Raw genomic sequence first — 144,179 nt, 5'->3', positions numbered from 1 at the left:
GGGGCAAAATAAGCTCAGACTCTCTGACCTTGAGTCGAGACGAAAACAAGCCACAAGCTGGGGTCTCTGTGGCCCCCACAGTCCATCAGCTTCCTGTGAACTCCTGAATTGTTTGCTCAGTTGGAATTTAAGTCAAAACAAAGGCATGCTCTGTTTAATTCTATTCAGAACCTGGCAGTCTCTTGCATTTATCTGCAACTACAGCACAGATCATGAAACCAAACTAAAAATCGTTTTCAGAGAGAACTGCCTCCTCCCCATTTTGGTATGAGTTCAGTTTTACATAGGTTTGATCACTAGAGGAAAAAGAACAGAGATATTTTGAAATGAAAGTCTCATTTATACAAAAGAGATATTAAAAAGTAAATTTCTATATGGGCAAATTCATTTAAAATTGAGTTATGGGATAGACACCCTGTTTCTGAGCTTTCACATCTATGAAAATATCCTAAATACTAGTTTTCATCCATTCCAGTATTGTATTGGTAAATACGTTTTTATTTGTACAGAGTGAATTTGAGTTGTTACATGATTAATACATTTTTATATTTTATTCACTTTTTAGTTTGTTTATTTATTCATTCATTCATTCATCCATCCATTTATTTATTTATTTATTTTCCATCTGGATCAAAGTTTCCCCTCCCTCCTCTCCTCCCATTCACTCCCCCCACCCCACTTCCCAGTCCCCTTCTGTTCTGTTTCTGTTCAGAAAGGGCAGGCCTCTCATGGGTATCAACAAAGCATGGCATATCAAGTTGCAGTAAGCCTAAGCATCTCCCCTTGTATTTAGGCTGGGCAAGGCAACTCAGTATAAGGAATAGTTTCCCAAGAGCCAGCCAAAGTGTTAGGGACAGCCCCTGCTCCCATGCTAGGAGTCCCACAAAAAGACCAAGATACACAACTGTGACATATATGTAGAGAGCTTAAGTCGGTCCCTTGCAGCCTCCCTAGTTGTGGGTTCAGACTCTGTGAGTTCCTGTGAGCCAAGCTGGTTGTTTCTGTGGGTTTTCTTGTGATGTTCTTGACCCCCTTGGTTCCTACAATTTTTTTACAAACCTTGAAAGAGCAATACTCAACTTCATATGGAAAAAACAAAAGAAATCCCAGGATAGCTAAAACAATCCTGTACAACAAAAGAATTGCCAGAAGTATCACCATCCCTGATCTAAAGCTCTACTAAAGAGCTATTGCAATAAAAAACAGGATGGTATTGGCATAAAAACAGACAGGTGGATCAACAGAATGAAATAAAAGACCCAGGCAAAAATCCACATACCTATGGTTATGATTTTTTTTTTAAATAAAGAAGCCAAAATTATACAACAACAAAAAAAAGAAAGCATCTTCAACAAATGGTGCTGGCATAACTGGATTTGGCGTGTAGAAGAATGCAAATAGATCTGCAGCACAAAACTTCAAAGGTCTTATTAGTAAAAACAAACCTAGAGCCAGGTATTGGGGTGAATGCTGGAAGATCAGAGAAACAGAACAAGCCACAGCCACCTCACCTTGCCAGTTCCTCAGCTGATCCTGTTTCCTCAGATTGGAAACCTCTGAGTCCTCATCCAGAATGGGTCTCAGCTGAACTGCTGCTCAAAAGCCTAAAAGCTTAACCAGCCCTAGTTCCTGGTTTTCATGCCTTATATACCTTTCTGTCTCCTGCCATCACTTCCTGCAATTAAAGGCTCTTGTTACCATGCCTGGCTGTTTCCAATGTGGCCTTGAACTCACAGAGATCCAGGCGAATCTCTGCCTCTGGAGTGCTAGGATTAAAGGCATGTGCCACCATTTTCTGGCCTCTATATCTAGTGGCTGCTCTGTTCTCTGACCCCAGGTAAGTTTATTAGGGTGCACAATATTTTGGGGAACACAATATCACCACATAGATCCATATCCATCACCCTGCACAAAACTTAAGTCCAAGTGGATCAAAGACCTAAACATAAATCCAATTATACTGAACCCCCAATAGAAGAGAAAGTAGGGAGTAGCCTTAATGCATTGGCACAAGAGACAATTTCCTGACTAGAACACCAGTAGCACAGACACTAATATCAAAAATTAATAAATTGGACCTCATGAAACTGAAAAACTTCTGTAAGGCAAAGGACATCATCAGTAGAACAAAATGGCAGCCTATAGAATAGGAAAAGATCTTCACCAACCCCACATCTGACAGAGGGTTGATCTCAAAATATACGAAGTACTCAAGAAACTAGACATCAACAAACCAAACAATCTCTTTAAAAAATGGGGTACAGACGTAAACAGAGAATTCTCAGCATAAGAATGTCAAATGGCAGAGAAACACTTAAAGAAATGTTCAACATTCTTTGCTATCAAGGAAATGCAAATCAAAACGACTCTGAGATTTCGTCTTACACCTGTCAGAATGGAGTATTATTCAGTTGTTAAAAAACAAAGACATCAGGAAATTCCAAGGCAAATGGATGGAACTAGAGAAAATCACCCTGAGTGAGATAACCCAGACCCAGAAAGACAAACAAAGTATGTACTCACTCATAAGTGGTTATTAGCTGTAAAGTAAAGGATAACCATGCTACAATCCAGAGACCCAGAGAGGCTAGGTAACAAGGAGGGCTCAAAGAGAGACGCATGGATTTCCTGGGAAGGGGAAATAGAAGAGATTTCCTAGGTGGACTAGTGGCAGGTGGGGATGGGACCTTGAGAGATCGGTTGCAGGGGTGGGTGGAGGGAGAGAGTACTGAAAGAGATGACTGGAAGTGGGAGGCGATTTTTGAGGTCTGGTAGAAACCTGATGCAAAGGAAACTCCCATGAATCGACAAGGATGACCCCAGCTAAGACTCCTAGTGATTAATAGTGGACATATAGCCTGAACTGGCCTTCTCCTGTAATCAGATTGGTGACTACCCCCAATTGTCATCAGAGAGCCTTTATCCAGTAACTGATGGGAACAGATGCAGAGACCCACAGCCAAACATTGGGCTCAGCTCAGGAAATCCTGCAGAAGAGAGGGAGGAAGGATTGTAGGAAGTTTTTATATTTTAAACTATAAAACTTCAGGAAAAAATAATAGAATAGAAAGCATTTATTATTAGCAACATTTTCTACTTTAAATATGTATATGCTTTTAAGAATCATTCTGTGATTAAAGTTGATCACAATCAGTAAAAATCCAGTAGCACTTCCTTTTGAAGTGAAAAAAAAAAAAAAAAAAAAAAAAGACAACAGCCCTTGGTCCAACTCGGGAATGCTGACGTGGAAAAATTGGTAGTTTGACACTGTAGAAGAAATAAAATTGTCATGAACAAAGGTGAGGAGGGATTGTATTTGTCAAGAAGAGACTCCTTCAGGATGAACTGTCTGGGCTATGGCATGTCACATCTTGTCACAGAGAGTTAATGACTAGTAATGTTGGAGGAATAGGTCTTTTGTCAGATCATTATAGCAGTCCCAGTTACATCTGCCTCAAGACGTAGTGACTGGTTCAGATAAGGGCCAAAATACTTCAGGTGAAACACGGCTCAATCCAATCACCTCTTCCCTGATTAGGAGAGGGAACAAAGTCGGTTTTTATCTAGGAGAAGGCGCTGAGGGTGAGCCTTAGGGCAAGAACATGGAGCTGCCCTTGGTACCCAGGAAATGAGAACTGAGCATTTCCTTGGCCTCTGATTCTGTGCAACTAGTTGGCTACATTTTGTCTTGCTTTATTAACCACTGAACATGGTTAATTTTGCAATTTATTCTTACTTAAGCATCTTGGAAGAGTAGAGAGAGGGGAAAAAATTGAGCTAGAAAATTGAATGGGGTTGAATGAGTCATACCATTGCTCCAGAATTAAATGAAATCTTACATTACTTCTTAGAAGGATGAATCAGATCTTTAAGTACCTAAACAAAGTCAGAAAGGGAATATAAAAAGTAACCATTTCCATTTACGAGAGTCTCAGAGGTCAAATATATGGCTCAGAAACATTGAACATTGAGATTTCTTACTTATTGCTACATCCTTATCTTAGATATAATAAGAAAATTCTTATTCTGGGGGAAATAGATCTTCTCCATGAGTGAACCCATTGTTCAGTCATCCAATCCCAAGTGGTCAGCCCTACACACATATTTATAAGAGCAACATTAAATAGGTTTGGTAGGTTGTGTGACTGTCTGTCTGTGTGCATGTGTGTAACCATAGAAGAAAGGACCATAAATTTGAGGGGAAGTAGAGTGGCATGGGAAGAGCTGGAGCAGGAGAGAGAGGTGTAGAATTGATGTAAATACAGGACTCATATATGAAATGCTAAAAAAAAAAAAAAAAGAAAAAAGAAAAAAAAGAAAAATAACTTTCTTACTTGGAAAAAGCCTTTAATGAGGATTATTAGGAGGGAAATAAAATTTTTCTTAAGGTATACATTAGTAATTCACTTAAAAATAATTTTTCTTCATTACATAATTTATATGTTTTAAATAATAATGCCTAGTTTTCTATCCAGCTCATGGTAGGTTCTTAGCATATGTTGTCTTACTTCTTTTTCCTGCCGTTGTGATAAACAAGCTGAGAAAAGCAACTTCAGGGAGAAAGGGTTTGTGTTGACTCACAGTGAGGTAACTGAACATCAGTGACAGGATGGGCTTGAGGCAGGTGGTCGCATTGTATCCATTGGTGGAAAGGACCATGATGAACGCTTGCTCTCAGGACACTTTCTCCTCCTTACAAACTCCAGAACCCTGCACAGAGAACAGAGACATGCACAGTGGCTTGTTCTCCACACCTCAAGATTTTCTTCTGCAGGCATGTTCAGAGGCCCATCCTTTACTCTAGAGCTCATCAAGTTGGCATTTGAGATTAACCATCACTGATACTAACATCTTTCTCTTCTTTTCATTCAAAACTTGGCCTTTTCTGTGTCTTATCTTGGAATACTGAAAATATGTTCTCTAAATATCCAACTTGAGTGAGTCCAAAATGATGTTTAAAAGCTCAAGCTAACCATATGGAGACGCCACAAAGAGTCACCTTCCTTGCAAGCACCCTGACTTCCATTAGAGGGCCTAGACACGCCAGTGAACAATTCTTGGTGGGCCAGCTGGCATTTAATTGTAAGTATATGAGAGCCTACAAGGGAGACCAATTTACAGGACCATGAAAATTAGTAATGACTTGTTTTCAAGCTACATTTAGAGCAAGAAAAATAGATAACTAGAACAGACTATAAATGACAATTTTAATAAGACACGGCTAGATCTCTTATCAAACAAAATGAAGAGCCATAGGTTAAAGAGGAGAGAGATTTCTTCTAATCTAAGCAGAGACTAGAAAGAGAAAAAAAAGAGGCAGGGAAATCTCTCTAAAGGAAATGTCTGTGCTGAGTCTTAAAGTGTGATGAAAGAGTAAGTCAAACAGGGGTATTGAAAAGAATGAATTATAGGGAGAAATAACACCATAACCAAGGGCCAGAAGTGTGAAATACAAGGTGATACAGATAAACTGATATACTGAGGCATGTAATTCAGAATAACCAACACATGAGGTCTGGAGACATAAAACGGGTTTGGAGAAGTAATGTGGAATTGGCATTTGGATGTTTTGAATGTCATGACAAGGAAATTGAACACTAATTTGTAGTCTCAATTTCATACTTTTCAACTTGGAGAGAGAATGGAGCTATAGGATAAACACGATATATCTTTTTTTTTTTTTGGAGAGTCTATTATACTCAGAAGCAAGTAATTTAACGCAGTATTGTTTTTTATATTTAAGCAAACAAATACATTGAGGTGCAGAATGCAATGTTCTCTGGAATTTAAAGAAAATTTACAAGGTTTCAAGTGGAATGCAATGTGCCTATGGCAGCTCTGTGGTTGGGAAATCTTATCCATTTCTCTCATCTTGTCTCTAGAAGAGATTGACAAAGCGATAAGGAACTACTGAGAACACACAAGCATATTCCCAGCTCTTCAGTTTTGCTTTTGTGATGGGATCCTTCTGTGTAGCCTAAGTTAGGTTGGCCTCAAACTCTTGGAAAATCTCCTGCCTCAGTTACCCCAAATGTTAGAATTACAGGCATGCACCAGTAGACGCAGACTGGTGTTTGTTTTATTGAACTATATAACACTTGTCACCCCCTGACTCATAACCTAAACCTGTCTTAGATTACTAATTCTTTGTCATGTGTTCATGTTTACTCTCCAACCCTCTCTTTTGTCCCCAGTACCAAAATTCTGTCTCCAGCCAGACTCAAACATGACCACACTGAAGACTTCCATGACTAGAGTTTTCATATTTGATTCAAGTTACTGGTATCAAAACAGATACCTGGGATTGCTTAGTCCTCTGATTTAATTTTCTGCTGCATTCATACTTGTTGTGGCTATATTCATAACAGCCAGGTTATGGAACAAGCCTATATGTCCATCAACAGATAAAAACAATTTGAAAATGTAATATATATATATATATATATATATATATATATATATATGCAATAGAACTTGGTTTTGTTTTTGGGAGAGTGAGTGGTATGCATGTCTTTATGGGTGTATGCAAGTAGGCAAATGTAGGAGGAGGGCAGAAGAGGACTTTGGGTGTCTTACTTTATCATTCTCTATTCCCAAGACAGCGTCCCTCTGAGCCTAGGGCTCACTGCTTCTGTTAGGCTAGATGACCAGTGAGCTCCCATGATCCTCCTATCTCACCCCCTCAGAACTGTGGTTATGGAAGCATGCAGTCACATCCAGCTTTTATATAGGTGTAAGATACCTGAACTCATGTCTTCATGCTTGAGAAGCAAACTCTGACCCTCTAAGCCATCTTCTCAGGCCTTATAATAGAGTTTTATTCAGGCAGAAAGAACAATGATGTTGTTTTAAGGAAAATGGTTGAAAATGGATATTGTCATGTAAATCAAAATAAGCCAGATTCAGAAAGTCAAATATCATGTTTTCTCTTATATTCAGAATCTAGATTTTGAAATACACACATAGCGATATATCTATACATATTTATATCTCTATATGTGGGCTATTTTGCAGAGAGACAAAAGAGAAGACAGAAGGTCAATATGAGCCAAGTACATAACATACATGTATGAAGATATTATAATGAAACCCATTATTTTGTATACTGATTTAAAAAGTAATTTTCAAAACTTGCTGCTATCCTCTTTAGGGCCAATCCTAATAGATAAGATGACTTCCCAGGCCTGGGTTCCCATTTCCAAGCTTCCTCTCTGACAACTGTGGAGTTTCCCATATGCCTTGCAAACAAGACTGCACATTGGCTTGCTGTTGGAAAAAAAAAATTGTAATTTACAGATGCATTCTGTAGAAGTGATAGGGTAAAACAAACTTCTTATAGTTTCATTTTAAAAACTGTAACATGAAGAAGTTCAAATAGAAAATATCTGAGACTCAAAGTTTAGCATGTTAAAAAAAATGATCCTAATTAATGATTTAAACATACCATCAAGATGAGGTCAAGATGATGAAATGATTTCATAAAACTCTTTGTCTGATTTAAAAAAAAATGTTCAGGGGGAAAAAAACTGAAGAAAAAGAAGTCCTATGACTTTAAAAGAATAGGTCCTCTTTGCAAACTAAAAAATTTAAGCAATACATGAAAGCACAAAAGATGCAAGAATCAGCACACTCAGAGAGAGCTCCTGCAAAAATCCTGAAGCCCTGCAGTTTCCTGTTCCCTCCTCCACGCCTTTCAGGGAGTGATGATCCAGGTAAGCCCTAGAAGGGACCTCCTAGGAGCTGGCCTGGTTTAAGAAGTCCTCTGTAGAAGAGTGAATAAAACAGAGTTCTGTTTTCACAGAGCTTTAGACATGGTAACAAAATATACAAAAAGCAAACAAATGTTATATGTCCGACAAGAGAAGTACAACAAATAAACTGGCTGAAACATTGGAATACAGAAGATGGACTTGGGTGGGAGCAGCACTGGAGGTCTCTGTCCCCCTTCCCAGTGTGGCCACAGCAAATAAATCTCTCTTTTGTGCTTTTCACTATAAATTTGATTCTTTAAATTAGCATATTGAGGATGGACGGCCGAACCTGGCTTGTTGGGGGCACAGACTGTGAAATCTTAAGTCCAGAAACAATCTTTTGACCATGAAGGGACAAAAGGCACAGTTTGAGGTACTTGCCAACTGCAGCAAAGTAGTCAGCATATGAGAGGAACTGGCAACTTTATTTCTATATTTCTTTATTAGGAAACCAATTTTGTGTTAAAATTATTGTTGCTATGTCCTTATTGAAATTTGTGTGTGTATGAATGTGTTTGTGATTTTTGAACTATTATGAGCAATTGGTTCTGTGCCTGTTTTTATTTAGCTAGCTAAAATACAAAGATTTAGATGCAATTTTAATCTGAAACAAAAAGGTACTGGGTTTACTGTACTTTATCCCGGGTAGACTTGTCTAAAATACCAAATGAGACGTTCATTTTAAGCTTACTTCTTAATGATTCAGGTCTGATGCTCTCGAATGTTAGTTTTATAAACTGAGGCTGAGGAAAAATTTGATCACAGACTTTAAGAGAGATAACTTGAATATAGTTTAAAATATTTTATTGAACACTGTTTTGGACACTGTTCTATTGCAGTGAAGAGACACCATGACCACAGCTACAAGATAAACCATTTAACTGGAGCATGCTTACAGTTTCAGAGATTTAGTCCATTTTTTTCACGGCAGGGAGGGAGCATGGCGACACACAGCCAGACTTGGTGCTGGAGAAGGAGCTGAGAGTTCTACAGCTGGAACCACGGGCAGTGGGAAGAGAGCGCCATTAGACCTGGTGTGGGCTTTTGAAACCTCAAAGCTCAACCCCCCAATGACACACTTCCTCTAGTAAAGCCACACCCACTCCAAGAAGACCACACCCCCAATCCTTCTCAAGTAGTGCCACTCCGTGATGATTAAACATTCAAATATATGAGCCTATAGGGACTATTCTTATTATACAAACCACCACGAATGCTCAGAAATTTTTAGAATTGCTTTTGCTAAGCAAACCTAAAATTTTGTAAAATTAAAAGATTAGTTTTAGGCAGGGCAGTGGTGGCACACACCTTTAATCTCAGTGATAGAAATTCCTACCATGCTCCCACAGTTGGGCATGGACACTTAGTCATCTTCACCTAGTCATTTCCAGGTCATACGTCATGCATGACCCATGTCCCATGGTTATGCGGTCACGTTGTCATGCGGATGTGATCGAGTGATCTCTGCGCATGGGCTTGTGTGCGCAGGTGCGTCCTGGCCTTTATAAGGCAGCACTGTGTTCCCCTGTCTCTTTCTTGCATGTGTCTTTCCACAGGCCTGATCACATCTACCCCTTTCTTTTTGTCTTGATAAAACTCTTGTTAGTGGATTCTGTCCTGTGTCATGACTTTTCATTTGGGGCAAGAGCGCCACAAAACAACCAACATCTGGTGCCGTGGCCCAACGGGCACTTTCGGGTGCTTTGCGCTTGTAAACCAGGGAGTCTGCTCCGTCCCCGACAGCCCACTGTCCATTTGCCTGGCCGTAGGAGCCTGCACATACCACTGGCTGCTTCAGTTGGTGAGTCCCCCACTTTTCAGGGATCTGTGGGAATGATTGTTGAGCATCTGGCATCCCTCTAGTATTCTTGAAACTGGGGGAACCCCTGACCACGGTCTTTACTGGCTACGGTCAGCCTTATCACAGGCTTGGATTTCTAGCCGTCTCCCACATCTGTAGTTTGAGATATTCCTCTCAGTCGGACCGGCCTTCGGTGCGTCCTCAGGCTGTGTAAGGCCGACACATTTTTCTGGCTTGAGGAAGCAGAAAATGCTGTCTGGATTTCCGGGGTCTCCTTGCCTTCACAGGCCTTATGCCCCTGCCCTATGGAACAAGAGTTTTATCAAGACAAAGAGAAAGGGATAGATGTGATCAGGCCTGTGGAAAGACACGTGCGAGAAAGAGACCAGGAATTATAAGGTGCTGCCTTATAAAGGCCAGGACGCACCTGCGCACACAAGCCCATGTGCAGAGATCACTCGGTCACGTCAGCATGACTACGTGACCATGTAACAATGGGGCATGGGTCACGCATGATGTATGACCCGAAAATGACTAGGCAAAGATGACTAAGTGTCCCGCTGGGCATGCACGACCATGCCCGACCATGGGGGCATGGTGGGAATTTCTATCACTCAGCACTTGGGGGGCAGAAGCAGACAGATCTCTGTGAGTTGGAGGCCAGCCTGGTCTGCAGAGTGAGCTCCAGCACAGCCAAGGCCACACAGAGAAATCCTATCTCAAAAAAAAAAAAAAAAAAAAAAAAAAAGATGAATTTTAGGATTGACCTGCATGTTGGGATATTTTTGCCTTGGTCCATTTAAAATGTACAAACATTTTGTCAGTGTTGGGATGATCTAATTTTTGCTTTGGAATAGTTGCTAAGAGATACACTGTTGTTAACTTTTTTATTATTTACAGTGGCTGCCCCTCAGGCACCAACTCTTTCAAAGCTACTAAGGGAACTTATCTATATCTCCTCAGGATTCAGCAGTTTAGGAATTCTGCTTACTCGGAGAGGCTGAGTAGCTAGTAGCTAATCTTCTCCCTTTGCTGGTGTCTTCCAAAAAACCCAGCATCCTTCTCAGTCCCCACTTAAAAAACCCTTGCCACACATGGTTCCTCCTTACCACTTCCTGTCAGCTACTTGCTGACTCAGCCTCCTGCTCACAGGCTAATTTTATTTAATCAAACACACCTTTGAATTGTTAGCAAAAGCAGTAGAAAAAAATGCAACACACTTTAAAATAATAATCCCTAGCACACTGTCTTATAAATATATTATAAAATTATATATTCTAATATAGAAATATGTTGTGGGAAATCAGAGTTCCCTTTTACGGGTTCATAGTCTTGATAACATGGGAATTTGGAAACATGACTCAGAAGAAAGTTCGAGGACCTCTTAGTTTGAGAAAAGGGTAAAGTAGGCAAGCTTAGAAATGGAGGTTTGCGTAAAGCTGCACGGAGGATGGGTCTTCAGGGACTGAGGAAAAACGCCCAGCATCAGGGTTAGCATGTGTGGGATGTGCTAAGTATCATGCACCATGGGGAAAGGAACTTATGTGTGTAGGACATACATACATATAAATTAGCTAACCTGCCAGTGTCAATGTTCCACAACTCCCCTGTTCTTGGTAAACCTTTTGTTTATACAAAGGCCCTCCTCATTCCAGAACTTTACTCTTTCCTTCATTTCCTTTGCACTAATTCTTTTAAAATTAGCCAACTAAGGACTGCGAAGTCCAATGAGGAAAAGGCACACTCATCACTTGTGTTAGCATAAACTGTGAACTTCTGCCCAGGTGCTTGCTGGCCTAGTCTGGGTTCTCATGTGCCTTTTTGCAAATAGTAATTGCTTTCACTTGGCTAATTTCACTTTTTGTGTTCCTTTGTATGAACATCAAGAGTTTTCTTCCGTTATATTCTTTATTTCTAACAGATATTTTATGGCTTTATTGTTGTTTGTTTTTAAGTTGAGGGTCAGAAAAGGCAAGCAAGCTTAACAATAAAGATCTGTGGATAACTGCATTGAGAGAGGAGACAATGGTATGTAATGTTATAATCTTCGGGAAGATTTAATCTTCAGCCAGCACAAGAGACAGAACTCAGATTTTCTTCTTTTGAGCAGGAAATTGTCTCTGTTTCAGATCAACAAGATGGGGCTGCTTGTGCCAGTATTTCCAAAAGTTACTAAAAGCCAAGAAAGTATTCAGAAATGTTTCCTATGTATGGGATGCTGAGTGCATTCTGACTTTGATTCCTACTTGTAGTCTGCTTATGATATTTGTCTAAGACCAGGCATATTTCACTTCCAGATTGAGGTATTCAGCAGAGTGAGGAAATGTCACCAGCCTGCCTGGTGTAATGAATATTTTTTGTTTTGTTTTGTTTTTCGAGACAGGGTTTCTCTGTGTAGTTTTTGGTGCCTGTCCTGGAGCTCGCTCTGTAGACCTGGCTGGCCTCGAACTCACAGAGATCCACCTAGCTCTGCCTCCCGAGTGTTGGGATTAAAGGCATGTGCCACCGCTGCCCGGCGGAATGAATATTTCCAAGGAGACACTTCTGCTCCTCTCTTTAGCTATAAGACTATGGAAAGAATGGTCCCAAGAAGTCAGAACCTCCTCCAGCATCTCCTGCTGGAAGAAGAAATGGCTGAAGTCCTGGGACAGCCAGAGGAGAAGCCTGGCCCTGCAGAAAGATCTAGCACTCACTGGACATCCTTGCAGGGGACTGAGAGCTAAGACAGCAGTGGGCAGGGACCACACCTTGCTACCGTCGGGGGTTCTTAGGTTGGGTAGGTTTTCGGTACTAAAGAATTAAAAAGCAAGAAATGCTACAGTCATAGCACTCAGCCGAGTTCTATGGAAAAGAAAAGTAAACACACAGCACACCCCCAGACTTCCCTGAGAGGAGGAGATCTGAAGCCGGTCCATTCCTAACTGCAGGGTCCAGGTTTGGGAGGGCGGTAAACCTGCTTTTCCTCCTTCCTGACTGGTTAGTTCCGACTGCCATAGGGGCCATAGGGGACTGTGATGGAGAGTGGGAGAAGAGTCGAAATCTGCTCGTGAATTCTTTGTTCTAAAGGAGAAAGAGCCCAGAAGTCTAACAGCTTTCTATACGTTGGAGAAAAACCAATTTGTCTGCCCATGGTTCTATGATGATTTGCCTATGAGGAAACTGGCTAACTCCTATGATCCCTTGGGACGGCTTAGTCATGCATATCACTAACTTATTACTAAATCCCTGTCCCGATATCAAGAACTTGAAGACGGACTTGAGGGGAGGGTGCACTGGATCTCTTTTTGTCTATTCTCAATATGTCCACGGTAGCTAGAGTTTTCCTGCCTGGCCCACAGTCAGGACAATTCTCTCTTACCTGCCAGTCCCACAGCCTCAGACCCGACCAAGTAAACACAGAGACTTATATTGGTTACAAACTATAGGGCCATGGCAGGCTTCTTGCTAACTGTTCTTACAGCTTAAATTAATCCATTTCCATTAATCTATACTTTGCCACGTGGCTCGTGGCTTACCGGCATCTTCACATGCTGTTCCTCATCGTGGTGGCTGGCAGTGTCTCTCTGACTCAGCCTTCCACTTCCCAGCTTTATTCTCCTCCTTGTTCCGCCTACACTTCCTGCCTAGCCAATGGCCAATCAGTGTTTTATTTATTGACTAATCAGCAACACATTTGCCATACAGAACATCCCACAGCAGTCCACATTGAATAAATCTTGTTTTCCTGATTTTCAGTAGGAGATTGGGGGTGGAGGGATGGGGGAGGGGGTAGCACTGCAGTGTAATGTTGGTTCCATGTGCCGGTCAGAGAAACTTTCTGTGATGAGGTAACGTTTTAACAGACACCTGAAGGAAGGGTGTTATTGTGAAAACATTTCAGATACAGTGAACACAGAGTAAGGCCCCTGAGACTCGAGTGTGTTTGGCGGCAAGAGAACACTGAGGAACCAGTGGCTGGAGTCAAATCAGCAGCCTGCCATGGGGACAGCCCAGCAGAGGATGATGGGTCAGGCGCAGCAAGTACTTAGAGTTTTGTTCTAAATGTGATGAAATGGCACCAGGGTGTTTTGATATATTTGACTTACTTTTTGAAAAGGATTACTCCTGCTGTTAAGTGGCAAATAGAGAATACATACCCGGGAGGAAGGGCAGAGGTACAGGATGGAAGCAGGAAGTTGGAGTGACAGGCATATTCCAAAAGATGGCAGTGGACTCCTCCAGAGGAGTGGCCATGGAGGTTGGATAGAAAACAAAACAAAAACAGGCAAACAAAAAACTATAAATGTGTCAAGGTAATGAATAGTTACTTGTGGGATAAAGGTTTAGTATTAAGCTGAGCTACTTGGCGTACTGGGACACCACACCTGTGGCTGTATTGGGACACCACACCTGTGGTTGTACTGGAACACTACACCTGTGGTTGTATTGGGACACCACACTTGTGGTTGTTTCTGAGAGAAAGAAACAGAGGCTATAGTGTGGGGTGAGTGTAATTGACTTGTGCTCTTTACGACATGAGTTTATGCCCTTTGACCTCAGTTTATTAACTCATTTGTTTCTGGATTGTCCTATTGAATATGTCTTTTACTCAAGTAATTAGTGTGTTTAAAAAAGCATTTGGGGAGGTGATCATACTTAAATAATTAAGATTTGTAAACCAATATGCAATTCAGTAGAGAAAGGGTGACCTTTAGAACAAATGGTTCCATATTAAATATCAACATGGAAAAAATAAACAATGCCTCTTTCCTCTCATTATATACAAAATTAATTAAAATTGTGTCAAAGAGTTAAATGTGAAGGACAAACAAGAAACTTCTAGAAGAAAACAGAGTATGTTCATCACTTAAAAGAAACAATGATTTCTTAATGCAAAGTATGATGAGTTCTCAACCCGCCTTCATTGGAGTGTGATATTTAGTCCAAAAAACAAACAAAAAATACACACACATAACTAGGCTGGGCATGAGGCTCACACCTGCAGTCTCAGCATCCTGGGGACTGTGAAAGAAAAGACAAAGAGCTGGATACAATACACTTCATTAAACTAACTTTCATTCATGGAAAGACACCATGAAGAGAGTAAGAGGGCAATAACAGAGATGAAAAATATGAAACAGTTATTGATAAAGCAGTAACATTAAAACCATATAAAGCATTTCTATCAAAGGACAGGAGAAAGACTGTTTTTAAAAATAAATAAAACTTGAGTAAAGACTTCATAATGTAGCTCTAGAAATGGCCAACAAATATTAAAGATAAACATTAATCGGGGAAACGCAAATGAAAGCCATGCCTTAGCTTCTTCTCCTGTTATCCTGATACAATATCCTGATACAGTAGGCTAAGAGAGAAGGGGTTCTCTTTAGCTTGGTGTTCAGGGCGTCATCCACTGAGGTGAGGAAGTCAAGACAGCAGGAACTGGTATCTTCAGCTAAGTTGTAGAGAGCAATGAATTCATGCTGCTTAGCTCCCTTCTCCACTTAATCATCCAGGACTTCCTGCCCAGGGCATGGTCCTGCTCACAATTAAAATGAGCTATCCTATACTAACGTAATCAAGGTAGTTCCTCACAATATCAGAAACTAGCATTAATCTAGACAATCCCTCATAGGTGTGCCCACAGGCTAGCCTGCTGTGTGCTTCTAAATTATGTGAAACTGACAATGAACACTGATGATTACATTACTATGCACCAAGATTATCAAAACTGGACATTACTATACACAAAATTGCTGTTAGAAGCTGGGTGTGGTGTGTAGCTAAAATTCTAATAGATCTTAATAATAAAAACCCAGAGTCAGATGTCGGAATAAATGCTGAAAGATCAGAGAAGTAAAGAGACTAGAGAGACTTTATACCTCTATCGAATCCTCAGACCAAAATGAGGAGATCCTGTCTCCACCCATCTTATATTCCTGTCTCTACCTCCCTAGTGCTGGGATTAAAGGCGTGAACCTCCCAAGTAGTGGGATCAAAGGCATGAGATCCCAAGTGCTGGGATTAAAGGTGTGTGCCACCACTGGCGGCCTTTGTGGTTAACCAGTGGCTAGCTCCACCCTCTGATCTTCAGGCAAGCTTTATTTGTTGGAGCACAAACAAAATATCACCACAGCAGTGGTGTACACCTGTAGTTCCAGCACTGAGGGGGCTAGCACAAGGAGTCCAAGCCTCTCCTGGGCTACATAAAAAGTTCCAGACCAATATATCTACATAGTTAGATCTTGTCTCCAAAAGCCAAAATGAACAACAACAACAACAACAGAGTTGCTGGTAGGATATAAATTGACACAATCTGTGTTCCTACCATGTCCATCTCTCCTTCGTATACAAGCATACTCCAGGCCTGCACACAAACCTCTTTTCAGGAGATAGCTTTTATTTTTAATCATAATTTAAAAATTTTAAAGAACATTTATTTGTATGTGCATGTTTCTATGTATATGTATATCTATGTATGTATATCAGTTTGTGTGTATGTGGTGGGGGCAGTCTGCACTTGTATACATGCCACAGGGTGTATGTAGGTAAGGGATTTTTTTTTCAGAGTTAGCTCTCTCCTTCCATTTTATGGGGCCTGGAAATTGACTTCAGGGCATCAGTCTTAGTGGCAAGTACCTTTACCAGCTCTCTCTATTTTTTTCCTTTCTCGTGCAACTGTCAAATATCAAGTATATAGTGACAAGTTAAAGACTAAATCTACACCAATCTTCTTCTTTGTCTATTCATCTTGTCTTTACTTGGCTCTTTGTTGTAAGACAAAGTGTATTCTCAACTATCCATGGAAAGAGCCTCATCCATTGTGTTGGTGGTGAGTGAGTTACTAGAAGAGAGCATGTGTGGAGATTTAGTTAAAGGCAGGAAACAAAAAATCCCCTACCCTCGGGGGCTTGGTATATCATTCCATAAAGATGTGATCAAATTAGTGTGATTATGGAAACAGATAGGAGGCACATGACCATCCCTGGGTCATTTGGCAGGAGTTGGGCATAGTTAACAGAGTTCTTTGTAAGAACAGAACTTTCTTAAGACAGGCCACAGTTCCTCCATCTTGTCCTAACTGTAGCAGAAGTCTGACTGAGAGATGACCCTGGCTGATGTGAGGGAGAGTCCCTTAGAAAATTACCAACCCTGTCCCAGGGACTTGAGGTCCAGATGCCCCAGCTAACTGCCCTTTTTGCTTCTATTAAATTGCCTGCTTGATCTACTTACCCCTACAACGGCCAACCAGGCTATGGATTTTGCCTTTAAAAGCTCCCCGCCCAAAGCAGTTCAGCTGCCCTGTGAGAACTGTTTCTCTCCAACCTGTCACTGGCCACTTACTGAAGACTCTCAAATTCAGACTCCGGTTTTTTCAAGGGGTCTTTGCCCCATGACAGTGTTAATATTAATTTCATAATAATTTTTTAATGTATATAATGTTTGGTGTTTTTCCCTCTTCAAATTATTTGAATTATTGATACCAAGGCAGTCAATGGCTTGAGTACCTGTCAGATTCACTCTTATGTCCTGCTTGCTGCCTCAAGGGGAGAGTTACTAGCTAAACAGCCCCTCAGCAAACAATGGGTCTGCCTCCCAGATAGTCCAGCTGTTTCAAAAGGCAAAAGATGTATATGGTCTGAATAGAAACCCGGGTCTAGTCCCACTGTTTTAAATGCTTCACTAACACACCAAGGAACACTTTACACCAGCTTCTAGGACAACTCCAGCTGAAGCTACAACTCCCAACCCAAAGGTCTTTCTTGCTCTTACCTCTTTAGACAATCTCCCTTGGCCTCAGAAGACAACACTCCAAGTTGAGCCTCAGTCAACTCTATAGGACCCCTGCTTACTCTGCAGGTATTCTTGCTTAAGCACGAGGTGAGGTGCACTTCCCTTGGTGGCTCGGCAATTACAGTGTAAGGCTAATGAGTGGCTGCCTGGTAAGGCTTGTAATTAGTGGAACTGGGAGACCTACTATAATGGATGAAAATTACAAAACTAAATCTACTTGTCACACATATGTGCCGTGACATATCGTTCTGGTTTTGCAACTGGGTTTCCTAAGTTAGGTTTCTACTGCTGTGCTGAAACACTATGGCCAAGACAACTTGGGAGGAACGGGTTTGTGTGGCTTCAAGTCACTGTTCATCACTCAAGAAAGTCGGGACAGAAACTCAAACAGGGCAGGAACCTGGAGGTGGGGGCTGATTTGGGGGCCACGGAGAAGTGCTGCTTGCTGGCTGGCTTGCTCCACATGACTTGCTCAGACTGCTTTCTTATAGAGCTGAGGACCATCAGCCCAGGGATGGCACCACCCACAATGGGCTGGGCCTTCCCCCATTAATCACTAATTAAGAAATTAGTGCCCTACAGCCAGATCTTATGGAGGCATTTTCTCAACTGGGGGGAGGTCCCTCCATTGAGATGACTCTAGTTTGTGTCAAGCTGCCATAAAACTAGCCAGCACGTTAGACTCTTTGGCTCACTTTTCATGTCAGTTGGGACACTAGCCTGTCTAGTCTGGGGCTGTCCAGTAATGTGGTAATATTAGAGCTTCTCTAAACAGTCTTCTCCAGGGGCAGCAGTGGCTCACGCCTTTAATCCCAGCCCTCGGGAGGCAGGGGCAGGCAGATTTCTGTGAGTTCGAGGCCAGCCTGGTCTACAGAGTGAGTTCCAGGACAGGCACCAAAGCTGCACAGAGAAATCTAGTCTGGAAAAACAACAACAACAAACCAGTCTTCTCTTGTTACATTGTCACCTTAATCATGGATAGAGTGGGCTGAGCTGTAAAGAGAAGCAAGTGGAGGTGGCGCAGCATCCTGGTCACAAAAGGAGCCGCAGCTGTAGTCCTGGCGGTGGCCGTAGCACTGGCAACAAGTGGCAGAGGTGGCAGAAGCAGCAACTGAGGCCTAGAGACCGTGGGATGCAGAGGAGGTAAAGTTGAAATAGGATGGAGGATGTACAGAAGTGAGGAAAGGCAGAGAGCTGCGGAGCAGACCATGGAAGGCTGTAAAGAGCCGAGGATGAGAGACCATGGGCGCTGGTCACAGGAACAGTTCCAGGGACCTCGGAAGTCCTAAGGGCTATGGATGCTGATACTAAAGCCAAAGAGAAGTGAGTAGCCACTGAAAGAGCTGAAGTCCCACTAATTGGAGGTGTAACACAGCTGAGATTAATTGCGCTGTGACACTAGCTGCTGTTACAAGGTCGTGGCATCCAACACCCAAGAGCTGTACCACTAGCTAGTAAGACCTCTGTTACTGCTAGCTGCTGTTAACCCGGGATAAGCTCACTGCTGAGTGCCAGGCCGCTGACACCAAATGCCCACAGCAATAGGCAGCTAACCGGAGTGCCTACCGTCATAAGCCTCTGGTATTCCAGACATAGGGATATGCCCCTCTGAGTGTATCAGCCTAGTTCACAAGCCTTTGGCACTCAAAGTCACAAAACTGCCGGCATTTGAAAAGCTCCTCCTTGCCTACCAAGCCCTCTGCTTGATAACAACAGCAGGAATAAAATTCACCACTCAAATATTTAAGAAAGTGAAGTTGTTCCAACAGTCTTGGCTTGAAAAGAAACAATGGTGCAATTTTATCTGAGCTTCCCTGTTGGCATATGCGCTGCCAGAGTAAGCACAATGCTTATTATTTCTCTTATTCTACGTTATTACATTCTTTTTTCTATTGTAAATCTCAAGGAAGAAATTTTAAAATCCACTTTCTTTCCCTTTTTCTCCTCACAGTCATTACACAGAGGAAACATCTCTCCAGCCAGAGCTCTCCTCCAGCCTCTCATCACATGGAGCCCGCTCCTCTGACCTTTCCTCGCCACAGCTCATCTAGGCTCAGATCGGAACTTCAGAAGCTAAAGTCACCTCTTGGTCTCAGAGCTTCCAAAATTCACTTTCAAGAAGACAATTTGATAGAGAACTTATGTTTAATCAGAATTATCTCTTAAAATCTTTGAAATTGTTTTTTTTTAAATGAATTTCTAATAGAATTTTAAAGTTGGACAAGCTGGTAGAATGGTCTTTGGATTTTTAGGTTAGTTTTTCCCCCCTGTAACCTTTACTCTGCCCCCCTATAGCTACAACACATGAATCTTTTTCAATAAAGATGATTCTGTTTTCAGTGACTATAAGTACAGCTGTCTGATCTGCCCTCAGTCCCAAGTAACTTTGATCTATTTTCTTTCAGAGACATCTCCTGCTCAAAAAGCCATGATCTAGCAAAAAGTTGAAAAAGCTTCCTTCTCTTTTACCCAAACTAAAAAGAGCTAAGTTTCGAGGGCTGGGTAGTCTCAGTTATTTCCAGAAAGTAAAGGTTGTTTTTCTTGATTGGGGGAGGGGGGCAGAGGGGCAGAAGAGACCACATCAGCAGCAGCTCAACTGGCAACGTACAGTCTATAGCCCCTTGTCATGGACATGTCTGTGTGTGGGAACAGAATATGATAAAATGCCAGCACTTACAACTCTGGAAGAGGTGCTACCTCCTTCTCAACGAATAGCTCCGCTGTCCAATAAGAAAGAAACAGCAGCTTTAACATTGTAATGTCAGTATCTGAGTGTGGAAAGTCCATAGTCCAAAGAGACCAATAGCATTTTATATGATTTTAATAGGTTGCCATTATTGAGTCTTAAATCAAGATTAACGAGGGAGCCTCACAATTAAGTAACCAATCTACAAAAACTACATAGAAAGTGGACTCAGCTATTTCTGGTGACTATTATAAAAAAAAAAAAGGAAAAGTATAGAATTTTTTAGACGTGCATTAAATATAACCCCTGATCTCTTGATGCTTTATATAAATAGCAAAATACCAACAAACACCAACAACATGGTGTTAACAGCAGTATCCTTATACCTAAGTCAACCAGAACAGCTTGGAAAAGATTTCTAGGCCACTACTGTGTCTATTTGTTTTTGGCACAGTTTCTTGTTTACATAGACACTTGAAATTCTGTATTTACAAAAAGACAACGAAGTTAGTTATTCAAGGAACAGGTGATTATGGCCTAAAGAATATGCATGTCAAAATGACCAAGTGTATTATTAATACTAATGATTGCAGTCACCATGTACAGTAGCTACTTTGTTAGGCATTATTTTAAGATGTATATTAACTCATTTAAGAATTTTAAAACTTGCTGGGTGGTGGTGGTGGTGGTGGTGGCTGCTGCTGCAGCACATGCTTTAATCTCAGCACTCAGAAGGCAAAGGCAGATGGATCTCTGTGAGTTTCGGGTCAGCCTAGTCTACAGAGCTAATTTTAGGACAGTCAAGGCTACACAGAGAAACTGTGTCTTGAAAAACAAAAGAAAAGAGAATTTTAAAACTCAACAAGGTAATTGTTTTCAATTCACAGAGAACAACTCTAATGGAACAATGCATTAAAATCATCCTTAATATTACAGAGTTAGGAAGTGACATAATTTGAACTGTGGTAGTCTAGTTCTGAAGAATTCATAGTCAAATGAGATCATTAAATTAGGCAATCAGTTATTCATTTTTTTCATGAAATACTTACTATTCCCCAGTACTGTGGTAGGCTCTAGGTAATACATAAGTGAATAATAGCGGATATAGTTATTATCTGTTCTCATAGAAGGTTGGATCTATCTATAAGGGAACCTTAGTATTAATTAAATAATGTAAATAATATCACAAACAAAAGTAAACTTTCAATGTAACTGGTGTACAAAGAACAAATAAATGATGCTATGGAAACCAAAAAGAAATATTAGCCAAATATTGGTAAGAATGTGAAAATTCCATGAACTATGAAGGGTGTAGAGCCTTGAGTAGAAAAAGAGGAAAAGAAAGGGATTTCAAGCACATACAATCATCATTGGTTGGCTGAGCATAGTGGCATGTGCCTGTGGTTCCAACTACTCCGGAGGCTAGTATAGGAACAGTACAGGAGTTTGAGATCAGCCTGTGAAACATGGAGAGACCACGTCTCAAAATGAAATAAAGCATCCTTGATGGTCAGAGAAAACAAGAATACTAATCATTGAAGGAAGGTTAGTGAGGGGTAGAATCACAGAGAGCAAGATGAAGAAGATTGGAAGACAAGAGTGGAAAGGCTCGGACCCAGCAGAGGTTATAAAGGACATGTTTTGTCTTCATAACTTTTACTTAATGAACTCTTCCAAGCATTTAAAGATTTTTAAATGGTCGAAGAGCAGTGGTGGAATTATAGGTATGTGTTTTTAAAGGATCATTATAACTTTAATGGTTATGATGAAATGGAAAAGAGCCAATAGATATAAATTAATTAGAAGTTTATTGTAATAGTCCAGGTGAGATATGATTATATTAGAGTGAGGATGGTAATAAAGACAAGTGCATAGAATCAAACTGTTACAAGCAGAAAAAATCAACCTGAAACTCAAAATGATAGAAGACAATTTGGTCAGATATAACTATTTGCTTTTTCAGACAGATAAAAGTAGTATCGAGATAGGTGGAAGGGTAGCTACAAGGAAAACAAATTCTTCACAGAAAGACACTGGTGGTGAATATTTTTATATTTTGAGAATTCCCAAAATGAGTACAGTGTATTTTCATCACTTCTACCCTTCCCTCACCCTTTGTCAAATCCTCCCATGTCCCTTTTCAAATTCATGACCTCTTCTTCTAATACATACATATATATTTGAATACACACACACACACACACACACACACACACACACACACACACACACACACACATGCTTTATACATATTCTCCTTCACTAAGTCATTGACTGCTTAGAGTTCTTCGACTCGGGGTGGGCTTTGTGAACCTTCCCCTATCCATGGTGGTATGTCAGCTGCTGTGGCAGTCACAATACATTTGAGAGCTCATAGGTGAAACAGTCCTAAAGTATCCAGAAGATGGTATCTCGCCATCATCCTCCTAGTCCTTGGCCTTTACACTCTTTCCACCTCCTCTTCTTCAATGTTCCCTGAGCCTTAGATGTGTTGTAGATGTCCCATGTGGGATGACCACTCACTTATTTGCTATAATAGCCTCTGTCAGCTGCAAAAAGAAGATGCTTGACAAGGGGCAAAAGTTGCACTTGTGTATGAATACAAGGGTGAATGTATAGGTTGCAAACTATAGGTTCTGTAACAGTTCTGTCCACAGGTTCTTGGCTAGGTTCACAGTACCAGGTATTAGTTTTCTCCTATTGAGCGGACCTTAAGTCCAATCAGATAGGTGTTGGTTACCTCCAAGATATTTGTGCCACTAGTCTAGTAATAGAGATATCTTGCTGGCCTGGTCATTATTGTAATACATGGGATTTGCAGCTGGGTGAGACTATTGATAATTTTTCTCCCTCAATAGCTTACATAGCACCTAATTACATGATGAAAGCTAGCTTTCAGGGAGAACACTTCCAGATCAGTAGTAGGTTAATTTCTCCAAATCCTGTGACCAAAGTGTGTGCTGTCTTTGGTATATTTTTGTTGTTGTTTTTGACAAAGTTTTTCCATGTGGTCTGGGATGATCTTGAACTCTTGATCTTTGGGCCTCAGCTTCCTAAGTATTAGGGTTATAGACATACACTATCACACTGAGCTATGCAAAGACATTTTATATATAAATATTTATTAACAATGAGGTATATACCACTTCATATAATCTCCTCTATAAGCTAATTTAAATTCCAGAACTCTGTCCTTTTATGTTGGTAATGTAATATTCATCTATTTCTCCGTAGCAAATTACCCTAAAACTTACTGATGTAAAGCAATATTAAGTATTTTTTACCCCAGTTTCTGTAGTTCAGGAATTTGAGAACAAGTTGGCTTCATAGATTTGTTTTAGGGATCTGTCTTGATTTAAGATGGTATTACCAGATGGCATGAGCTACCTCCACCTTGGCTCATTCCTATGATTAGCCAAGTTAGCCTAGAATAATGGTGGGTGTCTTTAGCTCCTACCCATGTGGATCTGTTCACAACTTCAACAGCTTCACAAAATGGAACTCTTTCCTTCTAGAACAGATAATCCACATAATATGAAATCTGCTATGTCTTTTAAGACTTAGGCCCAGAAGTAACTATTATGCCAATATCTTATTGATTATATAGGTCTGCTTGATTTTATCTGAGAGAGTACTGTGCAAAGGGACACACACTAAGGATTACCAGTGTTGGGTTGCAAAGAGTGTGCCTCAAAAGTCATGTGTGGAAATATGGGTCCTTTAGGAAGTAATTGGGTTATGAGGACTCTGCAAATTTTTTAATCCATTCAAGAATTAGTGGAGAAATCAATTAAATTATGAGCGTGGTTTTGAGTTAAAAAAAAAAAAAAACCAACAGACAAACAAACCTGAGTTCTGTCGGTAAGGCTTCTTGCCATATGATGCTTTCTGCCATGTCACAATGCTGCGACAAGGCCCCCATCGAAAGCTGGCGTTATGCTTTTGGACTTTCTAGCATACAGAACCCTAAGTGAATTAAAGCTCTATTTTTTAATACCTTATCTGGTCCCCAGTTTTCTGTTACAGCAACAGAAGCAGTATAACAGAGTCATTGAAGGCCAATTTGAAGGCTGGCCTTCACACATATGCATAGTTGTTTTATTGCTGCGGATGCATAGTTTGAGGCAGGCCTTAGGGACCAGCGTATACTTGAATCGGTAGCTGGAAAGAAGGTGTTTTAGTGCTCAACTTTTGGGTTCCTTTTTTTCTTATCATTTATTAGGTTTTTATTGTTTGACAGTTTCAAACATTTCTATAATGGTTTTAGTCATTTTCACAGTCCACCCCCTCTGGTTCTCCTCTCTCATGCAGGTGGAAAGAACATAAGAGCAGGAAGACAGGGAGATGTACAGGAAAAACGTATCTTTTGGACATGAAATAGCTGCTGTACTCCTGACCTCAGTGCAGCTGTAGCGATCTGTAATGAGACCTGCACATGCTTTGGTCCATCAACATTTCTTCAAGGATGAGGCCCCCTTCCTTGGGGCCAATTGGGGAAAGGAAGTATCATTTTCCTAGGTCCAGTAAATAACTTCCCACCCATGCTAGGACAAGAAACTAATAAAACTCAGAGGGTCATGCACCAAAAAGAAAAACCGGAAGTAGCTTAGGACTTGCTGTGAAGAAAGGATCAATTTCTAAGGATACAGTAGGGTGCTTGCTAGATTTGTATGCTTTGCAAAGGTGAAATGTGGGCAATAAATTAGTTATTCACTATACTTTGAATAACATTAACTTTACCAATTAAACTTTTGCTAACATTCATTATGTTAAATAGAAAATTAGGATTCTTATGACCATGCACTTGTCATAGCTTTCTCTGGAATATTTCTGTATTAGTTAATTACTTTTGCTGTGATGAAACACCATGATCAAAAGCAACTTGGGGAGAAAAGTGTTTGTTTTACTTACACTTTCACATCACTGTTTATCATCAAAGGAAGTCAGGACAGGAACTGAAACTCTCCAGGAATCCTGAGTCAAGAACTGATCCAGGAGCCATTTAGTGTTGCTGCTTACTAGCAGGATCCCCCTGGCTTGCTCAGCCTGCATTCTTGTAAGACTCAGGACCACCAGCCCAGGGATGGCACCACTCACAATGGGCTTGACCCTCCCCCATCAATCACTAATTAAGAAAATTACCTACTGGCTTGCCTGCAGCCTGATATTATGGAGGAAATTTCTCAGTTGCGGTTTCTGCCTCTCAGATGCATGTGTCAAGCTGACATAAAACTGGGCAGCAAGGTGTCCTTTTCACTAAATATCAGTTAACCATGCCCAAGAAAATGAATTTTAAATTTTGGAGAGCAATGGCACTTTGTGATGTAGTCTAATTAATATATACATATGTATCAATACATGTCTTCACATTGTATATCCTCAGTTATTGAGAGTAAATTACAGACATCTTAGGCCATCTGTGATTTAGATAGTGCAACTATGAAAAAAAACTATTCTGGCCAAGGACTGCCACCAAATGGGGCTACTTATACTGGACAGAGTAATTTTCATTGAAAATTACTGAATACTACATCCTTAGTCATCAGGGAAAGGCAAGTCAAAATGACTCTGAGATACCATCTTACACCTGTCAGAATGGCTAAGATCAAAAACACTGAAGACAGCTTATGTTGGAGAGGATGTGGAGCAAGGGGAACACTCCTACACTTTTGGTGGGAGTGAAAACTTATACAGAAACTTTGGAAATCAGTATGGCAGTTTCTCAGAAAATTGGGAATCAATCTTCCTCAAGACCGAGCTCTACCATTCTTGGGCATATACCCAAGGAATGCTCAATCATACCACAAGGGCACATGCTCACCTATGTTCACAGAAGCATTATTTGTAATAGTCAGAACACAACATCCCTCAACCGAAGAATGGATAAAGAAAATGTGGGCCATATACACAATGGAGCACTGCTCAGCAGTAAATAAACAATGACATCATGAAATTCACAGGCAAATGGATGGAACTAGAAAATATCGTCCTGAGTGAGGTAACCCAGACTCAGAAGAACAATCATGGTATGTACTCACTCATAAGTGGATACTAGATGTAAAGCAAAGTATAACCAGACTACAACCCACAGCTCCAGAGAAGTTAGCAAACAAGGAGGATTCTAAAAGGAATGCATGGATCACCCTGGGAAGGGAAAATATATGAGGTCTCCATGAGTAAACTGGGGGGAGGGGCAATGGAGGGTTTGGGATGGAGGATGAGAACATAAGGGATACCTCACACATCCTTGAGGCAGGGGGAGGGGCTTGGACCTGCCTCTACTGAATGTACCAGGCTTTGCTGACTCCCCATGCATGGGAGGCCTTATTTTCTTGTAAGAGAGAATGGGGCATGGGTTGGGGGGAGGCCATAGGGGTAGGAAGATAGAAGAGGGGGTTCTGTGATTGGTATGTAAAGTGAATAAAAAATTGTCTTAATTAAAAAAGAAGAAAATTACTGAATACCTGTTTTTTAAAAAAACCATTTCTAGTATTGGGGCATGTTTCTGGGGAAAAAACCATTTATACTTAAAATTTTCAGATCAAGGCATATTTAGATTACATAGTGTTATTTTGAAAATTGCATGAGCTAATAATTTGAAAGCACTCAAGACACAAAGTGCATGGCATAAAGCAATGCTATTAGTACATTTGGGGGATGGTGGTAGTGGTGGAGATCATCATCCAGACAGACACATGTCTCTTCATGATTATCAGTTGTATCCAAGACTGGGATATACTGCAATCCTTACTTAGGTCCAAAAGATAAATTTGTTTAACTGCTGGGAATGTTTTGGCTCACAGTTCTCAAAATGTTAATTCCAAAGAGGCATTGCCCTCAGTTTCAGTCAAGGTTCTATATACTTCCTCAGGGTAGCCTTTATTCAGTGTCTGGCTCTGATAGTTATGCCAAGTTCCAACACCCTGTCTCAAGTTGGGATGTTAGGTTTAGAGCCACCCATAAAGTTTGAGTGAGCTTTACTATAACTGCCTCAACTCTTCCTTCTGTTCAAGACTGTATTTCTCCACAGTGTTAACTTCAAGAACATGATCTCAGAAGTTTTCTGTGTGTACATTTCAACCTTAGATTCTATTTCCCAGGAAATAGGATAAGATGTCAATGTTATTAGGAAATTAGAAAACTGTTTAAACCAATGTCTCTATTTTTATTGATTAGCAATTACTATACCAAGGTATATGTTATAAAAATGGTATAGATAATAAAAAGTTTTACAGCATTCTTCACTTTGATTAGAAAATTTAATGCTAGAGGCTAATGACACAAGTTGTTGATTGAGCTGTTTTGCATATTAAGTACTTTTTGGAAAAGGTGATGATTTACACATAACTGAAGCATGTTCATCTGAACTGTAGAAGCACAAAACGCCATGAAAGCTTTTAACTCACAAGACAATTAGATGTGAAAGGAACATATTTGAACAAGTAAATTAGGTAAATTTTCCCCAGAGATTTCCTTGAAAAGATTGTTGTAAAACTTAAAATACTATAAGCTGAGCTTTGCTAGAATTCACTTCCATATTTTATTATTCACTCCTTTATGAAAAAAAGAAGAATAAAACTATCCTGCATCACAACCATTTCTCATACCCTTTGACTTAGGCTTTCTATTGCTGCAATGAAACCCCATGACCAAAAAGCAAGTTGGAGAGAAAAGGGTTTATTTGGCTTACACTTCTAGATCATAGTCCTTCACTGGAGGAAGTCAGGACAGGAACTCAGGCAGGGCTGGAACCTGGAGGCAGGAGCTGATGCAGAAGCCATGGAGGGCTGCTGCTTACTGGCTTGCTTCCCTGGCTTGCTCAACCTACTTTCTTATAGACCAACAGCCCTGGGATGAGACTGTCCACAATGGGCTGGGCCCTCCCACACTGATTACTAATTGAGAAAATGCCTTACAGCTGGATCTCTTGAAGGCATTTTTTCAACTGAGGCTCCTTCTTCTCTGATGACTGTAGCTTGTGTCATATTGACATAAAACCAGCCAGTACACTCTTATCCTTACGTCTATCATGTTTTTCAAAAACTCTTTTATATTTATTTATTATATGTGTAGAGATTTGTGTGAACACACGTGTGTGTGTGTGTGTGTGTGTGTGTGTGTGTGTGTGTGTGTGTGTGTGATGGTATGCATGTGGAGGTCAGAGGACAACTACTCTTGGAAGACATTTCTCTCTTTCCACCAAGTGGAACCGGGGATTGAACTCAGGTCACTGGGTTGGGCAGCATGTGCCTTTACCCACTGAGCAATTTCACAAGCCTTAACACACTAACACAGTCTCTCTTTGGGGCAAGGTCTTTCTGTGTAGCCTAAACTAACCTAGAATTCACTATATAGCCCAGGTAGCTCTCAAACTCCCAATATTCCTGCCTCATTTCTGAACGCTGGGACTATAGATATGCACTTCTATCATACTCTTTAGTAGGAAAAATAGTATCAGGACAAAGTATTCTGTATTGTGGACACTTCATAGCATGAAAAGTTCAAATGTTTAATAAACATCTGCTATGGCTTGGTTTTGGAATGTCCTCCAAGGCTCATGCGTTAGAGACTTGATGCTCTTGGGAACTGATGGACTTTTAGAAAATGGGATTTAGTGAAAGAACATTAAGTCATTGGTGACATGTCCTTGAAGGGGTATTGGGACCAGGTCTTTCTTTTTTCTATTTAATTTTTTTTTTTTTTTTTTTTTTTTTTTTTTTTTTTTTTTGGTTTTTCGAGACAGGGTTTCTCTGTGTAGCTTTGCGCCTTTCCTGGGACTCACTTGGTAGTCTAGGCTGGCCTCGAACTCACAGAGATCCGCCTGGCTCTGCCTCCCGAGTGCTGGGATTAAAGGCGTGCGCCACCACCGCCCGGCCTATTTAATTTTTGAGACAAGGCTTCATTATGTATCCTCAACTGGCCTGGAAGTCTCTGCATCCTCCAAGTTGGCCTTGAGTTCACAGAGTTCCACCTCCCTCCCTCCCTCTCCAGAGTACAGTGATTAAGGTATTCACTACCATGCTCAGCTATATTTTCATTATTTCCTTTATTTTTGATATTAATATAAGTATGCTATAAGCCTGTCATTTCCTCTTCCCATTTCTCCCTTCAAAGTCTCCCATCTACTTCTCCTTGTTCCCTTTCAAATTCACGGCCCCCTTTTCCTTTCGTTCTTTCTTTTTAAATTGTGTTTTGTCTTCAACATATCCCAATCGAATTTTCTCCTCCCTCCACCCCTCCCATTCCCCCCACACCCCATCTCCCCTCTTCCCACAGCCACTCTTCCTCCATTCTTCTTCAGAAGACAGCAGGCCTCCCAGAAATATCCACCCAACACAGTATAACAAGATACAATAAGACTAGGCACAAACCCTCATATGAAGGCTGGGTGAGGCCACCCCGTAGGAGGAAAAGGGTCCTAAGAGCAGACAAAAGAGTCAAAGACACCCCCACTCCCACTGTTAGGGGTCCCACAAAAACACTAAACTATGAACCATATTATATGTGCAGAGGACCTAGCACAGACCCATGAAGGCTCTGTGATTGCTGCTTCAGAGTCTGTGAGCTGCTACGAGCCATACTTACTTCATGTTGGTGGACTGTGTTTGTTCTCCTGGTATCCTTGGCTCATCTGCTCCTACATTTTTTTTCTCCCCCTCTTCCCGGGCCCCAAGCTTGAGTGGGAAAGACCTGATGGAGATCCCCAATTTGGGCTGTCTCTGTGACTAATGTTTAGTTGTGGGTGTCTGCATGTGCTCCATTAGCTGCTGTTGGTTGCCTCTTTGATGACGATTGGGCCAGGCACCAATCTATGAGTATATAAAGATATCATTAAGAACCATTTTATTGATTTTTTTCTTTCATAGGTCTCTGTGCTATCCAGCCTAAGAATCTTGGTCATCCAGGCAGTGTTGGCTTATATGATTTTCAGTAACCTTGTCTGTAAAATGGGTATATCTCCAAGGAACCTCTGGACATTGTGAAAACTCAGAGACATTAGATGGCAAAGTATCACACACACTGTAGGTGCTCACTAAATATCTATTTTATGTCCTTCTTTGTTTTCTTTCCTCCTTCTTGTTCCCAAGATGCTGTATCTTACCTGCACGTTCAAGCCTGTTACAAATAACCTCTCTGTTCTTTTTTTAAATTTTTTTATTTATTCTTTGTGTCTTTCACATCATGCATCTTGATCCCATTTATTTCCTGTCCCTGTATATCCATGCTCTGCCCCTGCTACATCTTCCCACAAGATAATAAAATAAAAGTTAAGAGGAAAAGTCTTGTTATGGAAGCTGTAGTATAACACAGCAAGTCACGCAGTATGTCCTTTTGTCCAAATATCTTTACTTGTGTTCATTGCAAAGAGTCATTGGTCTGATTGGAGGCCTCTGGTTTCTTCTACCCTATTGATACTGGTCCCTCACTGGGAGTGCTCTTGAATATCCTGTTGTTGTCCTGTGTCATGGAGATCCTGCAGCTTTGGGTCTGCAGGACCAGCCCCTCCATGTGCTCCAGCAGATCACAGATGTGGTGGATGTTGGGGTGGGCCAACTCATAACCTTGGTTCTGGGCTCGGGTAGTTGCAGGGTTGGTCAGCCCACCATCCTCATCACCAGGATGAGCTCTCCAGCATTGTCCAGGCAGCAATGAGCAAGGGGCGGGGCCAGTTCTCCTGCTTTCCTGCTCTCAGGGTCAGCTTTCCTACACTTATGCCATCAGGGCCAGCTCTACTGTGTTGTCCAAAAGAGGTTCAGGGGTCACTTTCCCGAGTGTTGCAGCTTGTGAGAGGCAAGGACAGCTCTCCAGCTCTTATGACCTCAGGGCCAGCTCTCCCACCTGCCACAGGTGGTGAAGGGCATGGGTTGGGGAGGCATCTCTCCCCTGCCTACCCCACCATATGGTGGATGAGAGGCTGGGCCAGATCTCCCACGCTCACATTCTCAGGACAGTTCATCACACCTCTGTCAATAGGGTCAGCTCTGCTGGGCTGCCCAGGCTAGGTGCAGGGCCCCTCTCCCTAGTGCCACAGCTGGTGAGGGGAGGGTCAGCTCTCTTACCCCCCACAGGTGGCAGGATTAAGGGAGGAGGGCATCTTTCCCTCACCCTCACCATATTATGCCTTTTAATGGGTATATAGTGACAAATCACTAAGGTATTTCTTTGTATTCTCTCAACGGCCAACTATATTAAAGGAGAATGACATTTTACATTTACATTATGTGTTGTACTTTTACAAATAATATTTAGAACATTTATATTCATTCTTGCAAGTATAGTAGAAATGTACTTCAAGTGATAAAGAGCTGGTATCATATATTGGACTTGTAAAAGGCAGCCAGACATGTCTAATGGCACCCATAGAGGCTCAAAACAATGTAAACTGGATGGGAAAGGTGAAGTAAATTTTCAAGGCCCCATGTTTCACAACGATGCAACTGTCCCTTTGTTCCAGAAAATAGGATGATTTTTCACATTCCAGAAATCATAATAAACACTCATGGTGTTTGAATATCCTGTAGGATTTCTCATCTAGTGGGTGACAATTTGAGTTTGAATCTTTAAATTGGCTGGGAATCCACTCATTTTTTACTCTGTACTTTTAGAGTACAAAGCACTTTCTTGATATTGAGTGAAATTGCCTATAAACAAGTGGACAGTTAAACATTTTGATATCGAGCTAAAATAGTTTGCTATATAGATCCTGCCAAGGATCTAGTTCAATCCTTTGAGACCATTCAGTGGAAATATGATTTCTTTCCACATGGCAGGGACTTGGATATTTGAAAACAGTCATCTTGACCTCTCAAATATATTTCAAGCTAAACATGCACATTTTCCCTTCAAACATTCCTAAAGTAAACTTCTTCAACATGATGCTTATTCTCATGTGAGTCAGTCCTAGATTTATTATTGGGCAAAATACTAAACAAAACATTTATAGTAATACAGTCTATACACATCTACAACAAAATACAATGAAATGCATTTTTCATTGATAATATATTTCATGTCACTGAGACATTTGAAAAAATATTCTGAAATCCTTTCCTCTTCTCTTCTCTTCTCTTCTCTTCTCTTCTCTCTCTCTCTCTCTCTCTCTCTCTTTTGGTTTTTAAATATAGGGTTTCTCTGTGTCATCTTGGTTGTCTGGAAACTTGCTGTATAGACAAGGCTGGCCTTGAACTCATTCCTTCAGTAATGGACTATGATGTGGAAGTATAAGCCAAATAAATTATTTCCTCCCCAACTTGCTTTTGATCATGTTGTTTCATCATAGCAATAGCAACCCTAGCTAGGACAATTATATACATTAAGATTCTTGCCAAGGATCAACATGGTCCTATCTTGGCATCACAGGTTATCAGGAAATCTTAGCTGGATGAATAAATTCAAATAAAATTGAAGGGACAGTTTCTAAGTTATATGATTTCCATTTTACATCACTTTACTTTGTAACTGTTGCATGAATCCTAAATGGTCTTATAATAAAAACCCAGAGCCAGATATCAGGATGAAAGCTGAAAGATCAGAGAAACAGAACAAGCCACAGCCAACCTCACCTTACCAACTCCTCAGCCTGACAGTCTCTGCAAGAGAGTGAATTCCTGTCTCCTGCCTTATATTGCTTTCTCTGCCTAGCCATATCACTTCCTCTCTCAACCTTCCTAGTGCTGGGATTAAAGGTGTGCGTCACCATTGCCTGACCGTTTCTCTTTTAGACTAGATTAATCTCATGTAGCCCAGTGTGGCCTTGAATTCACAGAAATCCAGAAGGATCTCTGCCTCTGCCTCTGGAGTGCTAGGATTAAAGGTGTGTGCCACCACTGCCTGACCTCTATGACTAACTCTGTGGCTGGTTCTGTCCTCTGATCTTCAGGTAAGCTTTATTTCTTAGATTATAAATATATCACCACATATAACTGTATATTTGAGGCTTGATAAACATTTTAATAAGTATTTTTATCCTATAAATATATGATTGATTTAAATATATGCACAACCACAGATTTACTTCCTCTACAGATCAAAGAAATAGGCAGAAACATTTGTTAATCAAACAAGCTTTCTCTGATTACCTGGCTCTGGGGAGCACTGGGTTTTGCTTTGCTGAAACATGTCTTCTGCTGCTGGCAATATTAATCCTGAGGAATCCTTTGATTCTTGATAATCTATATCACCACAGAGATTGTGTGATCTGAGATTTAATAACCACATTTTGATTCAAATAATCACCCTGAAACCTATCTCAGACCTTCTTCACCCTCTGTCACTCATTTCATCATCCATTATTTCCTCTAAACCCGATTGTGATGACTAATTTTATGCTACCCAGATTGGGTCAAAGGATATACAGACAGCTGGTGAAAAACTTGAAGGTTTATATTTCTGTAAGAGATGTTAGTCTTTGCATTGTTGATTTGCCCTTACCAGTGCCAGCAGGCATCATCTAGCTGATCATGGACATGCCCAGGCAGATATTTTAATAATGCTTTCTTTTGGAGTTGGAGCGTCAAAGTCCTTGAGCCTGTTAGATACCGGAGCTGGTTCTGAACATCTGGGCTTACGCCAGCCCTCCCAGCCTCACTCTTGTGCCTTGTAGTGGGATTGACAAACATCATTGACCCTGCAGGGTTTGAATCATATCACTTCAGCTGAATCATATCACTTGCTTTATTGTAAGGAGAAACATAGATGTAAAGCAAAGCAAATAATTAGTTATTTTACTTGTTTGCAAATCAAGCAAGATTACTTTATGAATCCTGTTTTTTTATTTTTTTGTCTTTTGCTCAGAGAGTCTTCAAGCAATGTTTCCATTTTAATTCTTTTTCTCTTCACTCCTTTCTTCCTTTCCTTCCTCTTTATTTTCTTTCCTTCATCTTTCCATTTGTTTTTCCTTCCCTCCACCTCTCTCCACTTAAAACTAGAAAGATTGCCTCTCCTGGAGTTCTAAGCCAAGACTCCAAAATCATGACCTTAGCTGTACAGCTCAGCTGGAAAGGTATCCTGACAGTCGGGAGCCAAGGAATACCACAAAGTCGCACCGCACAACAAACCTCACACAAGAGATTTATTGGGAGGAAAAAAACCAGGAGGGTGGCTGCTTCTGCTCAGGTGAGAAACAGCAGCAAACTGAACAGGATACAGGGCTTATATAGAGTTCCTTCGGGAGGGGGTAGAACTTCTCAGGGTGGAGCTTTCCAGGGTGGAGATCGGTGGGATTTCTTGTTCAGAAATTGGGCTTTTTTACTCTGTAGGGCAGGGGCAGGGTCCAGCAGTTAGGGCAGTTAGAGTGCTCTGTGGGTGGAACTTGGAAGTTAGAGGTCCTTGGGGGAGGGGCCTGGCCACTCCTGTGGCTCAAAGGGCTTCCATTAGCAGGCTTGGACTTCCTTTTGAGAGTCTAGGGAAGATCGTGTTCTTAGTTTTCTCCAATTTCTGGCAAGCATCAGTGTTCTTTGATTGTGGCCATATTAACCCACTCCCTGTTTCTATGGTTACACTGCCTCTTTTCTTCTGTTTGTCATATAAAAATATGTTATTGGATTTACAGCTCACCAAATAATCCAGGATAACCTCATCCCAAGATTCCTAATAACATCTCTTCCCAATAAAATAATGTTCACAGGTCATAAGATTAGGATATGGATTCATTTTATGAGGGTCATCATCAACAACTGCTTGCTGTATAAGGACACAAGCTTTCTTTCCTCTTAAAACTGCCTCTTAAATCTTCAATGAAATTTAAGAAACCTGTTCTTTCCACATCACCTTAGTTTCTAAGTCTTACATTTCCACTCAAGCATTTCTTCAGTAAACTTATTCTTTTGTTTCTATTTATTTGAAAATCTCTGTCCCTTAGGTAAATGAACATGGTATCATTGGGGAGGGGATTCAGTAGAAAAAGCAAATATAAACTTAAAAAAAATGGGAAGGCATTCTGAGAAAAGTATTGTGAAGTCCTTGTGTAAACATCCATCATAGGCTGTACTTACACAAAGATCAAAGATGCAAACCAGTCAGTCAACTCATCTTCTTGAAGGAATCAAGAGATGTGGTAAACAAACGGAAAGATACTTCTGGCTTAACACAGTACATTGTTTTACAGTAAGTTTTCTAAAATTATACTAAATTTATTTATATTTATATGTGGGGGTGTGGTGAATAGCACAGGATGCGTATGGTCAGAGCACAACTTGCAGGAGTTGATACTTTCCTCCCATCCTGTGGGTCCCAGCGACTGAACTCAGGTTGCCAGACTCAGCAGCAAGCACCTTTACCCATTGCACTAACTTTCTGACCCAGGAAACTCTATAAGTAGGACTTCACTCAAAAGTGATAAAAACACACTGTAATGGTTGATGTTATCAACTTGACAGGCCAGAGGGTCACTTGCCTATGAGTCAAGCCTCTGGATATGTCTGTGAGAAATTTTCTAGTTTAGGTTAACTGAGGTGAAGATCCGCCATAGCTGTGGGCTACACCATTTCCATGTGTAGGGCGGGCCCTGGACCCAATAAAGAGGAGAAAGGAAACTGAACGTAAGTGTAGCTGGAGAATTTCTCTCCATTCATCATTCTCTGCCTCCTGACTATGGAGGCAGTGTGACCAGCTGCCTCTTTCTCCTGTCCCCATGCCTTCCCTTCCCTAGAAAACTTTCTGAAATTATATCTTCCTTCCTTAAGTAGCTTCTGTCAGGTATTTTGTCCAAAGGATATAAGAAACTAAAACACATATAGTAAATAGATAAACCAGTTGTTATCAAGTGTGGAGTATACTTTTATATAACCAACAGTACAGTGCATTGTATAACACCCAAACTACCATAAACATGTAGCCTGAGTTACAATTTTAGGATGGTTGACATCACACATCTATAGGAATCTTTTCTCTATATAACAATCTGATGGGACCACGAACATATACGTGACATGTTGATGCCCAAAATATCATTATGTGGCACATGATTCTAATTCGGTGTTTAAGATTTCCATCTCTTGAGCTGGAAAGATGGCTCAGTGGTGAAGAGCATGTGTTGTTCTAACAGAGGACCTGAGTCTATGTCCCAGAGCCCACATCAGGTAGCTCATAACTGCCTAGAAGTCCAGCTCCAGAGGATCTACCACTCAGGTGCATGCACAAGCACGCAGATAAATATTAATAAATATTTTTTAAAAGAGTTCTATTTCTTACTCTAAAGGTACACATTTGCTTAGGTTTAGTTTAGTTTGCTCTGTTTGGTTCCTGCAATTCCTCGGTCATGTCCACCTTTATCAGGAGGACTCTGTTTTTGTCTGGTTTGTTGGAGGAACTCAGTTCAGAACAATACATTTCGATAGTGTGAATGGGAATTAAACCCAGGTTCTTGACACCACAAATGCAGGTTCTCTCACCATGTCAGCATGTGCTTCCTTTGTTACAAACGGAGCAAGACAGGGAGCTCTGCCTTCTCTGTTAGAGAAGCCAGCACGAGACGCTGCACATGGCTACCCACGGTTGTCTCCTGATTCTGAGCAGAAGTTTAAAAGGTCCATTGTTTGTCCTCTCTTAGATTTTTTTTTTCAAGTCTAACCTCATTTGGGAGCTTTAGGTTAACACTATTCTTTAGTGCTCATGTTACTTTTTATAATTATCCTTGGTATGTTATTGCTTTCTCCCAAGGTTTCTGTCGCTTTCAATTAGCCAAGCAATTCCTCCTTGTTGGTCAGAGTCAGGTTCCCCAGGTGCTGTGCCAGTATGCTAAATCATAAGAAAAGCAAGTGAAAAATTTCTTTGTTTTTTAAAATTTTACCTCAAGGAAACTTTTAAGGTGTCCAGTGATTTGAATTTCCTTTTCTGAGTGTGGCATGGCTACAGGTATTGAAAAATTGCATATGCTGTATGGTACTGAATTAACAATAAATTTTGCTATGGAGAATAGCATGTGGCAGTAAGTGTCTGAAACCAGATAGGCACAAACCCTTCTTTATCAGTCCCAAGCTTCCTCTTGTCTATAGGTACATTTTAGTTATTAATACTCACTTCTCAGCCCACAAGTTCACTAGAGGCAGTATTTTTTTCTAATAAGCTGAAGATATTTGCATATCACTTTTTGTTTATAATCTCAAGCCAGAAAGTAGGTGGTTTTGTGAGGATGGTCTTTTTGAAGTAAAATATATCCCTAGACATGCAGACCTGGGATGCCTAGGAAAAAACACTGAGTGGTTTTTTTTTTCAGCCATTTGTGTTTCATCTTTTGAGAACTCTTAGTTCTATACCTCAGTTTTTAATTAACTGTTTTCTTGATGTTCAGTTAATCTATTTCTCATTCTGCAGGCTGTCACTTTGAGGTTGTCCTTTGCTGCACAGCAGCTTTTTAGTTTTATGAGGTTCTGTTTTTTTTTTTGTTGTTGTTGTTGTTTTGTGGGCTTTTTTTGCTGTTGTTAGGGTTTGGTGGCTTTGTTTGTCCTTTTGTTTTTTGCTTTGTTTTCTTAGTTTTTTGTTTGTGTTGGAAGCAAGAGAGAAAGAACATGAAGATGGGTGGGTTAGCTGATGGGGAAGATCACAGAGGACTTGGGGGAGGGGGAAAGAAAAGGTTTCACGAATGGCATCCAGGCCCCATTATGGGAAGATATCTCAGGCAGTAAAATGCTTGTTGTTCAAGTATGAAGGCAGAGTTTGAATCCTAGAACGTATACTTAAATCAAAAACAAAAACAAAATCACACACACACACACACACACACACACACACACACACACACACACCCCAAAACAAAACAAAACCAACCAACCAAACAAACAAAACCAAACCCAAAAACATAAGGCAAAGTTGCTATTGGTTGCTGGTCAGTCAGCCTAACCTACCTAGCAAGTTCCTGGCAAAGGAGAGAGAGGGAGACCACAGCACAAAAACCATGGGCAGCTCCCAAGGAAGGATGCTCAGGTTTGTCTTTGTCTCCCCTTACCCTAGATCCTGTGAAAATAGGCACTATACAACTTGTACAAAATTGGAATTAGCATTCCACTCCTTAAGTTCTAAAAACAACTTGGTGAAGCAACATAGAAACAAAGGTTCACAGGAATGTTAGTGAATTACTGAAGGACTGCAGTACATTTTTATTTTTGAGACTGTTTCATGCAGCCCAGGTTCGCCATAGACTCCTGATTTTCTTGTCTCTACTCTCCAACTGCTGGGATTATGGTCATATGTCTGGTTTAACTACTGGAGAACTTTTCTCTCAAATTAGGAAGGTAAGAGCAATATAGGTGTTTTTCAAAAAAGTTTTAATGATGAATATTTTTTCTTAAATTTTTTTTCAAAAATTTCCTTACTATAGAAAGGTTTGCAAAATCAATGCTGAGTATTAATGAATACATTCTGAATTATCTTTTTTGGTGAGTGTAGGACCTTTTTTCAGGTCAAAGCAATTACACTGAACACAATCTTTCTCTTTACTAAGTATGTTTTATCCTGTGATTTATATTGTTTTACTATTTGCCTGTGGCCATGTGGAAAGTTTTGCATTCTTTACTTTGGATGCTGTAACAGAACTACCACAAACTGGATGATTTAAATCATAAAATCAGTTCTCATAGTTATCAAAGGGGGATTTGAAGAGGGCCCTCTTCATGGTTGATAGATGAGTTCTTGCTATGTTCTCACATGGTGCTGAATAAAAGGAGAAACAAGCTCTTTTGTCTCTGACAAGGGCATTAAACACATCATGTAGGTTCCACATTCACTGATCCTCTTCTAACTTAAAAGATAACCATTTTCCACTATTGAGACTAGGCTAGTGGCTTTTTAGAACAATTACACAATGTTCCATAACCATACTGGAACTCAGTTGTTCCTACTATTGCCTATAAAGAATTCTACGTACAATTTAACTACAGAAGCAAAACCCAACAAAAATAAGGACCTAACTTTCCACATAGCCACAGACAAATAGCAGAACAATATACATCACAGAATAAAACACATTTAGTAAAGAGAAATCAATGGAACTTTTTAAAGAGGTGAAACAAATCAACACATTTTGTAAAAGACAGGGACTGGACTTTGAAAAAGTGATAGATTTCAATAATTGGAAGAGTTTCAGATCACAGTGGGTGCTGATATAAGCAGTTTTCTGTTGATATTTATACATATTTGAGATCAATTCTCAAAGAGGACATTTTAAGTTATAAATCCCAAATGGTAAGAGCCAAGACTTTTTCTGATTGTACTCAGGACTCCATTGTCAAAAAGATCTTTAAAATGTTATCATCACATCTCCCCGACCTCCCTTTCATGATTCTCTCTATTTGAATGTTTGTCAACAACCTCTATCCATTTAATATTTGGAAAGGGGTAAATACTTTTTTTAAAACAAAGATGGGTAATCGATAGAAAATATTGTTTATAGGATAAAAAGACTTCACACAATTGTAAGCATATACACAAACTAATCATTAAAAATACTACTTTTATAATGGATTTTGTAATGTTGTAACGGAGATAACCATGTGAAATTAAAAGATTTTATCCAAGGATTGTTAATCAATGTGCCATGCAGAAAATAGAGTACAGACTATGACAGTCTATTAAAAGTGATGGTAGCAAAAACTGACTGATTTCTTTTCTTGTTTTTACTCTGGCAGGAATGGATTCTATCCTGCTAATAATTCCCACCTTACTGTCATATAGGAGGAGATGTTTTGTGAACCTCAATGAGGCTGCCAGGTTTAGGACAGCTAGAAGACCCACCGTGTCATAAATGAAAGAGTAAGACTTCACAGAACATGATGTCACTGACAGGCTGATAGCCACTCTCCTTCTCCACCTTTTCTTCTGCAAGAATAGCATCTGCTTCCCCCAGATACACCAGCAAACAGCCCTAATCCTGCTTTACCACACTCAACCATCTGCCGTTGTCCTGGGGCTGGGGAGCAGAAACAGAACCCTTGGGGAAGTTCTGGATTGACCATCAGCAGAAATCTATTTCCCAAACTATTCCTCAAGGCCACTGGACTTGCAGCAACTTCTGTAATTTCTTACCCTTTCTCTAACACCTGTCACCCTACTTACCCCCCGCCCCCCATTAAGAACTAACAAGGTAAATTTCGTCTCCTGCAGCCTTTTCAAATAGTCCCATCTAACTTCTTCAGGTGGCTCAGAACTGATTCCCAGGGCCTTTGGGCCATTTAGAGGTTGAACACCATTACTTCCAGGTACTGCCAGGACAAAACCACATTATGGTAAAAGATATCTCAAGGACAAGGGTTAGATAGGCAAAGTTTCGGTAAGGCTTCTCAAACTGATCAATTTCTGGATGTAAGATAGGCAAAGTTTCGGTAAGGCTTCTCAAACTGATCAATTTCTGGATTAAAGATGCTCTGTGTAGTTATTTCAAACTTGCCTCCAAGATTAATTCTCATCACAATAAAAGGGCAGAAAGAGTTCACCGGTATAGATTTTGGGGGGTTGGGGTTGGGGGGTGTATGTCTATGAGAATTTCACTTCTTTCTGCGTTATAATGCCTTTTCTGTTCATACTGGAATTAAGCAGGTAGGACGTGTCCATTGAATTTTCTTCTTGGTTCCTGTCCTTGGTAGATATCCACTGGCTTCAGCTGGCATCCGTGGAGAGCGAAGCACTTCTAAAGGTCAAATTCCACTGACCTGAGAGAGGCTGGCGCTTTGGCAGGACCAAGGTACCGCGTGAGGGAAAACCGAAACACAGAAAGGGCGCCGGCGGAGCTAGACAATTCCTGAGATCTCTCAGCAGGAAGAGAGCCCAGGACGCCCTTCATCCTCTGCAAACCGACAGGGTACGAGGCCGATCCCCGCCCCCAAGGCCGTCGGATCACCAGCTCCCGCCGCAGGCGCCCAGCCCACCTAGGGAGCCCGCGGGCGCGGCGCCCCGCCCCGCCCACCTACCTGTGCGCCTGCGCCCCCGCGCTCCCAAGGTCAGCCCCGCCCCCCGCCCTCGCCTCGCACCCACGGAAGTAGCTTCGGAGGACGCCTTGCGTCTCCTCGTCTACTGCGTGGCGTGGGGTCGCCGGCGGTCAGGAGAGGGAGGGACTTCCTGTCCCGCGCGGGCAGGACTTCCGGCAGAGCCGGAAGACCTCTTCCCTCGCGCTTTGGAGAGATCCGACCTGCAGGACCTGGAGGGGAGGTTCGGGACGCTGCCGGCGACTCTAGCGTGTCCGTCTCACGACCTGTTCGTGGCGTTATGGTGAGTCCTTCGGTGAGGACCAGAGTGACACCCTTCAGCAGAGGGCGGGGAGGTCAGTGTGGGGAAGGAGCCGGTGGGTGCCCCTGCTCTGGATGGAGAACCCTGCAGGACCCCCACCTGCCCGGAGTGCGCACGGCCACCGCAGGGATTCCTGGCCGCCCGGGGACCCGTGGGCTGGCGGGAGGGGCGGGTCGGTCGGGGCGCACTAAGTAGCCTGCATGGCTTGTGGCCTGTGGCATCAGGTGGCCCCCAGATGACCTTGCTCAGCTCATCCCCCGGCCCTGTCACCTTTTCCCGCCCGGGGCTTGTGGCCAAGAATGGAAGGGTATAGAAGTACCTTTTGAACATTGCCCATATCATTCATAGAGACAAGCAACGCTAGGCGCTTAAGATCAAATTGGTTTCTCTTAAAACTCAACTGTTTCAGAACTGGAAATAATGTCACTTTTAAAAAAAAGTGCCCAAGTTGAGTATCAACAGACTGAATCCGAAAGGAAAATTTGTGAAGATATTGGGTTGAGAAGAGAGCAGTGACAGTAGGGAGAATAGCCTCAGTCATAATATTTGCAAGTGTCCCAAAGATTAGGTGAAAAGGATTTCATAGAGAGGATTTATATATTTCTATATTTACTCCTCTCCTTCTATATAGTAAATATAGAAAGAGCCTGGTTTGGTCGGGTAGGGTGGAAAGGAGTGGGCAGTAAGCAGAGGGTGTTTTAATGTGAGGTCAGTCATCCTGAGAGTTCCTATGCTGTTTTAGGCTGAAAGTAGGATAAAGTTAAGGGACTTGTAGAAAGAAAATCTTAATCCACTTTAGTTAAGAAACAGTGGACGGTGATTGGTCACACAGCTCAGAAGTTAACTTATGAAATAAACAATGGGATTTTGAAAGATCTAGGTTTTGCTTTATAGGAAAACGAGAGGAGGACAAGTGGTTGTGTAGGGGATGGTGATTGCAGTAAACTGTTTTCTGGAACATAAAAAGATTTTAAAAACAGACTTGTTGTTTCCAAGATTACATGGTTCTGGTAAAGTTGAACAGACAGTTTGCCATAGGAAAGATCTCCAGCCCTCATCTGCAGGCACTTCTCTCTTTGATTCTTGTTCCAGTTGTCTATATCGTCTTTTTATATACACCAGGCTGTCCTCCAGTTCAGAGATCTGTCTGCCCACTGCTTCCCAGGTGTGGGGATCAAAGGCAAATGCCACACTCCCAGTTTGGCCATGCCTGTTTTTCAGGGTCACATATTGCCAGTTTTAGCTGTTGTCTGTGATGATTTTAGAAGGACTTTTGAACTTGAGAATAAAAACTTTCAGACTCATCTGGTTCCAGTTACACTCTACCAGGTGACTTATGTTTCTTTTATTTATTTTTTTAAATGTTTTGGACCTCGGTATAATATGGCTTACATTCCTTAAGAGAGCCCTGTTTTCATTTGGAATAATTAACTGAGAGGGAGCACTAGAACTAGAAGGAATCAAAATCTAGTCAACCTTCCCACCCCTTCAAATTTTACAGAAGGAAGAATGTGGAGTCTAGAAACAGGCAATGGTATACTTGAGATGACATCTAATGAACTTGGTCTCTAGAAAAGTGTTGATAGAATATCAATAACACTTTTCAATACACTATAGTCACAGAGAAGCTGGATTAGAATGTCTTCTCTTCATTCTGAGATCTGTAAAACCACTCTGGCAGTTCCAAAGAAGTAAATATATTTCCAGCTAATCTCATGGTAATTTTCACAATCACTGGGTAGTTAACTGTGTCCACTGTGACATTGATTTTGTTTTTGAGTTACTTGACTGTAGTTGTTCACAGCCTTGAAATTGATCATGTTTGGGTATGTAATTGCAGTCAATGCTTAGTCTAAGAATTGAATTTTGTGAAGATGGGCTGAATTTAGGATGCATCTTTGTTGAATTAGCAGTTTCTTTTAAATTGCAAACTATACAGTGAGCACCATACATGAACTCTGAAGTCCAGATTCTGCCCACTAGTTACATGATTTTGGTAAGATTACTCAGCTCTGTAAGAAGTTCTAGATTCCTGACAAAAGTAGAATTGGTCTTTGAGTCATCTTCTGATTCTTACATTCAGTGACTTAGAACTTTGTTTCAGGATATATACATTTTTTTTAATTGCAAAAATGTTATTTTATTTTATTATTGTGTTTTACATTCAAATATTTTTTTTATCTTTTTCTTTATTAAGAATTTTTTATTCATTTTACATTTCAACCACAGATCCCCCTCTCTTCCTTCCTCCCGCTCCCTCCCCACTCTAGCCTCCCCCCCAACACACCCCCCATTCCCTCTTCTGAAAAAGTGAAGCTTTCCATGGGGAGTCAGCAGAGCCGGTACATTCATTTGAGGCAGGTCCAAGTCCCTCCTTCTGCATCAGGGCTGTGTGAGGTGTCCCACCATAGCTAATGGGCTATGCGGCCAGCTCGTGCACTAGGGACGGATCCCGATCCCACTGCCAGGAGCCTCTTAAGTATACCAAGCTACACAACTGTCTTGCTTATACAGAGGGCCTAGACCATTCCCATGCAGGCTGCACAGCTGTTGGTCTAAAGTTCATGAGTTCCCACTGGCTTGGTTTGATTGTCTCTGTAGGTTTCCCCATCATGATCTTGATGCTCCTTGCTCATAGAATGCCTCTTCCCTCTCTTTGATTGGACTTGTGGAGCTCAGCCTGGTACTTGGCTGTGGATCTCTGCATCTACACATATTTCTGATTAAGATTTAATTTGATTTCCTTGGCCCGTTAGTTACTTTAAAAAAAAAAAAAGAAAAGAAACAAAAAAAACCAACTCTTTCTCTTTTTTGTATTTTTATACATCATGTGGGTAGTCTTAAAATCTTTGTCCTTATAGTTAGCCAAATATTTCACTACTGTCTTATAAATGCTACCCCAGAATGGACATTTTGGTTTTATAGTTATTTAATTGGTTATAAATTTGTTCTGCCCTCTCATTCTTTGATAAGTATGTAGCCCCAAACTTTAGGGGTGTGCTATATGTATCAGGTTCTTGAATTATAAGCAAATGACAATAAGCTCGTGATGTAGACTGAAAATACTTAGCTCTTTAAATTATTTTGCTTTCAGTTTGTGAACATATTCCATAGAAAATTTACTAAAGCTATACTAATTCTGTTTTACTTTCTGTTGTGATGGAAGTCTTGCATTCATGCTGATTTGTGGGAGAACAGTAGATTAGAGCTAGCATTTTGAGTTGTATGTGTTTCCTGGCTTTTGTAGTCTACGTAGGAGTTTATAATTATTTGCCACTGTTAGCCATGGTGAGACGGAAAGCTTTGCTATAGTCAGAGTTGGTGAGGGATAGTGCTGGGTAGAGATAATGTGGTACATGTTATGAGAGAAATAACACAGTATACTTGAAGTGTACAAATCTTGAGTCTAAATTGGGGGAGTCATAGAGTAGGTGACTTCTAATGAGCTTGGAAAGAGTGTTGGGATACTTGAGTTTACTTAAGAATGGCTGGGAATGATGATGCATGCCTTTAATATCAGCATGAGATCTATGAGTTCCAGGCCATCCTAGTATACAGTGAATTCCATGTTGTTTAGGTCTACAGGTCTACATAGTGAGATTCAGCCTCAAAAACAAACCAACAAACAAACACCCCTATGATTCTTGGTAAAAATGTATATTTGGATCCCATTATTGAGCAGTGAAATTTCGGAATCTTTGCTTGCTTGGCTGTTCTTTGAAACATGGTCTTACTCGGTAGTTCTAGCTAGCCTTGAACTCCCTATTATCCTGCTTCAGTCTCCCAAGTGCTGAGGTTATTGTATGGTCCATGATTCTCAACTCGGAATTTTATTTCTAATAAATTCTGTAAAGTCTAAAAGAAGTTGTCTTCAAGCCATTCATAGAGGAAAATGGAAGGTGAAGATACTTGGATGTATTTATTAGAAGTTCTTAAGTGTTTGAATGAAAATAAGACATGCAATTGGAAAAATAGGTTCTAAGGAGGTTTAAGCATTGAACATGTAGTAGCAGAGATTTGAGTTTCCTTTAAAGTTTTCTGACTTCCTTTTACTGAGATTCTTTTTTGCTGTTTTTGTCCTTCAAGAGGCCTAGTGGATACTATATTGAGACTTCCTGTTTCTCCAGTTAGTATTAGTTAATTCAGCTTGTCTCTGAGCACCTTTGTAGAAAAAAAAAAAACAAACCAAAAATGTAAACTACCTTCCACTCTTTCTATACCACTTGTTTTATTATCTTTTCCATTGCTAGTAATATGGTACCACAGATTGTGTAAATTGTGAGAAATGGGTTTTGTGGTTCAGTCTTGGTCCAAGGTTGATGAACCTCATCTAGTAATAACTTTGCTGGCAGTGGTTGAAGTATTTCAGGTAATCATATGGCAAGAGGTGGATGAGAGGTAGGGTGTGTGTGTGTGTGTGTGTGTGTGTGTGTGTGTGTGTGTGTGTGTATGCATGCATTCTCTCATTTCTTTCTTTTCTTGATTTAATATAGGAACCCTACTGTGATGCCATATCTAATTGTAATCACATCCCAATGGCAATATCCTGAAACATGAATTAAGTTTCTACCCTCTTAATGCAGTGGAAACTAAACCCTAGCATGAATTTTAGAGAGGACAAACCATACTTTACCATCTGCTCTGGAACTATGTTAACAACAACAACAACAACAACAACAACAGTTTTCAAGTCCTTGTGAAATGAATGTGCTCTCTTGGTTTGCTTGAAATGACTATCCTTCGTTATACCAGACAACTGTTAAAAAATCCTATAATTTTAAATGATAACTGTTTACTCACTATTTTCAACGTTGATAGGCCAAGGATATAACTTTATAAAACAAACATCTCTGCCTTTTTGGAGCTTGCTTTCGTTAGGACAGGCTGATGCTGATCTTGTAGTGAAACAACCAGTGTGCTGGCTTTGGTAAATGAAACAAAGAAAGCAGGAGATAGAAAATGGTGGTGGTGGTGACTGATGAAACATAATGAATGTGACTGGCACAAATGAGTTTAAACAGTCAGTTCTAATACATCTAATGAACAGTCACAAACCTTAGATTGTTTTTAGCTGTAGAAGACTTCCAGTAAAATTATCACAGGGTTTTGGTGAACAGAATGATTACAGATACTTATTTTTAAGCATGTGTATAATGGTGTTTATTACCTAGATTGCAGTTGTATGTCACATACTGAAAAAAAAAAAAGACTTTTATTGTTAAAGATTTATTTTTTATTTTGTGGGTGTGAGTGCTTACCTGTATATGTGTGTATGTATGTACGTATACATATATGTATGTACGTATGTACCATTTGTATATCTGGTGCAGAGGCCGGAAGAAGGTGTTGATCCCCTGGAGCTGCAGTAGTAGACAGTGAGTCCGTATGTGAGTGCTCTTCACTTCTGAGCCATCAGCCCCTTGAAGGTTTTTTTTTTTTAAAACCCAATTAATTTTTAATTAACTAATTACCTTTTTTTTTCCTTTGGTTTTTTGAGACAGGGTTTTTCTGTGTAGTTTTGGAGCCTGTCCTGGATCTCGCTCTGTAGATGAGGCTGACCTGGAACTCACAGAGATCCGCCTGGCTCTTCCTCCCGAGTCCTGGGATTAAAGGCGTGCACTACCACTGCCCGGCCTAATTACTTTCTTATGTATGTTGGTATTTTGCCTGCATGTATGTATGTGCAGTGCCTGAAGAGGCCATAGGACGGGGGTCAGATCCTCTAGAACTGGAGGTACAGATCGTTGTTAGTCACGTAGGTTCTGGGAATTGAATGAGGGTCCCCTGGAAAAATAGTCACTGCTCTTAACAGTTAAGCCTCCAGGCCATGAAAGTATTTTTTAAAGAGAAGCTTTAGATTTGTGTGCATAAGTTTTCGTTGTTCTATGTATCCTCTCCATTATCTCTTAACTTTCACCAGATTGGTACATCTCATCGTTTTAAAAATAATATATTTTACTCATTGAAGATTTCATACAATGGATTTGATCAAATTCATCCCTTCTCCTCAGCTCTTCTCCACCTCCACTTTCCTATCTGCTAATTTCATGTTCTTTGTCTTTTTAAACCCACAAGTAGAGTCTGATTTGTGTTGTCCAGCTACTCTCGGGTGTGAGTCCTGCTGTGGTGTATGGCTGACCTACTAGGGGGTCTTCATCTTTTTTAAAAAATAAAAATTATTCGTTGTACTTTTGGGGATAGGTTCTGGCTACATAGCCCATGCTAGTCTTGAAATTCTGATCCTCCTGTCTCAGCCTCCACAGTGCTGTGATTATAGGCATGTGTTACTATGCCCAGCTCAGAGTGGTACATTTTATACAATTGATACATTATCACAGTCTATATTCTGTATTAGGATTTCTCTTAAAAAAAAAAAAGTTTGTTTGTTTGTTTATTTGTTGTGTTTGTGTGTGTGCACTTACACCCTAGCATGTATATGGAGATTAGGGGACAATTTATGGGAGTTCATTCTCTTCTTCTATCATATGGGTTCAGGGGATGGAACTCAGTTTATTAGGTTTGGTGGCAATGGCAAGCACCTTTATCTACTGAGCCATCTCACCAGCCCAGCATTCATTTTTAATGTCCTTTTTTGTGGGTTTGGATGAATTCATGATTCTGTGTACCCATCATTATTGTGAATTATTTTAACTCCCCTGAAAGTCTCTATGTTTTACTTATTCATACTTCGTCTTTCCGTTTCTCTGGCAATCTTTGATATTTAAATCTTTCACTTTGTTTTGGATACTGATAGAAAAATGCTGTTGTTGTTTTGTTTGGTGCTGAAGAATAAGCCCAAGACTTTTCATACTAGGCAGGTGCTCTACCCCTGTGATGTATCTTCAGCTAAAATGATAGTTGTTAAAGGCAGGGTCTTGTTCTCTGCTGGTGGGAGGTCATTGATTTTTGTATGTTAGATTGTACTCTACAGCCTTGCTGTAATTGCTGTTGGTCCACAGTGTGCCATGTTAGTGCTTTGCCTCATTAGAGTTCTGAGAAAGTATACCTCAGGCACTAATAATCCCAGTTGTACCTTCATAACACTGAAATAAAACAAAGAGTAATTCTATTAGTAAAGTAGATGGAATATCTTTCGTATTTTTTGGCATAAAGTGTAAGATTTGGGGAAAAGGGAGAACAATTTCAGTTTTTTCTAAGAAAATTAATGTTAATTGAGGTAGGAAGGTCACCTTCTGTAGGTGAACTGTTCAATAGGAAGGAAATTCTCTGAGTTGAGGAAGCAGATCACTAGCATGAGTGTGTTAGTTCACTGCTCGATGATCTTGAGTGTAGCTGTAATGTGACTGTCTGCTTCACTCCTGCCCCTTTCCTTCCTTGCAGAGCTAGACTGTAACCTAGAACTGTGAGCCAGGTAAGCCCTGGCTCCCTGCAGAGATAGACTGTAACCTAGAACTGTGAGCCAGGTAAGCCCTGGCTCCCTGCAGAGCTAGACTGTAACCTAGAACTGTGAGCCAGGTAAGCCCTGGCTCCCTGCAGAGCTAGACTGTAACCTAGAACTGTGAGCCAGGTAAGCCCTGGCTCCCTGCAGAGCTAGACTGTAACCTAGAACTGTGAGCCAGGTAAGCCGTGGCTCCCTGCAGAGCTAGACTGTAACCCAGAACTGTGAGCCAGGTAAGCCGTGGCTCCCTGCAGAGCTAGACTGTAACCCAGAACTGTGAGCCAGGTAAGCCATGGCTCCCTACAGAGATAGACTGTAACCTAGAACTGTGAGCCAGGTAAGCCGTGGCTCCTGGAGTTGCTCTTGTCAGGGCTGTTACAACAGCAGGAGTAAAAACTCAGAGAGTCCTTAAAACTTAAGACTTTCAAAGCACTACAGGTGGCTAAGAATTGAATTTTACTTTTCATCAGTAACTAATCGCTAAATATATTTAGCAGCTGGTATTTATCAGATATTCTAAAAGTGAACGTCATTTAAATCCTTATGAAGTATTTAAGCTCTGGGGTTTTGTTTTGTTTTAACTTTCATTTTACAGGTGGAGGCACAACAAAATTAGACTAACTGGTTCAAAGAAATATGATAGAATTGGACTTCGAAGCTAGTTTTCCTGTTTCACTGTGCCACTTAGCCAGGCTGATTATTGTTTAATTTGATAACTTTCAGCTTATAAAATAATTAGATTTCAAAAGTTTAATCCAATGTTAAAATTAAAAACCATTTGCTTATAGAGGTAATATTATAATAATAAATAATTAGATTATTTTTTGTTAGTCCTGGTGGTTCAAGCTTCTAATCCTAGCTAGTCTAGAGACTTAAGGCAAGAGAGAAGACCACAGGTTCAAGCTAGCCTGGGCTAGAGTTAAAGGCTAGCCTGGACAATATGCTCAGACTCTATTTGAAGTAAGCATAAAGAAGGCTGGAGATACATAACTCAATGGTAGAGTACTTGCCTAGTGTAGCATGTATAAGACTCTAAATTCAGTACCTAGAACCACTGGAAAAATGGAAAAAAGAAGTAATTTTTATAACTGTTATATATTTGTACTTCTGGAAAGTCTTATCAAGCCTAGTTACTACCTAATATATATTACTGTTAGGCCTAACATGGTTTCCTAAGGCAAGTGCTAAACTTCTCCCACTGTTACAGTGAGTTACAGTGTAGATTCCTTAGTACCTCTAGTGCCTTAAATGCATTCAGTCAAGAGATTCCTTCATACTGGAGGATTAATCGTTTAGGTCTGGGCATGGACTTGAAGTAATGCTGATGAGTGAGAAGGAATTGGAGATGGCAGAGCCTTGAACCGGAATTTCTTAATTACTGTAAGCTTTCTTTATCATACTTGTTCCAAGCCTGTGTCACACCCATTTCTTTTCCTCGGGGCTCTAGCAGTTGCCTCTCTTCCCCTCCTTGCACTTGTTGTGACTGTTGCTTACAGCTGAAACTTTGCTTCCATAGGAGTTGCAAAAACTGTAACTCTTAGAGAAGCTTCCCTTCCCTTCCATATGGTCAGCCCACACAAAGACCATCTCTCCGTGTCATTTCTTCATGACCACTAACAGGTTAATTAACCCAGAGATCTTTTTTAGAGGAAAAATAGGGCTTTTGATGAAATATTGTTATCTCAAGTTTATACTCAACAATTGCACATTTGAGTTACAAGAGAAATCACATTTTAATACTATCGTATTTTAAGTAAATTTACAACTGTTGGTTCACATTCATAGTTACTCTGCAGTACATGTCACAGGTTGGAAATACCTGCTGGATGACAGTGATAGTGTCTTTGTAGCAAAGTCTTGGGTGCAGAGAGGTTTGGGTTGTGAAGAGTGTGGTTAGTATGAATGGGTACTGGAAAAGAAAAGGAAACCTTTATCCAGTGCAGCTTAGCATGTCAAGAGGAACGCTTAGCATGTCGTTCTGTTCTGTGTGTACGTCATTGGAGGTTGCCAATGGTCGGTGCCTGCTGCCGTGCATACTTAGCACTGTAAGGTTTTAGTTTTACTGTGTTTACAGTGCTGAGGGAAGTGTTTGACTACTGAGTTACAACCCTGTGTTTACCTTTTAAAGCAAACTTCACATTTTTATCTCTGTGATAAATAGGAGTCTTTGAAAATAATAATCTCAGTTATTTGAATTATCTGCTTGTCTTCCACACCAGTTGTGCTCAACTGGTGTTTGTAATCTTTATTTGCTGATTGCTGCTGTCAACTCTAATGCCATGATCTACTTTGAAAAGCAATGTCACCTTCTGTTTTCTGAAGGAAAGTCATGCTGGAAGAATTTTTTCCATTAGCTTGTTATTTAAATATTTTATCATTCCAAAGACTTCAGCCATACTTATGATGATTATAAGTGATTAATTACAAATTGTTAATATTCTTCAGGCTTGTAGGGATGTCTGTGTAAGCATCCATTCCTTTCTGTTTAGCCTTGTTCAAAAGGGAAACCATGATTTCTTATCTCATAGGCATTTCCTTTTTGTTTTTGCCAGTTTCTTGCTAATTAGCCCAGGCTAGGATGGAACTCACTCTGTCCTTCATGCTGCTTAGAACATGATCCCCCCGCCAGAGCCTTCCCGGAGCTGGGATTACAGGTGTATGCTGCCATGTCCAGCTAAGTTTTGCATTTATTGTGGTTAAAAATTGTCTTATGTTCTTTAAGACAAAAAAGTAGAAGACTCGACGATTGGATTTTGGAAGTAATTGTTACCATATTTTTCTGATCACTAGAAACACAGAAAAACACTGTGAAACATTTCACTGTACTGTAGATTATGAACTTAGTTTTAAGACATTTTTTTAAGATTGAAACTATTTTCTAGTATAATTTCAACTAATGTTAATATGAGTGCTTGCATTTTATTTTTATAATTTGTCCATTAATCATTTTTACTAGAAGTGTTTGTGGTCATAGTTCTTATGTCCTCTTTTACTCTCCCTCCAATGTGGACTTCAGGCCATTCTGAAACTTAACTCTGTTGAACCCACTGTCCTGATAAAAATCTGTGCTGAGATTACAAATGTGTGCATTATACCCTCAAATAAGCAATTTTGTTTCATTTTCCCTCCAGTGCTATGTGATATTGCCAGCTCCTTTCTCTTAATACCCACTGATTAGAAAAAAAATATTATATCATTAGAACAAGCAAACACCCAAGTCATTTAAAGAGATAATTGACTAAACTTCAAAATTAAAATAAAACTTTAGGCTTAGATAAGTCTCTGGGGATCAATGGAAGTTTTTAAAAATTGAGTACCTGTGTTTACTTATTTGTGTGTGTGGCAACAGGTGCATCTGCCATAGTATGGGATGTGTATGGAGGGCTAAATATTGCTTATGGGAATCATTTTTCTATCGTGTGGGTCCAGGGAATCCAACTCAGTTCCTCAGACTTGGCAGTAAAGACCTTTACTCTCCAAGCATGTTGGTGACCCTGGAGATACTTTTTTTTATTTATTTTTTAGGGCACTAATTAAGGTGAGACTCTTGAGTGGTGGGCTAAGTCTACCATGCTACATTAATTTGCAACTCTTGGTTTCCTTTCAAGCTTATAAATTGTAGCTCATTTAATCCTTTTAAGGAAAAGATCATTATTTATTACCACTAGCTGAAAACTTCATGTTAGAGGCTTTGTATAGAAGTGTTAAATTTTCAAATGCTAGATGTGTATTTAGTTAAATTCTTGTAGTCATAAACAGTAAGGTCTGCTTGGGATTTGAGAGCTCATTTGCCATTTGTTTTAAAGAGAGGAAATGAGTCTGAGAGAACTTGTCAGATGTTGTGTAGCTAGTGACAAAGTGCAGGTACTCAGTGTGTTTCATTGTTGCATCCGTTAAAGGAGGCACAAGAGTTAACTTTAGGGATATATGTTTAAAGGTTCTGGGCTTTTGTATTTATAACTGAATTTCTTATTTTAAGTGTGCTTTGTAAATGATGAAGTGCACTTAGCATGGTTGTAGTAAGTTGTTTGTGTAAATGAGTGGGTTCCTTCCTTTCACCATGTGAATTTCAGGGATGGAGCTCAGGTGATAATGTTTGGCTATAAGCGCCGTTACCTACTAAGCCATTTTGCGAGCCCTCTTTAGAATAGTACTACAACATTCTTCTATTATTCTCATTTAATATAAAGGCCTTGTTTTGAAAAAGCAAACTTTTCAGTCCAGTTTACTCTGTTACTAATGGCTGACTCAAAGCAGGAGTAGCTGGTGTAATCAATTCTGGGGTACTGGAGATGTCCCATGAGAAAGACTTCTTGTCTGTTTATGGTTTTATGTTGCTTTTACCAGTGTTGGAGTATGTAGAGGATTTCTCTTTTGGATTAAGTCTAAACTGTTCTTAATGCCTTGACCTCTTAAAAGCCTCCGCTTAGGGCTGCCAGTCTTTCACCTGTGAGACTTTTATCAGATTTTTCCTTTCAGGTTTCTCACCCTCCTTTTAATGACGTTGAGTTTTGATGATAATCCTAGTGTTTGTTTTTTCACCTTCAGAGATCCTGTTGTTGGTGTGACTGTTCTTCAAGGACATCTCAGATGCTGTCTGGTGCTTTATTTGGCTATTGATAAGCTATTTTATCTTGTGTTTTTTTATTCTCATAACATTTAAAGGTTCTAAATCCTGATCATTCTTTTTTTCTGATAGTGTACCTAAGCTTGTAGTCACTTTAGCAGACTTACGGTCTCTTGGAAATCATCCATTCAATTCCTGTGGTTTTTGTTTTTGGCCCACATTCTCATAACTTGGAAATATTCCGCCCTTTTATAGCTTATATCCTCTGCCTGTTCTGATGGTTAGGAGCTAATTTGAAAACTTTGAAAAAATCAGAGTTTTCAAAAATAACTACATGGTACCAGCAAAGTATCTGGAATCTTGACCTCATTTATCTGATTTTCCCGACCAGGTTCTAAATTACCTGTGGCGACCACAGTTTTCACATTTAATACAGTTCATACTTATTTATGCTTCCATTCAGTGGGAAAGGACACAGAGTATATATATCACATCAAATTTTCCTCATTAATTTTTCTCAATGAATAATTATGCCCATGTTATCTTTAAAAAAGCACCTGAGTTTTATCCTTTCATTGAAAATATAGTTTCTATTTTAATGCCAAAAAGATCTTAGTTCTTATGTTGCTCTTGCTTTTGCGACATTGCTTAAACTAAGCTCTTTGCTCCTAGACCTAGAGTAATACCAAATACTACTGGTATAAAATTTTTTTTTAAAGTAACAATAAAATGATTCTCAATGATATTCTACTATACTCATAGATCACTGCCTTATTAAACCATCATCAGTGAAGCTTCCTCCTGCAGCAGATGAGATCAAATACAGAGACCCATAGCCAAGCATTATGGGGAGGGGGGGTGGAAAGGAGAGGAGGGGAGGGGAGAGGAAGGAGGGGAGAAGGGAGAAGGGAGGGGGGGGGGGAGAGAGAGAGAGAGAGAGAGAGAGAGAGAGAGAGAGAGAGAGAGAGAAGAGACTGTCTTTCTTCTCAGAATGTGCAGCTCTAAGTAGGAGGTCTCCATCAAATTCCTCCCCTCAGAGCTCAGGAAAAACCCTGCAGAAGAAGAGATGAAAAGAGTTTAAGAGCCAGAGGGGGTGGAGGACACCAGAAGAACAAGACCCTCTGAATCAACTAAGCAAAGCTCATATGAACTCAGAGACTAAAACAGCAAGAACAGAGCTTGTACCAGGTCTTCTCTGTATCTATTATAGCTTTAAGCTTAGTATCTTTATGGGACACCCCCCCCATCCCCACCCCGGCCAACAACTCAATTGAATGAAACCCAGTCCCAGTACTGAAGACTTGTGTGGTGACAAGAGATGCCAGTAGGGACTCCTTCAACCCCACTATTAGGAAACCTCATTAGGACTCCCCCAATATATTTTAGGGAGTTCCCACTGTACTAGGTTTCCATTACCAGTGTGTGTTTTGTGTTGATTTTCTTTGCATTTTCAGGTCGTTGGCAGTTATATTAATTTGCTTTCCTGGATTTCTTTAAGGGATTTATTAATTTCTTCTTCTAGACTTTTGTAATCTTTATACAGGTGACTTTAAGGTTTATTTCTTCAGGCCTGTTGTGGTAGTTTATCTGGGCTCTAGTAAAGACATACTGACATGGCTGTTAATGATTGTGGTTTTACACTGGTGTTTGGGCATCTGGGATGAGTTGATTATAGGTCTAGGTGCTTATTTCTGCACTTCTCTTTGTTGGGTGGCTATTTTGTTCTTTGCTTTCTTTTTCCCCCCCCCCCCCCTCTGGATTTTTGGAGGGTGTGATGCCTATGTGTTGCCTGGTTGGAAATTTTCTATGGACATGGTAGTTGTGGCCACTGGCAGTTCCAAGTAAAATGTTGTTTCTGAGTATTAGGAGCTGATGCATAGGAATGGGCACAGGCTAGAGAGAGTCCATAGGAAGGAGGAGAGTAGTGTTCAACAAGGATATGCTCATTTTGTCTCCTTGGAATGGGGAGAGACAGTGAAGCCTGGTCACCAAAGAGGGTCTGCTATAGCTCTGAGGATGAGACTGGGCCTTGGATCTAGAGGAATAGAAGGAGAGGGAAGATCTACAGACAGCCTCCCTGCTTTCTTGGCAGAAGTGGTCTGTTGGTTAGCAGAGAGTGCCTGCTGGATTTGTGGACTGGGATAAAGCAACAAGTGTGGACAGGGAAGTTGGGAGAGGAAGGTCTATGGGATCCATAGGAGATGTGGGCAGGGGGAAGGAAGGCTGCAGCAGGTCGTTTGTTACAGAACTGGGGATGAAGCTGGGATAGGAACAGAGGGAGAAGAGAGAATCTGCAGGCTGACTACCTGGTTTTGTAGAACTTGTGGTCTGTGCCTGCTGGAGTTGGGGGCTGAGATACAGTTGGGGGAGGGAGGTTAGCAGCGGAAGATCCGTGGGATCCACAGGACATGGGAACAGAGGGCAAGGAGGGCTGCCACAGGTGTCTGCTACAGAGTTGGGGATGAGACTGGGGGATTGGATTTGGAGGGGAGAAGGGAGTGATAAAGGTCTTCAGCTGGCTTACCTGTTTCCCTGGCCTGCTTGGCTCTTGTGTTCCTATTGAGTGTGCTGGTGTTGGAGGCTGGAATACTGGGATGAGTTGGAGGAAGGAAGGTTTGAGGAGATCTTTGTGATCCATTGGGGATGGGGTCAAAGAGAAAGGGCAGACCTCAACAAATGTTCTGCTACAGAAATGGGGATGAGATTGGGGGATTAGATCTGGGGAGAAAGATAGGCCAGTCTACTTGTTGCCCTGACTGGAGCAACCTTTGAGTGGGGTCCATTTTTAACCTTGTCAGACTAGGTCAAATATCATTCCTTGAACCAGCCTTTCCCTCGATTGCGAATTTTAATTGGTCTTAATGATAAAAACCTGGAGTCAGATATTGGGGTAAATGCTGAAAGATCAGAGACGTAAAGGAGTAGCCAAAGTCACTCTTACCTCCACAACTCATTCAGAGTGAAAAGGGGACGAGCTCCTGTCTCCACCAGCCTGCTATATCACTTTCTGTCTCCTTTCTATATAGACCTCCAGACCTCTATGGTTGACTAATGTCTAGCTCCACTTTGATCTTCAGGCAAGCTTTATTTGTTAGAGCAAAAACAAAATATCACCACATTTCCTTCTTTTTGTCTAAAATAAAAAAGTTATATATTATAGTTATGTTATAACTAATATAAGAAAAACCATATACAATAAGTACAATAACTATATAATATATACAGGCAGTAAATACATCAACTAACATTTGACAAATTCAGAGAAAATACTCCATTATCTATCCTATCTTGGTGAGTCTAAAAGATTGCACCTAATTCACTTTCTCTTCTAACTTGTATTACTAAAACTATCTTTTAATGTCTCTCAACCTATACACTTTACACTTCTTTAGTGAATTTCTTTTCTGAATCTGTTAACAAGGAAAACTATAACTATAAAGTCTTCAATTCCTTCAGAGACCCAAGAAGGAAATAATATTATCTGAGTAAGCAGGAAGTACAAGCAATCTACTTACAAAAAGTGTGAGAAATGACAGAAACAGCTGGCTGCCTGGACAGTCACCCAGTCAGACAGTTCCTCTGCATCATTGGGGCATCTATCTTTGGCTTGCCAGCCTAGCATCTGACAGACTTCTCTGTGAAGCAGGATTTTCTGAAGGACTGTTCTGCCTTGTCTTGGTGAAGTTTGGCAGTTACTTTCCTTTGTGTCCTGCTTGTCCGTTTTGGACAGCATACTGTCAGCAGTCGAGGCAAGGGCAATTTCTTGCCTAGTGGCTAACTTTTGCCACAAAGAAAGTAAACTCCACATGGAGTTTCTTCAGTGCCCACCTCTGAAGTATTTGAAGACCACTTCTTATCTAAAACATATCTCTGTTTGACCTTGAAAACATACCTAACATGACTACAAGTTTGATTGTAATAGGTGTCTAACTACTAACTTGCATTTCCTTATTATCCTAAATAGTTGGTAATAATAACTTTGAAGCAGTAAAAATTTGCATTATATTGTTAAGTAAGTTGTATAGGCACAATACCTTGAACAAGAGTAGAAATGTATGTACAGTATGTTCTAACAAAAATAATCTCAAATTTGTATCAAAATACAAAAACTCATATCAATGTAAAATATTTAAAGCTAGTAGTTGCTTTTTTGGTTTAAAAGTAGATTCAATAATCTACCTTTTTAGCCTATCATTTCTATAACACATATACAGTATAACAAAAATAATCTCAAGTTTGGTACCAATATACAAAAATCTAAGCCAATAAAAAATATTTAAAACTAGTAGTTGCTTTTTTTGGTTTAAAAGTAGATTCAATAATCTACCTTTATCCTATCATGTCTATATCCCCCCTTTTTTCTTTTCAGAACAAGATCCCTGGATCTAATCTCCTTTGTTCAGCTTTTTCCTGACCATTACCAATTACAACTTATAACCAACCAACCTAAACAATGACAAATATCTGTAACCCATTGAAAGACCAAAAAACCACCCACACCACCTCTTGGGAATAGTGTTCTTAAAATTACTTCCTGCTGTCTGGGGGCAACGGCATCTTTAGGGGATCCTGAAAAGAAAAATTTGGGTTAATTGTCAAGTCCTGGGAGAGGTAGCTGTATTATTTGTTATCCAGTCTCTGCATAATGGGAAAGTGCAGGGCTTATCTTAAATCCTGGCTAGAGTAGTCTGTGAAGCTGGATCATCTCAGCTAGCCACCTTGAAATTGTCTTGAGCAGTTTGTAGTCCAAAGCTGATCTTAGGTGGTGTTTTCAGCTTAGTGGTGTTATCATATTGATATTGTGAGACCCCATCCTCCTTTTAGAGACTTCAAAGGTCGCTGTTAGGCATGGTCATGGTTCATTGCAGAAAACTTAACTATTTTAAATGTCATATGCAGCAAATATCAAAGAGGTTAAAGGATCAATATTTGTTATGTACATCCAGAATATAAAATCTTAATTCTGAGTTACCTGATAGAGAATCAAACCTGAAATTGTGTACAGGAAGCTAGATGAAGCCTTTTCCTAGAATTAGTTAGTACTCTATATGACCATTAATATCATGACAAAAAGTTTAAAATATATATGTATTATAAATTTTGAGATAATATTTATGCCTTAAGAAAAGTGTTAAAGAGTCCACATAAAACCAAAGGATTATGAGATTAGTGGCAATAAAATAGTCCTTAAATTTTGGTTTTTCTTTTGTCCCATATCAGGTGGCTTTTCTGACATGAGACAGATTTTGGATTTTACTATAACAAGCATGGTTGAGTTTAGAGAGAAGGAAAGAACCACACTCTTAACTCTAAGGCCAGCTTTAATTTTCAATGGAACCGAGACTACAAAAAGACCATTTGCATTATATGTCTGTAGAGAACAGCAGAAACAAACATTTAGGAATATTTATGAAATTTTTTCCTGTTGGAGGTGTGATATACTAATAGGCCAATTTACTCTTTTTCTTGGGACATTTTTTCTGGATGATTTGTCCTTTTTCTTCACATGTCTCATTTGTCCAGTGGTTTTCAGATTCCTTAGCTAGATGTCTTTATTCTCCAGAAAAGACAAAAACAAAATCCTGCCCCAACCCTAATTTTGGGGAGGGTCCCTTATGACAAATTATATCTGATCAAATAAAAAGCATGTGTTAGTTTTATAGGTTAGTTTAGATTAAATGGCTGTTCTGTTTAATGAACTATCACCTCTTCTAATCAAGAGGTCTCTCTTGTTTTGGTTTTTCCTGGAATTTTTGTTTTATCTTCTGTAGCTATTCTATCATCCAGAGCAGTATGGTTTTTTACAATAGGCATTAATTAGATCCTTTAATTACTCTGGGAAGGAGTTTCCTCCACAATGACAGGAAATGACTGAACCAAGTTTAACTTGGGGACCTGCAAGAGACCCTTCAAGGCGTTTCCCGATAGCAAAGGGTTACCTTGACTATTTGTCCCTTGTTGATCTACATTCATTAGTCCAATGTCTGCCTTTACCACACCTTCTGCATACTCCAGATGGGAGAGGCATTCTATTTGGATTATTCTTAGAAAAAAACATTGTTTCTAGAAACTCTCTGTTTACATCCCTTTTTAGGTGGCCTTTTTTACTGCAATTGAAATGCTTGACATTTTGGTTTTCTTCAAACCTCTGGAAATCACCTCTCCTATCTAATTGGAGAAATCTACGCGAGTCTGCTTAAGGAGTATTAGGGAAATTTATTAGGATAAATTGAGGAAATACACTCATGAATACAGAACCTAGTAGACAGCTGAAGTCGTCCTCTGATCTGACAAGGAGTGAATCTACCGGGCAGTTTGATCACACCAGGAAGCAGGAAGCAGGGAGGAGGGCCTTGTGACCCTTTCTTCTCCCTTTCCTTTTAAGAGGTCACTACAATGACAAGAAGCACTGCCTCCTTTAGGTGGAGCAAATTCCAGGAAACCTATCCAAGCAGCATCATGGTTATGAGATTCAATATTGACTGTATCTCAGATCCATTCATCCAAGGATGCTTGCCTTTAATGGCCTAATTACCCTTTTGTGTTGTATATTAGCGTTTTCAAAAGCTAGAGATTCAAATTACTATTTACCTAGCTTCTGAATTTGGTATCATTCTATTTACTACTGAAGTCAATCTTTGTAAAAAAAAAAAAAATCAGTGGTTTCTTTTGTGCCATGTATAACTTTAGTAAATGAGTCAGTTTTATTTCCTACTTCTTCAGTTCTGTCCCAAGCATTCAAAACTGCCACATGGCATAAAGCCAGGATGTGGTAATCATATAGAGATTGCCTTTGTACATTAGCATAATCTTCCTTTCCAAAAAGTTGATCTTGAGAGATTCCATACCTCTAGCCCTACTTCATTGTTTAATGGTCTTAGCCTCATCTTTCCACCAGGTCCTTCACTGTAATTGAGGACCAGGCTCCAAGACTACTGTAACCAAGTCTTTTCAGACTTGAGCGACAATTCTATTACAAGGTGACCACAATTTTAACATCTGCTTCACAAATGATGAATGCATGCCATATGAGACTATCGCTTCCTTGAATCTCCTTAAATCTAACATTTCCACAGGAATCCATTTAGCTTTTGTACTGCCTTAGAGATATCTATTATTTGGCAATTCCTGTAAGGTTTCTGGATCAATTAAAGTTGGTTGTTTGAAAACCTTAGGCTATACCTCTCTAACCCTATAATGTAACACTGAGATTGGTTCTCCTTTAAATTCCTCTGTCTGGGTCTGAATATCTCTATTGTTTGTTTTTAATAAGTTTTTCTAAAACTTGTATCTTAGCACTCACATTAACCAACTTTTTTAGTGATAAAACAAAAAATGATAAAACTGATAATGTTTATAATTGACATTACATAAATCTCATCTAAATTAATTATCCTTGTTTGGGTGGGCGCTCCACCTCAACCCCTGGCTCACTGGCATCCCTATACCCAAAGAGTCTGGAATGTTTGGAAGGAGTCTGATGGAAGATCCACTTCAATTCACCTCCCCATCTCTTTCCCTAAACCCGCCCCCTCAAAGCCTGCCAAACAGAGCTCCTCCCCCAGAGACGTTCAAGACCACTCCCACTTGGTATATAAGCAGCATCCCCAAAAACAGACTCTTGGTTCTTCTGGTCTCATGTCCCCGTCTCCTCTCTGTGGGGCTGGGGAATCACCCAGGAGTGCTTTACCCATTAAACCTAAAACTTATCAATCCTCTCATTTAATTGTTCCATTTTCTTTCTTTCTTTCTTTCTTCTTTCTTTCTTTCTTTCTTTCTTTCTTTCTTTCTTTCTTTCTTTCTTTTTCTTTCTAGTTTTTTTGTTTGTTTGTTTTTTTCGAGACAGGGATTCTCTGTGAAGTAGTCCTGGCTGTAATTGTTCCATTTTCAAACTGCCCAGTGTATTAACATATAGAGACATAACTCCTTCCATTGTAATAGTGCTTCCCATTCTTTAATGTGGAAAAAAACTCTTTTAACTAATTCCTCCCTCTAAGAATTCCCAGTTATCTCACCAAATGTGCTGCTGCTGCTGATTCAGATGATGGTGAAATGTAAGGCTGACTGCTGCTTCGTAAACCAGTAGAAGCCCAAGCGGGTGTCAGTGCAGCCACCTAGTGTGGCAGCAGCTTGAGGAGTCGTCCAGGGAAAACCCACAGCCTACCAGGAGAGGGAATGAGCTGTCTGAAAAAACGTGCACAGGGGATCGTGGGGAAGAAACGTGTGGCAGAGTGCCTAAAAGCAGAGCTGACTGGTGGTGAGGGGCTAACCTGCAGCATCCAGAGCCCAGTGGAGTTGGCTGCAGAGAGGCTGCAACAGAAAAATCCCAAACACTCTGAGCGGCTTAGGGGAAAAAAGGGGGGAAAGCCTAGCCGGGGAGTAGTGACTCTGACACCCCCTTGTGCAGCTCCGGCTTGTGCTGGTGGCTGCAAAGCAATAGGCAAGTGGCCTTTTTGTTAATTCGTGCCCCAAAGTTGGGCACCAGATGTAACTTGAATTCTAATTGTCTTAATAATAAACTAGGAGTTGGATATCAGGATAAATGATGGAAGATCAGAGAAGTAAAGGAGCAGCCATAGTCACCTCTTACCTCCACAACTCCTCAGACCAAAAAGGGGGTGAGCTCCTTTCTCTGCCCACCTTATATTCCTCTCTGCCCAGCCATATCACTTCCTGTCTCTTACCTGTACAGACCTCCAGACCGCTGTGGTTGACTAATGGCTAGCTCCACCTCTGATCTCCAGGCAAGCTTTATTTGTTAGAGCAAAAGCAAAATATTACCACATTTCCCAGACCACCTTGGTAGGCTTAATTATTCCCTATACTTGTAGGGTTACCATAACACTAGACAGTGACCAACTTTTGCTCGTAGGTGGTGGTGTGGGGTGGTTAGCATTTCCAGAATTGGATAAATCAACATACAGTGAAAGAAATGTTACGTCCTTTCACATTGAACTTAGATATTGTTTGGCTCCTTGGCCTGCTAGTTCTATAGTGTAGCCATATCAGCTGTATTTTACATGTCAAAAGGAGTAGTATTTCATTAGTTTTCATCTGAAGAGCAGATAGGTTTATGTTATCAGTTGGAAGTCTAAAGAAAAAGAACAGTTTAAGTAGCCAAGTAAAACATATTTATTCAGAAGTATTTGGGGTTAAATATATTTTACACACTACAAAGATCTATTGCATATACGTTTTTCATCAGTCTTTAAGCATTGCCTCAGTGAAATGTCCTTCAGGGTTACTTGCTGTTTTCTGTGTTTAAATTCACCAAGCAGCCTGCATGTTGGGTTACTTGTGTAACTCATACATTAAGACATTAATTGAATGGCTCCTTAAATTTGATGCGTACTAGCTTACATTTTTCTGTAAATTGACTCATAGCACTCTTCCAAACCTGATTTCCACCAGTCTTGTCTCAAGCAAATTGATTTTCTTTACCACACCAGTAAACATGTATTTTCTGAAAAGCTGGGCTATAGCCAAGTAGTGTCCTTGGGAAGCCTCTCTGAGGCTTGTCAGCTGCTTCTTGGTATCTTTCAGTCTACCTCTTCTTGTATTCTCCCAGCCACCCACATGGAAACAGCTTGCCATACCATTGAGCCTTCCTCAGCTGTATTCTGTTGTTATCCTTTACACTCGATCATACTCAGTTTGATTTTTCGTCTGGAGTGGTCTCTGTTCATTCCTCCTGGTTTTAACTGCCCTTTTGTCTTAGAATTTCTCTTTGATTAAGCAGTTTACTAACGTGTCTGATTTTGTACATGTAGTGTTCATTGCCCTGTTTCTGACTGCTTAGACTTCCAAAGTGATAGTTTCATCAAACAGGAAATGAAAGTTCAATATTTCTCATGTTAGATGCTTTGTTGCCATGACAGAATACCTGGCAAAAACGTTGTAAGAAGGAAAGGTTTATTTTGGTTTACAGTATTAGAAGTGTCAGTCTGTGTCAGCTGCTCCATTGTTTCTGATGCTGTGGTGAGGAGAGCACATTTCATGGCAAAGGAAGGCAGAAAGGCGGATGGGAAGGGGCTGGAACAAGTTGTACTGTTAAAGACACATTTCCTGTAATCAGTGCCCACCTACCACTTGGTTCCTACCACCTCCCAGTAATGCCATCAAAGTATGACTTTGATGTTTGTGCACTGAATTAACTTTGAGCCTTCATTATCAATGATTAGATCAACCACCTGGAGATGAATCCTGCATATAGCACATGAACCTTTGAGGGAACATTACATTTCATATTCGGGACCATACACACACACACAAACACACACACACACACACACACACCCTCACTCATATTTATGTTTGTCATTTAGCCTGAAATTTCCTTTTATTTGTCTGAAATTTCAATTTCCATCTTAGGTTTTCCCATTCCTATGAAGCTTTCTTACTGTTTTGGGGCAATTATTAAGGCAACTCCATGTAGTTAAAAAGGAGGTTTATTGGGGGGGGGGTAACTTACAGTTAGTAAAGGGGTTGGTTACAGGATCCAGGAGAGGTGAGGTACAGTCCAGTGGGGTTCTCTGGAGAACTCTGCTCAGTCTACCATCCAGCATCCAGGATCATCAGGAACCAAGAGAGCCGGCATATCCGGACCTAGGGTGTTAAGGGCTCCTGTCGGCCCTGCCTTTCGGGCAGGTCATAGGTAGGTGTGACAGTTACCAGAAGCCTCACTGGGGGTAGTACTTCCAGGTCAAAGCTGGGACAGCTACCCACTACATTAGCCAGTTTTAAAATTTCTATAGCACTTCTTTATAATGTGCAAGTTTGTGCCCAAATGTTACTGTTATTTATTACGCAGTGCTCTTCACCATGCAAGAAAAACTATGAGGCACACCAAAACCCACTATAAGAGTTTATTAGGGGAAGGGGGACAGAAGGGATGTGCTTAGGCCTATTGTAAGATTGGGAGGAAGAAGGGGGTGGGGGTGGGGGTGGTGTGCGGGATCTGCTTTTGTGGACTCCCCCGTGCATGAGCATATGGGCTTACATAGCTATGTCATGCATGTGCATAGATTACGTGATTACTCTGCACACGGACATGAGGCCCCCAGAATGACTAAGCTTCTTGCCAGCATATGCTCAGTCATGGGGGAGTGGCTAGGAATTCTATCAGTTATCTTATGTGATGTTCCCATATATGTTAATCTTGGATCATAAGTTTTGATAACATATTCTTTACAGTGACTTCATTCATTCAGATATCACGTGCTATACTGTGTGCTCTAAATTGTTCTAAATGATATTGTTCTGAGTGCTGGGGGGTTAACTGTCAGTAAAAACACATATTTTTGTTCTAAGTTCCTGATCATAGCCAGCAAGATATCAGCTGTATGTTAGAGAGGTTTTTTTTTTTTTGGGGGGGGGGGTGTTTGTTTTGAAACAGGTTTTCACTGTGTAGCCCAGGCCAACTTTCTGGCCAAGCCTAGCTTCAAACTTGTAATCTTCCTGCTTCAGCTTTTGGGATTATAGGCTTATATCATAATAACGAGCAAGAAAATGTATTTTTGTTTTTTAGATTTATACTTATTTCTATGATGATATGATTGACTTGTAGTGCTTTATTATTCGAAATTATTAAATTATCTCTGTGACACCACAGACACAGACACACATAGTTGTTGTCACTAAAGTAAGAGACAGGGCTTCCCTGCTTCCTACTTGATCTGTAGGTCCTCTTCTCGTATTCGGGCCAATTGTCTCAGTGCTGCTGGGTTCTCTTCCTCGTTTGTTCTTGGTATCCAAAGGGATTTTCTTCTTACCTACTCATCATATCCTATCACTTTTCATGGTATTATAGCCTTAAGGTTAAATTTTAAATCCGATAGTCTTACCTTTCAATATCTGGTTTTGCCCTCTATCTTTCTCTTAAAGCAGTTAGCAGTGTTTATTGACCAAGCTACTGCCTCTTGGTTAGAGCTTGACCTTCCAAGTGACCTTTCATAAGTTTGTTCTCAATTTCTCTCTCCTTTTGTTCTGTTATCATAGACTTCCTATCTGCTTATCACTTTTGAATATAATATGTATCTCTCATCTGAGATATGTGCTAACTGCTCATTAAAGGTCAAGAACATGCACATTTCCTTGCTTCTAGTATTCTAAAGTACCATAAAGCTTGTTCCTTAATACGTGTTAATTAAGTGAACTCAGTAGACTTTAGTAGAAAAATCATTACATTTGAAATTAGATTCCTGGGTTCTAGTTAAGTCTGTAACCAGGTAGTTGTATGATTTTGGTCATTTAGATTCTGCTTCCCTTTGTTAATTGTCTAGAGAAGGTTTGTTTAAATGCTTAAAGAGTGAGTTCTTAAGATTTTTATTAATCTAAGTTGAAATAAGTTTCCTATTTTGGAGTAAAATTGATTTTTTATATGCCTCAGTATGTCTTGCTAAAAGTCACTAAAATGTTTTAAACGCTTGAGAAACAAACAAAAAAATGAGAAGGTCGATAGGTAATAGCCTTTCTCTTTTTTGTAAAGGAGATGATAATTGAAACCATTTGGGGTGATCTGAGTCCCAAGTTTATATGCAAATATGCCCTCTGACAGTAAACAATGTGTGCTTCCTTTCAATTGGTTTGTCAGCAGGAGAGCTAGTTTAATGAAACATAACAAAATGTCAACTCCTCTGAGGTGACATCACTTTCAAAGTTTGAAATTTAAAACTGCAGCGCGTTTGTCTTTTACTATTGAAGTTTGGTTTTCCATTGGTGACAAACAGAAGAAACTACTGGTGTTTGGTGTATATTTTATTTATTGGAGAATTACTTAATTTTCATTGATAAAATTTTTTTATACTACCCAGAAACAATTAATGATAAAAATTGAAATGATCATTCTTCTAGATACTAAAGATGTAACTTTTCCCTGCTTTCCATGACCTCAGGTTTCCATGACTTGGAAAGGTTCACACCAAGGTACTGTAGACTTTACTCAAGTCTTGGGTCTCTAAACTATTTCATAAGTTAATTTTCCCAGTTCCAGTTATCAAGGGAATCTGAACCTAGAGACAGTGGATCCAGATAGAAACTGTTTGGCCAAATTATTGTTTTTAAGCATTAATAAAAGCATTAAGACTTCATGCGGCATGTTTAAGATTCAACTGTGATGGTCTTTGTAGCTTCAGTGTATCAGTCTAAAAGTTTTATGTTGTGAAATTTGTTTAACTCCAGAGTTAAATTTATTTCAATATTCCATTAAAGAAATAATGAAAAATATTCATACATTTAAGGAACTTTAAAATGTTCAAATCTGATAAGAATATTACAGTTGCTAATTTCTAAGTTAGTACTAGTAAAATAGTAAATTAATGAGACAGTTCCCCCAAAATTACAACTTTGACAGTATACTCCAGGTATTCTTCCTGTATGTGTGTGAAAAGGAATAACTGTGGCCAAATATTTTTCATATGATTTCAAAATGATCTCTTTATGTAGATTCCTGTTTTAGTGTAAAAGTTACGTTCCCTTTTAGTATGACATTTTTAGTCATCTAACAGTGACACGTTCTAGGAAAGACTTAGTGATTTCTCTTAGAAAGCTGAAAGATTCCTGTTATGTAATAATGCGTTTAGCACAGCAGGTAGATGAGGTTTTGGAAAGCTGTTTTCTGCTTCGTTTCAGAAGAGGAAAGTAACATAGTAAATTGAACAGATTAGAGTTATGCTTTTGCATTGATCAGTTTTTAGTCGTACATGAACTAGAATACTGAGAATAGCTTTCTTAAACTATAGCATTTGCCTTTCTCAAGGTGAGGAGTTCCTTAATTCTCTCTTGGCTCCATAGTTGATCAGTTTCTGAATTTTTCAGCATCATCTCTAGACTGCTTTTGTCCTCTGGGTACCAAAGGTACAGCGTCATTATTTTCAAATTGCGATCATTAAATCTGTTTCTCTGATTTTTGTTGGATTATTTGTGCTTTACTTCCATGGTCTACATCTTTAACAGTTTGTGATTTGGAGGAAGAGGAGCAGTATCCTCTTCCAGTTACCACATTCTACCATATACATCTTCTAGATCAATCTTGCTAGAATAGCTTTTTATAGTAGTGACTTTCATTAAATGCAACTAAAATGTGGCTTTACTATTGAGGACAGAAGTGACTGAACTGTTAAATTGTCTTTGTGTCTGTGAGAGGCTGCACCGTTGACCTTGGACTCTGGGCTACTGTCACTGTTTTCAAGGCTCACTTTGTCTATAACATTTTATTTACTAACTGAAAGTGCTTTGCCTTTTAAATCTGTAATTTCAAATAAACCAATCTTCTGGCATACTGTTGAAGAGTTTTCTGTGATTATATTCAGAGTATAGAGATTGCAGAACTTCTGTTACAACCTATAGGAAAAAGACTAGAGATGTAAAGTAAAAAAATGTATCGTTGGATGTGAAGTAAAATGAAAGATGCCCTATCTGTAATCCAGTTGCCAGAATTGAAGACATTAAAATATCTAGAAATAAAGTAGAGTTGAAATAGATTTGGTAGACATTTAAAAAATAGTCCTGTTCAAGAACCACCTCTCAACTCCTTTACTTGAGAAATTCTGTCTTTTAATGGTGGTAATCACTACAAGAAATAATAGTCGTGTGGACTTAGTCTTGCTCTGTAACAGTTCAGTGAAGTAGATTGAATTATTATCTGTGTATGGACAAGGAAACGCAGGTACAGAGTGTTTGAATGGTGTGCCAAAGTCACGGCTGTTAGATTGAGGACTTGAAGAGAGAACAATCAAAGTTCTGCCGTCGCGCTTCATACAGCTAGTGCTCTTTAACCATTTGCTTGGATCAGTAGTCTTGAACTAAAGAGCTGTTTCGTTTTTGTGTTTCTTCTCTCTCTCTCTCTCTCTCTCTCTCTCTCTCTCTCTCTCTCTCTCGTAAGATAGTCTACTTCGGCTTCTGACTCTCAATGTTCCTACCTCAGTTTTTTTTAGCATTCACCACCATGCTTTGTAGTGTGAATTCTAATTGGTCTTAATGATAAAAACCCAGAGCCAGATATTGGGGTAAATGGTGAAAGATCAGAGAGACAAAAGAGTAAGCCACAGCCATCTCTTACCTCGCCAACTCTTCAGCCTGAAAATGAAATAAAATACGAGAAAAGAAAAACTTACACATTGGAATAGGAAAAAACAAACAGAATGAAAAGAGCCCAGGAAAAGTCATAAGAAACATAAGTAGATAGAGACTCACTTGTTACTTAGAAATCATGTTAAAAAAAAAAAAAGAATAAACTAGAAGCCTTAAATACATACACAAAACACCTGTAGGGTAAAAGATAGAAAAGGTATATATAATTAAAAAAAAATAAAGCCCTGACACAACATTATGAGACAAGGAACCTCCAAAGATGCCCTTGAGTTCATTTCATATTGGCCATCTACTGCTGGGCTTACAGCCTACCCTTAGGAGTAGTTTGTCCGTGTCTCCCCGCCCCCTATGAGACTCTCTTAGAGAAACCTAAATTTTCATTTGCAAGTGCTTATCACTTGGACGTTGCTTCTGGGTAAAGAATAAATAGCACATGTGTCAACTTCTCCTTTCAGGTCTAGGACCCCATCTGCTGCAGACCTGTGCAGGCACAGTGCATTCTGCCTCAGTCTCTGTGAGTTCATCTGTGCTTCCGTCCTGCTGCTGGAGAGGGCCGTGTTTCCTTGGTGTACTCCATCCCCTCTGGCTCTTGCATTCTTTATGTCTACCTCTTCTGCAAAGTTTCCTGAACTCTGAGATAAGGGACTTGATAGAGATATCCTATTTAGGCCTGAGTATTCCAAGGTCTCTCACTCTGCTTAATGTCTGTCTGTGGATCTCTATTTCTTCTCCTTTGCTGTAGGAGGAAGCTTCTCTGATGATGATTGAACAAGGCACGGATATATATGTATAGCATGATGTCATTAGGAGTCAGTTTAATGTTGTATTCTTTTCCTAGAATAGTAGTATTTGATTTTTCCCTAGGTCCCTGGGCTATCTAGTCTCAGATTCTTAGTCACCCAAGCAGTGTTGGGTAAGGGTTCCATCTCATGGAGTGGACCTTAAGTCAAACTGGATATTGGTTGGTTACTCCCAAGAATCTTTGTGCTCTCTTTGTAGTAGCGTATCTTGGGGTCAGGATACCTTTGTAGATCAAAGGGTTTGTAGCTGGCTTGGTGTTTTCATTTCCTCTTTGGTAGCATGCAGAGTACCTTCTTTTACCAAAGATGCTAGCATGTAGAAGGCTGTATGTAGGCAGCAGCTTGACTTCTCCATGTGCAGGAGTTTTGTAGGTGGTGTTTTCAGTAATAGGGCCTTGCCATCAGTTTTGTGGAGGACAGCCTATAGTCCTGGCAACAGCCTGGGTTGTTTTCAATCACAATAGATGGAGAAAATAAAACATTCCATGATAAAACCAAATAAAAGCAGTATCTATCTCAAGCTCAACAGAAGGTACTAGAAGGAGAATCCCAACCTGAAGAGGTGAACCACACCCAGCAAAACACAAGAAATAATAATCCCAGACCAGCAAATCAAGAGAGGGGAAGCATGCGCGTGCGTGTATACACACACACACACACACACACACACACACACACACACACTATACACACAAATGAACAGGAATCAGTGAACACTGCTCATTGATATCTCTCAACATCAGTGGTCTCAATTACCAAGTAAAAAGACATAGATTAGCAGAATGAAAGCAAAAAATGGAATTCATCCTTTTACTGCATCCCAGAAACACACCTTAACATCAAGGATAGACATCACCTCAGGGTAACAGGATAGAAAAAGATATTCCAAGCAAATGGATCTAAGAAGCAAGCTGGTATAGCCATTTTAATATTTGACAAAAAGACTTCAAACCAAAACCAATCAGCAGATATAGGACAGGACACTACATACTCATCAAGGAAAAATCCACCAAGATGACATTTAAATTCATAACATTTGTGCACCAAACACAAGGGCACCCAAGTTAATAAAAGGAATCCTACTACTGCTTAAATCACATGTTGACCCATACACACTGATTGACTCCCACGAAGAGTGGGAGATTTCACTACCTCACTCTCACCAGTTAGACAGACCATCCAAACTAACACTATACAGAGACATGCTGGCACTAACAGACGTTAAAAACCAAATGAACCTAACGCATTTACAGAACATTTCATGCAAACACAAAAGATTATACCTTCTCAGCACCTCAGAATTTTTACCAAAATTGACCAGATACCCTTAATTTATATAGAGTATCTACTGGGAATAAATGTTTAATGTTTAGTTTATTTTACTTGTACTCACGTCCATGTGATGCTTTGGTAATTTGAAGAAGACTATGGAGTGACATCCCCTACTGTGCTTTAAGTTTAAAGGAAGTATGTGGTTTTGAATACCTAAAGGCCACAAGAATGAGATATTTTATTATTAAAGTCAATTTTCTGTACATTTTCAAAATATATAGAGTTTTCCAGCAGGGTCCCCAAACATTAATTAATTTATTGTTAAATTTATTTGTTTTTCACACAGGGTGTGATAGGTATACAGCTGGTTGTTACCATGGTGATGGCCAGTGTCATGCAGAAGATTATACCTCACTATTCTCTTGCTCGTTGGCTACTCTGTAATGGCAGGTAAGTAAGGGATAGGCTGACTGTAATGGGCACTTTTTTGTTTTGAGATGAGGCTTTGTGTAGCCCAGACTGGCCTTGAGTAAGATACCTTCAGTCCCCATCTTTCTCTTTCTGCCTCCCAAGTACTAGGATTGTAAGCATGTACCCCCTCACCTGCATAATACCTGGCACCTGCTGTCTCCATTCAGCTTACAAGCCGAGTAACTTCCTCCAAGTACTAATTCAAATCTGTTTCTAAAATAACCACAAGGAATGTTGTGAGAAAATCTTGCTTTCTCTTTCTCTTGACATGCTAGTTTATCTGTGTTGCACAGAGGCAACAGCGCAAGCAGTACGAACTCAGATTCTGTTTCCTTTTTCCTCTTCCATCTATTTTCTGGACACTGAGACAAGGAAGTTTTTTTTTTTCTTCTAGTTACCTTTAAAAGCTGATCAGCAGCCAGGCGGTGGTGGTACACACCTTTAATCCTGGCACTCAAGAGGCAGAGGCAGATGGATCTCTGTGAGTTCAAAGCCAGCCTGGTCTACAGAGTGAGTTCCAGGACAGCCAGGACTACACAGAGAAACCCTGTCTCGAAAAACCGAAAAAAAAAAAAAAAAAAAGCTGGTCAGCAAGAGGGTGAAAAGTTAGAAATCCAAGTGCTTAATAAATGTTAGAAAGAAATTAGAAAAAAAAATGTCCTGCTTTTAGTGGTTTAGTTAAAAAATTAGTATAAAAACTAGATGTTCTTTGTTTGACTGCAAATAATTTTAATCTCCTTAATTCAGTAAGGATGGAGTGGAATTATGTTGTATTATTTAAATTTATCTATTGTACTGTAAACTTAATACTGTTTATCCCCACTGCTTCCAAGAAAAGACCTAGATTGACACGCTAGAATTTGTATAATATAATGAAATCAGAAGAAAAGAAATTATATGATATAACTACCGAAAATCTATACACAGAAATATAAGCCATATGTATTTCCTATGCAGTTAATGAAAAAGGTCAGTAATAAATTTGGTACCATAACTATTTCAGTAGATGACCAAATGTCAACGATTTTCTTTTGTTTAGACCTTTTGAAATTTGAAGACTAATACTTTCTTATTCAGTAAGACAAATAAGCCTTTAATTTAATAGGCTATTCTCTTTAAAAACTGAAGTTTCCTTCATCTGATTTATTTCCCATTTTATTCATGTTTGCTATGTTTCATACTTTTCTCTTTGTGATAGTCAAATGTAGAAAAATATTCAGATTTAAAGTTTTTAATACTGCACATATATGTACTGATAATGTGAAATAAGCTGTTTAAATGTATTTTAAATAAAGAGTGATGAAATTTTTTGATAAAATTGATAAGCTCATGTACAGATCCATCATCTGTGATTGAAATTTTGTTGTGTCAGCTTAATATACCTTCCATAATCTGTTTGCTTATTTTGCATTCCATAGATTATGAAAAATAACAGCTGTGCAAATTATCATTAGTTCTAAGCAAATGATAAAGTTCTAAACATACAAAACCTTAAAATATATATAAAAAAACTTGTTAATATTGAAGTAATGTATTATAAAGTTTTTCTTTTTTGTGGTGCTGGGAATTGAGCCTAGGGTCATTATATGTGCAGGGCTCTTACTGAACTATATCCCATCACTCAAAGTTTGATCTTTTACAAGAATGTGTCTTTTTAACTTATTCTCATTAACAGATTGTATTTTGTATTGATAAAAGTTGCCTTTAATGCTAAATGAAGTGTATTAATAGACATATATTCTAGTAAGGTTATGTCTCTGTTACTTCATATTCCTACTGTTTTGTCTCACGTTTTAATGTTATCTACATATGTAAAGTTTGACTCTGTTATTGTGGAGTCACAGAAGCCAACTCTCAGCACTGTCAACTAATCTAGTAGAATAAGATCATGTATTTTATAACATTTAGAATAATTACTATTTTGCCAACCTTCGGTGATATGAAACCATACTGTGTTAAAATTGAAAAACACTCAGATATCTTCTTAGTGGCTTATGTATTGTGATCATAAATGATAGTTTTCATTGGAAGCCATTTGAGCAAATGGAAACTGTTATAGGATGACTTGGGAATTACTGTGTTTAATAGACCTGTTTAGTAAGATCATTTATGTGAATGAATACATGTATAGATACCACTAATCAATAATATGCTAAAAATTTGGGTGGTTTTTTTTTAAAAACTTTTTGTGTATATCTTACTATTCGTTTATTTCATGATAATATAAATAAATCATACTTTTCTTAAAACTTAGGATTTAGGTTCATGTTAACTTATGTCCTCTATTTTTTTGACCCTGTGTCTTTGAAGTGCAGAGATTACAGAGGCACTTGAGCCAAGTGATTGACATCATAGTTAAGACAGTTTTCCAAAGGAGTCAGTACCTTCAAGGAGTAAGCAACTGTACCTAACAAAATAAGCAGTTTTTAAAATTAACAAGACTTTTAATATAAAAAGTTTATTATTTTATAACATTACTGTAATTTTTAACAGTAGGGTTTTTTTTTTAACAAAAAAGCCTTAATCTGGTTTAATTCCATTGATATTACCTTTGTATTTATATAATGCATACTGACAAATTTTTTAAAATCTAGTGTCTCATTTGGATATTCTGAGTAAAGTAGGAAAAGATGCACTGGGATATGTTTATAACCTCCAGAATCCCAGTGCATAGGAATTAATGTAGGCTTCGCTTCTGCCAGACAGGAATGGGATCACATGGGGAATCAGTGTGATTGGGCAGCTCTTCAGGTGAACTCTTCACAAAAGGGTGATTAAGGAATTTAGTTACCTTTTCAGTGGTGAAGTATAGGTATTCTAGTTGTCTTGCTTGTTGTGGCTTTAGTGTTCTTCCCATGACCTTAGAGTCTTCTGTCAACTGCTGTGCTGGTTGGCAAATGAAAAGAGGGTGGACTATGGATCAAGAGATTCTGAGGTATCAACCTTAGAAATAGACTGATTGATTTCATAAGCTGCTGCCTTTTGACTAGGACCAGCTAAAGGTCAGGGGAAGCGGAAATGTTGTTTTCGTTGTACCTCGGAAATAAAAACAAGATTATTGAATACTAATTTTTTTTTTTTTAAGAGTAGATGGTATTCCATTTTTACATGTGGGAAAACAAGTTGTAAGTAATTTGTTCAGGTCCATATAATAAGAAATAAATAGCTCCAGACCTTCCTTTAGAAGCCCAAGTCATAGTCTAGTGTAAGAGTTTTCACCCAAACCTGTGATTTTACTTTCCACTGCAGTCCATCAGAATCTAAAAACACTGAATGGGAAAAACTTCAGGAAGAAACAGTTGATCTTTTAAATGGCACACCATTCTGAGGAGCATAATGAAACTGCAGTCTGTTCGTAACTGACCACGCTGCATGCTACCTGCCTGTTATTCACTCTAAACCCATGCCAGGGGATGAGGCTTACTTGTGTGGTATCAGAGGGCTGCATTTAAATCATATTTACATTAGATCAGGTTGCCCACATCATTTACCCCTCACTTCATCTGATCATCTAGGTGTTATATTACCTCACTCCATCACAAGAAGGGTCAGGGTAGTACAGTGAGATTATGAGAGGCAATAGTAACAACTTTATTACAGTATCTTGCTGTAATTTGCTATAATTTTGCTGCTTGTTATTCATTGTTACTGTATCTAATTTATAAATTAAACTTTACCAATAAGTATATGTAAGAAAAATCATAGCGTATATAGGGTTTGATAGTGTCTGTAGTTTCAAGAGTACCCACTAAGGTTTTTTGGTACATACCACCAAGTATAAGGGGTGGGTGAAGTCCTGTATTTGCTTGATTGATGGCTTCTCTTGGGCTCCACATCTTGTCCTGGAGCTGTCATAGTGAACAGGGTTTTAAGTGTGATGCGGTTATCTAACTACAAGTAGAACTGTGATTTCTCTTGGCAGTGGAATAATTTAGGATTATCTTCTTTGCCTCTTTCCCTGCAATGCTTTGTCTTTTAGACTGTCATGTATATGTAGGATATACTTGCGTATATACACATACACAAGTAGTTACAGCTAGTGTATGATTTCTCTTCACTTACTGTGTTCTTAGGCACCTAGCCATTTATATTCTAAATCAAAAGGCACATCAACACTTATTTCTTAGTCTATATACCTCTTACCTTGTCATTTGAAATTAAATTTATTCTGTGTGTTTTATGTTCATCCTTTCAGTCTTTAATAGGAGAATACATAGTGACCATTCAGAATCTAAAATTCCCAAACCTAAAATGATCTAAAGTCTGAAACTTCTTAAACATCTGTGTAATACTGTTGTGCTCGTTTCGCGAAACCCCAGAGACCACCAAGGAGCCGGTTTCCGATGCAAGCAGACAAGGGTCCTTTTATTCAGGTTCAACCTGGCCGCCACACGGCAGATGGAAGGAAATGTGGCGATGGCCAGGAGCCCAGGTGTAGAGGGTTTTTATAGGGAAAAACCACAAGCCAGGAATTGGCAATTTGGGATTGGGTAGAAGGGGCAAGGTGATTTTTTTGAAACGATTGCTCTAGACTTTTGGTGGGGAACCACAACCCCCTGGACAGGATTATCTGGACTGCTCCGCAGGATTATCTAGATCTCTCCAAGGGCCGTAAACCACAGACAGGATCCTGTTAAGCTTTCCTTTCCTGTATAAACAGCAGACAGGATGTCTGCAGGAGGATACTGCTCTGTATCCGTTCGAGTTATCATGACATATTCCTGAGCCTGTAAAGTTAAGTCTAGGCCTTCACAATACCACAAGTAGACAGCTTGACACTTAATGTTTCAGGTAATAGTAAAAGTGTACGTACATTGAAAACACTTTAAAATTGCCTTCAGGCTGTATATATATTAAAACAAATGAATTCCGTAATTAGGTTTGTATTCTAACCCCAGGATACCATGTGTATGCAAATACTACAAAATCTGAACCTTGAATCCATCTGGTTCACCTGCAGGTTTACTCGGCCAGCTACTATTTTATGAAATGTTAGTTGTACTTTTTTAAGATTACCAGACTTGCCGGGCAGTGGTGGCACACACCTTTAATCCCAGCACTCGTGAGGCAGAGACAGGCGGATCTTTGTGAGTTCGAGGCCAGCCTGGTCTGCAAAGCGAGTTCCAGGAGAGGCACAAAGCTGCACAGAGAAACCCTGTCTCGAAAAACCAAAAAAAAAAAAAAAAAAGATTATCAGACTTGGTTGAAGGGATTTCTCCTTTAATAAGAAACTGAGTAGTTTAGTGAGTAGCATCTCTTAGGCCTAACCCGTGAAGTTTATTGCTGACCTTGAAAAACAACTCTAAAGAGCCTGATGCTCTTAGACTTCTCACCTTCAGAAGGACAATCCTAAGAAATTGTGTTCTTTGTGTAGTAGAGTGAACAGCTTTCTCTAACCACTCACTTGAGCCAAAGAATTCTTCACTTCCTATTGTAATGAAAGTTACCTTTTGTTTTAAAGTTTGCTTGGCCCCTCTTTGCACAGAGGTAAGTGATAGGTTCCAGTCTTCAGACATTTGAATAGTGGGTTTGTATGAACACAGGGTACTGTTGACTCAGGATGGTTTGTGTGCCACCTTGCTGTTCATTTTCCTTTGTTTGCTCAGCGTAAACCTCATGCATGCATTTCTCTTGACACTTTCATTTCTCTATCTTTCACTTTGCTTTGGTTTGCTACCTTTCACAAGTCTCTCAGCAGAAATACATTTTTGGGGGGTTGTAAGATGGCTCAGTGGGTAAAAGTGCTTGCCACATAAACCGGAAGGCCTGAGTTCAATCACCAGAACTCATGGTAGGAGAAAACAGACTCCCACATTTATGCCGTGGCATGCATGCTCTTGTTCTGTCCTCTCTCTCCCTCTCTCTCTCTCTCTCTCTCTCTCTCTCTCTCTCTCTCTCCTCCCTCACCATCACACACACTTTAGTAATAGCTTAAAATTAAATTATAATTTGGTCAAATGTACTGTAATGTCTCCTTCCATATTGAGTAAGGAGGTGTTATAACACCTTAGTGTTCAATTGTTGGAATTCTTTTTTTTTTTTTTTTTTTTTTCCTTTCGGTTTTTCGAGACAAGGTTTCTCTGTGTAGCTTTGCGCCTTTCCTGGAACTCACTTGGTAGTCCAGGCTGGCCTCGAACTCACAAGAGATCCGCCTGGCTCTGTCTCCCGAGTGCTGGGATTAAAGGCGTGCGCCACCACCGCCCGGCCAATTATTGGAATTCTTTTTGCCTGTTATTGGATGCATGTTTCCTGAGTCAAAATCTGGAAGTTCCTTTCTGTGAGAGGAACCTACTATTCACATGCACAGTGAGTGGGACCTAAGACCTAAAAGAAAGATTTAAATCTTCAGCTGCTGCCATTAAGGAATGTTTGAGTCCTTGCTCTCTTTGCCTTAATAACTTCCAGGTCTGGACTGTTCATGATATTCTTTGAAATCTTTCAACAAATAGCAGAGGATTATTTCTTCCCACCTAATATAATTATGAACATTTAGAATAAAAAGTAAAATTGTGATGAGTTACTACCTTCGTCAGTTTGGGCGGCTCCAACAAAGTATCATGAACTGAGTGGCTTGTATAATCAGAAGCGTGTCTCTCACAGTTCTGGAGCCTGGAATTCATGAGATCAGGATGCTAATGTGACCTGCTTCTGCCGAGTCTTTACCAGTTTGCACACTGCTGATTTTGTGTGTATTTTCAACACAGCAGAAAGAGGAAGACAACTTTCTGACCTGCTTTTAAAAGCGTATGAGTCCAGTTCATTAAGATTCCATGTTTATGACCAAAAAGCCCCATATCCAGATATTGTCACATTGGTTTTTAGATTTTAGCAGAAGAGTTTGGGGAGACACAAACATTCTGTTTATTCAGTGACCTGTATTATATGCCCTGAAATAAAGTTTTACGTAATTATATGATAAAATCTTCATAGCTTGCTCTGTTAATAATCCTTTTGTATACTTGTTCATGGTCAAATTTTCATTTACAATTTCTATAAAGATTTGAAGTAAATAACCCTGCTACTTAAATTTTTATAGTAAAATCCAGACCAAATAATTCTATAGTTTCTGCTATTTGATTTTCAGTGTTGCTGAATTGTTATAGTAGTCAGATATTTTATGTTAATAACTGATGTGAGAATGACCATTATAAACCTGATTCAATAATTTAGTAAAGTACAACAGCAGCTTAACTTTATTATCTGAAATATTGCTACTAATATAAACTCAATGTAAGTGAAAAAAAAAGGCACAGAGTAGCTAACCAAGTTAACTGCTAGCAAATGCACTGAAATTAATATACTTAAATGTGAGAGGTTCAGGTATTAGTGAGTGCCTTTTTAAATTTATTTATACCTTTTACTGCTTTCCACTTCAAAAGCAGCCTATACGTACTGTGTGAGAAACAAAAATGGCAAATTGATAAAAATGTTTAAAAAAATAGGTAGTAGATTAAATGCCCATGACCTAAAGGTGAAAATTTATTTCCTTCTGATGTTTTTACTCAGTATCCCCCATTAGTTATACCCTAATACAGCTTTTTGCTTAACATAGCAAACAGTTTTCCTCGAACTACGTTCTTGTAGCCATGTTAGGAGGACACAGTGCAGCTGTTGCAGACAGGCAGTCATTTTCCTGAGACAAAGTGTAGGAAGTGGGAACCGTGTGGTAGTGAATGAAACTGCAAAGTACAGACTGTTGTTAAAGGAAACCAGGCAAGCATCCATCTGAGTTTTGCCTGGTGATTTGCTGTCTAGAATACATTTTCCTCCTATTGTTTCTGGCCTCCCACTGATGTACAGAGCAACAAAATAAATCTTAAAGCATAAATTGAACAACTCTGTCTCGAGTTTGAGAATATTATTTTAGCATAAAGTCTATACTCCATACTATCACCTAGAAGGCTTGGCATGATATGGTCCTTTCTTAGCTCTTACGTTTACCTCTTGCATTTTTGTTCACACTATGCCTCGTTGGCTTTTTAGTTACTGCAGTGTTGTGTATTTCTTTAAGCTTCTGTGCATTTGGACATGCTCTTTCTTGCTTGAAATGCTCTTCTCCCCATTTCCTACCTATTAGGATGCTAGTTAAGTCCTGGCTCAGAGAAGTTTGTGGGTTTTTTTTTTCTTATGTCTAATCATATACCTAATAAGTGAAATCTCATATTTTCACCATTTATTTGTTTTTTTTTTCATGTGGTTTCACAACTTGCAATTTATTTTTTATTAGAAAATGGTTAAATTCTATCCTGACTGGACGAGAAGCATCAAGAAGACAGGGATTTTGGCTTTATTGAAGTTGATTTTAAATCAAGTATATAACCGTGTCAAAGTATCTGGAACATGATGGGCTCTCTATAAATGGCTGATGAATGAATGAATGAGAGATAGATTAGAAATAGATGTTCCTAAAAGGACCCAGTATCACTGGAGTTTAGCTGTAAAAATAATCCTAATGAAGTTAATTTTAAATTGTCTAAGAAGAACTATAGTATGCATTCCATTTTAGAAAAATGGACTTATAAATGTAAGTTAGGGGCTCTAGAGATGACTCAGTGACTGAAACGTTTGCTGTGCAGCCATGAGGACCTGAGTTTGCATCCTGAGCACCTACAGAGCAAACCAAGTGTGGTCCCATGATGTGCCTGTCACCCTGTTATGGCAGTGGGCAGATTTAGCAGGAGCACTGTGGCTTACTGCCTTCCTGACAGAATACAAACCCACTCAAGCTGTAAGCTTCCATCCAGGTTCTAGAGGAGACTCTGGCCTCAAAGGATAGGGTAGAAGAGGGAGTGATAAAGGGGGACACCCATGCACTGCCCCCTCTAGTTCATATGTGCACGTGAGCATACACACACATGCGTACACCATAGCCCACATAAGTAAGTAATTCCAGAAGAAACAGTTCTTTGATAATAGAGGTTTTTAAGATAGCTCATCAATTCTGTGATTTTTTTTCACTCACTGTGTTTTATTTCTCAAAGCCAGACAACTAAATGGAGTCTCTTAAATGCATTGTTGCTTAGATGTTCTTCTGAATACCATGCATTCACCAACATTTCTGGATTGTACACTTGAGATTTTCCACAAACTAAAATATGTGTAACACTAGAGTCAGTATGTTGGTAAGGCCGTCCTAGTCAGATATGGACTTCTACAAGGTGGTAATAAATTCGTGTGGACCTACACATATCTTCCCAGTTGGAGCCTGACAAGAACATTTCACCTGCTTTTTTTACTTCTCATAAGTAGGCATCTTGTTTGTCCTGTCAAAGCTACTCTTACTTCGCTTTGACTTTTTATTGATAGTTTTGCTTTTTTAAAAAGTTGACCTCCAGGCAGGTGCAGTGGTGCAAGCCTTTAATCCCAGGCAGGATTCAGGAAGCAGTTGAGGCCAATCTGATCTACATAGTGAGTCCCTGGACAGTCGGGACTACATAGAGAAATCCTGTCACACACACACAAAAAATAAATAAAATAAAATGACTTCCAAACATAAGACCGAGTTATTGCTAATATTCATAAGCACACAAAAGCTGTGATTATGCTCATGGAAATTGTTTGAATGATTTACAGAACATGGAAAAATGCTATATTTATGATTGTGGACATTAGAAAGGCTGTATTCAGGCATGATTGTGCTGCTTGGTGAATTCATTGTTAATGAACCAGCAGTCTTGAATGAAACATATATATAACAGGTTATGTCTTGATCAGTTGATGAAAGCTGTTGTGACCAGAGGCTCGCAGAAACCTAACCTTGTATCTCCCCTAGGAGCAATGGTTCAGTGTTTCGCGGCGGCTTTATAGAACTAACTACCGCGAATAACGAGAATCAACTGTAAGTTCAAGTTCTGGACTTGAATAGAAATAGCAGGAAGTTCCTCCTCACCTCTTAATTGTAATTTAGAGACTTGATTGTGTGTGTGTGTGTGTGTGTGTGTGTGTGTGTGTGTGTGTCCATTAAACCAGGAGGAACATGGAGTTGTTTTGGTCCAGTGATCCTTTTTGAGCACTTGTGTGTGTGTGTATGTGTCCATTAAACCAGGAGGAACATGGAGTTGTTTTGGTCCAGTGATCCTTTTTGAGCACTTGTGTGTGTGTGTATGTGTCCATTAAACCAGGAGGAACATGGAGTTGTTTTGGTCCAGAGATCCTTTTTGAGCACTTACGTGTGTGTGTGTGTGTGTGTGTGTGTGTGTGTGTGTGTCCATTAACCCAGGAGGAACACGGAGTTGTTTTGGTCCAGTGATCCTTTTTGAGCACTTACTATATGCCAGTAACTGTACTAGCTTTGTAGTATACAAAAACAAAAATAGTAAAGTAGGAAGTCAGCTTTAGGAAAATTAGAGCACTGTTCTGTTTTTAATCTGCACAACTGGCAGCTGGCTGTGCTGCAGTTCAATAATTCATAGAGTGATTCATAGACTTCAAGAAACTTCTGTACTTATTCTGTACTAGATGCACATATGATAAGATCTGGGGTGAAAGGCACATAGTTTGTTTCTGTGTCCTTTGCATGCAGAATCAGAACATTACCAGAAAATTTGGAGAGGACCACTAGAGTCGCCACAAGCAGGCCCCGCCCCCTCTTGGGTTCCTAGTCTCCTTAATGAAGGAGTTCAAGAGCAGGCTCAGAAGAAGTCTCCAGGGCAGGCAAGCTGTAAATCTCAGTAGTTGCCTGGAGAAGCAGGGTGGAGAGAAAGTGCCTCTTAATGTTAGGCATTGATTTAGAAGCAGGAAGCCACTGCCAAAAACAGGAGTTGGAAAACTTCAAAGAGTGAGGAAACCCAAAGCATCAGGTACAGCATGTTTTCAAAAGAGGTGAAGAAAATGGAAAATTACAGTTCTCTGAGCACTTCAGAGAAGAGGTCAGCTGCTCTGTGAGCAACTGTACAGAGGGTGGGAATTCTGGAAAGACAAGGCCTATTATCTCATTAAAGAAGTAACTATTCCTCTCCTCTTTTTTAAGATGGCATTAGGTGAATCTGCTCTTCTGAGGGGTAGCCCTTAGTCAGGCAGTTGACTTGCTCAACTGGATTAACTCCTAAAGGAGGAAACAGTGGCTCGTCTCCACCCAGAGGTAGATTTCATTTCGGTGCCTGGGAGGTAATAGTTTTGTTACAGGACCTTTTCCTGTCACTCTAAGAGTTCTCCTCTAAAGAGGTGAGCCTATAATCAATTAGGAGATGGGTTAAAATCGGGGGAAACATGTAACATACTTCTATAATAAAAATGTAGACAGCCACTTCCAAAGCTGCTCACCAGAAGGCATTAATGTGGTTTTAGTTCCCCACCATCCACCTTCGTGTGGAGCATCAAGGGGATTTGTAGCAGGCAGGAAAGCAGAATTCCCTGGTTTCCTAACAGAGAGCTGAGCTGTGAGATCTAAGTTCCATGCCAGGAAAGTAGGCGGCTCATGGGAGGCTTGGAAGTTTAAGATGATGTCAAGAGTCCTAGGCAGATAAGACAGGTTATTCACTCCAGGCAAAGGCCTCAAGGCACACACAAAGGCATGCCACAGGAGGGCATAGTCAACATGCAGACAGACATACAGACAGACACACTTGGGAAAGGCCTCTGCCTTAAGACCACCACATTTATACAAAACCCATGTGAAAGTTGCATTTTTGCCAAAAATAGTCATCTAACGGATGACATCACTGTTCACTTGAGGGTTCCCCTACCTGCAGTGTGCTTACTTCGTAGCCCCGTGGATGTCTGCCGTTAGCTATGCTGGACATTCACAATATCCATAGCAGTGCCGTGTTATCTAAACATACATTGTCCTTTGGCCAGTCCTCTGCTACCAACACAAGGACGTTTCAGGAACTGGTGCTTTGGGTTCCCTGTCCCACCTGACCGGTTTCTGATTTTCACCTTGAAGGTTTCTCCTTTTGGGCCCGTCTGTGTGTTAACCAGCCAGAAGATTACAGCAAGCTTTGATATCCAGAGGTTTTTTTTTTGGTGGGGGGGAGTTTCACCCGTAAATAGAATTTTATGTAGTAGATTTTATATCATTGATTTAAATGATTGAATCCAAATATTAGTCCCTTTCTCATAACTGAAGGTTAAGTGACCGAAAGTTCCAACCCTTTAATCAAGTTTTTTGGGTTTTTTGTGACCAAATTCTATCCTGGAACTAATGTTATCTCATTACTACCTGTCACTTAGAGCTTTTGAAGCATTGTCCAGAATGAGCAAAGAACAGATGATACATTCTATATTATATCACTGAAAGATTTCCTTGTGAAACAGGAAATAAATTGGAATATAGGTGTTTTAGTCAGAGAGAAGAATATATGCAAAAGCACCAAAAGGTGAAAGAATTTGTGAGAAATCAAATACTAGTTTAGTCAAGGTAGTGTGTCCTTTTGACGTAGGGAATGATTGAAAAATCTGCAGAAGTGAGCTCTGGGCTCATGATTCAGGGCTGTGGGAGCAGGAAGTCACAAGTTCTGTACCCCTTAAGGCCTTGAGAGGTGTCTTAGTAGGAAGTTTCAAACACAGAGTGACAGACTAATATTATCAATTCCTGTGTCCTCAGACAGGTTTCTTCTGCTCTTGGCTTCATCTACCCTTACCCCAACATATTTTGTTGCAAATTTTAAACATTGTATTATTTTAGCCACAAATATTTCAGTATCTTTGTAAATGTAAACTTAACATAATCTCACAGTCATCTCAAAATTTTTATCAAACACTTTTATATCAAATATTCAGTCGTTGCTCAAATTGTCATTTCTGTAGCATTTTTAAAAGAGTAAATTAGTTGTTGGCATTTCTTTAAATTTAGATATGTCATTATAATCTAGAGTTTTGTAATTAAAAAAAATAGTATAGCAGCATGAGGTGTGTATTTATCATCCTTTGTAACAGTATAGGGGCAAGGACCTTGATGAAAGTTCTGGCCTACCGACTCATTGCACTGCCTTGGGAAGGATTTAAATGTGCTAATGTACTTTGAGGAGGTATCCGTTCTGGAAAAAGAACCAAGTGAGCTCTGAGTGGTGGGTGAGAAGGATGTCCAAGGGAAGGCAGATCAGAGAGAGAGTTTTGTGATAGTTATGCCGCAGAAGACTAAGTGGAGCCCAGGGTTGAAGTAAACTGTTTGCAGTAGAGTCGGGGGAGTTTAAAGCCTTAGACCAACCGATGGTAATGTTTGGATACATTAAGGGTAAGATACGTTAGTAAACTGAAGTGACTGGTAGATAGTGAAACCACTCAGCAAGACATGAAAGTCAGTGAAGTGGTTGGTGTGGGAGAGATTAAATGATGTGGATATTTTGTGTGGTACAAAGGACAAAAAGAAAGGTGACTTATAACTATGAGGGAGCATTCAGTCAGCTCTTTTAAAGATAACTATCACTTCATTTAAATGAAGGATGGTGGAAAATTAATGTGCCCAGTCACCTGCAGAGTTCATGTCATTTCGTTTATGAAAGAGGAGGATGTTAGAAATCCATACAACATAGCAGGGCCTGGCATCTAGTAAGTGCATCTAGGTGTTGCCTGGGTGTGCCTCTGAGCTCTCTAAGGCCTAAGTGCATCTAGGTGTTGCCTGCGTATGCCTCTGAGCTCTCTAAGGCCTAAGCAGCATGTCTGTTTGCATTGCCACCTGATTATTTCCCACAGTGTCTTCACAAATTGGAGACTCAGTAAATATTTGTAGAATAAATAAATAATATGGTAAATTTAAGCAATTTCTTTAAAAGGGCATTTTTTTTTTCTTCCCTTAGTTTGAGGTGGTATCAACATCCTTCAGAAGAAGAACTGAGAATCCTTGCAGGGAAGCAGCAGAAAGGAAAGAGTAAAAAAGACAGGTAAGTTCCCTTGATGAGCTTCCAACGTGAACTGTTTAACATCGTTTCTGCAGATACAGTTTGCGCTTTGATTAAAGGAATGTGTATTAACTATGCTGTAAGTAGTTGATAAATTTCAGATCAGAACCTATGAAAATTCCAGTAAAATAGAAATTAGAATATAATTATATAATATATATATTTATATATTATAAATATAATATATATATTTGTTATATATAGAATATAACAAAATAATTGTTTTACTCAAAGAGTAACTTTATTCTTGAGTAGGTAATATATTTGACATCAGAACCCATGTAAATCTCAGTAAGTGAAAATAGTATGTAAATACAAGACAGTTGTTGTTTTACTCAAAAGTTGTTAACTTTATTCTTACTTAAATTATGTAAATACCTTTTACATCTGTTTGCTTTGGTTGGTTAAGAGAAGAGCTGCAGTGTTGTCCACAGGTTTTTCAAAGGTGGCTTTTGGGAATCTCTGCTGCTCCTATTGCAGACAGCATGCCACTGCCTTACGTCGTGTTTCTGGGTAGATTGGCCTGTTGTTGACTTAGAGTCCGCATGCGCAAAAGAATAGAGCGAGACCTGGCTTTGTAGGTTCTGCTCATCACTGCAGTGCTTCTCCTCAAGGTGCTACTAAGCCAGAACTCTACATGGAGCGTTAGTCCTCGGCCCAGCTCTTTATATGTCGTCTGTTTAATGTTTTAACGGTCTGCTGACAAGCCTCATTGAATGAACCATAGTCACCTTGGTGAATTGGAGAGATTGAACATAGTCGTATTGAAGAACTTTTCTGCCTATAAAGTTGCATACCTGTATTTAATTCTGAGAAAGTCTGCCTTGATGTCCTCTCCACATTAGCTTTAGTTTCCTCAACTAGGAGTTGACTAAGGCTTTTTCCTTTTCACTTATTATAATATACATTGAAGTTCATTGGATTATTAATCATGAACCTTCCCCTTTTTAAATTTTAGTAGTTCTTTAATAAAATATTCTTAACCAATGTCATAGTTTCCAAAATATTTTATGTATAGGTGCAACTTAATATAGATAATCACCTTGGCTGGAGTGATGGCTCAGTGATTAAGAGCACTGGCTGTTCTTGCAGAGGTCCCTGGTTCAATCCCTGACACCCATATGGCAGATCACAAACTGTCTGTAACCCAGTTTGATTGGATATGAGGCCCTCTTCTGGTCTCCAAGAGCACTGCATGCATGTAGTACACAGATTCTGGCAGAAATACAATAAAAAAAGTTTTAAAGTATCAAATAATTTCCCAAGTTTATATACTTAAGGGCCAGAATTTTAATCCAGGTTATTTTTTAGTTGCTTTTTTGTTTTCAACCACTAAAACTCTGATGACAGCCATTATTACCATGTCAAACAATTGTGGGATTTAATTATGCAGTATATTATTTGTTTGGCAAATATTTGGATTCTTTTTGCATGCCTTATAATCTGTTGTTTTCCTTTTTTAGGCTGAGTTTTGTGTAGCCCATGCTGGTAGCAGAGGAAGACCTTGAACTTGTGATCCTCCTGCTTCTAGTTCCCAATAACAGCCATATATCACCATTCCTGGTTTCTGGCTACATCCTAGGATCAAACCCAGGAGCATGGCAGTCTTCAGCTGTACTATATGCCCAGCCCTTACAGGAATTTCTCGGTGTTGTAATTACAGAGAGATGCAGTGGTGATGCTCTCCTCTTACTAACAGCAGTAACCATGGTTTTTTTTACTTACATGAAATTTATCACCGAGACCCCCCCCCCAGTTTTTATTTATTCAAGAGTAAATATAATGTTGAAAATAATCTTATTAAAGCTGGGCTTATTACTTTCTATATTTATTTGATTGTCCTTAAAACTTAGATTTAGGAGTGACACAAGTACACTTAGAGATCTTTGCTGGCCTTCTCTGTCTGTAAGTCTGTGTAGGAACTTCCAGTGGTTACCTTTCATGTTTCTGAATTTCTTACGAACATTAATTTTAATATACTCACTCATCTCTGTCCTACATATAATTACAGCTGTGTTTGTGTGTATATGTGTGTATATCATTTCAAAGAGAATTTTATTTTCTCTTCCATTCCTTTAATCTTGTGCCTACAAAAGAGATACTAGGTTGCTTTTGAATTTGCAAAAAAGAGTAGGAAAAATGAGTGTGAAATATTATACTAGCAAGCAAGGTTTTGTTTCTCTTGCTAGTTCAGGTAATTCTTCCTCTGGTCAATTACACAGTAACATAATTTACTTAAGCATTTTGTAGTCTCCTTTGGAAAACTGTTTTTGAGTATCTGACCTCTTCCAGGGTGACATTAGAATGAAACTTAAAATTTGCATTTAGAAGGATATAAGCACTTGGATAACTAAGTAATTTGTTTTTTGTGTCACTTGTCTCATTTTTGCAGAAAATATAATGGTCACATTGAAAATAAGCCACTAACCATTCCAAAAGACATTGACCTTCATCTAGAAACCAAGTCCGTTACAGAAGTAGATACTCTAGGTAAGGGAGTCCTGTACGTGTTCTGTGTACACCGATCTAATGGCAATGAACATATTTTGTTTGTTTATGAGGTATAATTTGTGTATTTTCCTAATCATGAATTTATTGTCCAAAGCATGAAGTCTAACATGTGAGTTTCTCAAAATGAACTTAACAGCTCCAAATGACTTTATTCAAATGAAATTTTTCTTTTCTCTTTATATGGTATTATTTTCCCCAGTTCTGGAAAGCAGACACTTACGCAGCTTTGTTACAGCTTCTGGTTATTAGGCAGGAATCACAGTCTTGCAATAGTAATTCCCAAAACTTATTTCCTATAATAATCTACTTTCATAATGCACTTTAAACTACATTTGCATATTGAATTATCTAAAGTGTAGTAATTCAACTATTCTAATAGTGTTGGGTATTAAATGTTGAAAAAAATTTATTCACAAATCACCTTTATCCATTGAGTATATCAAAATAAGTAATTTACTTTTCCTTTTCAGTTTTTCTAATAATGACTATAATGATTTTTTTTTTTTTTTTTTTTTTTTGGGTTTTTCGAGACAGGGTTTCTCTGTGTAGCTTTGCGCCTTTTCCTGGAACTCACTTGGTAGCCCAGGCTGGCCTCGAACTCACAAAGATCCGCCTGGCTCTGCCTCCCGAGTGCTGGGATTAAAGGCGTGCGCCACCACCGCCCGGCTTATAATGATTTTTAAGTTTACAATGAATTTTATATGAAGCTAATTGAATCCTAGAGGGGGAGCACATCTGAAGTGATGTTGTTTGTAAGACTAGTTTTCAGACCTTATACATTCATATTACTTAAAGAGATCTTTAGAAGTAAAGATTCCTTATTCTCTGTAGTCAGATGGTTTCTCTGGTCCCGCCAGGTACCCGCAGTCCCCTGGCCCACTTACAAATAATCATTCAGAAGCTTATATTAATTATAACTGCTCAGCCATTAGCTCGGGCTTATTACTGACTAGCTCTTACACTTGAATTAACCCATAATTCTTTTCTGTTTAGCCATGTGGCTTGGTACCTTTTCTCAGTTCTGCCTTGTCATCTTGCTTCCTCTGTGTCTAGCTGGCGACTCCTGACTCAGCCTTCCTGTTCCCAGCCTTCTTTTCATCTGCTTGCCCCACCTTTACTTCCTGCCTGGCTACTGGCCAATCAGCATTTTATTTATCAACCAATCAGAGCAAAACATTTACAACGTACAGAAAGACATTCCACAGCAGTTCTTTTTAAAAATTCATTGACTCTAGAATAGGTTGTGGGAATTTGACTTCAAAAGTGCAACAAGTGATTTTGATTTATAATCAGATATGAGAACCACTGGGTTACATGAAAAATAAGGAATTAACACATTAATCAGTACTTATTTGAAGAAATGTCATACTTTATATTCTAATCAGAGTTTCTCCTCCTCTAAGTCCTCTAGTTCCTCCCCATTTCTCTACCTTCTCAACTCCACACCCTTTCCCCCTTTCTTTAGAAAATAAAACAAAACAACAAAAAACCCAAACAAACCAGAAATAAAAGGGGAATTCATAAGAAAAACACACACACACAACCACCAGAAACCATAAAAACACAAAATCAGAAACCATAATAAACAAACAAAAGATAATTAAGACAAAAGTGCCCAAAACTCTCTGAGACAAAAAGTTTGCAAATACCGTTGAATTTGTTTTGTGTTAGCCACTTATCACTTGGTAGGAGGCCTATCCTTAAGTGTGGTTAATACACACAATGAGACTCTAATTTTTCCTTTGCAAGCCAGTGTCAGTTGGAGATAGCTTCTTCATTAGGGATGGATTCCCATGTCCACTACCCTTTCTCAACATTAGGACCCCATCTGACTTAACCCTTTCCAGGTTCTATGCATGTTGCCATAGTCTTTGTGAGTTCATATGTATATCAGTGTCAGTCTTGTTGTATCTGAAAGACACTATTCCCTTGGAGTCATCCATCACCTCTGGCTCTTACAATCTTTTCTCCTCCTCTTCCACATGACTTCCTGAACCTTGTAGGGTGGGGGGATTTGATAGACATCCTATTTAGGACTGACTCTTCTAAAGTCTCTCACTCTCTGCACATTGATCAGTTGTGGGTCTCTGTTTTAATTTGTTCTCATCTACTACAAGAGGAAGCTTCTCTGATTGATGATGGCTGATCAAGACAATGATCTGTAGCAGAATGTTGTTAAGAATTATTTATTGTTATGTTTCTTTAGCAGAACCATAGTATTTAATTTTTCCTTAGGCCCATGACCTATCCAGTCTTAGATTCTTAGCCACCTGAGCAGTGTCAGGCATAGGTTCCATCTGCTGGAGTGTGACGTAATCCAATCAAAGAGTGATTGGTTACTCCTACCACATTTGTGCGATTATTGCATCAGCAAATCATGCAGGCAGGTCATCATTGTAGACCACAGGGTTTGTAGTTGGGTTGATAGCTACCTTTCTCCTCTGGTAATGTGCAGGGTTCCTTCCAGTACCATGACCACTAGTCAATAGAGGAAAGCTCTAGTTAGGCACCAGCTTGACGTCTCCATGTTCAATGAGATATGCAAGTACTGTCTTCAGCAATAAGGCCTTACTGTGAATTTGTAGAGAGCAATCAGCCTGAGATGTTTGGGGTTTCCATGGGGCCCTTTGACCAGCAACGCATCTAAGTGTAACCCATTCCTGAAGTTTTCATTTGGTGGCAAAAGATGTCTAGGTGGGGCATTGATATTGGTGACACCAATTATATTTCATTCATATATGTATACATGTTAGGAAGCTTCTATAGTTGTGGGCATCAATATGAACCCTCAACTGGTCCTTAGTGTTATCCCCCTTAACCCTTTGAATCCATCCTCCTCCCCTTGTCTCTTCATAACCATACATTTCATTTCAGCTTCCTTGGGAGATCCTCCCCACCCTGCTAGCTTCTTATTCTGTAGTAATCTCTATGGTTATGGATTGTAGCATGCCAGTTGAAGGCTTAAAAGCTAACATCCACATATAAGCAAATACCATATTTGTCTTTCTGGGTCAGGATTACCTCTGTCTAGATGATTTTTCCTATTACCTGCAAATTTCATAAATTTAACAGCTGAGTACTATTTCATTGTGAAAGAAATGTACCACATTTTCATTATCCATTCATCAGGCATCTAGGTTGTTTCCTGTTTCTGACTATTGTGAATAGAGTAGCACTGAACATGGTTGAGCAAGTGTCTCTGTAATAAGATGTAGAATTCTTTGGGTAGATGCTTAAGAGTGATATAACTGGATCTTGAGGTCAGTCTATTCTTAGATTCCTGAAGAATTGCTACACTTATTTCCATAGTATCTGTACAAGTTTCCACTTCCAGCAGCTATGGATGATGTTTCCTTACCCTATGTTCTTGACAGCATGAGTTGTTACTTGTTTTATTGATCTTGGGCATTCTTACTAGTATAAGATGAAATCTCCAAATAGTTTTGATTTGCATTTCCCTGGTGATTAAGGATGTGGAACATTTCTTTGTGGTTCTTTTATGAATTCTCTGTTTTAGATCTCTACCACATTTTTAAATTGGGTTATTTCTTGATGTCTAGTGTTTTTCCTTATATAATTTGGATATTAGCCCTCTATCAGATGTGTAGTTAGTAAAAATCTTTTCCCATTCTCTAATCTGCCACTTTGTCTGAATGGTGGTGTCCTTTGCCATACAGAAACTTTTCAGTGTCATGAAGTCCCATTTATTAATTGTTCTTTCTGAATGTGCTATCAGAGTTCTGTTCAGAAAGCCTTTTCCTTTGTCAAGGAGTTCAAAACTATTCCCCACTTTCTCTTCTGCCAGATTCAGTGTACCTGGCCTTATGCTATAGTTGTGTTTTTGTGCAGGGTGATAAATAGAGATCTATTTCCATTCTTCTATAGGCAGCCATCCAGTTTGACCAGCCCTCATTTGTTGAAGATGCCATCTTTTTTATCATTGTATCAAAAATCAGGTGTCCATAGGTGTATGGACTTTATGTGGCCTTCAGTTGGATTCCATTGATCAATATGTCTATTTTTATAATAATACCATGATGCTTTTATTACTATAGCAGTTTTTTTCTTTTCAGTTTCTGTGAAGAATTGCATTAGAATTTCGATGGGGATTGCATTGAATCTGTAGATTAATTTTGGTAGGATGGCCACTTTCACTCTGTTCCTACCAATCAATTGAGCATGGGATACCTTTCCATCTTCTGATCTTCTTCAGTTTCTTTTTTTAATATCTTAATTTATTATACAAGTATTTCACTTATTGGTTAGAGTTATCCTAAGTGTGTGTGTTTTGTTTTGTTTTTTGAGGTGAAAGGTATTGTTTCCTTGATTTCTTTCTGAGTCAGTTTGTCGTTTGTATACTAATTTCTGTTAGTTTCATATCCTGCTATTTTGCTTAAAGTGTTATCAGCTATAGAAGTTTCCTGGTGGAGTCTTTAGGGTCATTTATGTATATAATCGTATCATCTGCCAGTAAAGATACTTCGACTTCTTCTTTTTCTATTTTTATTACCATTGATGGTCTTTGGTTGTCTTAGTGCTCTAGGTAAGACTTTAAGTACTATCTATTGAATACATATGAAGAGAGTAGACACCTTTGTCTTTTTCTTGGTTTTATTGGAAAGTCTTTGAGTTTCTGTCAGGTTAGGTAGATGATAGCTGTGGGCTTGCTGCAAATTGTCTTTATTATGTTGAGTTTTGACTTTTGGATCCCTAGTCTCTCCAGGACTTTTATAATGAAGGAGTGCTGGATTTTGTCAAAGGCTTTCTCTGCATTTAATGAGATGATCATATGGTTTTTGTACTTAAAGATGCTTATTTGGTGGATTACATTTATCTGTTTACATAAGTTGAACCATTCCTGCATTTCTGGGATGAAGTCTATTTGATCATAGTGGATGTTCTTTTTGATGTCTTTTTTTGATTCGGTTTTCAAGTATTTTATTGAGTATTTTTTCATCTATGTTCATTCCTTCAGTTTCTATATTGGAGAATAATTTGAGGAGCATTGATGTTAATTCTTTGAAGGTCTGCTAGTATACTGTGCAAAATTAATCTAGCCCTGGGCTTTTGTTGGTTGGTAGACTTTCAGTTACTGCTTCTATTTCACTAGGGGTTATGTGGGTATGTTTAAATTGTTTGTCTGATCTTGATTTAACTTTGTTAGATTGTATATATCAAGAAATGGATCTTTTTTTTTAAGATTTTCCTGTTTAATAAAGTACAGATTTTTATAAAGTACAGATTTTTACAGCCTGTTCTTATGATTCTCTGGATTTCCCAGATGTCTGTTGTGTTGTCCCCTTTCATCTCTGATTTTGGATAATTTGGATTCTCTCTCTCTCTCTCTCTCTCTCTCTCTCTCTCTCTCTCTCTCTTTCTCTCTCTCCCCCTTTTAGTTAATTTCACTAAGGGATTAAACAGTCTTATTGATTTTTCTCAAACAACCAACTCTTTGTTTCATTGGTTCCTTTTGGTTGATGGTTTCTGTTTTATTAATTTCAGGCCTGCCTTTGGTTATCTCTTTCTATCTAGTCTTTTGGAGTGTTAGTTCTCCTTTATGTTTCAGAACTCTCAGGTGTGCTGTTAAGTTGCTCGTGTGAGATCTCTCCAATTTTCATGTTAGCATTTGTGCTCTATGAACTTTCTGCTTAGAACTGCCCTCGTGGTGTCTCATCATAGATTTGGGTGTGTTGTGTTTTTATTTTCATTCAGTTCTCAAATGTTTTAATTTCTTTAATTTCTATCTTGTAACACATTTTCATCCCATACTGAGTTGGTCATTTTCTATGAGTGTGAGCTTTCTGCTGTTCCCATTGTTGATATCCAGCTTTAATCCTATCTTGATGGTCAGGTAGGATGTGGGGCATTATTTCAATTTTCTTATTATATCTGTTGAATCTTGTTTTGTGACCAGTATGTGGTCAGTTTTTGAGAAAGTTCCATGAGGTGCTGAGAAGGTATAATCTTTTCTGTTTGGGTGAAATATTCTGCAAATATCTGTTAGGTTCAATTGATTTATAACATTAGTTAGTTCTAGCATTTCTCTGTTTAATTTTCTTCTAGGTGACCTGTCTGTTGGCGAGAGTGGGGTATTGAAGTTACCCACTATCACTGTTTGAGGGTCAGAATGTAATTTTAGTTGTGGTAGTGTTTCTTTTATGAACTTGGATTTGGGGCATAGATGTTAAGAATTTCATCGTCCTCTTGGTGGATTTTCCTTTGTTGAGTTTATAGTATTTCCCTATCTCTTCTGATTAGTTTTGGTTGGAGATTTATTTTGTCATATTAAAATGGCTACATTAGCTTAAACAATACTTCAGATAATACATAAAGTATTATTTTATAATTTGATTCTTCTTAGGACTAAGTCATACCAACTTCAACAAAACCATAGCAGATTTATCAAGCATCTTATATAAAATTATTTTATAATATAAAATAACATCAGAATCTTTATCAGTTGAGGACTGAGTATTAGTCGTATGAAATTTGTAAGTATCTATAGAGGAAACCTATAACCCACAAAGAACTTTGTAAATCAATCTCATGAGCTCACTTAAACATTTAAGACTGATAACCATCCTTTTTCTTTTTGCTTTCTCATGTAACTTTCAAAACACCTTGTCATTTTGATCAGCAGTTGGCACATTTGTTTTTATGAGTTCTGTATGTGTATTTACTTGTGTAAAAGTGCTCACTAATTTCTGTATATTGTTGCTATTTCTGATATCAGCTAATATTTATTGAAAAGTTAGCAGCTACTTAGCCAAACATTGTGTCAATATTGTTATACTCAGAGGTCTTAGGGTAGGTATCTTTTTGTTTGTTTTCTAAACTCATTTCTATAACATTAAGTAACTGGGTAATTATATTCTGTATGTTAGACAACTAACCAATGAGAACTTGGCTATTTTAACTTAAACAGTGTACTTAGGTGATGTGGCTTTACCATGTAGTTTCTTAACATATGATTTCACATAGTTTTGAGAAGTATTTACAAATGGTATTAGTTTAACAACTGGCTATTTAATATCAAGAACATTCTTGTTAACCAGAGTAGCAGTGACATGTTCCGTGTGTGTGTGTGTATGTGTGTGTGTGTGTGTGTGTGTATGTGTGTGTGTGTATACTTTTGTGAATGCATGCACGTGTGTATGGATGTGCATACAGGCTTGTCTGAACCTCTTCCTTTTTTTGGTATTCCTTATTGAACCAAGTGCCTCATACAAGCAAGCACTTTACAACTGAGCTCTCTGCCCTCTGTGGACTTCTTTTGACTCCCAGTTTTCTATTGAAGAGACATATATGGTTATATTATTAAATAGGAATAAAAGACATGATCATATTGGTTAATATATGGCTAAGAATATCACTTTTACTTTGGTTGCCTGTGTACATAATTGATAACTATCATACACTGGAGGATATAAAACACACTACATATTTTGTAAAAAATTTAAATCAAATGAAATACATAGAGCAATAGAATTACATGTACTGTCAGGGAATTTTATTTTGAATATAAGCACTGAATGATGGAATTACTTGTTGAAGGGCTGTGGTTTTATGTAAAATCAGCATTGTATCAGTTTTTCTTCTAAGAGAGAATGAGAAGAGTGTTTGTTCATTTACTATTATGTGCAGTAGCTTACAAATTACTAGTCCTCCATCAGTGGTTAAAAGCAAAGTTTAAGTCTGAAATGAATGTAAACCTTTTGTATTTTAAAGCAAGTTGTATTCATTGAAGTCAAGGTTAACATAGTTAGATATACCAAAAGAAAATTAGTCATATAATTTTTGTAAAAATAAGCTGACTAGTTAAGAAAACACCAATATATTTGCATTCATGTTTTAACAGCAATTTAAATAATTTGTAGTAATCAGTTCAGAGTTGTTTTCCTTACTTAATTTATGAACTATCAAAATTTGACTCTCTCCTACACTTTTATATTTGCAAATTTTACAGTTCAAGAGTGCAAGTAGAATAAAATTCAGCATGCTTAAAGTTATATGGATAGATCCTCATGAGCTTCAGTTAACTGAAACTTTCCTGGCCTTTTGTTTTTCAGCATTGCATTACTTTCCAGAGTACCAGTGGCTGGTTGATTTCACAGTGGCTGCTACCGTTGTGTACCTAGTGACTGAAGTGTATTACAGTTTCATGAAGCCTACACAGGAAATGAACATCAGCTTAGTCTGGTGCCTCCTGGTTCTGTCTTTTGCAATGTATCCTTCCAACCATCATTGGTGTTGTAAACTTACTTGGTTTTGAACTTAGACCATTAGACCTTGTGTTTAATGTTAAAAGATTTTTGTTGGTTGTTAGAGAATTTTCCTTTGTTGAATTCTTCACAGGATTTTTAGGATATGTTAAATTTATTTATTCTTTGACAATTTCTTACGTATACAGTGTACATTGATCATATTCAATGGAAATTCTTTATGTAACTTCTTAAAATTTCAAAATGGTTGGGTAGTTTAAAAAGTTAAATGTAGAGAGATTTAACCTCATTCTATTTTTTTTATTTTTATTTATTTATTTATTTATTTATTTATTTATTTATTTATTTTTGCTTTTTCGAGACAGGGTTTCTCTGTGTAGCTTTGCGCCTTTCCTGGATCTCGCTCTGTAGACCAGGCTGGCCTCGAACTCACAAAGATCCACCTGCCTCTGCCTCCCGAGTGCTGGGATTAAAGGCGTGCGCCACCACCGCCCGGCATCATTCTATTTTTTATCCAAGTAGAATGTCAGAAAGGCCACAGACATTTTGACTTTTTTAAGGGGCCTTTTGTGCTGGTGGGAATACAGGGAGGCTTTCCTCCCAGGTGCTTAATTACTCTTTGATATTGGGACAGTTCTCCCTAATAGAGATAACATTTTATTAAGATTCAGTCAGTTTTGAGATGCCACCTATGAAAATAATGTTTGTAGCAAAACATATTTTATTACCTCACTTGAAAATGTATTTTTATATTATGGAAACTAAGCTTTCCCAGAGCGATGGTACATCAGTAGATCAGTACATCATTTCTGTTTTATTTCCTATAGAACTATCCTTCTGGAGCCCTTGGTTGTTTATAAGCTACACAGTTGTGTTAGTGCGTTACTTTATGTGTGCACATGTGTGGGGAGAGAGCAAAGGACCGCTGTCAGGAGACAGTTTTCTCTACCTTGTTGCTCTCAAACTGAACTCAGGTCCTCTGGCTGGGTGTCTAGCACCTTCTGCTTGGCCATCCCCAGTTCTGTCTTCATAAACTTTTACATAGCTCTTGTCCTGGAACGTTATTCATTGCTGTCTTCCTAAAAAAAATGCATTTCTTTTTTTAGATACCTTGATCTCTTCTTCCTTGGCTCACTTTCTTTTTTGCAAGCATGAACTCTTCTGTGGTATCTTTAGAAAAGGTGGTTTTTGAAGTTTTGTGTGCCTTAAGCTGTCTTTATTGATTGATAATTTGACTTGGTAGAAAATTCAAAAATAGTTTTTCTTCAGAATTCCAAAGTGTTGAAGAACTGGATGCCCTGTTGGCACTCACATTGTGCCTCCTCCTCCCACCTAAATACAGCCCTCACTCCTGGAACTTGTTTTTTTTTGTTGTTGTTGTTTTGGGGATTCTGAAATTTTGCTCTTAAATCTTATGTTTACCCCTTAGATTAACAAAACAAAAAGTAGATAACTGTACTTTAGGGAAGAGCTGATCTTATTTTTGTAAAACTGCCAGTTTGGGAAATATATGTTCATGAGTTCTAGGAAGCTTTTATGTAATTATTTGATGAATTTCTCTTCATTTAGAACACTTCGGGATGCTTATTGCTGAGGAAGTAGAGTCCCCTATGTTAACATCTAGAATTGTCATCTGTCGTTCATATGCATGGTCATTATAATTTTAGATTTCCTAGGAGATACTCTTAACTTTCCCAACTATTTTATTATGGTTCGTGTTTACACTTTCTACTACAGTTGAAAATGTTCATGAGCTCTTCATTTTTTACCCCTTCTGTGAAACTCTGCTTATTTTATGACTGCATTATTTTGTGTGTTAAGATATTAATGATAAATATTCTTTATGGAATGCCTCTTTTTCTGCTTTAGTTACAGTTTATGCATATATGTGAATGTATATGTTTTTTATACAGATTATTTTATGTGGTGTAGCCATTAGTATATTACTACTAGAAACAAACACATACTTATAACTAGCTACTCACATATTTTCTGTCATTTTTCATTTTATTTCCTGTTTAGTTGATGGCAGCAATTACAGTCTTTAGCTGAACTAGCTCTACTCCATTTAAGTAGTGTTCTTATGAAAGGTACAAAACAATACCATCTTCCCACAGGAATGTTGGGGTGTTCTGTGTGCTCATAGTAGAGAGTATAGAAAATGGTAGAGTTTACAATCCAGGTCACTTGTTCTTTTAGCTTTGACTCTCTGTGAGAAGAAAGAAGTAGAATTGTATGTATGACTGCATATGTGGGTTTTATTTAACATTGGGTGTGAAATAATAACCTACTGCAGTTAATGCACATTCAAGATACCAGAATTACATACCAAATGTCTAGATTCACAACAAAGAAGAGAGTTCTGGCAGGCTGTGCTTGTTCTAGCTATAACAACTGTTTTCAGCCTTAACTCTATACACTAAGTCTACTAGAAGTGATTTCTGTCCGGGATTTCTTTATTTCATTGTTGTATGTCCTACTTAGGAATCAAAATCAGGTCTCCATTGACTTCATGGGACAATAGTTCTGCTGAATTCCAAGCACATATATATTCATTGATTCAGAAAATCTCTGCAGTTGTTACTGGTTAAAGTAGTCCTCAAATTAGATACATGTACTTAATTGGCTCAGTGGATAGTCATGAGCCAATTGCTTTATCTCCATGATCATTTTGTTTCCTTTCTTTCTTCACCGGTTTGACATACTTGCATAGGACAGCAGAAATGGCTTCTGTAGTATCGTGAGAGTCCTGAATCTGAGAATGACATTTGAGTGTGTGATACTAAAGCTTGAGTGGTGGAACTTGGTGCCACCTCTTGTCATGGATTCTCTCTCTTTCTTCCTCCCTCCCTCCCTCTCTCCTTTTTTTGCTTTTGGTTTTGGTTTTTGTTTTTGTTTCATTTTTCTGAGACAGGGTTTCTCTGTGTAGCCCTGTCTGTCCTAGACCTTGCTCTGTACACCAGGATGGCCTCAAACCCAGAGACCACCTGCCTTTGCCTCCCGAGTGTTGTGATTAAAGGTGTGTACCACCACCTATCAGTGCACTCTTAAACTCACACTGATTCTCCCCTCCTCTCTGCATCTCTGAGCACCATCGGTGACCCCAGTACTTGATATTCAGTCCCCTCTTTTGCCACCAGTTAACAGTGTAAGGAAGACAGCTGTGAAGACTTGTAGCACAGGGAAGCAGCTGTAGTGACTGTCTTTACTTTGTGTGACATCTTAGAATTATGGGAAAATGTCTATTGATCTTATGATTATGAAGCATATTATCCTCATTTATGAATAAATGAAAAGTGAAAAGGTAAAATCATCATAGAAAAGAGCCAGTGATCCTGTGATACAAATAAAACGTTTAAATGTTAAAGTAGTTTACAACATACAGGTAGATTTTTCTTTTTGTTTTTTTTTTTTTTGTTTTTCGAGACAGGGTTTCTCTGTGTAGCTTTGCGCCTTTCCTGGGACTCACTTGGTAGCCCAGGCTGGCCTCGAACTCACAGAGATCCGCCTGGCTCTGCCTCCCGAGTGCTGGGATTAAAGGCGTGCGCCACCACCGCCCGGCTACAGGTAGATTTTTTTAGGAAACTTTCTTGAGAATAAACTGTAGCACTCTGTAATGTTGAGTCAATTACATGAGTATCAAGAAGAAAACTAGGCTGCAAAGAATTCTAAGGCTTCTCAGTTACACCTGTTGTGCTTGGCTAAAGAACTAAAGCATTAGTCACATTTCCACAGTATTTGTATTATACAGTTTCAAAGGTGTAAGCTACAAAAGGCGTTATGCTTGTTTTTAATTTGCCATGATTGTGGACATGTAAATTTTTGTAAAATCAAAAGTTGTAAATAGTTTTAGTGAAAATAAGTTCTATGGTTTTCCAATTGAGTCAGTTTTCTTTCTAGACATGCAAAGGTATATAAATTAAATGCTACCTTATTTGTCGTGGGAACTAGACAGCTATAGCAAAGTAGTACAACTCAGTTGCCATTTCTAAATCCCTTAAAAGGTTGCAAATTACTATATTCATCCTCTGTACGAATGTTTCTGCCTTAAATTAATAGGGAAATTGGAACTCTGAAGTAGATTGTTTTATATATCAAGTATAGTGAGAAAAGAGAATTTTAATCTTAGCCAAGGTATTTATGTGAACTTGAGAACTTATAACAGACATGTTTAAGCGTGTTTTGTATGTATGTGCAAATGTGGTGTACACAAACACATGTGAATGTCGGGACCACATGAGGGAGTCATTTCTCTCCACCCCCATGTTGGTTCTTGGGGATCAAATTCAAGGTTGTCAGGCTTGGCAACAAATGCCTTTAAGGACTGAGTCAGCTTGCTAGCTCCAGGCTTGTTTCTTTAACATTTACAGGCCTTTTGTGACATTCGTCCTTTCAGGGTACTAAGATTTCTGGTCAGAACCTCAGAATGAAAGAGGGGAGCTGAATCTGAATAATAGGACCTTCTTTCTGTCTATTGATTTATAGTTAGTATGACTTTCTCCTTTTAGCTGGGAAGTGATAATTTTCTTTCTGAAACTAAAAATTCAAGGGTGGCCTTTTTTGTTTTATTTTAACCAGAACTCTGGTCGTTTTTGTTTTGCAAATAAAGCTCGTATTTATTGCTTTCAGATTGAGCTTGGCTGACTATAAGCTTATTTTGTGACATAGTTTAAAACATGCGTGATAATTTTTCTAACATCTGGGAGAATTTTATGGTTTTTTTTTAAAGTAATAATTAAGCCTGCACATCTAAAATTGCAAATAAATTTTAAGGTAATGTTATAAAGTTTGTACCATTGAATAGTAACAATTGTCTTTATAAGATTTTTATTAGATAAGTAATAAGAATGAACATGCTTATTGTTAGCTTTAAATGAAAATCTGTAATAGAATTTTAATACTGTTTCTAGAGTTTGGTTTGCCTATTTGTTTTGTAGTGTAGAATGAAAAGTGTAATGTATTTCAAGTATTTTAGTTGCCTTTCCACCAAGAAAAATAGATGTGGGAAGCTTAATCATTTGAATGGGTGGGGGGAGGACTAGCATTTTTTTTGTAAGTCACAAAAAATATATATGTAATCTCTCTTTCCATAGTTGAACAAATTTCAGTTTATATGAAAATCACTTAAGTAGAAACATAATCATATTTTTAAAAATAATCTCAAATTGTGAAAAATGATGAAGAATATATTATGCTTATTCTTAAAATATTAATCACATTTGCATTTTGAATAATATTTCTTCTTAGAATATAGTCTCCTTTTTTGTTGTGTTTGAATGAATTTAGCTGTCACTTTATTAGGTATTGCTATACAGGCCAGAATTAAGTATTTGATAATCACAATCACAGTATGCTTAGTTTCTTCCATTCAAAAAAACAAAAATAGTGGTAATATTATTAACAAAAGCCATGTTTTCTTGATATGAGAATTGGTCCTTTTTGAAATGTGTATTTGTCTCTAGGTGAATGTATACTGTGAAGGCGCAAGTTCAGAAGTAGGTAGCTGATCACTTGGAGCTGGAGGTGTAAGTGGTTTTGACCTGCTTGGTGTGGGTACTGAGAGCTGAACTCAGATCCTTTACAAGAGCAATAAGCACTCTGAACCACTGAGCAATTTCTTCAGCCCAGAGAATCAGGTCTTTAAGACAATGAATCAATTGAGCTGACTCCAAATAGTGTTCCAGAGTGCTGAGATTAGAGATGATGTAATATTTCTATAGTTTGCACACATCTTCATGCAGATTTTAAATCTGCCCTCTTCTGTTTTCTACTTTATCTTCCATTTTTGCTGTTTCTTCTCACTTTTAAAAATCAACATATTTTAGAAGCCAGTGAGATGGCTTAGTGGGTAAAAGTACTTGCTGCTCAAGTGACATCCTGTGTTCACCCTTGAAAACCCATGTAAAGTGGAAGGGGAGAACCAACTCCACACAGTTGCCTTCTGACCTTCACACACGCGGTGGCGTGCATATGGCTCCTTCTCCCACACACACTTCCTACATGCAATCATAATCAAATCTCTGTATTTCTAAATGAGAGGTTACAGTTCTAATAATTTATCTGTTATGGCATGTGAAGATCTTCTTTCTTCTCCTGACCAGTGAGTGTAGTTTTGTGTTTTGGTTTGTTGTTTTAAGACAGGGTCTATTTGTTTGTCACAAGCCATCTTAGAACTCAAAATTCTTCTGCATCAACCTCAGGCATGTGCTGCTATGGCCAGAGAGAATTTCTTTTTCTCACAATAAACTATTCCCTCTACTTTTCCTTTTTAATATTACTAGTACACTTTGTATAAACTTTGGTGAAATCAGTAGTCACACATTTTTTTTAATACCTAAGTATTCATGTGTGAGCATTTTAAGGCACTGTGGTTTCATTTGTAATTTTTTCATAAATTACTACTCTTTGTAAAATTTTACTTATTCTTTGCATTTCTTAGTAATTCCATTAGCTTTTCAGTAGTGGCCTACCAGGCCACTTATAACTGTATTACTTTCTTTTTGCTTTGGCTTTATTGGGATTATTTGCCTTTCAGACCAACTCAGTAACCGTTATCTTGGGGCTTAGTTTTGTGGGTTTCATAAGAATTCCCTGTTCCCTTCTCCCTTCTTAACTTCCCATTTTCCGAATTCATTGTTTTTCTTTGTTTGTTCAAATGGTTTGATGGAACTTTCAGCCATAGTACGAACAGTAACTGGGTTTTGGACTTTGTGATTTTGAAGGTGCATAACTTTGTACTGCCATTCAATTGGGTGTAGAATTCTGGGTTTTCAATATTTCTTCAGTGTTTCAAATATAATTCCACTGTCCATAACTTTCAAAGATACCATTAAGAATAACATTCTTGTTGTGATATACATATGGCTTACGTTGCCCCCTCTCCTCCTTCCTTAGGAAACAATGATTACCTGCTTTGTCCCACTTCTGTAAGCTAGTTGACACATACTTTGATGGAGCTCTTACATCCTTGGGCTAGGCTTCTTGAAGACTCCTCAACTTTGTAAATTTCAGTTTGGAAACTTTGTTTTATTGTGTCTTTGACATCTTCAAGGCCCCACTCCTACACCCACCCCACCCCCACACCGTATGTATAAGTGCATATAATTCCTTTTGTCTCTTGTTAGTGTACCTCATGCATTGATACTCTTTGTTTTGCTTGATGAAACTTTCTTTTGTCTATTTTTTTGTTTAATTTTATTAGCTAATCATTTTTCATAACGTTTTGTTCTTTGAAAGATGCATTTATTTTTACATAGCTAATATGAAATATATATGTGTGTATGTATACAGAAACATGCATAACTTACATATTTGAAATGTTTTATGTTGCTGCCTGCATCTTTTACCAAGTTAATTTTTCTCATTAATAAGTGTATCTTTGATTTAATATAATATAGTACTTTACAAGTAGACAGGGCTTACATTTACAGCTTGTTTTGTATAGCTCTAGGGCAAAGGATAGTTTATTAACATTTTTTTTAAGGATTTGGGGTAGGGAAAAGGATACAAAATTTATATACAGAATTAGACTGTGTATGTTGCCTACAAAGCCCAAAGTATTTACTATTTGAAAATGTTTGATCTCTGCCTTAATATCTAAGGCTTCCTTTCATATTTAAAAATGAGAGACTAAACTTGAAGAGGAGGAATGGAAATTCTGTATGTAAGTAGGGCTTAGTAGTTTCACTGAAGAATAATTTAGTAATATTGAAGCTCCTCTTGTGAAAAGGCCATGATGTCATTGACTGTCTTTTGGAGTGATTTGGTTTCTGTCGTCCTCAGCCTCCTGCCTGTGTGTGTACAAACTGTTTCCAAGGGGGAGCAGGGAATCCCTCACGTCTCCTTTTCCTTTTCGTTCCTTGAAGGTTGTGGGAACACAACACATCCTGTGTAAACCACACTTGAAAGTTTGCTCTTTATTGGTGTTAGTAATATGTGTTACAATATTCCAGGGAGCTGGTCGGTTAGAGCTACTAGTCACTGTGTGGTCACAATGCTGTGCAGTGTTTCTTAGCTGCAGTGGTCAGTAGATTAGGGGTTGTCCATGCATTTTTTTTTAGTTTGAATATTTTCAGCTTATTGTGGGTTTATCAGTATGCACCTTTCACTAAACTTGAGCATCTTTGGTATCTTTGACTATCATTTAATCGTTCTGTTTTTAGTATAGTGACCTAATCTAAAGTCTGTTTGCCTCAAGTTCATTTCTTCACAGGCAGTCTTTAGTTTTGGAGTCACAGTGGGGTTAGTTCCCTGCTTGCACAAGAAGGCAATAGGAATGGAGTTTTAACTGCTCTCCATCATAGAGAGAGGTCAGCTCACCTCTATTTTTAGCTCACAGCATGACATACTTTGTGGAATCTTTTACCTCTTGAAATTTCATGGGAAAGGTTAAAAAGTTGAATCATTATGTGATCTGTCAGTCCATGAATGCATTCCCTTTTCCTTCCTGTTATCAGTGCTCAGCTGTTAATTCAGGTGTCTAGAAAACATTGAAGTTGCTGAGACTAGAAAGAATCTCTGATTTTCAAACTAGACCTTCAAGGTCTTGAATATAGTGGCTGTACTTTACAGGTGAGGAAATAGAAACACAGAGAGGTTAATGTAGAAGGTCACATGGCAAGAGTAGAACCAAGACACTGTAGAGCAAAAGAATGCTCTTTACAGCTTTGTCACACAGCAGTCCTCAGCATGTGACTGCATAGTGCGTGCATTGTAGAAGTAAGTGCAGTTGTCCATTTGGAAGAGAGCGCTGAAGGATGTGGGGCCTTCACTTCAGTCTTTGACTAGGGAGATGGGAGGGAAGAGGACAGTCCAGATTATAGATTATGATCAAGACAGTGTATGGATTACATCCAGAAGACAGTAGATTTTAATTCAAGAGGAGGTTTGGGGATTATTATTATAAGAAAACTTGAAGATGTGAATTAATAACCCAGATCATAGCATTACATTGCAGAATATTTTATGTGTACTTTATAGCAAGTTATGAGGAGGGTTTATTCTAATCTGGTATAAATAAGTACTTGGTTTTACAATTTACCTAGTATGCAGTATGAATTGAGTCAGGGATTATTATGTTTTAGGCATCTGTGGTATGGGATTATATTAAGAGATAAATTCTGAAGGCAAGGTCATACTTAATGCTGGGTCATGTTATGTCTAGTATTATTTGCTTTCAGTGTTGATATATTTTGTAATATATTCAGATCTATAGCATTAGATGTCGTCGTCTTTGGAAATGTCACTCTGGTCATTTGACATCATTTTGACCGAAGACTTTTTTTTTTTTTTTTTTTTTTTGTCAGTAGAGGAGTTGTTTGGAAATTCTAGTTTCTGTTTTCAATAAAATGAAACAGTGTTTTTCAAACCAGGGTTTAGGCCCCTGAGGCATTGATGCTGTATCTTGGAAGTAGTTCAGGTGTGGTTTGGGAGATTTTATATTCTGTGATTTTTACCTTTATTCTCTTTTCCTGTATATTCCAATATAATGTCAAAGAGAAGGCGTTGTAGTGTTTGGTTCTAGTAAAAGAAACCAGTGGGTTTGCTTCTCTAGTCTTATTTTAGAAAAGATAAATAAGGGAGACATGTGGCTTAGAGTAATGTGGAAGAAATTGGGAATAGTTTGAACATCTGTGTTCCAGAATCCTACCATTGCTCTCAAAAAGTGCTTTTAGCTATATGGATTCTGGCTAATATGTTAATTAGGTGAAGAGTATTTAATGTGTTAATTAGATAAAGTTTTTTTTAAGACTTAAACATGTTTCCTAATTTGTCATTGTGGTTGCTTTCTCTTTAACTTGATACTCAAATTCTTAACTTTTAATGAGCAAATTATGATTCGTATGGATAAAATTTCAATAGTCTTAAGTACTGAAGTTTTTTTCTTGTCTGTTTGCTTCCAACTTTTCCATCATAAGTTGGCTTTTACTTCTATTACTAGGTGGTTAGTAATACCTTAAAATGCATAGTTTAAAACTAGTTGTGTATGAGACTTTATATATACATAGATAGATAGATAGATAGATAGATAGATAGATAGATAGATAGATAGAGCTATATATATTTACTAGTTTCCTGTGAGAAACTAGAAAGTCTAAACAGAGAAAGCTTACTCTAAGTTTTCCTTTACTAACCTAGTAAAATAAATCCAAATTACAGCATGTTTAGAATTTGTTAACTATGATATGACTCCAAGATCTTAGACCATGCAAGGTGAATACATTTGACCTTCCTTTTCTCCTGATACACAGCTAGTTGACTCCAGTCTGCATCATGTTGTTTCATTACAAGCTATGTATATTTTAGATGTGTATGTAGATTTTGCAGTGCTAGGAACTGAGCCTAGAGCCCGTTATGTGCTTGCTACCCAGACTCTGCCGCTGAGCTCTAAGTCTGACTTTGCAGTAGTGTTAGGGTGAGCACTGCCTAGAGTGTCACGGGCTAGCCACACTCTGCTTCCTTCCTTTTCTTTTTTCTTTCCTTCTTTCCCTTCCTTCTAGAATTTCATACATGTATACAATGGAATATGATCATATCCTTCCCCCACCTTCCCCATGCAACTCCTCCTGACCCCTTTTTCCAACATGTTTCCCCCCACACTTCATGTTCTCTCTCTTTTTAAAAACAACCTATAAGACCAATAAATGCTGCCCATGTGTGTCTAGGCATAGGACCATCCATTAGAGCCTGGATCCCAGAGGCTACTTCCTCAGGGTAGAATGATTCTTCCTTCTCCAGTATCTGTGAACTACCAAGAGCCTTTCAGTAGGAGTGGAGCTTTAAAAGACCCTCCCTTGTGTATGCTAGAATTTTGGCTGGCTTGAGATGGTACACTTGGTGTACAGATCTGGGAGTTCTGAGATTGTGATAGCCAGGCCATATCCAGAAGACAGCAGTTCACAGCGTTCCTCCCCATCCTTCAGCTCTTTCCTTCTACCTCCTGTTCACAGCCTTTGGAGGTGTGGGGGAGGGTCTATTGGTGTCCCAATTGGGGCTGAGCAGTCAGTCATTCATTCTTAGCTCTTTGATCAGTTAGGAGTTTCTGCTTCCTGCTCTAAAGAGAAGCCTCTCTCACCAAGGTTGAAAGTAACATGAATCTGTAGGTATAAACATGCTTAGTAGGCTGTTTGACAATAGGACCATTTCATAAAATAATATCAGGGTCCACCTTAGGGTCTGTTACCTCTGCAGCTATGAGATTACAATACCAGGAAGTTTTCCTAGGGAGCAGGCCTCAACTCCAGTCAAAATGCAGGTAGTTAGACTATTGCACCAGTGGACACATAGAACTTGACAGATGGATGCAGCATGCAAGGTCCAGCTCTGAGTAAGAACATTGATCTCCTTTCTCCTGTAGTAGCCTACCTAGCACTTTCCAGCACTGTAAAGGCTGGTTTTCCGGGAGGAAGTTTCCTGTTGGGTCTGAGATTGATTTCTTTATGGCCTGTAGCCCAAGTATGTGGTGTCTTCCACAGTAGGACTTTCCCATGTATCTGTGATAGGTAATCCAGTACAGTGGTAATACCCTCTGTTGGTTTTTGAGACCTCTTGGGCTTCCCTAACTAGTAACTCAGGTGGAGGCATCCTATGCCTTGCATTATGATTTTCATTTAATAGCCTGTGTCTTCTGGGAATGGCATTGTCCATCTGTGCAGGGTCCTTCTGCTCAAACTACTGTTTGGAAATGAGCTTGCTAATGAGTAGGTTTCTGTAATGCTTTATTATACAGCACTAGTGTTGGTTAGCCCACCGGCTGTATTCTTTCCTCCTGCCCATTCTCCTACCCACACCCCCACTTGTTTAGCTTTCCAAACTCCTTTCTTTCATTTCACATGTATTTTAATATTTAATAGGGTTCCATTTATTTTATCATACACCCTTCCTTGAATGCCCATTCCCGCAGCTCTCCACTTTCTTTTTACCTATAATCTGTTCTTCCCTCTCCTTTAATGCATCCCTCCATGGCACCTTTTTAATTACTGGCTTCATGTTAAATACACAAAAGTTTGCAACTAGGATACAGATATGAGGGAATTTGAGGCATTTATGCTTTGGGGCCCAAGATACCAGTTTTCCAGTTCTGTTCTTTTTTTTTGTTTTTGTTTTGTTTTGTTTTGTTTTGTTTTGTTTTGGTTTTGGTTTTTCGAGACAGGGTTTCTCTGTGTAGCTTTGCGCCTTTCCTGGAACTCACTTGGTAGCCCAGGCTGGCCTCGAACTCACAGAGATCCACCTGGCTGTGCCTCCCGAGTGCTGGGATTAAAGGCGTGCGCCACCACCGCCCGGCCCAGTTCTGTTCTTTTACCTGCAGATTTATTTTGTTGTTCTTTGTACCTGAACAGCATTCCACTGTGTATATGTACCACATTTATTTATCTATTTATCAGTTGGTATTTTCTGTCATTTTCTTGCTATTGTCAGTAGAGGAGCAGTGTGTAGCAGGCTTTCTTTTGGGCCACCAACCAGCTCCCAAATCATGACACGGAGACTTATAAATGCTCAGCCTTAGCATAGGCTCATTTCTTGCCAGCTCTTATAACTTAATTTATCCTGTTTCTCTTCATCTATGTTTTACCTCAGGGCTTTTCATTCTGTATGTTCTACTCCATGTTCTGGTTGGCAGCTGTCTGGCAGGCTGGCCCTGAGCATCTCCCTGTCTTTCTCTTTCGTTCTCTTCTTTTCCTTCTATTCAAGCCTCAAGCCGAGATTCCTCCTCCTACTTACTCTCTCTGCCCACCAGCCCCGCCTCTCCCTCTACTGCCTAGCTATTGGCCATCGGCTTTTTATTAGACCAATCAGGTGCTGTAGGCAGGCAGAGCAACATGTCTTTACATTATTAAACAAATACAGCATAAACAAATGTAACACATCTTTTCCTAGTTAAAGTAACATTCCACAACAGCAGTGAACATGGATGTGCAGGTGTCTCTCTGAGGTAAAATATTAAGTCCTTTTAATGTGTGCCCAGGAGTGAGTGGTATATATGTGTCATGTGGCAGTTTTATATAGAACTTCCTGAGATACCGCCAGACTGATTTCACTAGTTTATACTTCCACCAGCAGTATGTAAAAATTCCCCTCTTGCCACATCCAGGCAAGCATTTGTTGTCATTTGTATTACTGGAGATGGCTGTTTGGATTGGGTGAGATGGAATCTTAAAATAGTTTTAATCTGCATTTCCCTGATGGCTAATGTCTTAGTTAGGGTTTCTGTTGCTGTGAAGAGACACCATGACCATGGCAACTCTTATAAAGGAAAAACTTTTAATTGAGGTGGCTTATGTTTTCAGAGGTTAGCTCATTGTCATCATGGTGCAACATGGTGGCATACAGGCAGAAGTAGTGCTAGAGAAGTAGCTGAGAGTCCTACCTCTTCACTGGAAGGCAACAGGAAGTGATCTGACTCACTGAGTGTGGCTTGAGCATATATGAGATCTCAAAGCATACCTCCTCAGTGACAACACTTTCTCCTACAAGATCACGCCTACTCCAACAAGACTACACCTCCTAATAGTGCCACTCCTGTTGGGGGCCATTTTCTTTCAAACTACCTCAGCTAATGATGCTGAGCACTTTTTAAAGTGTTTCCTAGATGTTTATATTTTTTCTTTAGAGAATTTTCTGTTCGGTTCATAACCCATATTTCAGTTGGGATCTTTATTTTCTTAATGTTTAGTTTTTTAAGTTCTTTGTATATTTTGTACATTAATTTTTGGTGGATGGGTGGATGGCAAATATGGTCTTGTTTCCTTGTGTCAGTTTCCTGTGCTGTATAGAAACTTTCAAGTTTTGTGAGATCCTATTTGTCAGTTGTTTTTATGTCCTCTGGTACTGGATGGAGTCTTACTCCCCAAGTTCTTACCTGTCCCTGTAAGTTGAAGCATGCACCCTACTTTTTCATCTGCTGGTTTCATAGTATCAGGACTATGTTGAAGTGGTCCTTAATCCATTTGTGGTTGAGTTTTGTGGAGGATGAGAGGTAAGTATCTACTTTTGTTTTTCTGCATATTGATATCCAGGTTTCTCAGCATCATTTGATGAAGATACAGTTTTTCTTCAATGTATAATTTTGGCATCTTTGCCAAAAGTTGAGTAGCTAATTCCATTGATCTCTGTTTTTGTTCCGGTGCCAAGCTGTTTTTATTATTGAGGCTATGTAGTATAATTGAAATCAAGTATGGTGGTGTTGAGTAATATTCTTTTAAGGTGTGTTACTTATTTTTTATGTTACATTTGTTTAACTCTGTGAAGCTGTGTTACTGTGCCTGTTAAAACACTTGATGGTCTAACTAATAAAGAGCTGAACGGCCAATAATGAGGCCGGAGAGATAAATAGGCAGGGCTGCCAGGCAGAGAAGATAAATAGCCAGAGAAATCTGGGGGAGAGGATGAAGGAGCAGTAGCCAGAAAAGGAGGAGGACATCAGGGGCCAGCTACCCAGCTACACAGCAAGCCATGGAGTAAGAGTAAGATTTATAGAGGAGATGAGGAAAAGCCCAGAGACCGGACAAGTTAAGGAAAACTGGCAAGAAAAAGCCAAGCTACAGCTGGGCATTTATAACTAAGAAAAAGCCTCTGTGTGGGAGCTGAGTGGCAGACCTCCCTGTGGTGATATTGTGTTCCCCAAAATATTGTGTACCTTAATAAACTTATCTGGGGTCAGAGAACAGAAAAGCCACAAGATACTTAGGCTAGAAAGTGTTAGCACACGCCTTTAATCCTAGCGTTCCAGAGACAGAAATCCCTCTGGATCTCTGTGAGTTCAAGGCCGCATTGGAAACAGCCAGGCATGGCGACTCATGCCTTTAATCCCAGAAAGCAGCCTTTAATCCCAGGGAGTGGTGGTAGAAAGCAGAAAGGTTTATAAGGCATGAGGACCAGAAACTAGAAGCAATTGGCTGGTTAAGCATTTGGCTAGTTAAGCTTTCAGCTTTGGAGCAACACAGTTCAGCTGAGATTCATTCTGGATGAGGATTCAGAGGCTTCCAGTCTGAGGAAACAGGACCAGCTGAGGAACTGGCAAGGTGAGATAGCTGTGGCTTGTTCTGTCTCTCTGACCATCCAGCATTTCACCCCAACAACTGGCCCTGGCTTTGATTTTATTAATAAGACTCTTTAAGTTTCATGTTACACCCCCCAAAAGAGCTAAAACAAACAACAGCGTGGTAGTACCTCCTTAGCCATCTTTTTTTGCTCAGGACTGCCTTAGCTGTCCTGGTTCCGTTTTGTCCTATCTGTGAGGGGGCCGTGGAATTCTGATTGGAATTGCATTGAATCTGTAGGTTGCTTTTGGTAGGCTGGCCACTTTCACAAGACTAGTTGTTCCAATCCATGAGCATGGAAGCTTGCAGTCTTTTAGTGTCTTCCCTAATTTCTTTCTTCTCTGTCATAAAGTTTTCGTTGTAGAGTTCTTTGATTTCCTTGGTTTGGTTTATTTCCAGCCATTTTGATTTGATTTTATTATGGCTGTTGTAAATGGGATTTTCTTTTTTCAGTGTGTTTGTCGTTGGTATATAGGAGGGCTACTGGTTTTATGTGTTTTGTATCCTCCTGTTTTGCTGAAAGTATCATCTTTAAAAGTTTTTTTTTGGCTGAGGTTTTAGGGTCTCATATAATATCATCTGCAGAAAGGGATGCTTTGTCCTTTTTTTCCAATTTGTATCCCTTTTATTTCCTTCTGTTTTTTGTTTGTTTGTTTTAATTTGTCTAGCTAAGACTTTAAGCTATATTGTGAAAGAGGGGATATCCTTATCTTATTCTAGATCTTAGTGTGAATTTTTCTTAGGGTTTGAGATTTTTCCACATTTAGTATGATGGTAGCTATAGGTTTGTTGTATATAACTTTTATTATGTTGATGTATGCTCCCTCCATCACTAGCCATTTCATGACTTTTATCATGAAAGGGTGCTGGATTTTGTCAAAGGTTTTCTATTGAGGTAATTATGTTATTTCTGTGTTTTGATCTTAACTACGTGATAAATTACATTTATCTATGTGGGTCTTACTGTCCCTGCATTGTTAAAATTGGAGACTCTTTAGTCTTATCAGGGTCATAGTCTCTCAATGTATATAGTATTTTTTAAATACACTTTCAGTTAACATATAATTACATCACTTCTCCCTTTTCTTTCCTTCAACCCTTCCATGTTCTATCACACTCTCAAATTGATGGCCTTTTTTGCTTTGATTATTATTGGTGTGTGTAGGGAGGGGGGGAGAGAGGAGAGAGGCAGAGATACATAAATACAACCTTCTGAGCCTCTTTTTGTTCTTTGTATGTATAGGATTTCAGGGCTGACCACTTTGTATTAGATAATCAGTTAGAGGACTCATCCTTTGGAGAGGCTAATTCTCATTTTCTCAGCAGTCATTAATTGTAGTTTTTTGTCTAGGATTTGGATCCCAATAGATTTGTTTTCTTCTGCATTAATTAGCATGACTACTGATATTGTCATTGTTCAGGTGTTATGTAGGCAGCCATTTCTAGGGATATAGCAGACTTTCTGGGCCTCTGGTTCTTGCAAACTTCTACCACATGGTCTACAGTGTTCTCTGAGCCTTCGGTAACAGGTCTTGTATTGTAGATGTATCAGTTGGGGTTGAGTTCCCCATAGTCTCTTGACTTCTGCGTTGTGTCCTGTTGTGGCTTTTCTGTGGTGATATTTTGTTTGTGCTCTAACAAATAAAGCTTGCCCAGAGATCAGAGCACAGAGCTACCTCTAGAGTCCTGTTGGTCAGGACTGTTCAAGTGGCTCACAAAACAATATAGGTTACTGCTATTGCTCTTGGTTGTGTCTCAGAGGTCAAAGGTCAGATACACACACACTTAAGATAAAGGGCTTGGATGATTGAGCATAATACCATGGCCTCCTTCTTTCAGTCAGGCTTCCATAGGATGTAATACCAGAAAGTACTATGCAAACTGACAAGGGAGGGAAGTGGGGGCACATACCTTTAATCTCAGAACTTGTGTAGCTAGAGTTTTTCTCTCTGGGTCCCACCAAGCCCCGGCAGTCCTTTTGCCCACTTATAAAATAAATATACAGACGCTTATATTATTTAAACTGCTTGGCCATTAGCTCAGGCCTACCATTGTCTAGCTCTTACTCTTATACTCAGCCCATTTCAGTTAATCTATATGTTGCCATGTGTTCTGTGGCTTTACCTGCTGCCTCTACATGATGCTCCCTGGACGGCAGGCTGGTGTCTCCTCCTCTCCGCCTTCCTGTTCTCTCAATTCTCCTCTCTGCTAGTCCCGCCTATACTTCCTGCCTGGCCACTAGCCAATCAGTGTTTTATTTATTAACCAATCAGAGCAACACATTTAACATACAGAACATCCCACAGCAGACTTGGGAGGAGGAAACAGGAAGTGATATGGCTGGGCGGAGAGAGGAAGTGATAAGGAGATGGAGACAGGAGCTCAGCCCTGATGATTCCAAGAGGTAAGAAGTCTTTCTAGTGGCTGGCTGCTCTGCTTCTCTAATCTTTCAGCTTTAACTCTGATATCTGACTCCAGGTTTTTATTATTAAGACCAATTAGAATTCATGCCACAGTTTTCTGTGATGGTCTCAATTTGCTGTAAAGAGAAGCTTATTTGATGAGGGATGAGAGCCATACAGACCTGTAGTTATAAGAATAAGTATTAGAATGTAGTTAGGAATTATGCCAGTCTAGTAAAGTAGAAGGGAGTAGGTTCTCTTCTAAGATCCATGATTTCCCCAGCCCCAAGTAGTTGGCTAGGTCTCTAGTACTAGGCATGGTTTTCCTGTTGTTGAGTAAACCTTAAGTCCAATAAGATAGCCCGTTGGACTATCTAACATTACTACCAAAATACGAATGCCACTATTGTACTGTTGGGATATCTTGCCATGTTGGCCATTGTTGTGACTCATCAGCATCCCAGCTAGATAGAACTATTGATTGCTTCCCTCCCTTGTCAGTTTGCATAGTACTTTCTGGTATTATATCCTATGGAAGCCTGACTGAAAGAAGGAGGCCATGGTATTATGCTCAATCATCCTTTATCTTAAGTGTGTAGTATCTGACCTTTGACCTCTGAGACACAACCAAGAGCAATAGCAGTAACCTATATTGTTTTGTGAGCTACTTGGACCGTCCTGACCAACAGCTCAAAATAGGTTTCTCATCCCTGGTACTGAGGTTTTTGTTAGTCTATGTTTCTTGTGGGGAACTTTATCAGTCCAAGAGGTAGAACTCTGCTTAAGATTATATATATATTTGTATGTACGTGTATATACTTTAATTTTAAGGCAAATATAAAATATATGGTCCCTTGGCTTTATCAAAAAACTTGGTATTGAAGAGTCTTTTTTATAGCGGTAGGTAAGAGCATAACTGGTAAAATCTTATGCATAAAAGTTGAGAAGGATAATATTGGGTTATGTGCAATGGTTTTATGGAAGAGAAGCTTTAAAAAATCATCGTTCTTAAAATAACATGGAAATCATGCTGCTGATAAACCTCTGTGAATCATTTTAATTGAAATATGATAATTTGGTTAAGCTTGATCGCACAGAACCATGCCAGAGTTAGGAGTGCCACAGTATACGCTTAGTTGCTGAGAAATGATTGAGTAGATGGGAGTCAGAGGAAGAACAGATTGACTCCTGTGCAGGTAAGATTTATATAGTAATCGTAGGGATTTAGGAGGAGTGAAACAGAAGCACCAAGTACTGACTGCCAGGTACACATGTCAGTATCGCTCTTTAAATTCTTCCGTACTTTGAAGAGAGTGTCAGCTTTCCAGATTCAGAAGACTTGAAGATTTATTCTGTGCTATAAAAATAATGTAGCAGAATGTGCATATGTCTTCGTGGCTGAGCTAATGCCTAGAAACCCTAAGACCCTAGGTTGGAACCCTTAACAGCATTTATCCTTTAATTGATGGGTTAATTAAAATAAAATGCAAAAAAAAATAGCTTCAACTTTAGCATAGAGCTTGCTACCTTTGAAAACTATAGCAAGAATGCTTAGCTAGTTTGAAAAGATCCCATCTTTTATCTCTGAGCTGCTACACATAATTATTAGGTGTTTCGTGTAATTTATGGAGGCAGATAAGTGAGTGCTAAGTGCCCAGGCTCTGGATTATGACTGCCTAGGTTTAAATCTCAATCATCTCTTATCTGCATAACTTTCAGGTCTTTACTTAACCCCCAGCACAGGTTTCTTTAAGTGTGTTTTGTTGTGTACATGACTCATACTAAGTGACAGCTCATTATTTCTATTGCTTAACATCCAGTCATATCAAAGTTGCTTGTGTCTAGGTTTGTTTACTGGCTGCATTATTTTGTGTTTGGCTTATCCTTTCAAGAAGCATGATTTGTATATATAAGGTCCAGGTTCTAGGTTTGGGTTATATTTGATTTGATCCTAATTAAATGAGTGAGTGTGTGTTATGTGGGGCTCAGGTAATTTTTTTAGTTTGATTTTAGTTTTAGTTCTTTTAGTTTGATTTTCAAGGTGAGCATGTTGAAACTTCGACTAGTGTGGAACTCATGTTTGTTTAACCCTCACGAATGATGGTCCTAAATAGTTTTCATATAACAGGGTACCCATAGTTACTAGTAATTTTCAAATTTTGAATTGTTAAAGGTTACAAATTAGTCCTGTGGTGTTGTATTCTGTATTTAATTATAAATGTAACAATAAATATAAATGTCTGATAATTATGCCCAATAAGATTAACTGCCTAAATTCTCTCCCCCTTCTTTTCATGCTACTATTGTCATGAACTTATTAGCATAAGATTGTGTAGTTACCCCATTAAATTTGAGTCATATACATAAGAAATAGATTCTATAATTGCAACTCACTTTTAATGTACTTTTCCTTAGTTTAAAAAGATAAAGTCATACTAGCCTTTCTCTTTGTTTTTGTTCCACGTCCATCAAGGCTTTCATTAGGTTTTCACTTCCAAAGTGCACCTGACAGACTGCCCGATAGAATCAGTGAATCGTGTTAACTCTTTGGCATTTGCCTCATGTAGCGATGTTGTGCATAGCTCCCACAAGTTATTTGTGGTTTTTCCTGAACTTTTCCTTCTGCAGCAAAGTTCTATTTTCATTAACTACCCACTATTTTAAAGTAGAAGACGGTGGTGAAAGGTCAGTCTGTGTCACCTTTGGATTTTTTTTCTTCGTTAAAGCAATGGCAGTTTTGATCGTAACGGAGAATTACCTGGAGTTCGGGCTTGAAACAGGTAACAGTTTTACACAACCTTAAAAATCAATTTTATTTGTGTAGTGTAATTTTGATTTCAGTATTTGTCTTAGTTTTAGGTCTAATAAATACTTAAAATTGAAGTTGGTTTATGTTCTAGTTAACCTTTATTAATCTTCATTGAGATCTTTATTGCTGTTTTAGCTAAGGTTTTTATTAACTTTTCCCCCAAAATACTACAACCTCAGTTTCTTCTTAAAGTTAAATTAATTTATGTAATGCTAAAGAATTAATTCAAATTTTATGCACTTGTGGAATGTACAAGGATCAGAGGGATATTTTAGAGACTGTTCTTGCTAATAACTGATTTTATTGCATTATAGCATACTAGGTACCACACACACACACTCGCACAAAGCTAGTCACTAACCTACAGATGCTCTGTTGTAGGAGAGGCTGTATTCTACCCTCATGATAAGAGGAATCTCTTTTTTCCTACAGGGTTTACAAATTTTTCAGACAGTGCGATGCAGTTTCTTGAAAAGCAGGGTTTAGAATCTCAGTAAGTTTTTGAAAACTTGAACATTATTTAAATTTAACATTTTCTGTTCTTAAATAAAGCACTTTTTACTATAGTAAAAAATAGATATAGTTATTTGATTTTAATCAGTAAAATAATTTCTTGTAGTGCTCACTTGTGGGATCAAGCACAGGAGCTAATGCATGCAGACCAGCAGGGCTCCCCCACCTCCATCCCCAGCCCTCAGTCACCACACTTTTTACAGTTGGGAAGTTAGACCCTCCGGTTGAATGCGCAGTTGTATTTGCTCTTATATTCCCACTATCTCCACGGATGAAACCAACTTATATTCCAGCTATCTATCATTTGAGTATGTAGCTTGGATTGTTGACTGTCACTTAAGAAATACCTGATGTAGTTTATCATTCACCAAGATCTATTGTGAATAAGATCAGTATTTTTGTAGATATATTCTTTGATGTACTGATACTATTTTTGTGATTTGTAAATTAGATGAATGGGAAAAAAATGGGTTCTTGGAAAATTTATCAGCTTTTTTTAAAACTTTATTTTTAGGGGTCCTGTTTCCAAACTTACTTTCAAATTTTTCCTGGCTATTTTCTGTTCACTCATTGGGGCTTTTTTGACATTTCCTGGATTACGGCTGGCTCAAATGCATCTGGATGCCCTGAATTTGGCAACAGAAAAAATTACACAGTAAGCGGAAAATGTACATAAGCACATGCAGATAAATATATGTTTTTCATCTTAATTAAGGTATATTATTGTGATAACATAATAAATTATTTTATTCAAATTAATATTAATAAATATTTGATGTCACACCACTTCCTCTCAGCTATAGTTTCTTTTTTCAAGCCTATGTTAAAAATACAGTTGCTGTTAAATGTGTTTCTACTTGAAATACCAAGGTTTATGTTAATTCTTTTTAATTCAGACATTTATGATATTTCAGTCTCTACATTGGAACTGAAGATCTGTGGAAATTTCCTTGTTAAATTTTGTTTTAAAATACTTAAAGTTTATATGTTTATTCAAGTATTTTATTATTTTTGTTTAAGATAATTAAATATTTGTAAAGCTAAGAGTTTCATTTGTAAGAGATATTTTCCTTAAGTCGGTGATCTGTGTGTTAGACTTAAAGTAACTCACTCTTTTTTTTGAGATTACAAAGAATGTTCAGCGTCCCATAGCAAATTAGTTTTGATTCTGAAATGGAGAAAACATACTAAACTTCTGCCTATGGTTCCAAGCCCTTTGCTGTTTTCTTTGTAGTTATTTCAGGGTTTGTTTGTTTTGTTTTGGGGGTGTTTGTTAGTGAATAGAGACATCGTAACAGAAGGGTGGGCTTGTATATACTTTAGTTTAGATCCAGGTCTTATCTTACCTGCAGTGCAAGCCCACTTGAGAACACTCCACTTTTATGTGCATGTGTATAGTCATTAAGCTTCTCTAGACAATCCTATTTTCTAAAATTACCATTCTTTTAAAATACTGTATGTAATGATGCTGATTCTGCTTTTCCGTTCTTATTTCTTACCTGTGTTATTTAATTTTCACTCTTCCTCCTTGACTTTGTTTTTCTACATGTTTAGTATGTGTTTACTTATCCTAGCCCCGCACCCCCCTCCCGTTACACACTACCTCATCTCCCTGTTTTGACTCAGCATGCTCTTTACTGTCCTGCCCTTTTCCCAACACCCATTTCTCTAAAGTCTTCTTTTAAGACAAAACCTGGTCCCCCTTCTCTACACACACAACTGCAGTCCACTAACCCCAGCGCTGTGATTTAACTAAGCTGAAAGGATGGGTGGAGGGAGCCCTGCACAGCTGCTGAACCGCTGTGGGCTGCTCCTTGGTACTGCAGTGTTCCCTAGCAACACCGCATACCTAATACTGCTCTTTCCTCCCTGCCCACCTCGACGACGACGGTTTGCCAAGGCTGTGTGGGATGAAAGGATCACTTTATAAAACATAAAGCGTTTAGTGGTGGTTGGAGTGAGGGGTGGCACATCTATCTTCAGTAAAATGTGGCTTCTTTTTAAGTGGTTTCCCTTTGGGGATTTGAGGTTTTGTTTTATTTCCAGTTTATTACAGCCTCATGCTGTAGTGCATCCCTCTGCTGTGTTGTAGCAGTTGGGGCAGGCTAGTTCTGCTGTGGGTAACTTGAGTGGCAAGGCACGGGGACTTGTGTAGTAAGAGGGATTGTAACCATCTTTCCCTATCACCTTACTGTTCCTGATTCAGCCCTGTACCTCACACCCATCACTACCGTTTGTGTGTATGTTAAAGCCTAGTGTTAAGCCCTGTCTGTGGCTTAACTATATTTCTTGGAAATTAAACTCTTGATAATGAAAACAGTATATTGTAATAAAACAGTCTGTCGAGTTTGCTTTTTTTCCCTAAAACAGAATTTTTTTTTTTTTTTTTTTTTTTTGGTTTTTCGAGACAGGGTTTCTCTGTGTAGCTTTGCGCCTTTCCTGGGACTCACTTGGTAGCCCAGGCTGGCCTCGAACTCACAGAGATCCGCCTGGCTCTGCCTCCCGAGTGCTGGGATTAAAGGCGTGCGCCACCACCGCCCGGCAAACAGAATTTTTACCAGCCATGTGTATCTATCTGTAGGATACAAATTTAGATACTAGTTAATAATGAGGTTGTAGCTCAGTCCCGCTGCATTAGGAGTGTAGCCTTGTCATGAGAAAAGCAAGGTGTTGTGGCTCATGTCTGTAATGCCAACCCTCATGAGGCTGAGAGCATCATGGAGTGGAGGCCAAGCTAGGCTGTGTAACAAGAGCTGTTCCACAAAATTAAAAATAGAAACAAAAAGTAAATTATCTTTATTTGAATATGATAACGAGACCAAGCTAGGCTGTGTAACAAGAGCTGTTCCACAAAATTAAAAATAGAAACAAAAAGTAAATTATCTTTATTTGAATATGATAAAGAAATTAATTTCAGCTGTGTTTGCAATAGTCCAAGAAGAAATACAAATTTTGAGCCATTTATAATTTTGATAATATAATTTAAACATTATAAATGATCATTACATATTGCAAGGTTCCTCAGTTATAAGTTGTGTTCCATTTGCCATATGCCTTCTGGTATTAGGACTTTGCTAATCACTGCCATTTATTTGTGAATACTGAGCAAGCATTTTGTTTGGCTGTGCTGAAAATTATCAGATGACTCCTGAGTATCTGCCATTGGAATTACTGACTATAGGAAATTAGCGAATCCTTAAGGCACCTGTTGGAATCACGGATTTAATAAGGGATTGCCAGATGCATCTCGAGTAGAAGTGAACAGATCTCCATTTCAGTCTTAGAGAGCCCTCTCCTCTGTTAAATGGCTCTGAGCAAGCTATTGAACTCTCTCTGTGTACATGTTCTCATCTGAAAAACTAAGAAAATAACCTCTTAAGGACTCAGATTAACAATAAATAACTAAAAATGTATTAGGCAAGTTACACTTGACTATCACATTTTGTTTCTGGATCTTTATGTTTATTTCTTGTATTCTTTTAGAACATTACTTCATATCAACTTCTTGGCACCTTTATTTATGGTTCTGCTCTGGGTTAAACCAATCACCAAAGACTACATCATGAATCCACCATTGGGGAAAGAAAGTGTCCCTTTGTAAGTATAAGGACTTGAGCTCTGAGTTTTGTTTCGTTATAAATCAAAGCTACTTTCCTAAATGGCACTATATTTTGATAGGTTTGCTTGTTTGCTTTTTGAGACAGGGTCTCAGTGTATAGGACTGGCTGCCTTGGAACTCATTATGTGGACTTGTCTGGTCTTGAACTCACAGACATGTTCTTCTGTCTCTTGAGTACTAAAATTAAAGACATGTGCCACTACCATGCCTGGCTTATATCTAAGTTTTTGTTTATTTGTCTGTTTCAGTTTTTTGGATAAATTGAGGTTATTTGTTTGTTTGTTTGTTTTTTGGCTTTTTGAGATAGGTTTCTTTGTGTAGCCCTGGCTGTCCTGAAAATCGCTTTGTAGACCAGGCTGGCCCCAAACTCGGTCTACCTGCCTCTGCTTTCCAATTGCTGGGATTAAAGGCATATGCCACCACTGCCCATCATGAGGTACTTTATTTTTTATTTATTTATGTGTTTATTTTTGGTTGTTTTTTGTTTTTTCAAGACAGGGTTTCTCTGTGTAGCTTTGGTGCTGTCCTGGAACTCACTCTGTAGACCAGGCTGGCCTCGAATTCACAGAGATCCGCCTGCCTCTGCCTCCCGAGGGCTGGGATTAAAGGCGTGTGCCACCGCCGCCCAGCTGGTACTTTATTTTTTAATATGAATGCAAACGCTGAAAAGTTTGAAGTTGCAGCTGCTGGCCATCATGTAACCCATTTTTATCTTTTTTGAAGTGAGTGCTGTTGAGTACTACTTTATACTAACATTAGCCTATACACACCTCAAGATTTATCTCCGACTGTCTAATTGCCATCTTACATTTTTCTGGTCATTTTGCCTATTTAGATCCTTGTATAGTGCTTTTATTATTGTTCTTTTGTAAAATTTATGGAGGAAAAGTACTGTCAATAGAAATATAAGTGATGTTCTTTTCCTTATCCATGGAAATTTTTAACATTTCTTTTTGCTTCATGTCTGTTTTTTGGATAAAATGTTTTTCAAATAAATTAGAGACGTATTTTTATACAATAAGCACTGCAATTTCCATCTCTAACAAATGAGAAGTTTTGTCTATAACATACTTAGGAAAATTAAAAGTAATGTCTTAAAATTATGATTAATACTTGTTCAGATATCCCCAGTTGACAACCGTGGTTTCGCAGAGTAAGATGTCAAGGAAGTATAGAAGCAGTTTATTGAAAGACATTAATAACTACTTTGTGCGTTAGATACAGTGTTGTGGAACTATTCCACAGTTCTAGAAAGGTTTAGACAGCTGGTTCTAACTCTAGCTTTGCTTCTCACTAAAACTGTCACTTGAGGTAGATTATTTAACTATACTAAGCCTCTGTTTCCACATCTGGAAAATGAAATAGTATGAACCTCACAGGGTTATTGCTGGAATTAGTGAAGTAACACATGTAATGCAGTCTTTGAAAATGAGCGCTTAGTAATATGTTCTTTTCACTATGTCTCATCAGAATTAAAATAGAAAAGCCTGACTAGTTATTGACTTCACAGTGTGCATTGTATAGAATACACTTCTTTTAAATTCTGTATATATTTGTTTGTCTTGGAGAGTAGAACCAGTGAGACCATGACCTTTTTTTTTTTTTTTTAACTTAATCTTCTTGAACTAGGGAAATATCCACTGAAGAAGTAATGTTGAAGTATGACTTTAATAATAGTTTTAACTTGACAGATAACAAATAAAATCAGGAAAAACAAGGAAACTAGCATTTGTCATGAAGCAGTTGTGCTGTGTGTCAGTGATCTCGACATCTTACCTTGCTCTTCTGTGTAGTCATCATTTGTAGTTACTGTTCTTATTATCTGTGTAAGGTAGCAGACTCAGAATTAAATAGTTTGACTACTAGTTGTTGGCCATTTTGGGGGGAGCCAGACATGGCGGTGCATACCTAATAATCTCAGTTGTAGGTGCCTAAGGCAGGGAGATCAGGAGTTTAAGGCCAGGCTGGGATACAGAGTGAGATTCTTATCTTTTCCCACCCCCTCCCTCCCCGAGATGGTAGCAGTACCAAAATTTGTTTTCCATTTTCTTTATACACAACAGCCTGGGTTCTTCTGGCTGAAACTTTCTTTGTTTCATCTTTGCTTCTGCCCAATTTTATAAATAATCAGTCAGATTAAGTATGCTCCATCTCACTCTTCTTTAGTTGTGAGTTAATAATTTAGTTTAAAATTTCTGTTTAAATTCCAGTGTCCATGTGGTAGATGATGAAATAATGACTGTTTGTAGTCAGAAAGGAAATGATAAGTGTTTCTGTTGCATAAACAAGTTAGTATATGGAAAAGTGTTTGTAGTCAGAAGCAGAGATGTGGTGCTGTGCAATTTGGAAATGTGTGTTAATTCATCCATATATTCTGATACAGTACTGAAAAAGTAAAGTGTAGCTATGTGCAGCCTTGGTATGTTTATAACCTGAGAAGAAAATCAGTAGTTATCGTAAAGCCCGTTATTACCTTGAAATCTGGGAAGAATCCATTCTTCCTATTCTCTCTGATTGATTGATTGCAGCCCCAGTTGTCTTGGAACTCACAGAGATCACCTCCTCTGCCTCTGCACACCCCTACCTGGGCTTCTTTTTCCCCTTTGGTAGTCTCAGGCTGTGGCTCAGGCTTACCAGAAACTACTGTGTAAGGTGTGAGCTACCACACTTGGCTTCTTCCTATTCTTGACCTATTGTTTTACCCCAGCTCAGATTTCTTCTTGAGACACCCCATCTGATCACATTATCAGATACTTGTATTACCTTAGTGTGGGTTAGAAGAATAATAGCTGTTATACCAAATTTTAAACTTATGAAATGAGTTAGTCGTTTTCTATTTTATTCTAGTAACTTTTATGTTTGTTCTCCTTGATGGCTGTGAAATAGCCATCTTCGTTGTGCTACCAGTCAGTTCTTGTTCCATACTGTAGGGAACAGATTTCTAGATGCCCCATGGAAAGCTTCAAGGCTGCAGATGCCCTTACATTCTGTATGTATACTGTTACTTCTATGTGACTGCTCATTTGTCTCTTATTGTAGTGAAAAATGTATTGTTAAAGTGTTATGTGTTTATGTTTTCTAGACAGCAATGTGTTTGCATTGGAGTTTTATATCCATGTGCATTCATAACCTTGAAAAAGGAAACAAAAGATTATGTATTAGAAAGTTTTTGTCTCGTTCCCGTTTCTGACAGTTAAACAAAATCACACTTTGATGTCTTCTCTGCCTTTCCTTGTCCTTCCCTATTCAACAGCATGCTGTTCCATAGCACCTTTATTGGGCCTCTAGTACATTTCCAGGCACTTGCTGTTGGACAAAGGGATGATGTGGTAATGGAACATATTGAGGGGGGAACTATTGTGAATTGTTATCGGTTATTATCATTTTCATCTTTTCAGGCTGGAGAGATGGCTCAGTTGGTAAAGTTGACAGCTGTGTAAGCACAAAGACCTGAGTTCAGGTCCTGGAACCCACATAAAAAGCCAGGCCTGAGAACCATACTCTTAGGATATCTTTCCAGAAATTAGACTGCTAGGAAAAGCTTAAAATATTTTGGTATTGAAGACAGACTTTCTGATATCTATCCTTCAAGGTTTAAAGGTTTTGTTGTTTGTAAGAACTGATTCCTGCTTGAAAGGGACTACCTTTGGAGTAATTTGATGTAGTAACTGGACCAAGCTTGCTACTACTCTGATCTGTAGCATGATCCCAAGGTACTTAGCATGACTATTGACGTGCATACACTGATTGTCCAAAGAGGAGCTATAACTATGAAGATGCTTTCTGAAATAGATGATAGAATGGATAGAAACACACAAAAGGGAAAAAATTGTATGTGAAGGTGAAGGTGTGTGCATGTATATATGCTGGGGGGCGAGGTACATATGTGTGAGATAAGTGTGTATACATGCATATGGAGTGCCAGTGTCAATATCAGTGTCCTTCTTAGATTACAATATACTAGTATTTTTCTGGGGCAGAGAATCATTGAAGCTGATTGATTTGGCTGGACTGTTTGGCCAGTGAGCTTCAGGGATGCACCTGTCTCTGCTCCCCACCCATCCACCCCCCAACACCCTCTAATCTTGAGCTAAAAGATATGTTAAAATTGTAAACTCAGTGTTAAGGCACTGCATAGAGCATAATAGATTAATTAAGCGGCTTTTAGAGAAATCTGAGGTATCTAATATATTGTAATATGTAAGGATGCTTTTAGTTTTCAGTGGTCCTAATTAAAAATAGAATAGACTGAAATCCCCTCAATCAAGTAAGTATATAAACAGACAAAACTATAGCAAATTATAGATGAGTCTAATGCTGGGATTTAGCAAGGCAACTCTACGTAGTTTATCTGATAGTTAAAAGGAAGTTTATTTTGGGGTAACTTACAGCCAGTAAAGGGGTTGGTTACAGGATCCGGGAGAGGTGAGGTGCAGTCCAGCAGGGTTTTCTGGAGAACTCTGACCTGGTCTACAGTCCAGCGTCCAGATCACAAGGAAACAAGAAGCCCGCACGTCTGGATCTCGGGTCTTAAGGGCTCCTGTCTCAGCCATACCCCAGGGGCAGGTCCTAGCTAGGTGTGGCAGTTACCAGCTGCCTCACTGGAGTGGTGCTTCAAGGTCAGAGTTGGAACAGCTACCCACTACATAAGTCATTGACTTGATTAGTTCCACCTGTGATCACCTATGGTCCCCCTTAGGAACTCTTTCATCTCTAAGAGCCTTGAGACTCACTGCCTGTGCTATAGCTTACATTTCTTCCATAGATATAGGTAGATAGAAAGAGGGCTCTGTTGTGACTTGTGCTTTCATTATACATTTATCTGGTTAATTATTTTACACAAGTGGAGCCATTAGATAAGTTATTGGCAGAATGGAACTCTTGTTCGGGTCTACCAGTTGACTCTAAGGAAGTAGAGATTTCCTGTATTCTATGTAGTGAACAGTGGCATGCCTACTATGCTAGTGTATTGTGGTCCCTGAGAGCACATATCAACTTTTTGATCTATAGAATGACAGAAGCCACATTCGATACCCTGCGACTCTGGTTAATAATCCTGTTATGTGCTTTGCGTTTGGCCATGATGCGAAGTCACCTGCAAGCATATTTAAACTTGGCCCAGAAATGCGTAGATCAAATGAAGAAAGAAGCAGGCCGAATAAGTACAGTTGAGCTACAGAAAATGGTAAGTTTTGTAACAGTCAAAATGAAAACAAAAATGGCACAAGCCATCTCATGTCCTTACAGTAAAGGGGGCGGGGAGCCGTAAGCTGACATTTGTCAGAGATCTTACGGGATTTTGGTGCCGAATAGGGATCTGGCTTGTCTTCCTGCCTTTGGTGCTCTAAGTGTCAACACAGGTGGATGCTGCAAAGCTGTGGCAAGCCCGTTTGCTGTCTAATAATCAGAAAGGCTTTATGGTATGTTGTCCAGACATCATGAGTAGAAATTCAGTGCCTCGGATCATTCCTTTTAACATTCTTCCATGTGCTTCCACGGGAATTTTAAATACTTGCAGAGATTTTAGAGAAGAACAGAGAGGTAATCCAGTCCTCTTTCTTTTTAGATTTGCTATAATGTTGGGCCTCTATTTTTTGTCTTTATATTTCATATGTTACATATTATTCAAAACTTAACTTCAAATATGTTCACATGGAATGAAGATTTAGTGTTTTTATTTATAAGGACTTCATGTTATACATGCCTACCTGTCACAGTTACTAACTATGATGTTTAAGTAGCTCTCCATAGAGATTTTAGTATTTTGTTTTACCTTTGAAAAGTTTCTTTAAACAATTTTACAATGTTTTCAAATTCCAAAAGCTTATCTTTGGATTGAGCCTTTCTAAAGTCAGGGTACATATATAACAAAATGTAAATGAATCATATTTAGCTTTCTTCTCATGAAAGGATTACTTATAAACGTTTCAGTTAGATGATTTTATGAAAGTTTAACTCACTCGTACCATGTCAGCTGTATTGGATACTTAAGCATGTTGTTGGTTGCAGGTGGCTCGAGTCTTTTATTACCTCTGTGTCATTGCCCTGCAGTATGTGGCACCGCTGGTAATGCTGCTTCACACAACTCTGCTTTTGAAAACACTAGGTAGGCATGCCGTGGCACCTGGGAAACACCCCTTGCTTTCTACCTATAGTTGCTGTTACTAGCACAGAAATGCACCTCATGACATTCCAGCTGTCATCATTGTAGCTTTATGGAATCGGGGAAAGATTTATCCATAGGAGTTGATTGGTCTTGATTCTAGAAGCTCAGGTGTATATGGTTTTCTTATTTTCTCATTAGAAGGGTTTTATGTTAATGTTAATTCCCAGATTTCTCAAGTAATGTGGGTAAGCACTTGTTTAGATATTAGTGTAGAAACAAGTAAATTAAAGGTTTGTTAGTGCCTAACATTTAAATTATTACAAAGTCTTTATAAACTTTGCTAGACTGCAGGATTGTATAGTTTGACTTTAGGTAACTTATGTAAAAAGGGTGCAAGATTTTCTAGGAATAAGGGAGGTCTGGACTGTCAAGCCTGCTTGTGTGGTAGTGCCCAGGAACTGCCCATTGTTGCGCTGTTTCTCTCCCTCCCTCCCTCCCTCTCTCTCTCTCTCTCTCTCTCTCTCTCTCTCTCTCTCTCTCTCTCTCTTTTTAGATTGGGCAGCCTGCCATTGTGCAGGCTTAGAAGCGCCAAGAAACTCTTAAGTATGATCCGAGTAGGCTAACTGATAGGGTGGAACTGATGATAAGTATACGTGTGCCTTAGAGCTGTGTTCCATACTGGGCAGGTAGCTCAGTTACAATGTGTGAGTCACATCCTGTGCAAGGTAGAAAAGCTTAGGATGACACCAGTTCTAACAGCCACTAGAAGTTGCTTCCATTGACGTCATACGTAGTTTCTCAGAAAGACTTTTGTTGTGATGATGTAGAGGTGGAAAGGATTTCTAGGAAGTTAATGAGTCTGTTCTGTTAGTAAAGGTGGTCGATTCATAGCTTATGGATTTCCAGATTCTACTGCAGTGAATTAAGAGCCTTGTCACACTTGGGTTTTTTAATATTTTTACTTGAAAAATATTCTGTAATATGGTTCTATTAATTATGATCTTTTAACAGATAGCAAAATCATTACTTTATTTTCAACTTAAAATGATTGAGTGTATCACTAAACGTTTGAGTTTCTAACATGGGTTGGGGATTTCAGGTTTTCTTCTGTTTGTTGTTTTGTGTCTTGACTATTCTAGGGAATCATTCCTGGGGGATTTATCCGGAAGCTGTGTCTCCCTCGCCAGTGGATAGCTTCCCTTCCAACTCCATCTACTCTGAACTGCCGTCAGCTGACGGGAAGATGAAGGTGACTGTTACACAGATCACGGTGGCACTGAGCAGCTTAAAGACCATCTTCACCCCTCTCCTTTTTCGAGGACTTCTGTCATTTTTGACATGGTGGATTGCTGCTTGCCTCTTTTCTACAAGCCTTTTCGGGCTTTTCTATCATCAATATCTGACAGTGGCATGAATTTCAGTCAAAAACGGATATCCAAGTCACACTTTCAATTCAGATATTTGTGCCCTTGAAGGGTTGACAAAAGAAGAATGCAAATACAAAGGAGAAAAGGAATTATTGAGTGTCTTGTTGCGAATGCGTCCTCTGTACTCTCAGGGTGAATTCATGTTGTACTAGTTAAAATCCCAGGATAGGTTGTTACACTGTTACACTGTGGCATTGGAATCGTAACTCACTGTATTAATTAATGGGAGAGGGCTATCTATCTGCAGGGGTGATCCTTCTGATTACCTTGGTTTACAGTGCAAACCTCCAGCAGTCGTTCCGACTTCTAGCACTCCAGTTCCTGGTGACTCTTCATGGTCTTGTGGTACTGTTATTACTCTAGTTGCTGCCTATAGAACAATCTTCAAACTGAGCCATGCTCTAGGGGAGGGAAGGAACTAAAGTCACTTCTGTTGGTAATATACATCTTCAAACAAACGAACAAAAATCCAACAGAAAGGAAGAGAAAGCTACTGTATATTACAGTACGAAAAGCTGCATAGTCATTTTAAATTGAATGGAGATATAAATGCCTGATGTCTACAAGTACTGCTCCTTGAGAGTAGCAAGAGTATTGTTTTAAAGTGTGTGCCACCTAGCGTGAAAGTTGTGTTCAAATGATTGGCCATTTGAACACTTGCAGTCTCACTGTTAGTTTTGGGCCTGCTATATTTTATTTCTTTGATTCTACATAGTTACGTTTAATCTAAAAATATTTATCAATACTGATCAAATTTAAAAATTACTTTGTAATCCTGCTGACTATGTGTATGTATTGTGTTTATATTATATATTAAATATATAATATATTGATGTTATAAAAGATGAAAATATTGAATCCTTATAATATTTTAAGTTGCAGAATGTTCGTTAAAAATGATTTGAATGAGATGTATTTGTATCTAGAAATTTTGTTTGGAATGAGATTAAAATACATTTTTTTAAAGCTTAACAGAGTATAATTTATTTGTTGAACTTGTATGACAGTAATTAAAATGTTATGGATGAGTAAGTGATTTCTCCCAAATTAAATTTCTTTTTGTTTCTTTTTCAGTTTTCGCCTTTTATTAAACACAAATTCTTTTCTCATACAATATAATCTGAGTATAGTTCCCCTTCCTCTGCTCCTCCCAGTTCCTCCCCACTTCCTCTCCCATCCAGATCCACTCCCTTTCTGTCTCTCATTAGAAAAGAACAGTCTTCTAAGAGACAGCAAGGAAACATAACAAAATAAAATATAATAAAATAAAAGCCATCACATTGAAGTTGGACAAGCCAAGCCAACAGAAAAGTAAAAAGAGCCAAGAGCAGACAAAAGTCAGAGACTCACTCTTCATACACTCAGGAGTTCGTCAAAGTGTTGAACTGAAAGCTGTAGTATATGCAGGGGACCTGATACAGACCCGTGGAGGCCCTGGGCTTGCTGCATCAGTCTGTGAGTTCGTATCAGCCTTGTTCAGGAAAGGCCTTGTTCTCCTGGTGTCCTCCATACCCTTTGTCTCCCCCAAACTCGCTGTCTCTTTTGCGGAGTTCCCTGAGCTCTAAGGAGAGGGATTTGATGGAGACATCTTGTTTTAAGCTATGTGTTCCAAAGCATATGCCTCCCTTTCTCTCTCTCCTTCTCTCTGTCTCTCTCTGTCTCTGTCTCTCTGTGTCTCTGTGTCTCTCTCTCTCTCTCTCTCTCTCTCTCTCTCTCTCTCTCTCTCTCTCCTCTCTCTCTCCATATTGTGTGGCTGTGGGTCTCTGTATTTCCCATCTGCTATAGGAGGAAGCCTGATAATGGCTGAATAAGGCACTGACACGTAACAGCTAATATCCAGATATAAGGAAATGCATACCATATTTCTCTTTCTAGGTATGGATTACTTTTCTCAGGATGACTTTGTTTCTAATTACTTTTCTCAGGATGACTTTGTTTCTAATTCCATCCATTTGCCTGCAAATTGCATGATGTCATTTTTTAAATAGTTGAGTAATATTCCATTGTATAAATGTACCATGTTTTCTTTATCCATTCATCTTTTGATGGACATCTAGGCTGTTTCCAATTTCTGAATAGAGCAGCAATGAACATGGTTGAGCAAGAGTATCTTGGTAGGATGAAACATCCTTTGTGTATATGACCAAGAATGGTATAGCTGGATCTTGAGGTAGATCAGTTCCCTACTTTTGGGGGAACCACCATACTGATTTCCACAGTGGCTGTATAAGTTTGTACTTCCGCCAGCAATAATAGAAGAGTGCTCCCTCTTGCTACACATCCTTGCCAGCATGAGCTGTGACTTGTATTATTGATTTTAGCCATTCTGACAGGTGTAAGATGGAATCTCAAAGTAGTTTTGATTTCCATTAACTCTATGTCTAAGGATGAGTTTAAGTGTTTCTCAGCCATTTGAGTTTCCTATATTGAAAATTCTGTTTAGATCTATACCCCACTTTTTAATTGGGTTATTTGGTTTTTGATATCTAGTTTCTTGAGTTCTATGTATTTTGGATATTAGTCCTCTACCAGATGTGGAGTTGGTGAAAATCTTTTCCCATTCTGTAGGCTGCTGCTTTGTCCTACTGACAGTGTCCTTTGTGTTACACAAGCTTGTCCATTTAATGAGTTCCCATTTACTAATTGCTGACCTTAAGGCCTATGCTATTGGCATTCTGTTCAGAAAGTTGTCTCCTGTGCCAGTGTATTCAAGGCTCCTCCCCACTTTCTCTTCTATCAGGTTCAGTGTATCTGGATTTGATTCAGTTGATCACTGTGTTTATTTTTATGCCATTTCTGTGCTTTTTTTTTTTTATTATAGCTTTGTACAACTTGAGATCAGGAATGGTGACACATATGGTTGTTGTTGTTGTTGTTGTTGTTGTTAAGATTGTTTTAGCTATCCGGGGTTTTGTCCTTCCATATGGAGCTGAAAATTTTTCTTTCAAGATTTGTGAAGAATTGTGTTGAAATTTTGATGAGGATTGCATTGAATATGCAGATTGCTTTTGGTAGGATGACATTTTTACTATGTTAATTGTACCTATCCATGAGCATTGGAGATCTTTTCATCTTCTGATATCTTCTTCAATTTCTGTCTTCAAAGACTTGAAATATTTATCATACAAGTCTTTCATTTGCTTGGTTAGAGTTACCCCACGATATTTTATATTATTTGAGGCTATTGTGAAAGGTGTTTCCTGATTTCTTTTTCAGTCCATTTGTCATTTGTATATAGGAGGGCTACCAATTTTTGTGAATTAATCTTGTGTCCAGGCAGGTCCAGTCCCCTCATCCCTTCACCCAGGCTGAGCAAAGTGTCCCTGCATAGGCCCCAGGTTCCAAACAGCCAGCTCATGCACTAAGGACAGGTCCAGGTCCCACTGCCTGGGGTCCTCCCAAACACTTCAAGCTAATCAACTGTCTCACTTATCCAGAGGGCCTGATCCAGTTGGGGGCTCCTCAGCTATTGGTTCATAGTTCATGTGTTTCCACTAGTTTGGCTATTTGTCCCTGTGCTTTTTCTAATCATGGTCTCAATATCTCTCGCTCACACAATCCCTCCTCTTTCTTGCCAATTGGACTCCTAGAGCTCCACCTGGGGCCTGGCCGTGGATCTCTGCATCCGGTTCCCTCAGTCATTGGATGAGATTTCTAGCACGACAGTTAGGGTGTTTGGCCATCCTATCACCAGAGTAGGTCAGTTCGGGCTTTCTCTCGACCATTGCCAGTAGTCTATTGTGCGGGTATCTTTGTGGATTTCTGAGGACCTCTCTAGCACTTTGCTTCTTCCTATTCCCATGGGGGTCTTCATTTATCATAGTCTCTCTTTCCTTGTTCTCCCTCTCTATTCTTGATCCAGCTGGGATCTCCCACTCCTCTAAGCTCTCTTTCCTTCAACCCTTGCCCTTCATTACCCCCCCGCCCCATGTCCAGTTTGTTCATGTAGATCTCATCCATTTCTCTGTCATTGGGCGATCCCTGTGTCTTTCTTAGGGTCCTCTTTATTAGGTAGCCTCCCTGGAGTTGTGATTAGCAGTCTAGTCATCCTTTGTTTTACATCTAGTATTCACCTATGAGTGAGTACATACCATGTTGTCTTTCTGAGTCTGCGTTACCTCACTCAGGATGATTTTTTCTAGATCCATCCATTTGCCTGCAAACCTCATGATGTCATTGTTTTTCTCTGCTGAGTAGTACTCCATTGTGTATATGTACCACATTTTATTTATCCATTCTTCAGTTGAAGGGCATCTAGGTTGTTTCCAAGTTCTGGCTATTACAAATAATGCTGCTATGAACATAGCTGAGCATGTGCCCTTGTGGTATGATTGATCATTCCTTGGGAATATGCCCAAGAGTGGTATAGCTGGGTCTTGGGGGAGATTGATTCCCAGTTTTCTAAGAAAGCGTCATATTGATTTCCAAAGTGGCTGTACAAGCTTGCATTCCCACCAACAGTGGAGGAGAGTTCCCCTAGCTCCACATCCTCTCCAGCGTAAGGTGTCTTCAGTGTTTTTGATCTTAGCCATTCTGACAGGCGTAACGTGGTATCTCAGAGTCATTTTGATTTGCATTTCCCTGATGACTAAGGATGTTGAGCAGTTCCTTAAATGTCTTTCAGCCATTTGAGTTTCCTCTGTTGAGAATTCTCTGTTTAGCTCTATAGCCCATTTCTTCATTGGACTGTTGGGCATTTTGATGTCTAATTTCTTGAGTTCTTTATATATTCTGGATATCAGCCCTCTGTCAGATGTGGGGTTGGTGAAGATCTTTTCCCATTCTGTAGGCTGTCGCTTTGTCTTGTTGACCGTATCCTTTGCTCTACGAAAGCTTCTCAGTTTCATTGGGAGTTAGAGGTAGCTTAAATTGCTTATCTGATCTTGATTTAACTTTGGTAAGTGATATCTATCCAGAAAATTACCCGTTTCTTTAAGATTTTCCATTTTGGTAGAGTACAGTTTTAAAGTCTGTCCTTATGGTTCTCTGGATTTCTTTGGTGTCTGTTGTTATGTATCCCTTTTCATTTCTGATTTTGTTACTTTGGATATTCTTTCTCGTTCTCTGTGGTTCTCAACCTTCCTAATGTTGTGACCCTTTAATACAGAGGATGCAGCACATCTTTCACGACCTTCTGTCTTTTAGAGTCTCCATTGAGAAGTCAGGTGTAATTCTAATAGATCTGCCTTTTATATGTTACTTGGTCTTTTTCCCTTGGAGCTTTTAATATTCTTTCTTGCTCTGTACAATTAATGTTTTGATTATTATGTGCCATGGGGACTTTATTTTCTGGTTTAATCTTTTTGATGAAGTTCTGAAGTTAGGAAAATTTTCTTCTATGATTTTGTTGAAAATGTTTTCTGTGCTTATGAGCTAGATTTCTTCTCCTTCCTCTGTTCTTATTCTTAGATTTGGTCTTTTCATAGTGTCCCAAATTTCTAGATGTTTTCTGTGAGGAGATTTTTAAATTTAACATTTCCTTTGACCAATGTGTCCATTTTTTTTCTGTCATATCTTCAATGCCTGAGATTCTTTCTTCCATTTCTTGTATTCTGTTGGTGAAGCTTGCCTCTGTAGTTTCAGTCCGAATTCCCAAAATTTTAATTTCCAGAATTCTTTCAGTTTGTGCTTTCTTTATTGCTTCTGTTTCCATGTTTCAATCTTGAACAGTTTTATTCTATACATTTCCTTCAACTCTTTGTTTTTTCTTGTTTTCTTTAAGAGATGTAATCATTTTCTCTTTCATGGCCTCTGTCATCTTCATACAGGTTGTTTTGTGGTTTTTTTTCTTGGACTTCAGCTGTGTTGCAGTATCCAGTGCCTGCTGTGGTCGGGTTGCTGGGCTGTAGAGGAGACATATTGTCCTGGCTGTTACTGATTATGTTTTTATACTGATGTCTAGGCATCTGGGATTGGGATCATTTTAGGTCTGGGTCATGATAGCTGGTTTTGTCTCTGTTGGGTGATTGTTTGGTTCCTTGGTTTCTGCTTCCTCCCTGGACTTAGGAGGTCAGGTGACTGTGTGCTGCCTGGTAGAAAAATTTCTGTGGACTTGTTTCCCTGGCCCTGCTCAGCTCTTGTGTTCCCAATGAATGCCTGCTGGTGCTGGAGGCTGGGATAATGGGATAGGTTGTGGGAAGAAAGGTTGGGGGAGATGGTCTTTGTGATTCTTTGTGATGAGGTCAGAGAAGAAAGGAGGACCACAGCAGGTCCCCTGCTCCAGAGCTGGGGGAATTGGATCTGAAGGAGCAGAAGAAGATGTGGATCTACCTTCAGCCTATTTGTTTCCCTGGCTGGAGGGACCCTTGGGTTAGCATGGGGTGGTTGCTGGGCTAGGCGCTGGGACAAAGCAGTGAGTGGGAGAGGGAGGTTAGAGAAGATCTGAGATCCACAGGAGATGGGGACAGTGAGTGGGATGGAGACAGGGAAGGTTGCCACAGGTGTTCTGCTGCAGAGCTGGGGATGAGAGCAGAGGGAAAGAGATCTGTAGTCGGCCTTCCTGGTTTTCTGGCAGGGGTGGCCTATAAGTTTCTTTTTCTTTCATTTTCAAAAGTTATACTCTTTCTGACCAAGTTTACATGTTTAAGCCTTGTTAAATAGTGCTTCTTTCAAATTTCTGGTGTCTGAAATTTAAAATACTCATTTTATTTAATGGGCCAAATATGAGATAATCTGGATTTTTAAAATATGAAAAAAGTAAAACTCAAAATGAAAGGTTAAAGTTATAATGGGAATGACTATAAGAAATGAATAGGTTTGAGTTTTGTTTGGGTTTTTTGTTGTTGTTGTTTTCATATACCTGTCTTAGGAAACTGTATATTATGTTCTAGTACTGTTCCCACTATTCGAAGCAGGTTTGAAGCACTTTTTGGAGTTAATCTTCATAGCTTATGGTTCACATTCATTTGAATAATCTCAGGGCAGCAAATTCTTGTCTTTAATATAGATCTAAATATCTTGGAAGCTATTGATATTTTAAGACTAATGGGTTCCTTTTAAAGTCTAAAGCTGATTGAAATGAATTTTGACTACAGTGTAATGAGACTTCATGTGTATTTCTAAAACATTTCAGATGTATCTTCAGCTATACAGCATCACTGGATATGTATCTTATAACAAGATTATACCAGAGTTTGATTTATTTTGGATGTGTAGGTTCTGAGATGCTAATCTTGGAGAGAATTGCACCTAGTGTTTATAATATTTCCTACTAAAGGTCAGCAACTGTGAAAGTTACTGTTTTATGTTTTGCAGATTGCACAGTAGCATGTCAGATGACAGGCACATACTAGAGTACTGTATAGACTAATGTGTACTTAGTGCTTTGTTGGTTCATTTATTTATAGAACTCTCCCTAAGTATACTGTGGACTTGGGCAAAAGACGTGTTTTTTTAAAGTAGATTATTTATATTGGTTTTATTTGAACTGGTATATTTAACTACCTTACCTATGTGCCAAAAATTATGTTATTTAATTGAAATTTTTTGTACTTTATATAAACCAAATAATATTTTCTTATTTTAATTCTTATTTTTTCAGACAGGGTTTTTCTGTGTAGTACTGGCTGTCCTGTAACTCACTGTGTAGACCATGGTGACCTTGTACTCAAAAATCTACCTGCCTCTGTCTCCCAAGTGCTAAAATTAAAGGTGTGTGCCACTATGACTGCCTACCAAATATTTTCACATCCCCCAATTAGACCGGTACAGTTCTTTGTGCTTTTTGTACTAGAATCTAATCAGGATATGTTTTAAAGGCCAAGTTTTTTTTTTTTTTTTTTTTTAATCTATGTTGGACACATTAAGTAGGAACCCTTATAACACTGCCTTGTACGGTTTGCAGAATTCATTTGACAATTTTTGGCCCTAACGCACTATAAAATTCACAACTATATACTCCCTCCTATTCCTACATTTCTGGAATGAAAAGCATATGATTTTATCTTAATGTTTATATGCATTTTAATTCCTACATTTCTGGAATGAAAAGCATATGATTTTATCTTAATATTTATATGCATTTTAATTATCTTTCCTTCAAATCCCAGTTGCTGTGCATAGAGTGACCAATGCATGCAAGCATAATGGGCCCATTGTCTTATTGTTTCTTAAATAACATTGGCAAAAATATCACCATTTCTTCCTAGAGTCATGATTCAGAAGAGACAATCTTCTATTGATGGAATTATTAGGTCCAGGAAGCAGTGAGTTGAATTCGTTATAAAATATATAATTGGAATATCACTAGATAGGTTTTCTTCTTTTCAATGGAAACTTAAAATTCTCAGTATTTGGAAGCATAAAATCGCAACATTCTCTGAATTTATACACATTTTCTGAGCCATCACATAATTGAAAATACTCTTGTGATATATGATTTTATTCAGCAAAATAAAGCTAAATGGTTTTGTTTTGTTTTGTTTTTTTAATGTGGTTCATTCTGTGTCTTCACAGAACTTCAAGTAGCCTGAAGAGTCAGGTTTAAAGACCTATAGCTCATGCAGTCGCTGTCAACCTCTACTCTCTCACTGTATCATGCTGCTTCAACAACAGAGGTGCTGACGGGTGCCTAGAAGGCTGATGCTAACCTTTCATCAGAGCAGGAAGTGGTCACACTCATTTGTGTTTTCTTCCTGTAGAAGGAAGCAAGGCACAGCCTTTATGACTGCCTTCTGTTTCTCTATTTTTAATAGAGCAGATAGTTTTTGCATTTTGTATTTCTTTCATATAACTCCCATTTGGTGAAAGACAGTTTATGTTCTTGAATGAACTAACATGATTTTGCAGAAATACTAATCTAATAATAAAAATAGCTCATTCCATTTCTGTCTGTAATTAACCTCCCCCCTTTTTTGCATGCATGCACTGGGCCCTCAGTTCCTACTAATGAAATACAGCTAAATTGTCTTGGAAGGAGTGTAGTGAGGGGTGCAGAAAATAAGCAGATATATGTGTCTCTTAGAGGGTGTGTTAAGTAGGAATGAGATCTGGTGAGTTCAGGGTAGGAAGATAAATTATGGAAGGGGAATATGGAGTTGGAGATAACATTTAAATTTTAAGCGAGATGAGTACAGAAAGCATCACTGAGGCTGGCTTCTCAGTACTAGAAGATGAGTGCATACAGGAGCATAGATTGTTAGTGTCAATATTTCTGTGGCTCACTACAGGACAAACGACCTGATTTCTCGGACTTTGTTTGCTATGAGGCTAAGGAAATAAATACCTATATGTCTTACTTTAATTTGTACACAAAGTATATTAAGTACCATAAAAATGAGGTGATGGACAGCTCTGATTGGGAGCATGTACAAGTTGGACCTCCAACATTTTTTAAGAGAAGTTTTATTGTTTTTAATATTGTCTACCAAAATTAGCATTAGCATATATTTTTATTTGTAATAGATTTTTTATTCTGTAATTGTACAATGAAGTAATTCATACTTTTGAATAAAAAATTTCAAAATTAAAAAATAGGAAACCACAAATTAGATACAGGAATTATTACAATTACTATTACGTGAATGTGTTTATGCTTACTCTTTCCTTTCTAGTTTTTGTTTGTTTTTTCCCCCCGGAGCTGAGGACCGAACCCAGGGCCTTGCGCTTGCTATGCAAGCGCTCTACCACTGAGCTAAATCCCCAATCCTTTCTTTTTCTTTTTTTTTTTTTTTTTTTTTTTTTCCCTGAGACAGGGTTTCTCTGTGTAGCTTTGTGCCTTTCCTGGAACTCGCTTTGTAGACCAGGCTGGCCTTGAACTCACAGAGATTCGCCTGCCTCAGCCTCCCGAGTGCTGGGATTAAAGGCATGCGCCACCACCGCCCGGCTTCCTTTCTAGTTTTAACAAGTTTCTTCAAGCATGAAATAAAGTATTTACCAAATGTTCAAAATTCTATCATTATGATAAGAAGTCCTTATACCTATTTTTGAATAAGTAGCTTATAGTTAAAGTTAATATTCTGTTATGGCTAGACATCAGAGGTCTCAGTTACAAAAAAATAATAAAAATTATCTTAAAATTTTGATTATGAGTTTTAAAAGCTCACTCATAAAATTTAAAAAGTAATAGCATTGTGGAATAAAAAGAATTTTTTTTTGTTTTTTTCGAGATGGTTTCTCTGTGTAGCTTTGGTGCCTGTCCTAGATCTCTCTCTGTAAAGCAGGCTGGCCTTGAACTCAGAGATCCTCCTGGCTCTGCCTCCCAGTGCTAGGATTAAAGGCGTGCGCTACCAACGCCCGGCTGAAAAAATAATTTGAGTGGAAACTTTTCCTATATTTGTATTCTTGAATTACTTGAAATCTCAATGTGAAGATTCTGCCAGCTGCTAAATACATATACATACATACATGCATACATATCTCAACTATGTGTTCCGGAAGCGAGGGGTAAAAAACTCAAATAGACTCAGGGACCCCATTGACAGATCTGAGTAAAATTCCATTGAAAATTCTCTACTAGTATGGTAGCACTTTCGTGAAGTCCCAGCACTTGGAAGGTGGAATCAGAAGTTCAAGGTCATCCTCAGCTACAAACTGAATTCAAGACCAGCCTGGGCTAAATGAAACACCGTCTCAGAAGAAATTGGGAGGGAGGGTGAGAGAGAATGTGAAGAAGCAAGCCAACCTTTACAGTGCTTACATAGACTGGCTGACCACTGACTTTGAGCCAGTGAGTTAGTGTCTGCATCTCAAAGTTTCCTCAAGGAGACCTTGACTCTCCATCTGAGAAACTGACTGAGGGACTGTGGCTCTGTGTCAAAATAAATAAGTATGAGAGTTATGCTATACAGGCTTTGTAATTTTACTCAGAACTTCAGAGTTCCTGAGGTAACATTTAACTTTTAAACTAATTCTCACAAGATGAGTGAATTTCTAAATAAGACTTGTGGCTTAAATTGAATCACATGATTAAAGGTCATTTTATTAGTACTTAAATGCTAGTGTGCTGAATGAGCTCACATGTACTAGAAATATGTGCTAGTGTATAACCCCTCTTAACGGTATCAGTACTGCCCAGTGTAAAACTAGGTAATGTTCTTAAATGTTATCTTCTATGACTCTTTTTAAATTTATTAGTACTTTGAGAATTTTATACAATGCATTTAATCATATTTACCTCCTCTCCCTTATTTCCAGACCCCCCTTCATACAACTTGTATCCCCTGTTTTGTTATGTCCATCAAGTTCAATTGTGCTACCCATATGCTCTTTGATGTATCTTCTACTAAAACATGGTGGAGCTTTCAGGGATTCTATCCTTAGAAACAACGGACTCTTCGTTGTTCCAGCATCTGTCAATTGCTGGAGTTCCCGGGCTTTGGGTAGGACTCCATGCCCTCGTCCCCTCTCCATGCTGGAATGTTGTCCTGTTGAGAAGACCCTGTGCTTGCTGCCTCATAGCTATGAGTTCTTACGTGGTTGGGAAACTTCCCCAGGAGTCATCACCACCTGTGGCTCCTACAATCTTTCTACCCCCTCCTCCTCAGTGATCCCTAGACCATGGGGAAAGAGTTTCGGTGTGTACTAGAAATCAGTAGCACATATTTACAAAACTACTAATTTTCACACTTACTTTCTTTTGTGGAATTTTAATATATAATTTTAATGTATAAAGCACATGAGGAAAGTTTTAGACTGAAGTTACATGGAGGGTATTTTCAAGTAAAAAGCCCTATGTTATCTGTCAATCTGAAGGTGGCAGCTTTTGTGTCTGATAATCACCTGACAGAGTACCCATGGGAGGCCGGCAGTGTCACTGAAGAGGTTTTCAGCAGTGTGCCCTCCAGGGGCGTCACAGGCTTAGTCAGTTAGTGCAGTCCTGGTAAATGGTGGTGCATTCCTCTTCCCACCTGCATTTTAAAGATCAAGTGAAAAGGTTTCACATGGTATCTTTAGAATATAGACTTTTAAGCTGATTTATTTTTCAAGTCAAAATGTAACAAATTAAATTCCTTGGGATCAGTAATAAGAGATGGGGATTTCTAAGGTTTGAGAAGAGCTTATGATGTACCCGGTTGGTGTAATAAGCACCTTGTTCCTGAGGTAACATTGCTCCTTGGTTTTTTAGCCATTACTCAATGAAATGCTATTTTGTTTATTTTTGCTATAAGGTACTGTTAATAGAATGCATGCAGAAGTTATGCTATAGATTAGTATTTATACTTTTCTTATAACTTCAGATAATTTTAAAATAAATATCTGGCCAGCCATAGGTAGAATGGATACAAATGTAACATGTTTTTCTCAGTCAAACATTTGATGCGCCAAAGCTACTCATTTCATGATATTAATCAAAATTAAATAAAATATTTAAAATGAAATTTTTGTTTTAATACAGAGATTTATCACAAGTCAGACTGGAAAGGTAAAGTTATGCCAGGTCTCTCCAGCCAGTCAGTGGGTAAAGCTAAAAGATTGTACTTCAGTGGTTCATTAATGTAACTAAGACATTTGATGGTGCAAGGAGAATCTTGAGAGCTGCTATTGATGACCGTTTGTTCCAGTTATCTATTGCCCCCAAACTATGACAATGAACTTGTGGCTTCCGTCAGCTATTTTATTACCTGTCCTCACGGTGTGGGTTAGTTTCAAGCAATCCAGTGACCCTGCCTCCACAAGCCACAGATTGAGGTTGCTTTCAGCTGGCCTGGAAGGTCCAAAGTGAACCAGTGTATGCTCCTGCTGCGCTGTGGTGAGGGATTGTGAGCAGGCGTTGGCCTCCTTTCCCAGTGCATTTCTCAGACAGTTCCTGTGGTCACTGTACCTGGTGTAATCACTTGGTTTCCCAAAGGCAGAAGAGAATCTTTTTAGAGCAGGGACTGGATTGAGCACAGGATTCTACTGCTCCGTGCAATGAAGGACCATCCAAGAAAGAGTGGGAAACACCACTCACTAAAGAAAGTCAGATAATTGGAATGTCCATAGTCACTCACACTTCAACATTTCTTTACAAGAATATTAACAGCACCATTGTTGTAATATAGAAATTAGATACTGAAACTACTGAACAACTTTGAACATTTCTATCAAGAAAGTTCTTTTCCATGGTGTTCATTAATTCCTGCAAGTATTGTTCAGTGATCATCACCCCCTAAATATATTAAACTAAAAGTCAGCTTAGAATATAACTGAGTACACCTGGACACTTAGATGTACAAAAAGAAGTTTCTCTATTATCGGTTTATATAAGTTGTAACAGCTGGACAAGCCTTGAATTTGTAGGAAGCTCACAGGCAGAACTATAAACTCCACCTGCAGTAGAGGACATACCTTAACCCCATGTACAATCTTTATTACCCACGTTGTTCCTTACCAGAGTGTAATCCTCTCAGGTACCTCAGGAAAGGGTGGACTGTCCCTTAGCTGTGCTACAAGATGTAACTTCTGAAGCCATCCAGATCATATATATGGTGATTGTAAAGCACACAGTGTGGCTCTTGAGTGCCTATTACCCTTTCTGGTGTCTGTTTCTACTAATGTGCTGAAATCTGTTAAAAATCTTGTAACACTAATAAGTTAATACAGGCTAGTAATGATTTATCCTGAAATCCTTTTAGTGCGGCAGTCAAGAAGCCAGCTTCACTTGAGAGGTCTCTGTAAAGAGCTCAGGGTTGCTACAGGGGACAGCTTGGGGAGTGTCTCCTGCTCCCAGTACCCACTGACAGACTGTCTGATGGTATTTTAAAGAGGTTTGGCTCACAACCACCTGTAACTTCAGCTCTAGGTGATCTGATGCCCTCTTCTGAACTCTGCTGCACTGCACACGTGTGTACATACATACATGCAGGCAAAGCACACACATAAAATAAAAATAAAGGCTTTGGAGCTGGAGAGACGGCTCAGGTTAAGAGCACTTGCAGAGAACCCGTGTGCCATTGCCAGCCCCTACATGGCCGCTCACAGCCATTTGGAACTCCAGTTCTGTGGTACCCAATGCCTTTTCCGGCCTTCTCAGGCTCCTCCATGCACATGGCTCATGCACATTTGAGCACACAAACATGCACATAAAATTATTATTTTTTAATTCAACAGGTCCAAAGTGCATAGTGACAGTGGGGAAAAAAATTAAAAGAATGTTGCAGTTTGTGAAAGGAGTTAGTGTCTATTAATTATTTCTTTAAAAACGAATATACATTAGAATCCTAAAATAATCAGTTTAAGAATTTATAATAAATGGAAGGGTAAAGGATAATAGTGTTCATTCACAGTATGAATAAAAATTAGTGCAAATCAGAGCAGTACGAAATCATGAGCACTGGAGATGCATACAGCTGTATCAGTAGTGGATTAAGTGTATGTGAGCCACATGGTCTAAAATGAAGTGTATTAAGATTGCTTAATTAAAAAAAAAATACAAAACTGATGTAAAGATAGAAGCTGAAGGAAAAAAGGCCACAATAACTCCACCACAGTCCAGTTGCAGAAAGAACACACGCACACACACACACACACACACACACACACACACACACACCACACACACATACACACACACACACACACACACACACACACACAAAATCTCAGATTCCGAGCCACCTTGTCCTGGATAGATCTCTACACCAAACAGTGGCGTTATCTAGTAAGACTTCACGGCGCTTTGTCAGTACAGACCGGTACTTGGTGATGTTAAGTAATTGAGTCACGGACACACAGACAAATTGTCACAGCACCAATGTTATGATATATGCACGGGGGCACCCCCAAGGGTATCCCATGCATGCAGAGAAACATGCTGGCGTGCAGGGATGGGCTGGCAGGTGACCCACCCCATGTGGGCGTGGCGGCAGGGCGGCAGGTGGATATTCACAACCCAATCACTACATCCGGGCGGAAATGGTTTATTATAATAGAGAGACAAGAGAAAAGAGGAAAGAAGAGAAAGAGAGAGAGGGGGGTCGAGGGGTTCACACCTCGTGGGAGATGAGAGAGAGCGAGAAAAAGGTGGAATATTTCCTTAAGAAGAGGCTTCTGCGTCAGGATGCAGGACGGCCCCAGGGGGCGAGATTTCAAGGGGCGGGTCAGAATATTAACACAAATACTCTACACTTCTCTCATTTATGGTTTCAAGATTTTATGACAGGAGAGTGGCAGCAAAAACTGCCCAGGGTAACAAAGAAGCCCGAGGGGATAGTGAGAAGGGGAGGGGAGGGGATCATGAGGGAAATATTCTCATTGGGTAGTTTGCACACGCATGAAATACCCCTGTGTAGCACACTGTCTATAAGGAATACAATGAAAAGTCAACAGTTCAACTGAAAATATGAGGTAGTCTCATTCGGTTGTGGGCTGTGTGGACTCCAGTTCCCTTTTGCAGAACAATCCTCTTACCTCAGGAGACACTTGGGCTCTGCTGGTCTGTGGCTTGATATTACAGTTAGTAGTAGCACGAACAAGTGTTTATCTCAGTATTTTCCTCTCCAGTACCTTGCCACTTATTTAATTCTTTAAATTTTTATTTAATGTGTGTTTGTGGACTTGAGTTTTGAGAAGTAAAGGAGTCTATTTGGTTTCCAGTGATTTCCTGTTGGGTGGAAGTGGAAGTGGAGGAATAACTAGCTCCTGGCTTTCATTTCAAGTTGGAGCATGTTTGTTTCCCATCTCTAGTCACAGACAGGCTTCCAGTTCACACGTTATTTTTATTTTCTTTTTAAAGATGTATTTTATTTTATTTTCTGTGTAGGAGTGCTTTGCCTGCACACATGTATGTGCACTATTTGAATGCGTTGCCCAGAGTCCAGAAGAGTGTGCTGAATCCCCTGCAGCTGGAGTTACAGGTAGTTGTAACCTGCCATATGGGTGCTGAGCCCCAAGCTCAGGTCTGGTGAAAGAGCAGCAAGTGCTCTCAATTGCTGAGCCATCTCTCCAGCAATATATATATTATTCACATACTATAATGGTACAAATATCCCATAGAAAAGTTGTCCTTTAAAGTAAAGTACTGCATAAATCCAAGTCCTTTATAGACTATTTTATAGAAAATTTATGAAATTTTATATTTTATAGAAAATTTATGAAATTTTCTCAAAGTGAGGTACAGATCCTTAACAGTAAGATCAATGGCTCTTTGGGTTTCCAAAAATGTGCATATGTGTAGTCTATGGGAGAAAGAAGATGTTAAGAGGTGTAAATTGTCTACATGTGCTTTATTAGCATTAAGTAAATTTCTTAATGTAATGATTAATTATAAATTGATTGCATTAAGAAATGTATAGCAAATTAGTAAAGCACAGGACTGGGTATATCTAGGAAGGTGAATTTGTTACTTTCCTCATATTGATTCAATAAGTGTAGGATTCGCAGCTTACAGAACACATTGAGGAGCCAGGATTACAAAAGAGCCTACTTACAAGAGGGCCTACTTTCTTCAAAGGAAGGAAGGACAGCTGGTCGCCTGGAATGCTGGAGTGAAAATGGTCATACAAACTAGTTAGTTATCCTTTGCTATTCTATTAGGAATCAGTGTTTACCTGAATTTCCCCAAAATCCTGAGAATCATTTAGGCCTTAATCCTGGGCTTTGTCTCTGTGAGAAGTTCTATGTACTTTGCATCCTCCGACAATAGAATCCATCCTTATGCTTACTACAAATCCTTCCTCTCTCCGCCCTAACCCTGAGCACTGTTTCCCAGTCAATAGAACTCATTCTTATGATAAATGTTTCAGGTATGTATTTTGCTATAGTAGTGTGTTTTGCAAAGGAATTTCAATGTAGCCATCCTGAAGCTTTGTTATGAGAATCGTCACCTGGAGACCCCACTTCTAAAGTTTTACTGTGCTTAAATGTCTAAGGAAATTGAAGCACAGGATCAGACTCCAGAAGTTTTGTTTTAGTCTGACTGACCAACACCGTCTCTACTGAGTTTTCATTTT

At 39.0% G+C, this 144,179-nt stretch overlaps 1 protein-coding gene across 10 annotated transcripts; it reads left to right on the top strand.

Moving 5' to 3' along the window:
• The first annotated feature begins 39,792 nt into the window (after positions 1 to 39,792).
• On the top strand, positions 39,793 to 127,400 carry Tmem161b (transmembrane protein 161B). Of its 10 annotated transcripts, XM_059276504.1 has the most exons (14): positions 39,796 to 40,018; positions 40,588 to 41,209; positions 66,087 to 66,117; positions 70,702 to 70,805; positions 84,563 to 84,646; positions 87,057 to 87,154; positions 95,245 to 95,401; positions 115,466 to 115,617; positions 116,079 to 116,139; positions 116,674 to 116,814; positions 119,643 to 119,756; positions 124,789 to 124,963; positions 125,788 to 125,884; positions 127,024 to 127,400. In XM_059276504.1, the coding sequence occupies exons 4-14, from the start codon at positions 70,732 to 70,734 to the stop codon at positions 127,296 to 127,298; spliced, it is 1,428 nt and encodes a 475-aa protein (XP_059132487.1). In that variant the 5' UTR covers positions 39,796 to 40,018; positions 40,588 to 41,209; positions 66,087 to 66,117; positions 70,702 to 70,731; the 3' UTR covers positions 127,299 to 127,400. The 10 variants fall into 10 exon arrangements, with proteins under 10 accessions (XP_059132489.1, XP_059132492.1, XP_059132487.1 ...); XM_059276506.1 differs by lacking the exon at positions 66,087 to 66,117 and having other exon boundaries at positions 39,793 to 40,018; positions 124,870 to 124,963; XM_059276505.1 differs by lacking the exon at positions 66,087 to 66,117 and having other exon boundaries at positions 40,588 to 40,802.
• The last annotated feature ends 16,779 nt before the right edge of the window (positions 127,401 to 144,179 follow it).

Source organism: Peromyscus eremicus, chromosome 11 (genome assembly GCF_949786415.1).
Source record: "Peromyscus eremicus chromosome 11, PerEre_H2_v1, whole genome shotgun sequence".
Classification (NCBI taxonomy): Eukaryota; Metazoa; Chordata; class Mammalia; order Rodentia; family Cricetidae; genus Peromyscus; species Peromyscus eremicus.
The sequence above is the reverse complement of the archived record's forward strand: the minus strand, read 5'-3'. Positions and strand labels throughout refer to the sequence as shown.

Excerpts from the sequence above, each read along its gene's own strand:
- Tmem161b (XM_059276502.1), top strand. Across the intron at positions 70,806-84,562 it reads TGGCTACTCTGTAATGGCAG|TTTGAGGTGGTATCAACATC; the intron begins GTAAGTAAGGGA and ends TTCTTCCCTTAG. Across the intron at positions 116,815-119,642 it reads GCAACAGAAAAAATTACACA|AACATTACTTCATATCAACT; the intron begins GTAAGCGGAAAA and ends GTATTCTTTTAG.